The sequence below is a fragment of the Ipomoea nil genome, unplaced genomic scaffold (assembly GCF_001879475.1).
Source record: "Ipomoea nil cultivar Tokyo-kokei standard unplaced genomic scaffold, Asagao_1.1 scaffold2159, whole genome shotgun sequence".
NCBI classification, from domain to species: domain Eukaryota; kingdom Viridiplantae; phylum Streptophyta; class Magnoliopsida; order Solanales; family Convolvulaceae; genus Ipomoea; species Ipomoea nil.
The window spans coordinates 3658248-3797644 of NW_017618587.1; the positions used below are offsets into that span (position 1 = coordinate 3658248).

At 34.7% G+C, this 139397-nt stretch overlaps 19 protein-coding genes, 2 long non-coding RNA genes and 3 other non-coding genes across 34 annotated transcripts in view; 15 read left to right on the plus strand and 9 right to left on the minus strand.

Annotated features, from left to right (window-relative positions):
- Window positions 1–14877: 14877 nt before the first annotated feature.
- LOC109149777 (cytokinin riboside 5'-monophosphate phosphoribohydrolase LOG1-like) lies at window positions 14878–17620 on the plus strand. Its single transcript, XM_019297760.1, has 7 exons — window positions 14878–15110; window positions 15488–15585; window positions 15695–15725; window positions 15921–16020; window positions 16317–16387; window positions 16795–16938; window positions 17333–17620. The coding sequence occupies exons 1-7, from the start codon at window positions 14976–14978 to the stop codon at window positions 17429–17431; spliced, it is 678 nt and encodes a 225-aa protein (XP_019153305.1). The 5' UTR covers window positions 14878–14975; the 3' UTR covers window positions 17432–17620.
- A 2001-nt stretch (window positions 17621–19621) lies between these two features.
- On the minus strand, window positions 19622–23656 carry LOC109149774 (endoglucanase 2-like). Of its 5 annotated transcripts, XM_019297757.1 has the most exons (8): window positions 23277–23656; window positions 22968–23200; window positions 21938–22221; window positions 20789–21223; window positions 20566–20707; window positions 20304–20470; window positions 19885–20218; window positions 19622–19785 (listed from the first exon to the last, which is right to left on the minus strand). In XM_019297757.1, the coding sequence occupies exons 2-7, from the start codon at window positions 23176–23178 to the stop codon at window positions 19886–19888; spliced, it is 1572 nt and encodes a 523-aa protein (XP_019153302.1). In that variant the 5' UTR covers window positions 23179–23200; window positions 23277–23656; the 3' UTR covers window positions 19622–19785; window position 19885. The 5 variants fall into 5 exon arrangements, with proteins under 5 accessions (XP_019153302.1, XP_019153301.1, XP_019153300.1 ...); XM_019297756.1 differs by having other exon boundaries at window positions 19622–20218; window positions 23479–23656; XM_019297755.1 differs by having other exon boundaries at window positions 19622–20218; window positions 23339–23656.
- Window positions 23657–26289: 2633 nt separating this feature from the next.
- LOC109149776 (L10-interacting MYB domain-containing protein-like) lies at window positions 26290–28688 on the plus strand. The gene is made up of 3 exons (XM_019297758.1): window positions 26290–26410; window positions 27421–27747; window positions 27818–28688. Exons 2-3 carry the CDS (start codon window positions 27421–27423, stop codon window positions 28412–28414), a joined length of 924 nt encoding a protein of 307 aa, XP_019153303.1. The 5' UTR covers window positions 26290–26410; the 3' UTR covers window positions 28415–28688.
- A 551-nt stretch (window positions 28689–29239) lies between these two features.
- TRNAS-UGA lies at window positions 29240–29321 on the plus strand. The gene has a single exon. It is a non-coding gene; the product is annotated as a tRNA-Ser (tRNA).
- Window positions 29322–29398: 77 nt separating this feature from the next.
- On the plus strand, window positions 29399–29480 carry TRNAS-UGA. The gene has a single exon. It is a non-coding gene; the product is annotated as a tRNA-Ser (tRNA).
- Window positions 29481–29562: 82 nt separating this feature from the next.
- On the plus strand, window positions 29563–29644 carry TRNAS-UGA. Its single transcript has one exon. It is a non-coding gene; the product is annotated as a tRNA-Ser (tRNA).
- A 77-nt stretch (window positions 29645–29721) lies between these two features.
- Window positions 29722–31722, minus strand: LOC109149156 (protein SPA, chloroplastic). The gene is made up of 5 exons (XM_019296815.1): window positions 31310–31722; window positions 31142–31225; window positions 30754–30805; window positions 30128–30284; window positions 29722–29933 (listed from the first exon to the last, which is right to left on the minus strand). Exons 1-5 carry the CDS (start codon window positions 31460–31462, stop codon window positions 29912–29914), a joined length of 468 nt encoding a protein of 155 aa, XP_019152360.1. The 5' UTR covers window positions 31463–31722; the 3' UTR covers window positions 29722–29911.
- Window positions 31723–37825: 6103 nt separating this feature from the next.
- On the plus strand, window positions 37826–40815 carry LOC109149749 (putative HVA22-like protein g). The gene is made up of 7 exons (XM_019297704.1): window positions 37826–38159; window positions 38955–38995; window positions 39076–39174; window positions 39258–39314; window positions 39412–39475; window positions 39586–39792; window positions 40193–40815. Exons 2-7 carry the CDS (start codon window positions 38964–38966, stop codon window positions 40580–40582), a joined length of 849 nt encoding a protein of 282 aa, XP_019153249.1. The 5' UTR covers window positions 37826–38159; window positions 38955–38963; the 3' UTR covers window positions 40583–40815.
- LOC109149750 lies at window positions 40695–41083 on the minus strand. Its single transcript, XR_002049001.1, has 2 exons — window positions 40970–41083; window positions 40695–40897 (listed from the first exon to the last, which is right to left on the minus strand). It is a non-coding gene; the product is annotated as an uncharacterized LOC109149750 (long non-coding RNA).
- A 548-nt stretch (window positions 41084–41631) lies between these two features.
- Window positions 41632–45934, minus strand: LOC109149748 (tRNA (adenine(58)-N(1))-methyltransferase non-catalytic subunit trm6). 2 transcript variants are annotated; one of them, XM_019297703.1, is made up of 13 exons: window positions 45656–45934; window positions 45320–45447; window positions 44520–44640; window positions 44295–44376; window positions 44145–44215; window positions 43948–43989; window positions 43655–43779; window positions 43220–43313; window positions 42968–43070; window positions 42698–42891; window positions 42512–42617; window positions 42091–42177; window positions 41632–41985 (listed from the first exon to the last, which is right to left on the minus strand). In XM_019297703.1, exons 1-13 carry the CDS (start codon window positions 45793–45795, stop codon window positions 41884–41886), a joined length of 1395 nt encoding a protein of 464 aa, XP_019153248.1. In that variant the 5' UTR covers window positions 45796–45934; the 3' UTR covers window positions 41632–41883. The 2 variants fall into 2 exon arrangements, with proteins under 2 accessions (XP_019153248.1, XP_019153247.1); XM_019297702.1 differs by having other exon boundaries at window positions 42698–42900; window positions 42956–43070.
- Window positions 45935–51695: 5761 nt separating this feature from the next.
- On the plus strand, window positions 51696–55241 carry LOC109149816 (4-hydroxy-tetrahydrodipicolinate reductase 1, chloroplastic-like). The gene is made up of 8 exons (XM_019297818.1): window positions 51696–51988; window positions 52222–52459; window positions 52791–52924; window positions 53012–53086; window positions 53749–53850; window positions 54346–54455; window positions 54592–54679; window positions 54916–55241. The coding sequence occupies exons 1-8, from the start codon at window positions 51782–51784 to the stop codon at window positions 54982–54984; spliced, it is 1023 nt and encodes a 340-aa protein (XP_019153363.1). The 5' UTR covers window positions 51696–51781; the 3' UTR covers window positions 54985–55241.
- Window positions 55242–59434: 4193 nt separating this feature from the next.
- LOC109149815 lies at window positions 59435–62605 on the plus strand. Its single transcript, XM_019297817.1, has 3 exons — window positions 59435–60144; window positions 60713–60810; window positions 61748–62605. Exons 1-3 carry the CDS (start codon window positions 59618–59620, stop codon window positions 62398–62400), a joined length of 1278 nt encoding a protein of 425 aa, XP_019153362.1. The 5' UTR covers window positions 59435–59617; the 3' UTR covers window positions 62401–62605.
- Window positions 62606–68484: 5879 nt separating this feature from the next.
- On the plus strand, window positions 68485–69251 carry LOC109149352. The gene is made up of 2 exons (XM_019297075.1): window positions 68485–68765; window positions 68889–69251. Exons 1-2 carry the CDS (start codon window positions 68594–68596, stop codon window positions 69083–69085), a joined length of 369 nt encoding a protein of 122 aa, XP_019152620.1. The 5' UTR covers window positions 68485–68593; the 3' UTR covers window positions 69086–69251.
- A 2005-nt stretch (window positions 69252–71256) lies between these two features.
- On the plus strand, window positions 71257–73709 carry LOC109149099 (AP-2 complex subunit sigma). Of its 2 annotated transcripts, XM_019296739.1 has the most exons (6): window positions 71257–71472; window positions 71562–71660; window positions 71762–71812; window positions 72524–72697; window positions 73201–73260; window positions 73403–73709. In XM_019296739.1, exons 1-6 carry the CDS (start codon window positions 71470–71472, stop codon window positions 73442–73444), a joined length of 429 nt encoding a protein of 142 aa, XP_019152284.1. In that variant the 5' UTR covers window positions 71257–71469; the 3' UTR covers window positions 73445–73709. The 2 variants fall into 2 exon arrangements, with proteins under 2 accessions (XP_019152284.1, XP_019152285.1); XM_019296740.1 differs by lacking the exon at window positions 71762–71812.
- Window positions 73710–73896: 187 nt separating this feature from the next.
- On the minus strand, window positions 73897–78018 carry LOC109149159 (putative ER lumen protein-retaining receptor C28H8.4). Its single transcript, XM_019296819.1, has 6 exons — window positions 77743–78018; window positions 75715–75914; window positions 75461–75601; window positions 75292–75372; window positions 74330–74454; window positions 73897–74199 (listed from the first exon to the last, which is right to left on the minus strand). Exons 1-6 carry the CDS (start codon window positions 77966–77968, stop codon window positions 74151–74153), a joined length of 822 nt encoding a protein of 273 aa, XP_019152364.1. The 5' UTR covers window positions 77969–78018; the 3' UTR covers window positions 73897–74150.
- Window positions 78019–81318: 3300 nt separating this feature from the next.
- On the plus strand, window positions 81319–83757 carry LOC109149723. The gene is made up of 4 exons (XM_019297663.1): window positions 81319–81900; window positions 82020–82082; window positions 82175–82252; window positions 83226–83757. The coding sequence occupies exons 1-4, from the start codon at window positions 81517–81519 to the stop codon at window positions 83670–83672; spliced, it is 972 nt and encodes a 323-aa protein (XP_019153208.1). The 5' UTR covers window positions 81319–81516; the 3' UTR covers window positions 83673–83757.
- A 150-nt stretch (window positions 83758–83907) lies between these two features.
- LOC109149722 (tubulin beta chain-like) lies at window positions 83908–87221 on the minus strand. The gene is made up of 3 exons (XM_019297662.1): window positions 86687–87221; window positions 84873–85142; window positions 83908–84777 (listed from the first exon to the last, which is right to left on the minus strand). Exons 1-3 carry the CDS (start codon window positions 87093–87095, stop codon window positions 84101–84103), a joined length of 1356 nt encoding a protein of 451 aa, XP_019153207.1. The 5' UTR covers window positions 87096–87221; the 3' UTR covers window positions 83908–84100.
- A 1485-nt stretch (window positions 87222–88706) lies between these two features.
- LOC109149578 (BRCA1-A complex subunit BRE) lies at window positions 88707–93301 on the minus strand. The gene is made up of 13 exons (XM_019297413.1): window positions 93030–93301; window positions 92827–92914; window positions 92563–92740; window positions 92293–92383; window positions 91936–91971; window positions 91735–91833; window positions 90900–91018; window positions 90751–90799; window positions 90539–90628; window positions 90407–90460; window positions 89650–89715; window positions 89346–89443; window positions 88707–89229 (listed from the first exon to the last, which is right to left on the minus strand). The coding sequence occupies exons 1-13, from the start codon at window positions 93105–93107 to the stop codon at window positions 89160–89162; spliced, it is 1116 nt and encodes a 371-aa protein (XP_019152958.1). The 5' UTR covers window positions 93108–93301; the 3' UTR covers window positions 88707–89159.
- A 2248-nt stretch (window positions 93302–95549) lies between these two features.
- Window positions 95550–102800, minus strand: LOC109149575 (putative E3 ubiquitin-protein ligase LIN-1). Of its 2 annotated transcripts, none has more exons than XM_019297406.1 (16): window positions 101542–102800; window positions 101392–101449; window positions 100703–101047; window positions 100554–100621; window positions 98953–100221; window positions 98700–98844; window positions 98334–98591; window positions 97867–98176; window positions 97631–97755; window positions 97346–97465; window positions 97098–97229; window positions 96621–96743; window positions 96380–96490; window positions 96159–96302; window positions 95800–96051; window positions 95550–95703 (listed from the first exon to the last, which is right to left on the minus strand). In XM_019297406.1, the coding sequence occupies exons 1-16, from the start codon at window positions 102477–102479 to the stop codon at window positions 95686–95688; spliced, it is 4416 nt and encodes a 1471-aa protein (XP_019152951.1). In that variant the 5' UTR covers window positions 102480–102800; the 3' UTR covers window positions 95550–95685. The 2 variants fall into 2 exon arrangements, with proteins under 2 accessions (XP_019152951.1, XP_019152950.1); XM_019297405.1 differs by having other exon boundaries at window positions 97622–97755.
- A 5043-nt stretch (window positions 102801–107843) lies between these two features.
- Window positions 107844–108559, plus strand: LOC109149579. The gene is made up of 2 exons (XR_002048971.1): window positions 107844–107874; window positions 108389–108559. It is a non-coding gene; the product is annotated as an uncharacterized LOC109149579 (long non-coding RNA).
- A 2448-nt stretch (window positions 108560–111007) lies between these two features.
- LOC109149576 lies at window positions 111008–116614 on the plus strand. Of its 4 annotated transcripts, XM_019297409.1 has the most exons (14): window positions 111008–111320; window positions 111614–111938; window positions 112438–112624; window positions 112676–112760; window positions 113057–113149; window positions 113361–113451; window positions 114133–114226; window positions 114318–114415; window positions 114624–114693; window positions 115011–115114; window positions 115216–115335; window positions 115488–115564; window positions 115684–115728; window positions 115905–116614. In XM_019297409.1, the coding sequence occupies exons 2-14, from the start codon at window positions 111681–111683 to the stop codon at window positions 116356–116358; spliced, it is 1776 nt and encodes a 591-aa protein (XP_019152954.1). In that variant the 5' UTR covers window positions 111008–111320; window positions 111614–111680; the 3' UTR covers window positions 116359–116614. The 4 variants fall into 4 exon arrangements, with proteins under 4 accessions (XP_019152954.1, XP_019152952.1, XP_019152956.1 ...); XM_019297407.1 differs by having other exon boundaries at window positions 112438–112760; XM_019297411.1 differs by having other exon boundaries at window positions 112438–112760; window positions 115684–115767; window positions 115853–116304.
- Window positions 116615–117194: 580 nt separating this feature from the next.
- Window positions 117195–119478, minus strand: LOC109149577 (L-ascorbate oxidase homolog). Its single transcript, XM_019297412.1, has 7 exons — window positions 119308–119478; window positions 119090–119199; window positions 118732–119002; window positions 118541–118643; window positions 118101–118455; window positions 117624–118001; window positions 117195–117551 (listed from the first exon to the last, which is right to left on the minus strand). The coding sequence occupies exons 1-7, from the start codon at window positions 119452–119454 to the stop codon at window positions 117260–117262; spliced, it is 1656 nt and encodes a 551-aa protein (XP_019152957.1). The 5' UTR covers window positions 119455–119478; the 3' UTR covers window positions 117195–117259.
- Window positions 119479–127151: 7673 nt separating this feature from the next.
- LOC109149583 (chaperone protein dnaJ 11, chloroplastic-like) lies at window positions 127152–127874 on the plus strand. Its single transcript, XM_019297418.1, has one exon. The coding sequence runs from the start codon at window positions 127235–127237 to the stop codon at window positions 127682–127684; it is 450 nt and encodes a 149-aa protein (XP_019152963.1). The 5' UTR covers window positions 127152–127234; the 3' UTR covers window positions 127685–127874.
- A 10077-nt stretch (window positions 127875–137951) lies between these two features.
- Window positions 137952–139397, plus strand: part of LOC109149582 (thaumatin-like protein 1b) — a 1787-nt gene continuing 341 nt past the window's right edge. Inside the window, exons 1-2 of the mRNA XM_019297417.1 lie at window positions 137952–138120; window positions 138217–138916. Of these exons, the coding sequence (XP_019152962.1) occupies window positions 138066–138120; window positions 138217–138916 (755 nt within the window). The 5' untranslated portion in view covers window positions 137952–138065. The remainder of the gene's footprint in view (window positions 138121–138216; window positions 138917–139397) is intronic.

Consider the following 139397-nt stretch of genomic DNA (forward strand, 5'->3'; position numbering starts at 1 on the left):
GAATATGAACAAAATAAAAAAAGATATTAAAGCACTAGTCTTATATAGTGAAGAGACGACGAAATGAGAAGGCAATGAAATGAGGAGTAATAAGACTGAATTAATAGAATGATATCTTATTTAGATTAGATAATGAGTTTTTTAATTATAGGGGTAATCAAATTTTATATCGATGTTTTAAAAAGTTGTTAACCAAACAATGTTTACGACTTTCATTCAAATTTCTTATGTCTAACCCATGAACCAAACACACCCTAAGTATTATCACATATGGACATGAACAAAAAAGTTAGCATTATTCATTGTCGTACCTATCTTATTATCTATAGAGAAGAGGTAAATCTCACTAAGAAATCAAGTACGGCAGACTCAACTAAAATGATATTATATAAAGATAGAGTAGTATATTTTTTGTGATATTATATAAACACATTTATTATTATTATATATTATATATTTTGTATGTGTATGATTCTTATAGCAAATTAAATGATATTCTTTGAAGCTAAACTAATAATTGAGGTGTACATTTTATTCGTATATATAAGTCCAATATGGTCCGTACATTTATTTGTTTATATGATTATTTACACGTGGGTGGATGAATTGAAACCCCGCGTAAAATATCAATCATCATTAATTATAAGTTGAGGACTGGCAATAACAAAATTATAATTAAATAATGAGTCGGAACGTAATGAATCGGCCATTAGGTAGGCAGTCTATGTTTTCCCCCAGCTGTGGGCTAACTGGATCTCAAATTATATATATATATATATATATATATATATATATATATATATATATAATATATATATATATATATATATATATATATATATATATATATATATATTACTCGTTATACGTAAAATTAAGTAACGTTTCTTTACCAAGCATTTTGTACTCAAATGGTAGCTATGTCTCTCTTCTTGAGGGAAGATTACAGGATTGAACTTCGGTGGTGGTGTATTGACTATTTGTCTAAATTAGTGTCATATAGTCTAAATTAATTACTCGATGACATTTATACTTGGGGCCAATGGTGAGGTTAGTTTTGAATAATTCAAATTTGAATATAGCGGTATTAATTAAGGAAATAAGGTATATGATCGAAACAAGAAGTAATAGAATTAACTATGAAGTAACGTAAGAAAAGTTGACTGATCCAAATATTTGGAGCAAGTCGAGAGCTAGAATGTAATCATGCATTGCGTATTGAAGGTAAATGTTGAAGGTAAGTATCTAACGCTTTCTCCTTTGACGGGAGGGTTTATTTTTATAACTAATTAATAGTACTATTGCACTAAAAAGACCTTTGCGACATGCTCGACGAAAAGTGTGTTACCAATAATTAAATTTGTGATTTTATAATAGAAAAATCAAGCTTTAATCACTGAATAATCTTTCAGGGATCAGAGCTAGTTAAAAAAAGAAAAAACAACAAACAAATTAAAGAAAAGAAAACTAATGATCATGTCGCTGATGATGAGCTTAAAGTTGTGGAAACTAATACCCCATAATAATGATTGCTCAAATAAGAACATTTTAAATTCTTAGAGGCAATCATAGTTGTTTGATCATGTTAAATTGAAAATTTATTTTTTCACCTTATTTTGATTAATCTCGACTTAGTATTTCTAAATTGTGTTCATATTTATATATGTAGATGGATTGTAGTACGTTATATATATATATATATATATATATATATATATATATATATATATATATATAATGTATTGTTTCTTTTTCTTTTTTACAATAAAACATATTTTTCAAAGTGAAATCGAGTAAAAAGCATTTTCCACAATTAATATAATAACAATTTTTGGCTATTTATTTTAAACAATTGGATAATATGGTTAGTGCTTTTTTCTTAGTGTTGAATTTTAGAATCTTTAGTTTGTTATAGTCAATGGATTATCATTACTACAAAGTATTGTTTTGACTAGAAAAAATATTGAAACTTTTGGGTTAAAATTATTGCTTCTTGCATTGGCTTCCAAGGATAACTTTTAAAGCTTTAAAATTATACTCAAAATTAGTTACTTGTAAAGTTTCATTTGTCCACTCCAATTATTGGTATTTTTTTTAGTACTATTGACTCAATTACAAAGTAGTATCTGTTATATACTTTCTCAATTTGTTACAGTCCAAAAAGTTAATACCTCACTACCGAGTTCGATCTTGTGCCATTCCCTCAAAGAGAGCCACAGAGGTGTCATCTGAGCGCAGATGCTTGGCAATTATTAGTATTCCCCCCCCCCCCCCCCCCCCCCCCTCATTCGGTTGGTGCGATGCGTGCGGCGCATGGTGCGGTCTATGATGGTTATAACTTCCCGCCCTTTTCTAGCGGGGCCGTTAGAGGTGATCTAGTATAAAAGCATTCCACTTTGTCTTGTTAGAACATTCGATCTAATCTTTGTAATAGCATTACACAATTCAACAATACAAATATTGTCTTCACAATCAATATTCATTGTTCTTTCATTACGTTACCTACGTCTTTTATCGTTTATTATTTATCATTTATTATTGATTTATTTGAAACTGTAGTCCACCCGGGTCAATATAATCCATCAAGTACTTATCAATCTGAATAGTTACAATTAAATTCTTATCTACTCGGGGGGGGGGGGGGGGGGGGGGGGGAGGGGTAGACGAAACAAAACAGCAAAATAGCTACTGCACTTGTTGATGATATATGTAAGGTCTTTCCCATCGGCAGCCTAATCATCATCATATTAATGAAGAAAACTTTTTTCGCTACAACATAACTAGTGTATCCTGATTCTTAACAAGACACATACTATAAAATATAAAATTTGCAGTTAGAGGCTTAGAGCTTCTTTTTTTTTTTAAAAAAAAAAAAAAAAGGGAAAATGGTACTTTTTCCCCCTATGTTATATACTTATAGCACTTTTTCCCCCTCAATTATTTATGTAAGCACATTAGCCCCCTCAATTATTTTAAAAGTGATGGTTTTCTCCCCTAATATATTAAATTGACATTTCTACCCTTAAAGTAAACATTTTATTTATTTTACTTCTCCAACAAATTATTGCGTATATGTAGCGATTACCACGGTTCGGTTCGAACTGAACTAGACACTATAACAATCGAATTAAAAGTTTTCAGTTATGATTCAGATCTAGAACCCAATATTTGGATTTCAATTTATTAAATTTAAGAATTAAAAAAAAAAACTGGATTATGAACCGGCGGTTCCGGATCCCGTTCGCGATTTTGAACCGTCTTTATTTTAAAATTTTATTTTTTATTTTAAAGTATTTTAAATTCAGCAATAAATGTATTTTATTTTTTCAGTTTGGAACATGAACCGGCCATTCCAGTTCGTGATTTTAATAAACTCTAAATATCGCGTTTTGATTATAAATTGTAATTGGAATATTTTGGTTTGGTTACTATAGTATCTGGTTTGAACCAAATTATAGTAATAATTTATTGGAGAATAAAAATAAATGAAATATTTATTTTAAGGGTAAATATGTCTATTTAACATTTCAGGGGGAAAAAGAGCCACTTAAATAATTGAGGGGGAAAAAGTGCTATAAGTATATAACATAGGGGGAAAAAATGCCATTTTCCCAAAAAAAAAATTAATTTTAAATTCAAAAGAATGTTATACAACAAATACTACCTTGTAAAAATTCATAAGTGTTTAAAAAAAATCTAAAGAATGATTGATAAAACAATTGCAACCCCACTCTTTATGGAAACAACTGAAGCCTCAAGGCATGGGTCTAATAGATAAGAAGCTAACTTGCGGCTTCCAACGGCAAAGTAGGCGTTTGATTCCTGCCAAAAACAAAACAAAACAAAAAAAATTAAAAAAAAAAAAAACAAAACAAAAAAAAAAAAAAAAAAAAAAAAAAAAAAAACAACAAGCAAACATTGGAGGTGATGTAGTATGTACGATTTGTACGACTACGAGTATAATACTAGGGCCGAACCTGGATTGAATCCTTCACCCAGTCTGCTTGTTGGTTTAAGTTTATGAGCTCGGGATGCTTAACAGTGGGTTGGTGAATTTCGAGATAATAGTGCTAGTTCTAAAGTAGTTGAAAAAAGTCCCCCTCCTTCCCCACCCCCTCTGTAACAAATGTGGTATTTATAGTTATAGTTGAGAAGAGGAGGTAAGATTCGGGCCCTCCGCACGTGGAACCCATCATGGGTTCAGGATGGGGCCAAATGGATCGTGAGCATGTGTCGTCATATGTCTGAGTAGGCGTGACTATACCAATGTTGGACCTTCAGGTCAGCCTGATCAGGAGGTTTGGGGTTAGTTTAGTTGTTATACCATGGATCAGGGTCAATCTTGCAAGGTGGTCATGGTCCAATACACAATTTACATACTAAATGTTCACAATTTACATATTTAATGTTCACAATTTACCTTTTACAAAATGGTGAATATTCTGTATGTAAATTGTGTATTTTGAACGTTGGGTGGACCCAGGTCCACAGAATAATTTGCCGAGTTGGTTGGCCTTGGCCGGCCTCCTTATACATAGAAATGTAGAGTTTGATGTTGAGTTTCAAAACCAAATTTGTCCAATTTACCTTCTCATAGGCCTAGGGGTGCGTATATAGGATACATGGTAAAGTCTAGCGAGCACAAAAACATGAATTATCAAAACAACTACAACAACAACAATAATATATAGTTGAGATTTGAAGCTACATTTAAAACTCCCTTCCAACAATAACAACAACAACAACAACAACAACAACAATAATAATAATAATAATAATAATAATAATAATAATGGAAAGCATTTATGGACATAATGATGGAAGTAACTACTATATGTCAAACCAATTTAGTTGAGGCATTGGTCGTGGTGGGCAATAATGTTGATTGAAAAAGCTTTGTGAATGGTGACGGAGGGAGAAATTGCATGATTGCAATATATATACTCCCTCCATGTATCACTTGCCGCTTATGTAAGTGCTGCTATCACTTTTTAAGCCAAACCAAGCCGCTATTGGTCTACCAACTCAAACCAACAAAAAATTTATTTTCATTTTGCCCTACTATACACTGCCTCTCAATAATTAATCTCATCTTACAATATGCAAATTAAATATCAGTGCATTATACAAATTGAAAATATATATATATATATATATATATATATATATATATATATATATATATATATATACATATTCATTCTGCCCTCATGATGGAGCTAGATCCTCCTGGTGGAGTCTCAAGACAATTAAAACGGTGGACCTGTGCCCAAAAGTGGACAGATTTCTTGTGCGTATCGGCATTTGGTCATGTCTGCTGAGTCACTGAGTCACCATAATTTACATCTTCCCAAATGCTCGGTCGGGTCGGGGTGTTGGGGATTCAACCTTTTGGGAGAATTGAAGACAATTAAAACGGTTTTTCGTTATGTTTTAATATATATAGTTTCATTATACTCTAGATTTTTTTCTATTTGCAGTACGTAATTAATTAAATTGTAGTTGTTTTAAAAAAAATATTTCTTTTTCTTTTGACCGATAAATGTAGATATGTGACTAAAGTATTTATAAATAACCAAAAAAAAAAAAAAAACAAGAGTATTATAAATAAACATCAAATTAAATAGTCTAATCATAATTGGTCTGTATACACTTGTACTTAAATTGTTTGCTAGTAAATTAATTTTTGTGATATATAAAATTGCCACCAAACCCGTGTGGATATAGTGCATTGTTATCATCGATGCCAAAATACTCCATATTTCACTAAACATAATAAATCATAAACCACTACTCAACATGCATTTTGAGTGAATTTCCACCTTATAAACCAATTTAGATTTTCCGTAATTAAGAGTGAAACTTAAAATCTTGTAGTTACTAAGCCAACTATCTAATCAACATGATAAATCATAAACTTTGATTTATCGAGAAAGCCTACAAGCAACTACTATTCGAAGTTGCACTTTGTGTAGAGTTCGACAGCAAAGGATCACAAGAAAGTAAATCAGTCTAAATTGTTTATAATTGATCGGTTCAAATGGAAAAAAAAAATGTATGGTATTTGTGTAATTGGACAATAGAGATAAGGAACTTGGATAGAATAATGAAAATATGAAATGAAGAGTGCAATTATTGTATTATTTATATTGATATTTCATTGTCATTACATAGCTGGATTAGAAGAAGCAACAATGACTTGAGACAAAGATATTTCCACGTGCAACCTCCATTTACACAACCCCACTTTTATCAACCTCCATTTATATATACAACCCCCACTTTTCTCAATCAATTATAATGTCTACCATAATTCATATTACAATGTGTATCCCCCGCGCGCGCGCACACACACACATATATATATATATATATATAGTGTACTGTAGATTTATTTTTAATGTATTACAGATTCATTTTTAACATATTACTTAAAATAAACTTATAATATATTAAAATTAGCGTACAATATATAAAAATGAACATCTATAAATAGTCCACATTATTCTGCTCTGAGCTATGATGCACAGTATAATTCACCCACCACTGTCGCACCAACCGCTTTCTTATAGTATGTGGGCACATCAAAACTTTAGAATACATCTTTACACAGACAATGTTTTTCTTTGAAAAACAAAATTGAATTGCGTATTTCATTTTAACTAAAAGTTTAAATTTATAACTGAAATATACATCTAAAAAGTAATGAATTCGATTATTACCAACACTTTATTGGTCGAACTCATTGTATCGTAGTCACCAAGAAAAAAAGTAGATAACAAAGAATAAATTTAATAGATTAGGTGAATTAGACCCAATAATTAATCTATATATGAATTGTAATATCGTATAGATAAAACCCTAAAAGCTAAGAAAACATCACAATCGGGTGTTTATATTCTAATGTTCCTAGGGAGTGTTATCCTAGTCTTCGATGAAGACTCTTAAATGCCCTTAGATTAGGATCATATGTGGTCCTAATTCTTCATTCTTTCTGTTGTTTATGTTAGTGGTCCTAACTCCATGATTAAATAGTACGACTTTAAGTACCAAAAATCAGTTTCTTAATTAATTAATTGAGTGTTTTTAACTTCCAAAGGGATGATAGAGAATTGAATAAAGATGGTGTTGACTCTATAAGCCCTTTGCCTTTAGTTGATGAAAGCTTCTTCTCAACTACATACATGTCTACATGTAAAATATAATGAGCTTTGACCACTGAAATGTCTGTTAACGAAAAGGAACAAAATCTCAAAGGATAAGAATGGAATTAATATCACCTTTTGCCGACATCTCATCACTCAATTGAACTACTTTTAGATTTTCGGGTCATGATAAAAATTTGTAGTTATTATCTCAGTGTTCTTGTGTAATACTTTGTTATAGTTCATAAATTACCTAAGAGAGGTAAATCTCAACACTTGAAAGACCATGTGAGATGGTTCGGTTGAAAAGATGTTGCATGAATCAACCTCAATCTTAACCTTTGAGTGCGAGAATCATGTTCTACCCAATTGATTGCCCTTTTCGGGGCAAAAGATATGAGATCAGAGTAGCTGATCGAATAACCTCAGGTTTGGTTGAGTGGAAGAGGCTAGCTCATCGATTCTTAACCAACGGTCAAAGGTTCAATCCTTGACTTTGGGTATAGAGCAGTCTTAAATCTCCAAGCCAGCTGTCTCACCCAAAAAAAAAAAAAAAAAAAAAAAAAAAGTTAGCTGATCGAATTGATTCTTGAGAGAAAAAAAAAGTCATTTTATATAGCCAAAAAAATCAACAATGAAATAAATTTGGTAAGAATATAATTGAATATAAATGGGTGTCTATTATTATTATTATTATTATTATTATTATTATTATTATTATTATTATTATTATTATTATTATTATCATTATTATTATTGTTATTATTATTATTATTATTATTATTACTATTATTACTATTATTATTACTATTATTAGTATTATTACTATTATTACTATTATTATTACTAGTATTATTACTATTATTATTACTATTATTACTATATATTATTACTATATATTATTATTATTATTATTATTATTATTATTATTATTATTATTATTATTATTATTATCTTGTAAGGGATTCCTTAACATGACGCATTCATGCTAGAGTTAAATCTCCAACATTTCATTTGCAATATTAATTCACTTACTAACTCTTTCAAACTATTGATTTAGATCAACTTAACTTTAAGGTTATAATGATGGTCAAAAGGTCAATATAGGTGGATATGAGCAGCAACTTAGGTTTAGTTATATTGTAATATGAACAATTGATGCATGCCCACTGCTTCCTAACTTCCCTACTACTTAAGTTGGTTGGCAGAAAGATAGTATTGAAACACTTGTTTTTTCTTGAAAATTTGGCTCAACTTTTGACTACTTACTTTATTTTCAGTCAAATATATACCGGCATGTTAGGTAAATTGCAATGCCAACACTCCATTAACTCCTAAATTCACTTAATCTATATTAACCGGCCTGTTTGTTCTTTTTAAAGTTGACAAGCAAGAGATAATATTGGACGGATCCCATCAGACACTACCGTGGGAGAGAAATAAGAACTAATCTCAATTTTACATTTGTAAAAATTCGACAGATTTAATCAGATTAAAAATAAATTAAAAAAGACGTGGTGACATTTTGTAATTATCATCAATTTTACTGTGCAAATTTGAACACATAAGTACGTTATCTTTAACAACTAAATATGCAAGCCTGGTAAATGTTATAAAATCAATGAAAAAAACTAAAATTTAAATCTAAACCACGGTACCTTAAGCAGTAAAAAGTGAACCACTAAACCAAATTAATAAGATCAAAGTACCTATTAGGCCCATGTACTATAGTATTTTGTTCAATTTAGCCTCTATACCTAAAATTTGTTCAATTTAATTCCTGTACTTTAAGATTTAGAACAATCAAGGAAAAAATAAACGGTATTAAATATTATCCTTAATTGTTTTAAATCTTAAAGTACAAGAATTAAATTGACACTACTGGAAATTATTGAATTTTCGACCACCTGAAAGTGATCTTAAATCAAGTTGAAAGTAAAAAGTGGTCGGAAATAGCAACAAGGGTTTTTCCGAATACCAAAAGTGGTCGGAACAAGGCTTTCGACTTGATTTAAGATCACTTTCAAGTGGTCGGAAATTTCAGAATTTCCAGTAGTGTGAACAAATTTTAATTATAGAAATTAAATTGAACAAAATACTATAATACAGTCGGACACGACCTAGCAAATACTACAAATTTCAAAGTTATCAAAACACAATTTATTACTACAAATTTTAAATTTTTTATTACTTTTTGATGACCAAAATTTAAAATTTTTTAAAAAATATTTCCTTAGCTTCTAAAGGGATCCAACATTTTCTCATTACCGATCTTGTTGGAGTGCCCTCTTATCGTTGGCATCCTGTCACGTTGCCCCTTCGGATTGTCCATGAGAACATGCATGGCAAAGGAAACCTTCAATATAGCTTAGTCAAATAATTATTAATTATTAATTATTAATTAGTACGACAATAATTATGGTAATAAACAATCATTATTTTTGACAATTTGTTGTCGAGAATCTTTCAGGCCATCTACGGCAACTCTCAAACTCTTCTCGTTTTCTCATCATCACCAATTTTTAAACTAGTTTGTATAGTAATGAGTAATTACAAAATATTTTTCTTTATTTTTCAGCAAGATAATTATTTTAATTATTTAACCACGACAACAATTTTTTTTTTTAGGGTAAGGGAAGGGCGACGCCCCGGTTAACAAAACAACAAAATCAATCTCCACGAACACTAGGCATCCCGATCATATCTCTCTGGACATGCAGCGTAAGATCAGCAGTCGAACAAGAAGACAACAAGGCTATATTAGGGTCCAATTCACGGTTCTTCACAAGCTAATCCGCAACTTGATATTATTCTCGCAAAACGTATGCAGCAACAATTATTTCAATCTTGAATTTTGCACATATAGGAATCACCAATATAACAAATGAAAGTAAATATAACATGTGAACTTAAATCACATCAAACATGCATACGACTGATAACAAAATTTGTCACTTTAATGTCCTCAAACCACATCTTAAATGTATACTAATTTACTAAGGTGTGGCATCTGCTCATTTTTGTAATTAAGCGATTAATTTAACAAATTATTTAATTTATTCTAAAGATTAAATGTGTAGACTAATAGTGTGCATGGGATGTCGTAAGTCTCTTCCAACTTAATTAGAGGTTTCGAATTTGAGTCTCTAGGGTTTTAAAGTACGCTGACCGAAAAAATATGTGATCTAAAAAAATAATAATTTAAAAGTGTAGTTAATTAGGAAAATTATACCATGGACCAGGGTCAACCTTACATTGTAAATCCTGGTCCAAAAATAATCTTCAGATTCTGTATATATAGTTGACACATTTTGTACCTGCAGTTGATAGTTCATGTACCTGTAGCTATCATATAATGTATTAGCAATTATCAAGTTATTTGTTTATATGTACAGAAACTGTTAAGTGTAGGTACAAAATGTAGTAACTGGAGATACAAAATTTGTGTATCATGGTTCACAATGCAATATGAATATTGGCCCATGGTATAACAATTGAGTTAATTAAACAAAAAATATATACAAGATGCAAAAGGAGTGTACCCTTAATTGTTGGGATTGTTAATCCCTATTCCAAGGTTTTGGTCCTTGGGCGGAAATAAACAATCCAGAAATTGTGTGGGCAACGGGGATATTAGTCTCCAATATCCCCTTACACCTAAACACTCCTCCTAAACAACCGACACTAACATTGTTTTTTCTCGTCATTATATTTATCAAATGTTATACTACTAAATTATTTGGTTTTAATTTTAAAAAAAAATTGACATTAAATTACAAGCTTTCCAAAGCGTATGAGACATGTTGTGTTGATATTTTAAGTTTAAATATTTTCATCAAAAAAAAAAAGTTTAAATATAATATATAGACACATAACATGAGGAGTACAAATTTATATAATATAGTTTTGGAATTATAGTACACGACTCCCAATTTTATCTCTTCATTTAGATTAAATAGACAAATAATTTTATTTTTAAAAATTATCCTACTTTTGATTACTTTTTTTTTTTTTGAAAATCTACTTTTGATTACTTAAATATAACAATATTTCTATTTTTATGTCTAATCCTGTAAGGGCTTCCTTGGCATGGAAAATTCGCAATTCAAACTTTTTTTTTTCCCTGTATATATTATAGAGAGAAAGTGTCTATTGAGCCTCAGATATCAAAAATGGAAAAAATATTTTTCAGGAAAAATATACTCTTTATAATTCATTTTTCAAGGAATTAAGATTACACGAGTAGTATTCAAATTTGAATATATCTCTACATATGTTGCTTAATGAGAAAATTGGGGTTGCATGAATTAATTTGCAGAGTGTTATATTAATTCGTAAATACTAATTAACAGGGTTAAATACAAGTTAATTGAAAGAAGATCTAACAGACCAATTAGTACAAATCAAATTAATACTTATTAATTTTTTTTATTACATGAGAAAAGGATACCTACATATACAAATTACTATGTCTTCACTGGGGCTCAAATCCACTATCTCCCACATATAGGAGTAACTTGATAGCATTGAAGCACAAGATCTTTAGTTAATTAGTTTAATACTAATTATTTTGATAGTAATTTAATAAATGCTACTAATTCATTGTTCTATTATATTTGCAAATCTATTAGGCCAGTATTAATAAACTTTCAAATTTATAATTATTATAAAATTGACCCAGTATTTTTTAATTAAAATTCTTAATCAATGATGAACACGGATCAATGGCTGAGATTAATCCTTACTATTCACAAGACTCTGCTCTCGTTTGATCATGTATATAAATATGCTATTTTTTTCTATGCACGATGCACAAAAATAAATGCCCAAAATTAGTACTCAATGTTAAAATCATAGTTTTAATTTCTTTAAAAATAATATTTTATATTTAAAAAAATCATAAAATTTAAAGGTGTAGAGCTTATGTTATATATTAAAAAGTATAGTTGATAATATGGTTAATAGTATGGTATGATTAATAATTTTTAAAGTACAAATTTTAAATATGGTAAATAATTAAATATAATTATGATAGCATTTAATACAAACTAATCAAAGTTTAATAGTGTAAAGTAATTTCGTCTGTTAAAAATGATAATATAATATTTATAACGTAATGTAAAACTTAATAAGTATAGAAAATACGGACATAAGTCAAAGGGAAAATTTAAAAAGTGGAATAAACTCCTAGAAAAATGAAAGCACTTAAAAAAATAAAAAAAATCACTGCATTGCTGGATAGTTAGCGGGACGCTGAGAGCCTGAGACACTGAAAGGGGGAATGGCGGGAGTGGACCCCACAAGACACGTGGGTCGTTGCATTGCACGGTCACCGTTTGCTCGGCCCGGCCCACCATTCTGGCCCATTCCTCTTGTTGTGACGTTAACATCGCATTATCTCACTCTCCCTTGCCCCTCTAAAATATTGTCAAGTTTTTTTAATATTCTCTTTTTCCCCTTTTTTCTCTATTATTTTTTATTGTTCACTCTCGATTTGCTCTTTCCTTTTAAACAAAATCTACACTAGCACACGTGTGCTGATTGGTGGACACCGTCATGTGCTGTCCCTCTATCATTTCCCTCATTTTTATCATTAAACTATACATTTACTTTTCTTTTTTTTTTTTTTTAAATTGGTTATTACTCAATTAGTTCCTGAGTAATACATTGTGAACAAAGTAAAATTTTCTTAAAAATATTTAATCTACTAATCTTGGGAACAATGTTAATGATATGTTATCATGTTTTATTATTAAATGTAACATTAAAAAAAAATTGATGCTTTTAAAAATGAAAAAGAAAAATAGGAAGAGAAGTGCGTATTAAAAGCTCCGGCGCCTGCCCACTTGGCGGCACAACCTTCCTTGCACCTTCTCCAAGCTTTAGGCTGAAAGTGACATCAATTTTTTTTTTTTTTTTTTTCTGGCGTGATTCAATTTTCAGTTCCAACATAATACAAGCTCTTGGAGAAAGCAAATATATATATTATATTAAATATAAAACAAAAGATTTGTTTGTAAAATGGTAGGTTGGCATCATTGTATATGCACCACCGGTGTGAAACAATAATAGTTGCAATCATATATATATATATATATATATATATATATATATATATATATATATTAGCGCTCAAATGCGACAGTGGCTTTAGGTGCGGCGGTGCGGCTATATCAACATCGTCCATTTTGCTTAATCTAACGGCAGCGGCTAATTTCTGAAGATTTAAAGATTTAAGCGCGTCCTGATAAGTGGGGGGTGTTATGGTAATTGTAGTGGTCATTTATATCGGCCGTTTGTCAGAATACACCAACAGTGTTAACAAAAGACACCAATAGTGTTAGGAAAAAGCACCACAATGAAATGCACAAATACACCAAAAAACACACAACACACTCAAAAAATACACCATATAACTCACCACCCCAATGGTGTATTTCTGAACACTGTGTGGTGCTTTTATTCATACCTAATGGTGCGTTCTAGTGATGCATATCTAATTTGTGACATGTTTTTTTGGTGTGTATTTTCTAACATGGATGGTGTATATTTGTATAACTATTAGTGCACCCGCACTGACCGCATGGGAAGGCGCGGGCGCACCTAAACTTGGCACCAACACGAATCCTCAAATACACCACAGTAAGGTTAATAATGCACCAATAACGAACATAAAACACACAACACTATGATTTGATCTATTCAGGTGCCCAATGACGACTTTAACCTTGCAGGTCGCGTAGTGTGAGAACGTGCGCGAAAATATCGGAAAAGCCTGGATGAATGTGATTCGTTGAATTTATCTAATCTAATGGCCTACATTTAACCGCACCGCCGCACCTAAGCGCACTGCCGCACTTGAACCTTCCTCTATATATATATATATATATATATATATATATATATATTGATTCCTGTGAGATCAGGTCTTCCCGTGCGGTCAGTGCGGCATACACCGTTAGATATGCATAAATGCACCATACAGTGTTCGAAAATATACCAGAATGAAATGTCAAAAAATACACCACACATAGTGGTGTATTTACGAACACTATGTGATGCATTTATGCATACCTAATGGTGTATGCCACACTGACCGCACGGGAAGACCTAACCTCACAGGAATCTGACCATATATATATATATATATATATATATATATATATATATATATATATATATATATATAATTACGAGTGAAATTGGCACAATTATATGATAATGTATACAGAATAAATCATATTTTTGTGTAATAATTGATAAATCAGATATGAGAGATCAGTTGCACTAGAAAAATCATGTGTAACGGATTCAATCAGGTGTTAATAATATTGGATATAATTTGATATATTATATAGTTGTATATGATATTATCGACGTGATAATATTGATACTTATATGTTTGTCAATACTGGTGTTATTGTAACGCCTGATATTAATGTAATTGATTACCAGTTAACCTAATATTGTCACTCTATTCATACGGATGTTAATAATATTAGATATAATTTGATATATTATATAATTGTATATGATATTATCGACCTCGATAATATTGATACTTATATGTTTATCAATATTAACACCTGTGTTATTGTAACGCCTGGTATTAATGTAATTGATTACCGGTCAAACTAATATCAATCAGTAAGAAATTCCGTAATGCTAAAATGTTGGGACAGAATTTGGCAAGTGTACAGTGGGGACAGTTTTTTCCATATAAAAATGGCCAAAACTTAGCAACTATATACTTCCGTCTTCCTTCTTCCCATTCCAAACCAGAGCTTAACCCTTTCTCTTCTGTTCATCTCATCTCTCTCTCTCTCCATAATGGAATTCCAATCTCCGCCGTCGTCTCAGCCCACAACGCCGTCGCGATTCCGGCGCATCTGTGTGTTCTGCGGCAGCAGCGCCGGCAAGAACCCCAGTTACCAGCTCGCCGCTATTCAGCTCGCCGACCAACTGGTATATATATCATTATACTTGTATCCTTCAAAGATATAAACCCATAATTTAGCTAAGATTTTCGAAGATCAATTTCTTTTAGTCACGAGAAAACTATTCAAGAGTGTGCATGAGTAAATTTGGCGTTGTTATTATAACTGGCAATTAATTTAGATTATTCATAGTTGATAGTTTTTGTTCAGAGTTAAACTTATCATTTTATGGTTATTAATTAATCATTTGACCAACTTGATTAGGATGCGACGAAAAGATAAATGTTTTGAGAATAAAAATATGGTTACTACTTACTAATTAATCATTTGAACAATAAATATTTTTTAAATGAATAATTTTAGGAATAAATGTTTATTTATTTATTTATTTATTTAAAATGACAGGTTGAAAGGAACATAGACTTGGTCTATGGAGGTGGGAGCATTGGCTTGATGGGTCTCGTCTCCCAAGCTGTTCACAATGGAGGACGCCACGTGTTAGGGTATATTTTTTATTTTTTATTTTTTTTGTTAAATTTATTTCCCATAATTTTCTCCCTTATAAACATTATTTATTTATTTTTGGTTTTTTTTTTTTTATCTTCCACACAGAGTGATCCCTAAAACTCTAATGCCAAGAGAGGTAAATATCTATGTATCTTTCTGAGCACCCATCTCGTGGTGTGTTACGTTTCTCTTTTTTGGTACGACAGAGGGGCATTTTTGTTTCTGTCTTATAACAATTTATACACATTTTTTTTTTTTATGATGTGAGAAATTCACAATAATTATTTAATGTATTAATTTTGATTAAGAATGTCGTAAATGTTTGAAACAGATCACCGGAGAGACGGTCGGAGAAGTTAGACCGGTGTCGGGTATGCATCAACGGAAAGCCGAAATGGCTAGGCAGGCCGACGCTTTCATAGCCTTGCCTGGTAATTTTTTTTTTTTTTTTGGGTAATTTATAATTTGATTTGGTTTAATAAAAAATATGAATTTTGAAGTTATGATGTAATTAATGTAGTAAGGCTAAGGATGGGATGGGATGGGATGTTGTTGACTTGTTGTGACGGTCATTAATTAGTTGGATGGCGTAATTAGTGAGGATAACCATGAATTGACAGTGCTTAAATTAATTAAACAAACTCTAATTGTAGTCGCCGTTAATATTGGGGAACAGCTCATCCTAATCCCCACGTTGTTCCTAATTATAATTAACGACTCGTCGCAGGTGGGTACGGAACCTTGGAGGAACTCCTCGAAGTCATCACTTGGGCTCAGTTGGGCATCCATGACAAACCGGTAAGGTTTTTTTTTTTTTTTTTTTTTTTTTTTTTTAAGAGAAATTCGTAATCATTATTTGGTGATATGCATTGAAAATTTTACTTTATAATTCTAGTTGATAGATAATCATAAGGAGATAAATCAGTTTAGAGCGTTTATAGTTAATCGATTTAAATAAAAAAGGTCATTAATAAAGTTAATCAAAGAATAAAAAAACTCTAAGATTAGAGTTCGAAGCGTTAAATTTTCAACAATTTTTTTTTTTTTTTTAACTATGTGTGTCCTGGTGCATGGTATAACGATTGCTAGGAGAACTTATTTATGTTTGTACATCTCATAATCCAACGAACAATTATTGTTGTCAAAAACATATTTAAAAACGTTATTTATTTTTTTCTAAATTATTTGTGTTATTTAATTTTCAGGTGGGTTTGCTGAACGTAGATGGGTACTATAACTCACTTCTGTCTTTCATAGACAAAGCAGTGGATGAAGGATTCATCACTCCAGCTGCCCGTCACATTATTGTGTCTGCCCAGACTGCCCAGGAACTCATGTCCAAGCTCGAGGTACAACACCACCCATCACTATCTATATTTCCATATTTTTTATATCTTCTTTTTGAGTGACAAGGAAGATCTACAGTTACTCCGCTTTATTATCTTAATCAATAATATGTTGTTTTACTGATTGGGAATTAAACTTGAAATTTTGTTGTTATCAAGTCAACCGTCAAACTAACTTAGTCGGGTTATCACAAAATATATTTTATATTTTAAAAATATTATCCATTATCATCTTACCACATCTCTACACGTGGCACAGTTGTAGTTACAGATTTGACAACATTGTGTAACGTATGTATGTATGTATATAATTCCACATGGGTCAAAGACAGACAGCTCACAAAGTATCCTAAACTAGTTAATAATTAATCCTATGTACTCTTATGAATGTTTGTAGGACTATGTTCCCAAGCATAATGGGGATACCCCAAAGTTAAGCTGGGAGATGGAGCAACAGCTAGAGTACACAACCACCAAATCCGAAATTGCACGTTGAGACCTCTTCTGATCAAGAAATCTAAAACCAGGCGCGTTTACTAACGGGAGAAATTAAATTATATTTTCTATCTTTCCGGGGATAGTAAACAGATATAACGTTTACTTTACATTTCTCCGATTTAGAATATAGAAAACGGAGAGTGAAAAAAATTTGAAGAATTGAAGTAAATGTAGTCTAATCTTTGTACATAAACAAACAAATGTAGTACCTATTTAACAATCTTTTTTCCAGCATGCAATGCAAGATAGTGTAGATGAAAAACTCCAGAAACTTATGATATTACTCGTATTAGTTACTTATAAATCAATCATTGTTACTTCGAGTAAGTCATATCATTCGGAATATGATTTAGAATGATTAGCAATATCCTTCTTTTTTTTTTTTTTTAGTTTGATTTTTTTCCTTGTGTGAATTAGGGTTAGCCAAACTTGAGTAATCAAGAAGAGCATTATTGTTTAGGAATGTATTATTATTGTATTCTGTATATGATTTTGATGTTGTGTACATTTGATTGCAGTCCTATGATTGATGTCTGTCTTCTTTAGTGAATGTTAGTAGGAATATGTACACATATATAACATCTATCTACTAGTACTAGTATAATAAGAGCCGACAAAATTAGATCCGAAAATTAAAAATATTTTCGTCCAATTGTCTGATGAAATGAATTATTCAGAATATTTTATTTTAATATTTTTTAAATTAATTTTCTTACTTTACCTTCTATTATATTATTTATTTTCCGAAATATCCCGCATTCTGTTAGTGTAAACTTTAGTAACAAAGTATTCTGTTAATAACTATTTATTATTTTTAATTTACTCATTAATTTTCATAAGGAAGATTTTATGTTTGAACCCAATCATAATCGTTGACATAATTGTCGAACATATACTATGTATATATTAGAGTTATTAAAAAAATACAATATAAATTTTAACAATAACTTTTGTCAATTAATACGAGAATGTTGGTAAGAATTTACATTGCAATTCTCTATTTTTCTTTTATTTTTCCAAGATATAAAAACATCAACTGCAAAAAGAAAAATAAAAGGGTGGGATCTTTTCAACTGCAGCAATGAGTTTATCTGAAGCATACTTTTGGAGGGATAACATTTTTTTTTTTTTTTTGGAACCATTTTGGAGGGATAACATGACTTGTATTATGCAATGGTACCATACACCCTGTCATTGACTAGACCAAAACGTCAACCTGGTCATATGATGTTCGGATAATACTACATATATTCTTACTTTTTACTCTAATTTTATTTAAAAGAGAAAAAAATAAAAGGCAATTTAAGTTACGGTTTTCATTCATTTTCTTTCATTCACCAATAAAATTTAGACAACATAGCAAATTAAAAGTTTATAGTTATCAGTTTTTTTAGATAACACCGATGATGTAAAGACAACAGTGGGGAAAAAGTTGGTCTGATCTACATACATAGCACATGCTGATGAGTTGCAGATCGATGTGTATGTTTATGCAGTAGATAAAGCTTATCGCAGGTACACACACAACTCCTCTAATGTCTCGGCCACGTTTACACCGTTGATATATACAAGACGTACGGTACCTGATTATTGATTGATGAATTTATTGTACTAGGTAAAATGTTGGATTACAAATGACAACCTTGCAGATAAAAGTAGGTACACTAGTAAGTGATTTTACATGTACTTTTTTACTTACAAAGGTATAACAACTATTTACACATATAACACATTTGCATGCATCAGATGACACGTACGTGACGCGCACTGGATGGAGAAAAGTATTTTGTAGATAAGATTTCATGTCTGCATTTATCTCGTCAATATATTTAATAAACTTTGCTTCATGACTTGAGTCAGCAAAGGACTACAAGGAAGTAAACCAACTGACAGGCTCAAACCAAAAAGACTAAGATTTAAATCCATGACCTTGTGGTTACGGGTTTGAATGCTTTTTTTTTTTTTTTTTTTTTTTTGAAAACCGGGTTTGTATGCTTAGTCATTTTGGTTGGGGTTACCCCTAACATACCAGTTTTGTGTAATGCGCATGTGTGTTGTTTTTCTCCTTCTCGTATCCAAAACAATAATATTATATGAACTCTCATTTTCACTTTACAATATAATATGGACCATTGATATAAAGTACATTTTTAATATACTAAATGTTAATTGAAATTTGCACTGATGGTTGAAATTTGCAAAATTTTCAGCAGTTACTATTCTCATTAAATTTAACTCCTCCCATATAGTGGTGAGAGGACATTATATTGTACTTGCTTTGTTCTTCCATTCATTCTTTTTTTTCCCCTTCATTTGGACAGTGGCATCTTTGCATGAAGGGCATTCCCACAACTAGTTCATTGTATAAAACATACCACATTAACCAGGGATTTTGAGATATACATACACTACAAAAACATGTATATATAGTGGGATTTTCTTAAAATCTACCTCAGACAAAAGACTTAACCACAGAGGATGTGGTAACCAAACCAGAAAGAAGCCCAACAAGGAGTGCACTGTTATAAGTTGTTGGTTCTCCCTGCATTGAGTTGTTCCTTATATCAACATATGTCTCATTAAAAAATGGCCCTCCAACTAGGGCTCCAACTGCAACGTTCGGGTTCGGTTTTGATGAATCGAGCCATTTGAAGCCCGCTTTGCAGCCCGGTTTCGCGTTTGTAGGGATCGAGGCTCCTCTATGGTGAACGTACTCCGGGTACCTATCCCCGTACCCAACAAGGTAGCTCATCTCCATCGGATTATCTCCCAGCACATAATCCGCCTAGCCACAGACAGACAGGAAAAACACGTACAAATAAAAGACTCCAACAAAATAAATTTACTGAACAAGAAACAGGAAATCAGACCTGTGAAGTGGCAAAATCCCGGAGATCATGTGGTGTGAAATCTTTGTCATCACACGTGATCTTTACAGTGCGAGACGACCGCATGTAGTCGCTGTAAACGAGAGCTAAGAAGGCGGACGCGACAGAGTGTTGCAAGGCGTTCCACTCGCTCACCCATATTAAACCAGCTGGGCAAACAGAATTGTTGTTGTTAGTTAGTTTGAACTAATTAAGGTTTCATATAGTTAAGGTTTGATATAGTTAAGGATGTCTGGTTTATTACAGTCTGTTCTGCTGGATGTGGCAGTTGGAGATTTTGGCAAAAACCCACACATAACAGCCTCTGCAGTACTCTTATACTTCTCGAGAGTGACAGAGTTCGAGAGCCCTTTCGACTTAAAAAAACTCACCCGAGACATCAAAACCTGCAGTCTCGCTATCAATTTAAACTTTTAACTGAAACAAAAACAGATCATTCAAATATGGTATCAGAGCCTATGAAATACCTCAGCTCCAGGCAACTTGTCATCCCAGCTAAACCAGGTGGGACTTCCCCACTTAACAAACTCATCCGCATCGTCCCCCGTTGCAAAATCATAATACGTTTGGTCTCCCGTCGCGTGGTAGAGCCAAGTCGCTGCCCACAAGAGCTCGTCGCCATACCCAGTTGAGTTGTAAAATGCTACCACTTCGCGAATGCTTTTACTGTACAAGCCTCGATGTTTATCAGCAAAGGCAAACAACTGCTTAGCATGTTTCAGAAGCAAGGCGGAGTAGTCAGAGTCCGATTTAAACACCAGAGATGCTGCAGCCATGGCTGCTGCAGTTTCAGCTGCAACATCTGTTCCTGGGGCAGAAGTGTTCACTTGGATAAGAGGCCTTGCCTTGGTTATGTCTTCAGGCCTTTCCCAACATTTATGGTCACTTTTAGGATCCCCCACCTTCCAAAAGGGTAGAAAACCATCATGTTTGGTTGATGAAAAAGCCAGAATTATTGTTTGGTAATCAGCTGTTCGGAGCAGCGTTTTTACTCCGAACTACTGAAACCCCAAGCGCCACAAATAGCAATGCCCTTATAAGTCTTTTTACACTTCAACCACTAATAACAAACAATTAGTTTTACCAAATATCTTTCTATAAATCGCTAATATAACCCGTTGGTCAAACCCACTAATGTCAATTTGCTGTCCACTAACCGCTAACCGTTGATTGTCAAACAAGGCCTAAGTGCATTTTTTTTCCTCAAAAAAATGATCACTATAACACATGCAAGACAAATTTTCAATAGGAAAAATAAGGAAAAGAATCAAAGATGGATGAATACGGACAAAACAAAATGTTATAAACACATAACATATACAATTGAAGCTTGTACTCCATCTCAACTAAAAGCCTAAGCTGATAGTTGGAAACAGGCCCCCTCACGTGTGCAGGCCCATACTTTGGCCCCAAGCAACACATGACCTTTGGCATGGCTCTGATACCAAATTAAAGCTTGTGCTACATCTCAACTAAAAGCCTAAGCTGATAGTTGAATTGCACATTTATGTATTTATGTTTATCTGATATTATATGCTCAACATATACTACACAAGAACAATGCTCAATATGCAAAGTAAGCAGATGGAGAAGACAAATGAGGAGATGAGAGAAACCTGAACGTAGAGGACATTAGGGGAGGGGTGGGCATTCACAAGGAAGTCCATTATCCATTTGAGTGAGTCTTGGGCAGGTTCAAGTTGGTTCACCACCTCCATTTGGTCACCATACTCGAGGATCGCCCACGACAACACTGATGCAGTGTAAGCCATGGGGAATCCAAACTTAATGAGGTCTCCAGCATCATACATTCCTTTACTAAGATCCAGCTTTGCTTGGCTTCCATCTTTGAGTGCAGAATTCCCCCTCCATGGTATTTTGTCTTCACCCAACTTCCCAGCTGCAATGCCACCCAAATTTCAACCATCCATTAAGAAGTGTTCGTTCACAAGTCACAACATATTTAGACAGAAACTGATAGCTATAGGTACCCAAACCCAAGGGCGAAGTCCATTCCAAAAGACTAGTCGAATAGGTGGAAGAACCTTCGAGCTTAAATACCGCTCAACAATGGATGTGAGATCGATATTTGCATCGTATCAACAAGAAAATACAAAGTATTTCATGTTTAATCCCATACTATCATTTTTGTCTTTAGCCATGCTGACTTTTAATTTTTGGACTTTTTCCGAATAGGGCATTTTAGGCAAGGGTAAAACCGTCCAATCAGCTTGTTTTCTTCTCCAAAAGACATTTATAAAAGCCCATTAATGAAGCACAATAATTACTATAACAAATCTTTGGGTTGAAGAAATTAGGTTTTTATGTCATAAATATGGTATAAATACCTTTTGGAGAAGAAAACAAACTGTTTGGAGGATTTTACCTTTGCCTAAAATGATTCTTGGCCAGAAAAAGCCAAAAAGTGTCCAAAAACTAAAAGTCATGATTACTTAAAGGACAAAAATTATATGGAATAGTTTGAAACTAAATAACAAGAAACCTGGGCTATAATTAACTCATTCCTAACAGGCATTAACTAATAATCAAGAAACAAACCAAATACGCTAAACATCATCATGATCATGATCATGGCAAGACAAACAGGCATTAGGAATCACATTGCAAATGACGAAAATGGGTTACCCTTTTGCACGTCGAAGAACTTCAATGCCACTTTCAGAGCATCGGCGTATTTCTTAATAGGCTTTCCGGGAGGCCCCGGCTCCGGCTCCGGGAACTCTGCGGCCTTGTGATTTATAAGCACATAAACGGCGCAGCCAATAGCCAATGCCACCACCGCCACCATAAACCACCCACAACAATTCCCTTTCGACTTCGATCTCCTACTCCCCATTTTTTACTCCCTCGCGATTTATCTGCATTTCCAACAAAAACAAATCAAGATTCACACTCAAACACGAAAAAGACACAATCTTTACAGGAAAACCTCACATTTTCTCCCTTGAAAAAAATCCGTAAACGCTCAAGGGTTCAACAATTTCAGAGAAAATTACAGGGATTCGCAAAGAACTTTATTCCCTATCTTTCTTTTTTCCGATTGTTTGGTTTGATGGGGGGGAAATGACAGAAAGGGGAGATGAAAGGGCGCCGGGCGATCGGAGAGAAGGCTAAGAAAACGCGAAATGGAAATTACGTTGTGGCCCCCTGAGAAGGTGGTGTTTGGTGGTGGAACAGAGCACCGACAATTCTACGTATTCCTCCTTAAATTGGTGGCTGGCTTCATAGTTTCTGGTTTTTCAGTTTTATTGCAATTACGATTTTGCCATCGTTTCTTTTCACGGTTGGTTGCTTTCTTGTGCCACAAATTATTGCTCCTAATTGTCCCACCTACGTGACTGATGTCTCATGAAGTAATAACGGTATTGTGTGGGGGAAAAAATAACGATTTTTTTACTTCCTAGATTAATTCTCAATAACAATATAAACTTTAACGAATTTATTATAGGTCTCGTATGAGCTTTTTTCTATGGACAATTTAAATCAATTTACCAAACAACATTAATTGAATAAGCAAATAGTAAAAGCTTAATCCTCCCAATAAGTATCAAATAAGTGAACATTCAATAGCCTAAATTATACCAGAGTTAGGCTACAGGAATATAGATTACAAGATAAGAGTATTAATGTGTTGAATAACGTTTGGTCAGTCACTCTGAAATGATTCATATCCAACTAGTTATAGTATAAGTGTATATAAAAGTGAGTAGTAGAAAGTGACATAATGTCTCTAATTGAGATATCATATTTATACTAATGACTGGCCGGTGTTATCGTGTTAATCAACGACGACGTGACTACTAGTGACAAGTATATATTTATAATGTAGTGTATTTCTACTGACATAAGAGGACAATCAACCCATGCATCTCGATAAGCATAATGAGCAGTGCACTAATTCTAGTCTTCAATTATTCCCTCAATCCTCCTAGTTATCACATTATTATAGGATCCAACACATCTTGACTCGTCTTTGGCACGTTGGTAAGTCAAGCATATCGTAGCTAGCACTTGGATTCTTGGACCTATCTATCAAATATTGAGTTATTGAACCATTTGTGCCACTTTATAATTACATCCATACTAAATATAAGATGATCATGATTCACTGCCATTCAAGTAATCCAAATACTTTCCTAGGACCAGGACTATGTGGTCTAATGGTACCCGGGTTGGATTTCCATTTGGAAGATTATAAATTCGAGCCTCAGTAGAGACGTTATTGGTTCTTTGTGATTTAGTAAGTTGAGAAAGTATATGAACAGATATTACAATGTAATAGAACCAGTAGCATTCAAAAAAAAAAAAAAAAAAAACTTTTCTAGCAATTAAGTTAGATTATTTCCTTATGCCAACAAAATAACCAACAAGATATCCACATAACCCCTTATTCGATCGGAAGGTGATGCATTATTGTCAGTAGCCCTCCAACATTACTTAGCTAGTTAGCTTCCTAATGACAGTATACCCTACGTGCTTTATTTCTCCGCCATGATGAGTGTTTAATTATTTTAAGCTATGGTATGGTCCACCGTACCGACTCCCCATGTATCATAGTAACGTTTGTCGTCACTAAATAACAATATCATATGTGAAGGTTGCCACTCAAAATCTTATCCTTCAATACAAATTACTTATGTTTGATTTATTATATTAATCATAAGTTTAAAACTTAAATTTAAAAGGCCACTCGATTATCACTATGTATTGGAAATTGGTGAAAGAGGTAAACTGTAAATATAATATGACTCAATTGACATACATATCACCAAATGTTTATACTTTAGTGTCTAAAACAAAGTCAAATTTATACTCTCTTGAGATCAATTGATTTATTATCAATCATTTCAGCAAAACTTAAGTCCGCCAACGATCAGGCTTTTTTGGCCTTTCTCGTCGGGCTGAAGGGCTTTGGCAAGCTCCTGCCCGTCCTAGCCCATTTTGACAGCTATAGTGGCAGTACAGTTGTTATACCATGGACTGGGGTAAGGTGGACCATAGTTCTAAATTGTGTACTTTTAGTATTGAAATTGCGAACATTTAGAATATAAATTGTGTTTTAAAATTTTAAAAATTTGTACTTTTAAAATTGTGTGGACCATAGTACATTGTAAGGTGGACCATAGTTCTAAATTGTGTACTTTTAGTATTGAAATTGCGAACATTTAGAATGTAAATTGTGTTTTAAAATTTTAAAAATTTGTGAATACAATACACAATTATCACAAATTTTAAATTTTTAAAAAATAAATTGTGAACAATTAATATGTAAATTGTTGACCCAAGTCCACCTTGCAAGGTAATATGGACCCAGGTCCACATAATAATTTGCCCTATAGTGGTTAGTGATTCGAGGCCCAAAAACATGGCAATGTAAATCATGGACCAGAGTCCACGTAACATTATGAATCATTAATTGAAACAAATGGTATATAATTCATACTTATAAAGTACATTATTTAATAACACAAAACACAAAAAATTACAACACAAGACACATAGCATAGTATTATGGACGCAATTGAATTGAAAAGACAAGATACAGAACTCATACTCGTAAGTTATATAATTTCATAACACAATATACAAAAAATCATAACACAAGACACATACACATGTTATATATTTACTTATTTTCAAATCTGATTTAGGTATCTAATTTTTGTTCATAAACACAAAATTGCACAATACAAGATATAGAAATTCATAATATAAGACACAATTACTAGTTTATTTCATGTATAGAATTTATACTCATAAAGTATAACATTTTATAATGTAAGACTCAAAAGTCATAATACAAAATACAATTACATAAATTAAGATTCATAGTGTAGTGTGAACCCGGTTCAAGATATAACGATTGCGAAAAAACAATTTCCGTTGTTTGGGGAACAAAGATGGAAAAAAAAAAAAAAAAGAAAATCTTAATAGAACCAATTTACAAACGTAGCCTTGTCCAATTATCGTTGAAAAAGCGCAAGCAGGAGAAGGAGCCGGGCCGCTCCGTAAACATCATCCCGCCCTTATACGCCGCCTGTAGCTCCGCCGTGCTTTCCTCCGATCAGGTACGTCTTTATCCAGATTTAACCAAATTTTTTCTTAGTGTCAAACCTTTTACTGTAGCGTATCGGTTCGCCTAAGCAATTTTGGTAATTAACTTTTCTCGTGGATGCTTTTGATTTCAATCTGCAATTGCTCTGTCTCGTTAACTGCGTGATTGTAATTGCCAATAGAATTAGATTCGTACATGAGTCAGTTGTTGATTTAGGAGATTTTCCGTGCAAATTTATGTGTTAGGGTTTTAAGTTGGAGTATAATTCTTGTTGAAAATAAATGAGGTTTGAAAATGAAATGCAAGTAGCTAATGATGTCTGGATGAGTCTGATATTAGCTTCACTTTGTTTCTAAAATCCTCCATTCTCAAAACACATGCGCCAAAAATCATGATCCCTCTGCCCTTTTCCCCCTGTTTTCAGTTATTTGACGTTTTTAGGTTCATGATACTTGTATAACAGTTCACTATTTTCTTATTGATACTTAAATTTAGTTGTTTTTTTCGAGTGAAGTGTGTTTTAGGAATTTACTTTCAGCTAAATTTTAGTTTTTGTTCTGGGGAAGTCTTGCAAATTTGTGAACTTGCAATCTCATATTGATCGCAAGCTGTAGAAATTCTTGGTTAAACTGTGTGACTGATTGTATATCATCTCCATCACGTCAAGATGATGGCCTCAAAATTTCTGATTGCTACACTTTTCCTCCCCACAAATATACTTGAGATCAAGATAGGTAGATAGCTTTGGTAACCAAACATAGCTATTGCATCATACGTAAATTATGATACTTTAAAACAATGTCATACATTTAACTGCCTATGACATGAATATGTCATAATTTACTGATTCACATTCAATCCCGGGGTTCGGGGGTTGTTTGTCTATATAGTGATTGTTATTTCAGTTGACCAATAGCATCTTTTCGTCTTTGTTGGCTCTACATGGATATTTTGGTGTTGCCTAATAGTAGTCTAATAAAAGAATGAATTCAAACTGAATCCCTTTATATGCTTATATTGCAGATGGATACTGATACTAATGAACAGCAACCAAAACAAGAGCGTCTGAGGACAAGATGGACACCATCCCTTGACAAGATCTTTGCAGATCTAGTTGTTGAACAGATTCGGCTGGGAAATCGACCAAACAATGTCTTTGATAAGAAAACTTGGAATTACATACGCAGTGAATTTAATAGACAAACAAATCTCGATTTCAATAATAATCAGTTGAGGAAACACCTTGATGTACTCCGGACACGTTACTATGCTTTCAAGTCTGCTTCTGGTCAAAATGATCCTTTGGTGGATTGTTGCTTTGTTGGTTTTGATCTGTGGGAAGACATTGGGGTAAATCTCTCTCTCTCTCTCTTGTGGTCTCTTTTAAGGTTATCATTCCCTAACTGTCTTACTTATACAGGCACAACCAAAGCCTGAAACAACCAAGATCAAGGAGTGCCCTATATATGAGGAATTATGCTTGATTTTTGCCGACTCTGGTGCTGATGGAAAGTATGCCCAGTCAAGCCACTATGGAGAATTGGAAAAAGCAGCTGGGGTAGATCCATCTTTTACTGAAAGCCAAAATCCATGTCCTAAAGCACCACTCCCATCAACAATCTCACAAGGCAATGAAACTTCACCAAAAGCAACAGCTAAGAGTACAGTGGAGAAAAAAAGAAAGCGTCTGTCAGAGGCAGTACCCGATTCAGGTGAAAACAGTAGGGACACAGAGATGATCAACATAATCTCAGAAACCTTGCAAGAGATGATAGCCGCTTCAAAGTTGCGATCGGTTGATGGTCCTCAGTTTGACAAAAGATTCACAATAAGCAAGTGTATTAAAGCATTGGATGAGATGGAAGGCATGCATGACACTCTGTACTATGCAGCTCTGGATTTATTCGAGGATCCAAATCTGAGGGAGACATTTCTGTCTCTTAATGACAACATGCGTTTGACATGGCTGCAGGGGAATTTTGGTAATCCTGTCTCAGACTCGCTCATTGGGCTATGATTCTAGCATTGATATTATTTCAGTAGCAACAATCATCCTAGTGTTGATATTTTTTATACCATTAGTGTATTGGCAAGTAGAATATAAGTCAGGTTTAAATGGTTTTTGATATTTATACTAGCTTCATAGTAGTAGAACAGACTCATTTTCATTCCTTTTTTTACTCCCTGCCTTTAGGCAGTGGCTAGAGGCTCTAGCTGCCAACTTAATTAGCAAGCAAATTGTTTACCAAAGGCTAATATTTATATATCAACTGTCTATTAGGAGTATTACATTTCTCTCTCTCTCTCTTTTTTTTTTTTTTTTTTTTTGCCATTTTTGTGGTAAAGATTGCACAAGCATATTCAACTTTGTTCCAGTCTTTCTTTGATTTATGGGAAATATTACACCTGAAGGTGCACTCTGGGTTAAACTTGCATTGTGATTTTAGTTGATAAAAGACCACAATAAGGTAAATTAGTCGATGTTTTCCCAAACTAATCAGCTCAAACTAAAAGGGCTAATAAACAGTTCCATCGGGAGTCAAAATTGAAACCTTATGTTTACCAAGTCAATTTTCTGATCAACTTGTATAAACTTGATTGGCCCCATCTCCCTAATCATTTCCATTTAATGAGCAACTCGTCAAATATCATTGTGTGATACTATATGTACATATATTCATAGGAAACCTAATTGAATTATGATTTATGAAAGTTTTGTCTCTTTTTTTTTCGTCGTTCTATTTTCCATCATTAAAAAAAAAAAACTAGGATTTGAAAAGTGTCTCTTTTGTAAGAGTTAAATAATAGTCTTTTAAATACTCACACAAAAGGCATCAACGCGGTCGATATGTCCGAGTGGTTAAGGAGACAGACTTGAAATCTGTTGGGCTTCGCCCGTGCAGGTTCGAACCCTACTGTCGACGTAATATTACCTTTTGATGCCTTCCATATTTTTCTTTCTTTTGTTATAGATAAAACCGTCTACGATTTGAATCAACTCGTCGATATGTCCGAGTGGTTAAGGAGACAGACTTGAAATCTGTTGGGCTTCGCCCGCGCAGGTTCGAACCCTGCTGTCGACGCAATATGTATTATTTTGCTGCCTTCCATATTTTCCTTTGTTTTAGTTGTAAGAAAAAAAACTCTACGTTTCGCATCAATGGTGTCGATATGTCCGAGTGGTTAAGGAGACAGACTTGAAATCTGTTGGGCTTTGCCCGCGCAGGTTCGAACCCTGCTGTCGACGTAAAAGGTATGAATCCATTGCTGCCTTACATCTCTTTCCTTTTGTTGTAACAAAAACCCTCTATGTTTCGCATGGAGTAAGAAACAACCAAATGGGGAAATTGAAAAATATTGTATTCTCTTTGATCATTACACAGACAAAATGGTGCAAAACAATTGTTCAACAAGCAAGACAAAAGAAGAATGGTTGTCAACTTTATGTAATCTCTGTTCTTGAAACCAGCTAATCTCACTCCACTGCACCTCCCTATTGCTCTTGCTCCTGTTCTTAGTCGTCGTCCTTGAACTCTCTGTCCAATGCAAAACCATCCTCACAACTCATATTACCAATTGCAATAATACGCCATAAAAGTAGAAGTATCCTCATTTAGTCTAGTGACTTGAACACAAGACTCGATATAAATGGTCCCGTACTTCTTTCTTTCTTTCTTTCTTCTAATTAAAAAAAAAAACATGATTTTGGTTGAAGTACATAGTCCAATACCTGCGATCAAGATATCGAGGTTGAATACCACTGCCTTGACATGTTGTGCATGTCAAAGAACCAACGCCATCGCAGTTGATGCATTGTGAGACTTCTTTCTCGTCCCCGCCAAGCTCAACTGTTACCGTGCCAGACCCCATGCAAAGTCTGCATTTCTCTACACAAAATGAAGAAAAAGAAAACCGTTCTATAATTCTAAAGATGACAACTTTTAGATGCCAAAATAACTCTCCACATACCATCAAGTATTCAAGAATTGCACTTGTTTAGTCTAAAGACCTTTCACTTTGCTAATTTCCTAGTTTTCTTTACCATATAGTCTATAATTGAGCCAGAAGTTCATCACTTAACACATCTCGGTTTGTGCACTTCCTATATACGAAATGTACAATCGAACATTACTTGACCTATGTAACCACATTCTATTGCCCAACTCAACACTTGAAAAGAGAAGTGGGTGTTGCTCTTTCAATAAACGAATCAGTAGCCATCGGTTTAAACTTCTAATTGATACGAAACACACCCTTCAATAGCAACTACTAGTCTCACTATCAGTTTAAACTTTTAATGTAACAGATTATGTTCTTCCATTGCAACTACAATAAAGGGTTCCTTAGGGGACTTACGAGCACCGGAGCCACTGCAGGGAAAGCATGCCTGAGTGTTCTCTCTTTTGGCCTGCAACACAGCAAATGAAAAGAGAATAAAAATGAAAAAGCCCCAAGCTTTAACCCTAAAATCTATATGCAAATGGAGGCAACCACAAGGTTCCAAATTCGACTCCCATGGAAGTGATCTATTGGTCTTCTTGGTTTAAGCCGATTAGTTATGAGCAATTTAGACTGGTTTATCCTATGATGGTTTACCCAGTTTGAGTTTCTCTCGTCATTCAAAAATAATATCTATATGCAAATCAAGTACCAGGTCGTGAATTACTATGTTAAACTCTACAACTACAATCATGAATCATCATACTACTCCTATGTTTGTAACCAAGTACAGAGAGAAGCTTACAGCGTTGTCAATTTGGGTTTCATAGAACACTGGAATTCCAATCCCAACTGCAATGCTCACTACTCCAACTGAAATTGCTACTATCTGCAAAAACACCAATTTACATAACAAATCAGGAAAAAAAAACTGATAAAATGGGAAATGAAATGAAAGGATGAGGGAAAAAACCGTGTTTTGGTCAAGATCAGCTCTAATACATGGAAAAGAAGGGGGCGAGCGCTGGGTTTTGAAGGGTTTCTGGGAAAGAGATAATGAAGGAGATGAAGAGAGCTTGAGAGGGCAACAAAGAAAAGGAGACTGAAGCTTAGTAGCAGACAACATTTTCTTTTTTATTTTTTAAAAATTAAAAATTGTTTTCCTGGACTGAATTTATGTGAAGGGATTTGTTCTTGGTGGTGAGATTTCTACAGCCTATTGGGTGAAAGCCATGGATGGATGTTGTGAAGTGGGAGAAATTGAAACAAGTGTTGACAATGGAGGACTTGGATTTTGTGGGGTCTTCTTCAATTTTCACCAGAAATTTTTGCTCTTAAAATTCCAGCTCCACTGCACCTACAGCCATTCATCATTATGGACCTTCTTGCTCTTCTTTAGGGCCTCATCTTCTGGGCTTTTCAGGTTGCAATGGGGCTTGAATGACCCTCAATGAGCTTTTACATATTGATTTCATTTGGAACATGTGTGATAGGTAGAGGTTGTGAGATATACATATAGAGGCTTCAAATGGACTCTATTTCTTCAAACAACAAAATTTGGAGGTTGGTGGATTTTAAGGTTGAAAGATCGATTTTTGTATGTATTTTTCATGTTAAAGAGTTTTGGGTTAAAGTAAATCTGAATTAATTTTATAATGATAGAGATGTATTGAATGTGTAATAGGTATTTCAACTCAATAAAACACGTTAATCCATAAGACAATTTTATTAGGTGGAAGAATCCCGAATAGTTTTCTCTTTGTTTGCTGAGCTATTGAGTTATCGTGATTTACATCATCTCAAATGCTCTGTCAAGTAGGGGTGTAGGGGGCCTTTGGAATTAGGAATTCAACATTTTTGGGAAAAGGAGCTTTCTCCTGGTCTATGATAGACCGTTCTTACTAGCCTATCAGCGAGAGCATTAGTAGTATTGCTTAAACCAAATAAGAAAGTTACATCCAAAAGACTGACATATCATATGAGAAAACATCTCAAATTTAAGTATTATTTTACAGCTTCTTGTAAATTGTTGTAGAATTGTAATAATGTAGATGTTTAGTTGAGACAAAACACAGTTTTCAATTCGGATGAAGGGAAAATGCATGTGCATTCATGTAGCATAAGCAAAAAGACAAAGGGTGAGGTTAAAACTTAAAACCAAACACTTGGTTAGAAAGAGTGGGTAGCTAAAAAAGGAGTGGAGGGTAAAGAGTAAAGAGGAAAGGGTGGGGAATTTGGAGGAGATTGAAAGTGAAAATGACAGACCATCCATCAACCTACCATTATCATTAGGAGGCATGTGCTATGTGATTTATGGGCAACGCCCTTTTGAGTCTTTTGTCCCTTTCCTGGTGTCCTCCAAAGGTTTGGACTTAGGATCCGAGGCTTAATTTGCTTATGGACTCACCCCACCTATCAACAATTCCATCGAAAGTTTGAACTCATATGTATATAATAACGGTTTTAGAAAAATTATCTTTAAATAGAACCTATATTTAGAAAAGAGAGTTGAACATCTTTGAGATCTTCAATCAAATACCCGTCAAGGTTAAAGTATTCATGATTAGCTAGTTGTCTTTAAATACCCACCAAGATGAGATTATTCCTATCTAGTTGTCTACAAATACCAGTCCGAGTGAGACTATTCCTACCTAGTAGTCTTCTTCCAGCCTAGTTGTCTTCAAATGCCTGCGAGGGTGAGGTTATTTCTATTCATATATGTTGAGTAGGACCTTAAAATATGATAAAACACTCCTTAATGCTGAGTTGAGACTATTCTTGTTCATGCTGAATAGGACCTCAAGGGATGATAAAACATTTCATCATGGTGGGTATTAAGGTAGATGCACATATGATTATGTTGATAAGAGCAATTTTTTTTTTAATCTGAACTAAGACTTACCCTGAGCAAAATGCTTCATCATGAGTTTTAAAATATTTATATTTTCAACACTAATTAAACTGAAGAGACTTACACCATCTCATCCACACCTTATGTATACCAAGCAAAGTTATTTTTAGATAAATAAATTTTAATATATACATATAATGAACAACACCAAAAATCTTAAAGTAGGTACCACCTAATGGTCATAATCTAATCATATATTGTACTCTTAGACTTTTTTTCCTATTATACAGATAGATAAAATTATAACCCTTTTTTGTACGATAAAAGCTTAATTATTATGCCATAACACAACACAACCTTTTTGCATCATAACAATGACAGTGACAATAATGTAAAAGCAAATTAGATCATATCCGATTGCGTCAAGATTACGTTAATCTGATAATTCACTTGACGACCCCGACAAATTTTTAACAAAATAAACAAATTAACAAAAATAGACTTTTTGCCAACTACCATGTAGTGTGATGATATTTCCGTTAACATTTTAAATGGGTGGCCATAAGTTCAAATTTTGATGGTGGGCAACAATCAACTCATCTATTTGGACGCTTGCATTCTTACTATGAGCTTTATCTTTATCTCTTATGTATTTATAATCCCAACTCGACATTCATTTAGATGGTTCATTGATTCTAGGCCACGGGCTATTCAGCCTCATGTTCACTATAACCCAACAATGTATATGTAATCTTTTATACTTTGCATCTATCTATAATTCATGAATTAAATTGTGCAATGTATGTTACACAAAATCACTTATAACGAGTTCAAATAACATTACTCATATAATCATATATTAAATTAAGATACTAGAAGACTATAATTATTGGAAAAACTTTTTTGAAAAAGGTAGAATTATAGATGAAAAAAGTGTCAATTGATTTTTGAAAAAAAAATTATGATTGAAATAAATTGCTTATAGTGGGGTTTAATAATATACCTAGATTTGCTTTTTTGGTGGTTCAATAATATACTTTTCTCTTTATTTACTTGTCCAATTTTGAGGTGAGGATTTGATACCTAAGAAGCCCTTTCGTCTTGGAAATACGACTACCCAATGTGAAGGAACCAGCTCTCACGTCACAGTCTGTCACCCTTCTCCTTAAAATTCATAGCTATGTTTGGCAAACCTAGCTGAAAAGCTATAAGTTCGGAGCTGAAAGCTGAAAAGTTATAAGCTCGGAGCTGAAAACTGAAGAGCTGTTAAGATAGCTGTTATGATTGAAAGTGTTTGGTAAAATTAACTTTTTGATAAACTGATAAATGTAAAAATACTAAAAAGGACATATTCATAAAATTTAAATTAGTTTGTTTACCTATTAAAATTTAACATTTTGTCTTTTTAAAAAAAATTTAACATTTTGAAATAAAACTATTAGTATAATCATGATCTTGCATCTCATAATGAAGTAGCAATATTGTTGCAAATCTCATAATAATAATAATAATAATAATAATAATAATAATAATAATAATAATAATAATAATAATAATAATAATATTTGCGGTGAAAGGTGAAAGTTGCGGATAAAGGAGAAGAGAAAATGATTTTAATTGGGAAGTGTAAATTATGTCACTTCTTTAAAATAATAAGGATAAAGATGGAAAAAAAGTTAGGAAGCTAGGAGCTTATTTTGGGAACATTACCAAACAGAGCTTATAGCTTATTAGTAGCATAAAATAAGCTATAAGCTCCTAAATAAGCTCTGCCAAACAGAGCCCATGTCTCCTAAAAAAAAAAAAAAGAGTCAAAACTGAGTGACGTACCTAACGGCCAGGAATTTGGTCTTATCAATATTATCTTACTATTTGTATGGTTAACATATTATTACATAGGAATAAAATTTACTTAGTGTACAATTTAGATAGTGACTTTCAAGTTCCTCTTGTTATAAAAAATAAAATAAAATATTCACATTTTGTAATATAATTATCCTCATTACAATTTCTCAATTAAATTAAATATATAAAAATAAAATATTAAATGAATGAAAAGAAGTTGTTAATAAGGTGAAGTCTACATCAAACGTAAATGATTCTTACTCGGATATCATTTGTTTAAAGCTATTGGAAAGATTTTGAGACGAAACAATACGTAAATATATAAATAGGGAAGTTAATTTTTGCATAGATTGGAGGGCAATACACTATAATCATTCTGATTCAAATTTACAAAATTTTTTAGACATCTCCCAAGAATTTAACAATTTCATTAATGATGTTATTCGGTATATATATATATATATAATGGGATTTATCAAAATTTAAAGTTTAGTTAATTAATGAACCAAATCAAGCTTAGTTTAATTAATGAACAAGCCATAATATAATCTCACAAATAATATCCTCCTATTAACATCATTTTCATTAAAGTTTATATTAATGATATAAAATATTTACATTTGGACAACACCATCCAAGTTGGTGAAACACTTGAGGGTCGTTTGGTTCACGGAATGTCAGATTACCTTAGGGAATGTTAGATTGCTGGGAATGTTAGATTACTGGGAATGTTAGATTCCTGTGTTTGGTTAAAATTGGGGTATGTAATATAATCATGTTTGGTTTAGGGTTATCTTTTATTCACACACTATAATATCCTTAACATATTTTCATATATTTTAATAAATTTTAAAATTAAAATAAATAAATAAGATAACGGTATCATATATAATTACATGATTTTAAAATATTAACTAAAATATTGAACTTGAGAAACAAAATTATTTTATATGCTAACCTAGCATAAATAAAAATAAAAAAATATATAATTACAAAAATAATTATATGTGTGTGTGTGTGAGAGAGATAAACTAACATAACCAAAGTTATCTTACATAACCTTAGAAATTGAAGGGAATCACATTCCCTTCCAGGGGGCGTTTGGTTCACGGAATCTTGGATTACCCTGGTAATCTGAGAAAGGTAATCTTAGATTACCATGTTTGGTTGAGGTCATCTGCGAGGGAAGGTAATGCAACATTACTGCCACGTCAGAAATATGGTAATGTTGGAGGTAATCTGATTATCAAATTTTTATTAGGTAATGTGAGATAACTTTTCAATATTCCAAAATTGCCCTTATTTATTCTTCTTTTATTCACAAGATTCATCAGACTCAATCAGACGAGAGACGCTCCATCTTTTATTATTATTATTATTATTATTATTATTATTGAATTGCATCTTTCCAGTAGCATTCAATCATCATCATTATTATTATTATTATTATTATTATTATTATTGAATTGCATCTTTCCAGTAGCATTCCATCATCATCATCATTATTATTATTATTATTATTATTATTATTATTATTATTATTATTGAATTGCATATTTACAGTAGCATTCCATTTATTATTATTATTATTATTATTATTATTATTATTATTATTATTATTATAAGCATCTTGTTAAATTTTGAATTATGAAAAAAAAGACTTGCAATTTACACCTTTCAATTTATATGAGGGCATTTAAGTAATTGATGTAATATACTCTAAAATATACCCTTCAACCAAACAAGTTAATGTTACATTCCTGCAACTTTAACCAAACACATCAGGTAATCTTACATTTCCAAAATCTCACATTACTTACCCCCAGGTAATCCTGGTAATCAAAGATTCCGTGAACCAAACGACCCCTCAAAATCCTATGTGGAGGGAATGTGACATTCCTGGGGAATGTTAGATTCCCTGAGATAATGTGAACCAAACACAGGAATGTGAGCTTTGGAATGTCACATTCCCTTGGTTATGTTATATAACCTGAACCAAACGCCTCCTTAGGGTGTGTTTGGTTGGTGGGTTTTGTCCATAGGAATGAGTATGAAAGTGATTGTTGTTGTTTAGTAATCATAATGTTCAAAGTTTGATTTCTCGAGAATTATATATTGAGTGACATTTTTTATTTGAGTCGATTAATTATGGTTTATGAGCAACTTAAGCTGATTTATCTACTCGTAATAATTTGACAATTAAAATCAAAATGTGAGTTTTACCAAAAGTATATATTTGAGTAGCGGTTGCAGAGTTTGTAAAAAAAATTACATTCAATTAGGGTGTGTTTGGTTCGCATATGGGAATCGGAATCGGAATGGGTATCAAATACTTGGTAATGGTAATGAATTTTGGTGAAAGTATTTAACATGTTTGGTAGTAGGGTGGAATGAGAATGGTTACTAATAGTAGTGCTTGATAACGAATAAGGGAATGAAATCCTTATTTTATTTGGGTATGGGTTTTTCAATTGATGGGGTATTCAAAATTCATAGTAGTGTTCTAAAAACCTATAAACCAAACAACAACAATCACTTTCATACCTATTCCTATGGACAAAACCCACCAACCAAACACACCCTTAATATTTCTTGTTCAAACTTGATGGACAAAATCGTAAAATCACTAGGTTGAAACGTTGAACTATTCATTTGTCAGTCACTCTGTGACCGTGACCCTAACATCTCCAACTGCCCCAACTTAGACGTTGTGGAATTTAGAACTCTTTTCTTATGGATAAGCCTATGCTTATATCAAGTAATAGTTCTATACTTCTATTCCATGGCGCCCAATCAATCTGAACCGTTGTTGTTATCGAACGGTGGAGAAAACGAATGCCCAGGCTATCACCGTGGGTACTCTTGCACCAAATCCACTGACGGAGTTTAAAAAGCCAAAAATTTATAACTACGATAGACATTACTGGATTTCAAAACACCCGTTGGCAGTTTGGTCATTTCCGCTTTCTCTAGTCACACTCAACCTCATCGCCGCCGACATCGCAACGGTTCGCCGTCGCTGTACGGCGGTGCCGCTTTTCTGCTCACCGGGATCTTCTGCACCGGATTCGAGCATCTCGCTTCGCCGCTACTCTCAACTACCGATCACTTTCGATATTTTGCAATTGTAATTTCATTTTGTAGTCCTCTTCGTCTGCTCCTTTTAGATGTCTGGTTTTATATACTTAATTGCTTTTTCTCTAATATGATTTTGAGCTGAAGATTGATTACTGGTTTTGATTATATTTGTCTGTGTTTTTTTGTGGCTGCTTAGATGATTATCATGCCCTAGTTGTTTTCATCACTCCTGTAAACTTGTTCAGTAACTCCGTAACTGTTTTTCGAGCAGAATAGAACTTTGTATTGAAGCAATGCGTTCGCTCAGTTCATTTGTGAATTGTGATGCAATTTTTGTCCATTTACTCTAGCTGGATTTTGATAATGCTGTGTCTTACGGAGGATGAATTCAAAGAGGGGGATCTAAGTACTAATTTTATGACAATAGTCTGTTTGGGGTGCAGACACGCAGAGAAGTAGAGAGAATTTTTTAATTTCTAGTTATTATTTTGTAAATTGCTCTTCATCACTTCTTATTCAAACTAGTAGGAAGTCAATTCTTGGGTAGTTGAAAGTATGTTGGTTTGTGTTTTTTGTTGATCCGTTGTATCTCAACTTCTATGATTATGGCAATTAAATGGTCCATATAGATACTGTATTTTAGCCTATTGGTACTAACAAACGACTGGCCAACCATGGATTTTAACCTTTTTAACTTTCACTATTTTTTGCATTAATATTCAATGCACGCTTTTATGCTTCTAGAAAAAGCTATATTAGTTTTCTACTGATTTGTGAAAGTGGGAAAAAAATCCTTGCCAAAGCTGCTCTGATGTGGTTTTTTTTTCACCCTTTCCCTTTTCAGGAAATCAACATGATTGGCTCGTTTCTCACCAGAGGCCTTGTGTATGTATTGTCATAAGCTGTATCAAGTCAAGTTCTTACAGTTTCATAACTTTAAATGTTCTTCTCTTTTCCTCATGCAGGATGGTTTTTGGTTATGCATATCCAGCTTATGAGTGCTTTAAAACTGTGGAGTTGAATAAGCCAGATATCCAGCAACTTCGCTTTTGGTGCCAGTATTGGTATACTGCATTCTGTTTGTTCAAACCTCTAAAGAAACCTAGTTGTGAATCTCGAAAGTAACCACCCTTTCCAATATTTTCAGGATCATAGTTGCTATAATGACCGTTTGTGAGAGAATTGCTGATACTTTTGTCTCATGGTAATGATGATAGAGTTTTTCATAAAACATACTTTATTTGGATTTCTATTGTGTTTGTAACATTCTTTTTCATTGCTTCTGATATTGTTTGTTGTAGGGTTCCTATGTATAGTGAAGCTAAGTTGGCATTCTACATATACTTGTGGTTCCCAAAGACTAAGGTTTTTTAATGCTCACTCCATGTGATTTAACATTTCGTTTTGTTCAATTAGTTTCACTTGCCATATTTTGAAAAGGTTTCTTCTTCATTTCTTCTTGGTAACCATTTTAGGGAACAACTTATGTCTACGATGCATTCTTTAGGCCACTGGTTCTAAGACATGAGCCAGAGATTGATCGCAATTTGCTGGAATTGAAGACTTGGGCTGGAGATGCAGTATTTTTGTATTGGCAAAAGGCTGCTAGTTATGGTCAGACAAGAATTTTTGATGTCTTGCAGTATATTGCTTCACAGTCAACTCCACCTCCCCCTGCACAGGTATGTATGAGGATGCATTATAATAATAATCATGCTCTGTCTATTTAAATTATACCTGCCTAATTGCAGGTTTCATTTGCAAAACCAATGTGATAATCTAATCTTTGTAAATCTAGAGTGATGTCTTTGATGTTCCCTACCCGTCCTCTCTCCTCTAGTTCTTAATTGGGTTTGAACTTTGAAAAGTCAATAGCCCTTTGTACTAATTGTAACAAGCACATTTTTTAAGTTGGAAAAGTTAAAAAGTAGTAATCATGTTTAGGAGCAGCACAGCTGGTGACATTGGATGTCAATGTGACTTTAGTTTATTGATTGTTTTTTTCCCTTTTAAATAAGATTTGTGACTGAACCCTACATTTTAGTAGATATTCTTCTTTTAAGCCATTGCTTTGAATTGCAGCCACGGAGGCAAGGCAGCACTAGAGTCCCCGGACCTCCTGCACCAGCAAATCAGAGAGCAGAATCTGCAACAATAGAGCCACAAACTGAAGATCGGCCTCCTGCTGCTCCCGGTGAACCTGCAAGCGAACTTGAAGATGGTGCACCTCCTAAAACAGCTGTGCCCACTGCTTCCTTGAATGCTCAAAAAACCACACCGACAAAACCCCTTGCTGAAACCATCAAAGCTCCAAGTTCCAGCGAAGCACAGGCAATGCAGATTGAACCCCCCGTGCATTCTCTGGCGGACGAAAGCACCAAACCCCCCACAGATACTGTTATGGTGGAAGGGGCTGCTCGAGTTACTAGAGCAAGGTCAAGGAAAATCCAGCGTGCTGCTTCAGACCAGTGACTATCGTGCGGTCAGGCCCCTTAGTCCCTTACCATGTTACTTTGTGAAATGTGTTTAGGTGGTAGGTGAAAAAGGATGGTTTTATAGGTCCACAATGTTGTACATTTTCACATTTCTTTCTTTCTTTCATTCATTACCTCAAGTTGTCCGTGGTTTTTAAGCATGGGCTGACAAAAATGAATGGGTAGGACCAAATGGAGGCCTGTTAATGAATCTTTGCTCATGACATCAAACGTTAATTAGGAAATAGGAATTCCTCTGCTGCTGCTTTACACAAAATAGTACACCTTTATGGTCCTTTAACAGATTTTCAATCTTTCTTTTTTTTTTTTGAATGCTAGTGACTCTGTATTCAATCTTAAGATATCATGTGTTGCAAGTTGCAACTCTAACTGTAAAATATGATAAGTAATTTGTAATAATAGGTATCTTAGGAACTGAATTTGATTCACTAAACTCTACTAAGAGATTCTTGTTTAAATTTGTCCCTTTAGTTTATTGCAATGGTGCAATTATAACGTGGGCCATCGTACATAAAATTATTGATGGTTCATGTTTAAGTATATTATTTTAAAATGAAGTTTTAGTTTATTAAAAATGAATAATTATCAGTGATTCATGGTATAATTTGCCTAAATCTGTTAGGTAATATATGTTTCTGCCATTTGGTGTTATAAATTTAGTGTTAAATAAAACAGAATTTTTGCACCTACTGACGACTGACGTTGCTTAAATTGAATATTACGTCAATGTACGTAAAAGTTATGTTCGTAACAAGCGTTTTACGTAAGACTAGATGCCAAGGAAAGTTAAATTCTTGTTCTTAAAGTTTTCCTTAGTTCTGACTTTGCCTTAAATATTCGAAAGCATCAACTTCTCATTTACAATAAGTATAAAGATTAATTGTTTACTATTTTCTTTTTGAAAATTTTTAAATGTAAAATCAAACCTGAACGGCAAATTATACCATGGACTATAATCAATATTCAAGGTGGAATGTGAATTATTGATTGATGTTTATTTTTAAATAGTATACTAAAATTAACTGCTTCATCTTGAAATTTCTATAGTGCATCAGACATTAACTTTGAAAAAAAATATCCAATTGTGTGACAGAGCTTAAATACAAGTACGGATTGGCTGGAATAAACTTGTCATCACTCTCACTCAAAGAGAGATAACCCCTACAGTTTTAAGATCACTCTCAGCATACATATGACATATCATAGCCAAAGACAGTCTAAAAAGATGCTGATACTCGACAGCGAAAGATGCAAACCGAGGAGAAACAATACATCAATTCAGCTGTGCATCTGGTCATTGCTACATATCCGAGTACCGCTCAGTATATACCCACCAAACGCACTCATTTGCATATGTGGGTGGGTTCTCGACGGAAGAACCTGCATGTTTACCAATGACATTGTGATTAAGAAGCACGAAAAGTGAATAAGCATGGGGCAGAAAGAGGATTAAGCATATATATATATATATATATATATATATACCTGATATTCACGGAGCCAAGGCTCAGAAATCTGTAAACCAATTGCCAATTTCTCGACCTGCAGATTGTGCATGCAGGTGGCTAGAGGCTGCAATCAAAGCATATCGTCAGCTGAAACTTATATTTCGTATACATCCCATTAGAGAATGGTGCAAAACTATGTGACATCGGGCTGTCAAAGATCAGCTATGAAGAAATTTTGTTGATTTAGAATTGCCAAAAAAAAATTGTGCAATCATTACTACTAACGTTCAACTCTGTCAACATGTCAACATTTTCCGTTGAGTACATTGCTCAAAAGATTTTTTTATACAAATCCTTGTAACCAGGTATTTTAATCTCCGAGTTGGTGTCTCATATGTTCAGCAAAAGACAGGATTTATCTGTAAGAAAACAAGACATCTACGAGACAGCAGACCTACCTGAGCATACTGATGGTAGATTGCAAATGGAGCTGAAAATGCCAAAAGCGGGAGGATATCTTTGAGAATACTCCAAGGGTCCATTTCTGGAGCAGCAATAATTAAGCTAGGAATAGATTTGAAGTTAGATCACAAAGATAAATATATTGAATTTGCAAAAATGACAACCCCAACAACTATACCAACCTTGAAAAGCCATTTTCTTTCCATGAGTTAACTGCTTCCAGTGATGCCTTCTCACCAGCCTTTGGAGCTTTACAATGTTTTATTACTGGAGAACCCACTTTCTCAGGTGTAATTTCCATATTCCCATCATCCAAGGAGACACCAGCTCCTTCTACTCCGACAGATTGAACAGATGAAGTACAAAGGTTTTCTTCCTGAACAAAACGGTTCCTATCAATCCAAGAGATCACAAGATGAAATGTCAACAGATAATAATCACTCGTTACTTACATTTGACTGACTTCTGATGTTGCATGCCTGTTCCACCCCGTCCTCTGATGCTGAAGCTCCGGTTCGAGATGTACACAGGTCAGCCAATGACGCATGTACAATTCTAATGAGAAACAGATGATAAGATCAATTTCTTAGGATAAAATGGTGGCAAAAACTAAATATGCAAAAATAAAAGCAAATCTTTATGTTATGGTGTCAAAAATAGACCATTGCTCATGGAAGGAAAAGAGATATAATAATATAATATACCTTCTGCTAATTTCATCACCAAGATTAAATATCCTTATGATATCAGTAGTATATGGGGCAACTCCACGATAAGTATTGCAAACATAACCAGTACCTAAGACAAAGGTTACAATTAGCAATCAAAAGAATCAGCCATATATAATAATATAAATTCAAAAGTATTTCTAACGATATTCAGCACTGTTGATAGAACAGATATCAGTAATACATAGACCTCATTGATTGAATGCAACTAAATAATTTTACTTTCCAGCTGACAAATTCCAGAATTAATTACAGTCTATATAATCATCTTTCAAAAAACTAAACTTAAGGGGGAAAAGAGGGATGGACACATTGCAGGGAAAAGTCTACGAAATATATTGTGCATGGCATTTGGCGAATAATAAAAACAACTGCAATACTTATTATCAATAGATATATCAGATAATATACCTCCCAAACGCTCAGCAACAGCACCAGTAAGTAGACCACCGACCTTGTCCACTACAAGTACATTGGCATGTGCAGTCACATTTGCCATAGAAAGCAGAAGAGATAAAGTGTCCACTCGCATGAACCTGACAATCACAAGCAAAGAAATTGAGAAGTGAAATCCACTTAAAAAATTAAATGCAATTTATGCAATAACAAAATACTGCTTAGTGTTTCTCTCCATCTTTCTAAATGTGATAGGAAATAAAATTTTCTACTTATCTATCCTAAAAATGGCAATATAATGAACTTACCCAGTTCTGTCAGGATGCTTCTTGAAGTATGCCTCACATATGCTAAAAGGAAGAATGGAAAATAATACAAGTTAGCAACAGTTAAATTCCTCCACTATATAAGAACTATTTAGACTTCACGAAATTTTTATTATTTAAATTTCAGGATGAACTGAAAAGAATTTTAAAAAGCCTATAATAGTCAAGTTGGAGTCAACCTCCGTGCATAGGGACGTCTGAGAAGTACTTTGGGTGCATACTTCTTCTGTTTCTTAAGCTTATATTTTTCCTGCAAGTATGAGTAAATAATTAACTCTGATTTACTTTCATATACACTGTATCAAATAACAAACATGAGCAAAGCGCACTTGTGAAAATTGAGTCTTCTTCTCAAAAGTTGCACTGTTTGCAATGAGAGCTTTGACTATATCATCCCCAGATGCACCCTGTCTGCATCAAAGTGGTGATTAGCTTCAAGTTATTTCAAAATGTTGAAAGGAAAAAAAATTACAGTACAAGTTTAGCGCGTTGTATTGTCAAGTTGTTAGTTTGTTACTAATGTTTTAAAAAAAATCGCCAGTTGAAATTCAAACCTCCGCATGTCATCTATATCTTCACCAGTGAGACTTTGAGCTGTGTTATTATCAACTAGTGCTCGATTGTCTTTGGAGACATCGGTAGTTTGTGAATCACTTTCTGCCTTAAGATTATTACCTGATCATGAAAGCATGGAAGAATAGGTCATAGTATTCACTTCCTCAATAACTGCTCCAAAAGTTGAAGGGACAAATTAGAGAAAACTGAATGCTTTAGATTGATAGAAAGGCTAGAACCAGTCTCTCTTCCTCTTCCATCTTAAACCCTCAAGTCATTCCAGAATCTCCTAATCTCTAAACCATTACCCTTTTCCTCCTCTCAAACATGGGATGTATAGACACATGTGAGAAACAATGGCTATAACCTGATGTTGATCAAAAAGGTAAACACTCAAGCTTGACATTAATTTCATACAGTGGGGAAGTATGAGGCTGCTTAAAATATCTCCAGCTTAAGACACAGTAAACAGATAACCACAATCATATGGTTTATGAACATGTATCTATGATGATAGCAAATCAGTAGTAATTAGCTTTCTTGGACCTAAAATAAAATTATCATGATGGTGATGATCAATAAACAGTAACACTTAAAGAAACTTTCCTTCATAAAACAAATTGTCAACATGTTAAAATATTAATACAGCCATTACAGAGTCTTTCCACAGGGAAATATCCATAGAATGCATTTATGCACTCAAACTGTTTAAGCTCCTTGAAGCTTAATACTGTGTTAACAATGAAATTAGTAGCAATATACTAAAATAAAAAAGGAAGACTTGACTGAATATGCATACCTTCAATGGTCGGAGAAACACGAGCCAAAATTGGTCCTCCTTCCCCACCCTCCACTTGAAACAGAGACCCATATGGACAACCTATCAAAGGCTGAAGGGAGTAATTTTTATTCCCTATCTTCAATCTCCTGCAAAATAGAATTAAGCTTCCCTGTGAACATAACATCACAAAGCCAAATCACATAAAAATAATATAAAAAATCGCGCACCTCATTCAACACAATACTAACTCAGATTCGTTAAAAACTCAACAGAACATATATCTACACATGAACTCACATAGAAAAACACATACACAACTGTATTATAGCTGCTGTTATTGTACTGAAAACTTACGAGGCAGGAGTTAGACGAGCGAAAACCAAACGGTCGCCATCGTTGATATCAAGCAAGACACTGCAACCTTCCCAGGTAATTCTAGGGTTAAAGCTTTTATTTTGATACGAATTTTCAGGAATTGCTTCGTTTACAGACATTTTTATCTTAATTTAGAGAGGAAAAAAAAGTGATCTTGATTTAGTTCTACTCTGCTAATTCTTAGTCGGATAGAGTCAATATGTACTGATGTAGCATTCAGGGTTGCAGGGGAACATAAACCCTAGATTCCTTAGAAGACGATAAGTAACAGAATAACCGTATCAAAGGCGGTTTTCCTACTTTTTCAAAAGTTGGGAAAATATAATTGGGCTTTCAAAGCCCAATAACTGCTATTGTTTTTTAATTTTTTTTTCTTTTCTAATCTTTATTAATTTATTTTTTTGAAGAACAACGAAATTATGCATTAATATCAGAAAAGAGAGAGCTACAAATGAAAGGGGGAGGTTCAAGGAACCATTCCATACGATCTGCGTTAGAAATAGAGTCCCTAGCAAGTAAGTGAGCAACTCCATTCGCAAAACATTTAACAAACAAGATAAAAATATTGTCAAGATGACTAAGCAAATCTCTAACGTCTAGGATGATAAGATCAAAAGAAGAAGTAGTGCATTTAGAGTTCATTGCTTTATAAAAATACACAATCTAGGTAATTTATACCATGGACATTGGTCCAATGGACCAATATACATAATTTGACTTCATAATGTACAGAATTTATGTCCATAATACACATGCACATAAACACAATATAATAAAGACACATAAACACTGAACATAATACACAGAATTCATATTCATAATATAAATAATTCATGTTTGTTATATCATGTTTATGTGTATGTATATTATGAACATAAATTGTATGCATTATGAATATGAATTATGTACATTATGAAGTCAAATTATGTATATTGGACCGGAGTCTACAATGTATTGTGGACTCTGGTCCACGATATAATGATTCCACAATCTATTCTTATTTAATTAACACTATGATATCTAATTACTTTTAGAACATTTTGTGCCTTCTATTATTATCTAATACTAGTATTTTCACCCGTGCGATGCACGGAATGGAATTGTTGTAATATATTAAAAATATTTAAATCGATATATAATTATTTAAGAGTTAATTTCACCAGAGGTCGTTTATCTTTCCTGACAATTCCAAATTTAATCCTAGACTATAGTTATTAATTATTACAATTTATTCTATGTTACTAACTCTTACGTTAATATTCTTACTATTATTATTAACACTTAATTACTTTTAGATATTATTATTACCACTTATATTATTACTATATTATTATTATTAGTATTATTAGTTTCTTTTCAAGTACTGTTAGTATATAATGGTCGTGAGGCACAATAATAATATAACCATAATTAAATATTCTTGTATTGTATTCCGGAGTTAATGCCATTTTTGGTCCTAGACTTATTGAGGCATTGACACTTTTCATCCTCCATAATAAAAATTGCCACTTAGTAGACACTGTTATTGGTCGTTGGACAGTTTTGATCATCCGTCAATGAAGCCGTTTGTTGACCGTGAATTAGAAGGGTTTTTCTGTCTTTTTATGTCTTATTCTTCTAATCTTGTTTAGACCAGCGCTGTTGTGAGTCCTGTGAGGCGAGATGGCGAGACTTGGCGGCTAAGTAGTAACCGTCGGTAGTGAGTAGCAGCGAGGTTCTTCTCTGGCGAGTTGTGGGTACGGAGGCGAGCATACGAGGCAGTAAATCCTTCCGGCGACGGACCAGTAAGGCAGATCTGGCGGTGCAGCAACAGATCCGGCAAGGCTGGGGCCTTCACCAGTGGTTTTTGGTTCTGGCGAAGCAGAGAGGGCAGCAGGTCGGCGAACCCTCCTATGGTAAAAAGCAGTTGTAGTTGTAGATGGCGTGATGTAGAATTTGCACCTGTAAGTCCTCCCTTCCATATTGACCACAAATATCCTTCCCATCTCTCTCTCTCTCTCTCTGACCACAACTACTTGGTGCACAACCTCAAAAACTCTACTCTGTTATTCTACTTGAAATTCATTGAAGTTTCAAGCTGAAAATGTGAAATCCGCCGCTCCCCAAAAATCGCATTGTCTGAGGTGTTGGAATGGCCGGTGTTGACTTCCTGGCTGCTGTAGCTTCATTCCCCAACCCGGATGATAAAATTTGGAGCACCAGCTTTGAGGTTCAATGAGGTGGTAACACTGGCAATGCTTTGATAAAACCCGAATGATAAAATTTGTCTTGGTCTTAATCCAAGGATCATATCTAAGGTTGCTGATGACTCGCATGGCGAAAGAATACTTGATGAGCTTGAAAGGGATGGTGTTGATACATCTTTTATGGTGGTGTCCAAAGGAGGAAACTCACCATTCACATATTTCATTGTTGACAACCAAAAAAAAAAAAAAAAAAAAAAAACTCGCACGTGCATTTTCACTCCAGGATATCTACCCATGATATCTGAGGGTCTACATACCCAAATCAAAATTGTCTTCAGCGCTTGGAGTAAATATTGTCTACTTAGATGGAAGGCTGCATGAGACTGCTTTGATTGTAGTGCAGGAGGCAAAGAGTAAGGGCATACCTATTATAGTTGATGCATAAAGGTTAGGGGAGGGGTTGGGTGATATTCCTGACTTTGCTAGTTATGTTGTATGCTCGACAAAATTTCCACAAGCATGGACTAACGCCCTTTCTATTCCAACTGCACTTGTTTCCATTATCTTGAGATTGATGTCAAATGTAAAATTCGTGATTGTTAGTTGGGTGAAGATGGTTTCTTAATGTTAGAAAGGACTGAAGCGGATAACCTCAGTTTGAAGAAATGGATGTAGCAGTGACCAATGGATGGAGAAATACAAGGATTAGAACATAAAAAGATAGAAAACCCCTTCTAATTCACGGTCAACAAACGACATCATTGACGGAGGATCAAAACTGTCCAACGATCAATAACAGTGGCTACTAAGTGGCAATTTTTATTATGAAGGATGAAAAGTGTCAATGCCCCAATAAGTCTAGGACCAAAAATGGCATTAACTCTTGTATTCCGTGAGTCACAATAATAATATAACAATAATTAAATATTGTTCAATTCTATGTTCTTCTAGGATTTCTATTACCATCATTAATTATTCCCAAATTTACCATAATTAAATAATTTGACCAATTATAAAGAAAGATTATTAAATAATGCACAGGACAAATGTTTAATTAAAAATTTTAAAAACTCACTAATAAAACATAAGGCTCTCATAGTTTTTTCTTAGAAACTCTTTAATAAAGTATTTTTTTTTTTTTTAGAAATTGGTGGGCCAAACCGCCTACGGCAGTTTGCGGTGGATAGATCTCAAAAATTACGCGATTTCAAAAAAACATTTGTCCAAAACGGACAACGGAGTCAAAAATGATGTCTTGCGAACTTTTGACACTTTAAAACTTAAAAAAAAAAAAAAAAAAAATTAAAGGCCGGTTCAGCCCGCGAGGCGGCCGCTGAGGAGGCCGATTCCGGCCTTGCTCGCCGCGGCCAGCGACAAGATTTTTGCAACACTGATATATAAAATAGATATAGATTAGAATAGGAATAGTATTACACAATTTTATAATATTACAATAAAATTTTAACCCAGAATTATTGTAGAAATCAATATATTTTATTAGGAAGAGATATTTTTAGGAATTGGGCGGGAAGTTAAAATTTCAGGATTTTGTTTTTATATATAGTATAGATTGTATTACACTATTTTATAATATTAGAATAGAATTTTAACGCAGAATTATTGTACGAATGGGAAAGTACGTAGAAATCAATATATTTTATTAGGAAGAGAGATTTTTTAGGAATTGGGCGGGAAGTTAAAATTTCAGGATTTTGTTTTTGTATATAGTATAGATTGAAAAAATAATTTCTCTATTTAAATATTTAATTTAATTTAATGAATGAATAAGACTAAAGCAAATAGATAGTATGAAATAATATATTAAAACATTATATCTTTAATCTATTTAATAACATATTTTAAAATATACAAAAATTAAATCCAAAAATTGTTACTTTATTATAAGAAGTTAAATCATATATATATATATATATATATATATATATATATATATATATATATATATATAGTTTAAACTGCAATATATATTAATATTTAAATTTGAAATGTAAATTTATAAAAATGTTATTTTATGTCTTTTTACACTTATCATCTTATTCAACATATAATTTTATTAAGGCTCTGTTTGGCAAACCTAGCTGAAAAGCTATAAGCTAGGAGCTGATAGCTGAAAAGGAGCTGAAAGTTGAAAAGCTATAAGCTCGGAGCTGAAAATTGAAGAGCTGTTAAGCTAGCTGTTATGATTGAAAGTGTTTGGTAAAATTAACTTTTTGATAAGCTGATAAATGTAAAAAGACTAAAAGGGACATCTTTATAAAATTTAAATTAGTTTGTTTACATATTAAAATTTAACATTTCGTCTTCTAAAAAATGTAAACACTTTTTAAAATAAAACTATTAGCATGATCATGATCTTGCATCCCATAATGAAGTAGCAATATTGTTGCGAATCTCCTTCATCTCCATAGAGGTGTGACTTAAATTTTCTTTGATGGAGATATTACTACTTGAATCTTGAAGTTCATCGGGCGGTATGTAATCTGGATGCTGCTCAAGCACATTAAACATCAATGTCATCTTGTGAATTCTTCCGAATATAATTATGTAGTGCAAATGTGACCATAATAACATCAATTTGGGTCTCCTCACTAAACTGCGGCATTTTAGCAAGTATCTTCCATCTCTTATTCAATACTCCAAACGACCTCTCAATACAACTTCGAAAAGAAGAATGTGTACGATTGAATGCTTCTTGAGCATTAGTTGGCGGTTCTTGTTCAATTTGAGATTGAAGCCATATTGCTAATTTTAAAATAACATTAACATTAATAATAATAATAATAATAATAATAATAATAATAATAATAATAATAATAATAATAATAATAAGCTAAAGTTTCAACATAATTGTTTAGCATGAAACAAGACTAAGGAAGAGATTGACGTGAAAGTTGGGATAGGGGAATAGAAAGGGTTTTAATTCATAAGGTTAAAATATGTCATTACTTTAAAATAATAAGGGTAAAGATGGAAAAAAAGTTAGGAAGCTAGTAGCTTATTTTGAAACGCTACCTAAAGTAGCGTTCCAAAATAAGCTCTTATTTTAAGCTAGGAGTTTATTTTGGGAACATTACCAAACGGAGCTTATAGCTTATTAGTAGCTTAAAATAAGCTATAAGTTCCTAGCTTAGCGTTGCCAAACAGAGCCTAAATATTTTAACTTTAACCAGTTGACTTTATTAGCTACTAGCTTTTCAACTTCAGCTATTAACTTGTCGGCTAGCGTATGAGTTAGGTATGTCAAAGAGAATCATAGATCACGATTCACCTTATAAGGTAAAGTGAGTATTTGCATAAGGTTCATTTTTTATATATTGGAGGTTTATTTTTAATACATTGAATGTTTATTTTTTAATATTTATTTTTAATGTACTACAAATTCATTTTTTAGTGACGATTTGGAAACCACTAAAACATGACGTTAACTTAAACAAAGAAATAAAGTTACAATTTTACTACTAACTATAGTTTTTAGCATAATAATAAGTATTTGATCTTAATAAATATAAATTAAAAAAAAAAGAGATATAATACTTAAAAATGATCTTTTTGTATATTAAAAATAAACCTTCAAAATGTTAAAAATGAACATTTATAAATTGTCGATGCAATGTAAAATTGTAAATCATGGTTGATAGTATTTTTTTTGAAAACAATCATGGTTGATAGTATAATTTGCCATTCTTTTCAATAACAAAATTGGGCAGAAATTAAAGAATGGGGTATTTTGGGATGGACCCATTATTGGGCTAAATTCGTCAAAGAAGCCCAATCATTGGCAGACGTTGACTCCACTCTCTTCCTCCGACCTCCGTCAATGGCGGCAAGTTTCTCAGCTCTGCTCATCTTCCTATGATCTAAATGCATTTGTATTTTTCGAATTAATTACCGGCTATCCATGGCGTTTGTGATTAAACTTCCGGTGGATACCGTTGGAGGACCTTGTAACTCCATTTTTACGAGTACGAGCAATAGAGCTAGTGATAGCTTTATCAGAAGGAAAAAATCTTCGGTTAAAATGTGCTCTTCCCACTCCGGTGCGCCATTCCAGAGCCTCGAGGAATCGTCGTCAACTAAATCGCAGAAGAAAGCGATTCCAATAATGGTACCTTCTTGTTGAACCCGATCTTGCATTTTTGCATATGTTTGTAATTTCTCGGAAATTTTATTTTATTTGCAGTTACTGAATACAGAATACTGTACCTTTTGTGCAATAGTACTGTATGTTGCATTATCAAAATATTTGATACCTGAATTAGACGTAAAATTGTATTTTTGCTGCCAAATGCAAAGTTTAATCAAGCATGTTATTCCATATTGTTTTTATCATTTGTTTAGGTGAACGGTTGTACTGGAAAAATGGGAAGGGCAGTTCTTGAAGCTGCCATTTCTGCGGGACTTGAGCCTGTCCCTGTGGCATTTAGTGGTCTGGGAAATTCAGGAAAGATTGTACATGTAGGTGAAAAGGAGATTACATTGCATGGTCCCTCTGACAGAGAGAGCACTCTTTCATCAATCTTTGAGGAACATCCGGATTTAGTTGTGGTGGATTACACAGTTCCTGCTTCTGTGAACGGTATGTTCTTGTAACGTATAGGAACTTCGACGAGGGAAGGAATGTGTTGTTTTGGGATGCATGTACTTAACTGGTGTTCAATTTTACTTAACATCATGCTTATATAATGAATAGATACTGCATTGTAACAGAGTCAGTAGTACTAAAAAAAAAATCTTCTCTCTCTTTGCAATCATTTTATTTCTTTTAGTGCTTTGATTTTGTGGAAGTTATGCTATCATCTCTAGTCCTCAACCATGAGATGGTCATTATTCCTGCAATCAATATTTAAGAATGTGTTGTTTCTGGATTTCTCTTTTTTATGTTTTTGGTTGCTTCGCTGCACATACAGATAATGCAGAGTTGTATTGCAAAGTTGGAGTTCCTTTTGTGATGGGAACGACTGGTGGAGACAGGAAGGCTTTGTATAAAACAGTGTCAGACTCTAATAACTATGCTGTGATCTCCCCGCAAATGGGAAAGCAGGTATTGACTCTAGTGCTTTTTAAAGTTTAAAATCTGACATCCTTCCGTCTATTCATTGAATTTCTTATAATCTACTTGGTGCTATAGGTTGTTGCGTTTCTTGCAGCCATGGAAATAATGGCAGAGAAATTTCCAGGCGCTTTCTCTGGGTATAAACTACAGGTATCTTTATTTTCCCTCTGCTGTGAATCATTAGTAGTGTTCTCTTTTATTCCTAGCTGAGTGAATATTCTAAGATGAGGCCGTTGGAAAGAAAAGTGAGTTCATAGTGTTAACTCCAGGATGAAAACAACCTTTCAACTTCTCAGTCTTCACTACCACATAGATTATTGTTTTCTGTCCATACCATTTACTTTTTATTTATTACATTAAAATGCGGAGGCTTATAATTGAAAGTAACTTGTGTTGCTGGATAGAGATCCTTTGCAATGAAAAGGTAATTTTTACTTCATACAAGAAATCACGAATGGTCTTAACAAATACTGAATTGACTTGAAACTGGAATGCATCCTAAATAAATCTCCTTATTCCCTACAGTCAATAGATGATACGGTATTCTGTTTAACTGTGCATTGCACACATGATTGCTGTATTACCAGTTGTACCACTTCTATTTCTATAATTTGATTCTCTGTAATATTCATATTTGCTTAATTGCTAAACTATCTTACTTTTAATATCATGACTACACACTGGAAAGTTGACTGTTTTCCCTTGAGGATTTTTCTATCTCAAAATATTAATTGTTAAGTACTCGAAATAATCTTATTTGAAAAGTTATGCCATTTAGAGTTCTGATTGTTCCCTTCTGTAAACATGATTAGGTGATGGAGTCTCATCAAGTTAGCAAATTGGACATATCCGGGACTGCCAAAGCTGTCATATCATGTTTTCAGAGATTAGGGATCGCTTTTGACTTGGATCAGGTTAGTGTACTGTATTTATGGTGCACAATGAGATTGTGGAAAATCCCATTTTCTTTTGTTCTATTAGCAAATAGTAACTAGAAATCTCGAGTACTCTGTATTAACTTTGGATTAAAATAGATATAGTTTCTAACATAAAGCCTAGATCTTTCTTGAAACTATAATAGTAGGTTGGTTCATTATTAAACATTTGATTTAGATAACTTATTTTATTTAGATCCCTACTTCTAAAGTAGGGATTACTAGCTATTTGCTGTAATATACCTTTCATAGCCTATACTTTCAGTTTAGTATTATTATTATTATTATTATTATTATTATTATTATTATTATTATTATTATTATTATTATTATTACTATTGTAGTTGTTATTTCTCCATCATTATAATTATCATTTGGTTTTTCTGTCATCCTCACTTCATAAGTTAATAGCTACAAGTCAATAACACATACCACTAATCATATATCTTAACTTTCTTGTTTATCATTTAATAGGTAGAACAAATACGCGACCCAGAGCAACAAGTTAAGATGGTTGGTGTCCCAAAGGAACACTTATCTGGTCATGCTTTCCACTCGTATCATCTGACCTCACCTGATGGGACGTAATGCCTCATCTCAAAGCTTTGACCTCTAATCCTCTTCTGTTTGTTTTAGGAATACCCCTTGCTCAACCCTTCCTCCTCTCCCATTCTATATTGTTCGATTTCTAACTTGTCGGATCCCCATGCTCGTTCGCAGGGTATCTTTTGAATTTCAGCATAATGTTTGTGGAAGATCGGTATATGCTGAGGGTACTGTCGATGCTGTTCTCTTCCTTGCAAATAAGGTTGTAGTAACTCTTCCATCTCGGTTTGAATTTGTTTACGAGTAGTTGCGTGTATTAGTTCTGTCATCGCCCGTCAGTTTCTTCTACTTCAAGGCACACACATCACACATGACACAACAATTATAATCTATTAAGAGCATGATGAATTATTGTTCTGCCTGCTCTGTATTTTTTATGCATATAATTAATGATCAACATCTATCTAACTACAGATATGAAACGTGCTATGGTTGCAGGTCAAATCTAAAGCCAACCAGCGGATTTACGACATGATTGATGTTCTGCAGGAGGGTAATATGAGATGAATTTAAGCTAAGCCTTCTTTCTCATCTCTATCTTTGTAACAGTTAGCTTATAAGTTCTGGTTTCAAAATAAGCTAGTAACTTCCTACTTTTTTTTTTTTTTTTTTCTCTCTTTACCCTTATGAAGTTTTCCGTGTTTTGTTGCCTATAATCTGCCACTCCCCTCACAACCTTTTGGAGTGGGCATGGCACAATCATTTTTGGAGAATGATAACACAAAAATTCTTATGTTATGTTCCATTGTTTTGTATTACACAAATCCCGGATTTTGTTTCAAAACAATTCCCTTAAATTAAGGACAGCATTTTATAAGTTTCCTTATAATTTATAAATTTGATGGATCAAAAGGAAGAAATGTATATATTGGGTGGAAAACATCTTTGTTGATGAATGGGTTGCCTAATCAAACATGGAGACATCTGACCAGTGACCCCTAACCACTCCGATTTAGATGCTGTACTTTTTATTTAAATAATCAAAACAATCCAGGCCATTGATTCTGTGCCTTTTCTTTTTTAAAAATTAAAATACAAATAAAAATTTTAAATGCAGTTTAGTGTTCCAACAAATGGGTCAGCATTACCAACTAATCAACTGATTAGGAAATTCCTTATATGAACCTGGTTCAGACAGTCAGACCCACCTATATATGTATCAACCACATACATCGTATAGTTAAATGTTAATGTTAAGGAATAATAACAAGCAGTTTTGACTTTAAATCAATTACTAATTAATTAAACCTCAACAGTATAACCCACCAGTGGGCAGTTGAACATAAAGAGAGAGTAATGAGGCAGGGTGATATATATTGGGAATTATATATATTGACTATATGATCAATCACATCTCATCGACTTTTAAAATTAATATGAATTATTCATGTGTGTATATATATACACACACATATGATGTTTTAGGTATGAATAATATATTAAAAATATATAGCAGATTAAGGTGAGTGGTCAAATTTGAGCTAAACCATAAGAGTTAGATAACAACGAGTACCCAAAAAGTGCATGTGGAGAGTTAAGACTTTCATAACCATAAATTGTTTTCTTGATGATGGACTTTAGTTAGTTGTAGAGTGAAGCATACTATATATAGATACTTGGACTTGGCCAAGAATTCTTAATTCTCTTGTCAACTTGGCATGTTGCATGCCATCTCACATCGTCCTAAGCTAAGTGCTAAGCCTAATTAATATATATATATATATATATATATATATATATATATATATATATATATATATATATATATATATATATATATATATATATATATATATATATATATATATGCACCACATTCCTTACCACGTACTCTTACTTTGGAGACTTGGTGGAAGAAGTTAATTAAAGAAATCTCAATGTCACTCATATGTTCTTGAATATCTGTATATTGATGTACAAAACAAGATAAATGTCATAAAATGTACATAGCATTATACAAGAACTCCTAACAAACTTCAAGCAAAGTTCAATTTGATAGGGCACGTTCCAACGACCCCATTGACCACATTTCTTTCAAGAATTGCCATGGACCTCACACACCTCTTGGTCTCGTCCATCGCTGGAGCTGACCTTTGTAGCTTATCCAACCTCACCTAGAGGTCGAGGTCAGACCCAAATTTTTTTGGGCTTGTTTTTCTCAACTTGTAAGCGTTCAATATCTCCATTACATACTTCAATTCTCGCTCCTTAGAGGAATCGAACCCTGTACCATGCAACTGTTGAATTGAAGGGGGTTGTATGTATGCAATGAATGAAGAATAATTGAAGATAACATTATTGTTAATTCTTTATACATGCATTCACAATGTATATGATGATAAGACTAATTTAACTGATTCTCAAAAACCTATTGGATCGGTCCGATCCGAGCCGGGGGGTTATATCTACGGCAATAGATGAGGATGACATTTGTTGAATTTGATGTAAGAGGATATAGATAATGAAAGTGATGAAAGTGATGAGTCTTCCAACTTTTGGAGTAATACATACATATATAAATGATTATATTTTTGGCTGTTTTCGCTTCTCGTTTAGCTTGGCCTGGGAATCTGCAGGACCCTGGCCTGGCCTGGCCTCCACTATACAATATATATACACTAAGTGCGTTGATGATATGAAGCTAGCTAGCTAGCTTGTGATATGAGGCACAATTTAATTTGGTCTCATTTTCCGGCCCCTGCCTTTAAAAAACAGATGTTATATAGAAGGATAGTGCTTGGATTTCAACAATCACTATCTGCCAAATTTAGAGAGCGAGAGATCCCATGCATACAAACTTCAACTCCACACCGTCTCAAGGAAGCCACTCTGCGTGCACGCTAAATATCTCGTAGTCCCACATTATTGTTGAAATTCTCTTTATGATTTAATTTATTTGAATGCTCGAATAAATCGTAGTAATTTATTGTATTTGAGAAATTGATGCTTCAACACTTTTAACATCATTCGAGAAAACAAATCATTTTTTTATAAAAAATATGAGCTCTATAGTGTATAATCTCCTACGCCACCTTAATTTCGCATGTGAACTAGCTAGAGAAGCAAAGCCACTAATGTAAAAAATGGGGTTCATTGCCCCGCGGGGCTTTGTTCAATTGTTCAAGGTCACTTTAGAAGTCTTGTTCCAGCAGCCCAAAAAATTTATTAAAAGTTTTAAAAATTCCTTGTAATCAGAGTGTACAGGCAGAACTGTCGCAGAAGTGAAAACAGAAGACTGACGGACGATTTAAAAAAAAAAAAAAAAAAAAAAAAAAACATATGGGATATATATATAAGGTGTGAAATAAAAGTGATGGGGATCCGTTACAGCTTATATGGTCCAGAGATAGTTTTATGTAAAGAGAAAGAAGGAAAGACAAGAGGGAAGGAAACAAGGAGAAAACAACCAAATAATAAAAAAAGGAAAAAAACATGTTACTGAAGACCGCACGTTACTTGGTTCACATAATACATACTATACGCCGTGCCAGGTTCCTGGTTCCATATATATATGTCCTAACCCCCACACCACATGCTGTCTTCACTCACCAACTTAATTGCTTATTAATACCTAATCCTTAATTAAAATGCCTCAGCCCATCCACTACACAAACCTTGCAAATCTTTATTATTATTATTATTATTATTATTATTATTATTATTATTATTATTATTATTATTTGAGTGACCAGAGAACCCCACAATCACTATTCGGGAGTGTTCACTAGGCACACCTTCACTCTTATGTGCACAAAATCACAAGTTTAACTTCTTGTAAAAGCTGCACACATTCGGATAAGGACGACTAAATCAAAGTTTGGAAGAATTATATTTTTCTACCATTATATATATATATATATATATATATATATATATATATATATATATATATATATATATATATATGTGTGTGTGTGTGTGTGTGTGTGTGTGTGTGTGTGTATCATTCACCTAAGTAAGCATGCCGTCCTAAGTGCATTGCATGCCGTCCTAAGTGCATTGCAATGTTGATAGGCATATGAGATGTACAATAAAATTGGTTAGAATAAACATAAAGTTGAATATAAATGAACAACTAACTTCCATATTTAACATTTTAGGTTGTCTTCGTGTTTGTGTACTATAGTTAAATGAGTATAAAACACAGACTACTTGAATATATATAAATTTTATTTGCAGAGGAATTGAACTCCGATCCATCCATCAAATGTTAAAGGCATCGATCACGGATGTCACATGAACTTCCGTACAGTGCAAGAAGGTCCTTAATTAGTTCTTTATAGTAATAAATTAAATAATTAATCGTCAAATTGGACACTTATTAGATTAATCCTATCCGGCAAAAAATGAATATCTGTGTGAAAAAATAAAAAATAAAAAAATGGTGCAGTGGGATGACTTGGTCTTGGTGTTAAGTTCTGAACATAAAAGGCCAAACACTAAAGCAAAATTAGAATATTACAGACCATAAAAGCTTGATTTTAGGGGCATAAATGAGACAAAGTGAACATAATCATTGGTTAACAACACCCACACACATACATAAAAAGAAGATAGAAGAAAGGAAATTTGAGGCAATTTTAATTTGTCTGAATTTAGATTAATAACTACAATATTTCAAGTTTAATTTTTTATTAGAACGATTATGTATTGACCTTCTCAATTCGAGTTGGTGATTCTTTATTAACTTGAATTACGAGAAGATCGAATTTTATCACTTTTATGAAGTTTCTATAAATCTGCAGGTGGAAGAAAGAAAGAAAGAAAAAAAACAAATAATTAATTAATTAAGCAAATGCAAATAACAAACTGATCCCTCTACTCATATTAAAAATTTATATGTGACTATGTGAGGACAATTTTAATTTTTTTTTTTTTTTTTTGCTACTGACTCTATTACAATGTAGTATCTATTCATGAGGCATATTTAATATGTTATCTCCTTCCTTATTTCGTATTCTCGGATCCCTCTACTCATATTAAAGAAACCAACACTCCCTCAAATCTCTCGAAAAAGCATCTCTCTCTCTCTCTCTTTCTCATACATGAAAGAGTGAGCTTCAATTCTCCTTCTACTTCTTCTTTCGATCTCCAAGAACACTCGATCGTTATCATCTTCCATTTTCAATCTCTTCTTTTTATGGCACTCCTCACTTTCTTACCGCCAGAAAAACAGCAACAACAACAACCAAACACCCAGAAACAACAACAACGTAAGAGGAAACAACACCTGCAGAATCCGAAGAAGCAGCAGCCGAAGCCGGCAAAGCCGCCGTCTTCATGGGATTCTTTCAAGAGCCTGCTCACGTGCAAGCAGGTGGAAGGATCCGCCGTCCACGACCCCTCCAAGAGCGGTGGCGGCGGCTACGTGCTCGGCGGCCCTTGCGGCTCAATCTGCAGCTTCAGAGACGTCGTTCATGGGAACACTAGCCGGGTGGTTCACCGAGCTGATAACTCCCCAGAGAGCAGCAGCTTGGGCCAGGAGACTCGGCTTCTCAGCAAGAAAAACGGATGCGCCGCCAACAGCGGCTCGTCTTCCAGGTCGTCCTTGCCGGCGCCGGCGGCGAGATCACACGGCGGTTCGAGTTACGGCGGCTCGTCTAGAGCCATGCAGTTCAGAAAGCTTTCTGGGTGTTATGAATGTCACACCATCGTTGACCCTAGCAGGTAACCACCTACTAATTAAACTGCTATAAATGGCAAGATTATAGGTAAAAAGAATTGTACCCCAATTTTGAGATCCAACCGTCTTTAGAAGTACTTATGCTTGTTGTTACTAATTACTATGTCGTCTTTAATATTATTGAAAATTATTTAATTTAGTCAGGTTATGAACTTGATAATCACAAGGTTTTAAGTTTGAATTAGTCGGCTATGAACAACCAAAACTGGTTTAATTTGCTAGTTTCTATCGTCACCCAAAAAAGAAAGTTAGCTTAGTTGGTTTGAGTCAGTCAGCTATAAGCAATCTAGACTGGTTAGCATAGTTCTTTGTCAGCTAAAATCGTAAGGCGAGATTTGCTCAATGTACATTCTTGAATAGTAGCTGTGAATTTTCTTCGCCACCCAATAATTGGTTAGCTTAGTGAATTGATTAATTAGTTTTAGGTTGCCTCATTTATGCTTCAATATTATCTTGTGCATGTTACATATGTTAGTGTTATATTTCTCTGGTTTATATATGTGTGGATGTATGTATATATTGACAAAATTAATAATAAATTAAAAATAATAGATATCCAATGCCAAGAACAATATGCGCATGCCCAGATTGTGGAGAGGTTTTCCCAAAGATTGAGAGCCTGGAACATCATCAAGCTGTTAGACATGCTGGTAAATTTACTTTTTTTAACCTCTCTATCTTTTCGTTCTCCATATATTGATCTCAAAGTAAGTAAATACCGAGTATATAACATAACATAAAACTATTTTTTGAATTTCCGTATTGAATTTCAGTTCACCTACCTTATTTATATTTATATATATACACCTCTGGCCTCTTTAATATTTGAAAGAGAAAGGTGGAATTCTGGAAGTAGAGGCAAACCGCACTAAATTCTGGTTTTATTTTTTCTGGTAAAATCACACACAAAAAGGACGCCATTGTTGGGGTGCATTAAAGACTTTGCCGCTTCTGTTTGCCTTTCTTTTCCTGAGCAGTCATTGTACACTGTAACTCCTTATATGGTCCATTGTATTTATTTCCCAGGCCTACCCCTTCATTAAATCGAAAACTACCCTCCAATATTACCTGTCACATTTTTATTCCAACATGTTAGCTATGTGATGTGGTCCTTTAATTTACTGGTTAAGGTTACAAGGCTGAATTTACCCAGTACACATACACCATCGAATAGTGACTGCGATTTTGTTTCATCACCCACTCAAATATTTTAGTTGGACTGCATATTTAGTGTGTGGGCGGGTCATTATATTAAATTAAAAAGTGTGTCTCATCTGAATTAAAAGTAGAAGGTGGACTGTATTGTTCAAATATATTTCGTGTGTAACTTGTAAGTTGTACCAAATTGAAGAGTGTGTCACGTTTGAATTAAAAGTAGGAGTTAGAGTGTATTATTCAAATGTTTATAACTAGGATTTTCATAGTTCTTGTGCTGACATTATGAACACATGATGGCTCAACAACCACTGGGATAATATTGTTATTGATTTTTAAAATTTTTCTGAATCCAAATTGGAAATTAATTTTTTTTTTTTGGTTAAAATAATTAGTAAGGTTAATTATTGGTTTATGGAATGATGTTATCAGTTTCTGAGCTGGGACCGGAGGATTCGAGCCGGAATATAGTGGAAATAATCTTCAAGTCGAGCTGGTTAAAGAAGGACAACCCGGTTTGCAAGATCGAACGGATACTGAAGGTCCACAACACGCAGCGCACGATCCAACGGTTCGAGGACTGCAGGGACGCCGTGAAGATACGCGCCAACGCCGCCGGCAAGAAGAACCCGAGGTGCGCCGCCGACGGGAACGAGCTGCTCAGGTTTTACTGCACCACCCTCACGTGCGCGCTGGGGGCGCGTGGCTCGTCCAGCCTGTGCGGCTCGCTCCCGGGCTGCGGAGTCTGCACCATCATACGCCACGGCTTCCAGGGCAACAAGGTGGCCGGGATCCGCACCACCGCCAGCAGCGGCCGCGCCCACGACTGCCCCAACGGCGGAAGCGACGGGCGGAGGGCGATGCTGGTGTGCCGGGTGATCGCCGGGAGAGTGCGGCGCGTGGTGGAGGACACGGGCGCGGGAGATGAGGAAGCTGGTCCCGGCGGCTTGTCGGCTTCAGCCGGGTCGTACGAGTCGGTAGCCGGATACGGAGGAATATACTCGAATCTGGAGGAATTATACGTATTTAATCCGAGGGCTATACTTCCATGCTTTGTTGTGATCTATAAAGCTATGGAATCTTAGGTTTGAATAGGGCATCTTTTTGTCTTTCAGCTGTTTGTACGGTTTAGTTTTCTGTCTGTTAATCATCACTTGCATAACTACTTCTGGTGGGTTAAAAGGTCAAACCAAAAATACAAAATCCAACCCATTATGGAAGTTTTCTTGTATATTTAATTACGGAATAGTTTGTATTTTTATATCAAAACTAGCTTGTATTTTTCTTTTACATTAAGTATTTCAACTTATAATAGACTAATCTTAAGTTCTCAAAACTCCTATTTATGAGTTGCTAGAAGAGGTAGGTAAATCGCGAATCATAGGTCTCTATCGTCTCATAACAGTAGTCAAGGTCAATCAAAGTAATCACGCTATTGCTGAAACGAGACTAGCTTTGACAAGATCGGTTAAACCAGCTGAAGTAGTCTTACGGGATAAAATTAACACTTTTAGTTCATTAATTATTAAAAAAATACTCTGTAACAACTTTTACGGGTCGATTATATTCATTATCACTTATTGTTCATAAATTTTGTTAGAGTTGATTAACATAACCACTTAAAAGACAACTGAATGACGGGAAAATGTCAGAATATTAATGAATATTGAGAAGTGTTATTTGTTACTCTGTATAATGTAGTGGCCTTGGTGAATATAGTGTCATTTTTGTAATATTGTTAGAATTATTATAAATAAATAATTTTAACAAATATAAAATATAATATCAGTATATATTGTAAGTTGTAACTAAAGAAAAATAAATATAATATTAACCGATCCCTTTCGCTGCTTTATCGAGCTAGCTGGATGTGGATGGGTCATGATCAAAGGAAAGCTTTTTGCTGTGGAAATTTCTGAACGGAATGAGAAAGGAGTCAAAGGATCGGACCACAATTTAAGGACAGTGTAATTATATTAATCGCATAATGATGATGATGATGATCATAAACTAAGTTTAAAGAATTAATTGAGTTAGTAAAAATAATTTAATTTACTAAGTATTTTTTTTCATTGCTTATATTTATCTGAATCATGATGACAGATGATAATGATTATATATATATATATATATATATATATATATATATATATATATATATATATATATATATATATATATATATATATATATATATATATATATATATATATATATATATTCTAATTATTGTTTTGATGAGTTGGTGCATGTATTGAAAGTTGCATGTGGGTTATCCGTCGTGAATTGGGACCATATATGGCAATGATATGTCTTCACTCTCTAGAGGAAAAGAGAGTGTAAGCTGATTTTTGACCAAACTCCATCTTTTGAACCAACCATGCTTTAATTTACCTGCATGCATCATATAATAATAATAATAATAATAATAATAATAATATTTGCATGGGCAGCTCAACTGGTTATAAAGGTGAAAGTTTGGAAGAATGACCATGGGTTGAGTCTCACTAGCAACAGTGTGGAAGCAACCTCTCAAAGTAGACTTTTTTACATGTACAAATAGATAAAGATAGCACATAATCTAATGTGTAGGGGTCCAAGTTGCCTATAACAGGATAATACCTTGCAAGTAGGCTAACGTTGTTAGGATTGACTTTTTTTTTTTTGAAAAAATAGGGTTGACTATTGATTATACAATGCTACTTTATTCTCAAGCAACTATAACAAATTAACAATCTATATATATTTTCACACTACAACTATAACAAATTAACAATCTATATATATTTTCGGACTGCAATGCTAATTTACATACTTATTTGACCTACCATCACACATCTCTCAACTAATCAGGTTGAGATCAATCCTTCAGAAAAGTTAATCATCGATCTTGAAATTTTAGGGCTCTCTTCAAATTATTTAAAATAACTAGCATATCTCCTAATAAAAACTTGAGATTTACGGACTACAAGTACGTGTTATTATTTTAATTTGTTACTGAAACATGAAACTATATATATTTTAATCTATTATTTATTGAATGTACTTTAATTGTCCAATCACATTTATGTCATGTGCAATAAATATATAGTACATGGAGAGATTTACAAGGATTCCTTAATTCTCTCCAATAAGCTCTAGCTAGCTAGCAGTGATTAATTTAAGTTATTAGTCAAATTTTTGTGTGTATGAGTTGAGCCTCCGTCTTGGCTCTCTCCCTCGATGTAGTAAAGTATTATACAGTGAGGACAATAGCAGCTACTATAAGCTTTGTAATTAGTAAAATAATTCAGAAAATGAACTGCAGTAAGAAACTTCCAGCTTTTGTCAGCCAGCTAATATCTATGCATGTGATTTTGTTGTAATTAATTAACTAAGATTCTGTTGTGTATTCAAATAAAATGTTTATATTTGATCGAATTTTATATGCATGTGAGTGTATATATTTTAATTTTAGTTGTAAGCTAAGCAATGTTGCAGAACGCGCTAGATGTTAGTCGGGCGTTCGTGGACACTTAGCGCCTAGGCGGTTAAGTAATTCGAGTATACTGTATTCACTTTTTTCATTCAGGGCTATGAGTTATTAGATTGTTATAATTCTCAAACTAGTCAATTGTATATGTTAGATGGTTAGTTGAGTACATGGTTGAAGAAATATAGAAGAGGAATAGCCGAGCATGCAAAAAAAAAAAACCACTCGGCCGAGTTAAGTGCCAACTCGAGTGAGCTGGACACTGACTCAGTCGAGTTAGGCGCTTGACTCGGTGTCTAAGGGGCCTATTCGGTTGGTTAGTCCGTAGACTGACTAAAAATCGCCTAGGGTTGGTAAATAAATGTGGCCCTACCAAAATCACAATTTTTAAAATCAATAAATGCAAGTTTCGAACATTTGACATCCAAGTTAAAATATAATAAATACACATTCTTACCATCTCTTCGTAAAACCTTTTAAGTTTAATTGAAAACTTTTAATTTTTATTTCTAAACTAGTTAGGTAAAAATTAAAGAGTTAATACCCAAAATCGTCATCGACTATAGTGGTTTTTCTCAATTTCGTCCTAAACGACTTTGGTGACCTAATATCGTCCCAGACTTTTGTATTTCGCTCAATTTAGTCCCAGACTTTTGTGTTTTTGCTCAATTTAGTCCCTCATTTGTTATTCCGTCCATTTGGTGTTAAATAAATAGACAATTCAGTAATTTTAATATTGGCATCTCTTTACTCATAGACATGTGAACTGCAAAATCCCTTTTTTTTTACGAATTACTCCCGGAATTACTCCTAAAACTGCGAATATAAAATTTGATTTGCAGGTCCGGGAGTAATTCTGGGTGTAATTCGTACAAGAAAGAGGAATTTCGCACTTCACAAGTTGAAAGTAAAGAGAGATCAATATTGACATTACTGAATTGTCCCTTTATTTAACACCAATTTGACGGAATAACAAATGGAGGACTAAATTGAGCGAAACACAAAATTCTGGGACGATATTAGGTCACCAAAGTCGTTTAGGACGAAATTGAGAAAAACCACTATAGCCGAGGGCGATTTTGGGTATTAACTCAAAAATTAAATATTGAACTTCTAAAATTTGATGCCCTTCTAAAATTGGGGACCCTATGCGGTAGCCCAGCTTGCACAGCCTAAAATTCGGTCCTGGCTTAGGTGACCGTTTAAGCCGATTTTTACAACATTGGTGGTAAGTAATGAAACACTCGCGATTGATGTTACAACTTACAAGCGGATGTGAACTTTTGAAAAAAAAAAATGTACCAAAATGTATGATTGCTTTAGTCAAAATATGTTGACGCGACTAGCGAGATTGCAAATAGAAGAGTGCTTTAATATATATTCAATGCAAAGGTTTTTTTTTTTTTTTTTTTTTTTTGAGAACTATTCAATGCAAAGTTGACATCTCAAGTTTAGGGTCAACAATTAATTACCTCAACTTGACTTTTACAAATTAATCAAATTTGGTTCAAAGTAGCTTAAATTCCGTTATTTGAAGAATGGTGAAAATTGGCGAAAGTGTGAGCATTTGGGACGTTTTGGGGCAAATTTGGTCAATGTTATCGGACCAAATGTGGCAATTATTGGAAGTAGTAAATAACTTGAAAGGTCAGAGATTTAGACTTTGTAAAGGGTGAGCCATATTAAAGAACTTTAAGATAATTCATCAAGTAAGAGTCAAACTCTGCGAGCACGACTTAAATCACATATTAAAAAAAAAAACAACACTTCAATCAGATGAACATAATTCAGCTGAGAACAAAACATATCATATATATAATGAGTCTTGAATGCTTAAAAATTAAAATATAGTCTCAACATATAATAAGGAAATTACAATATTATACACTCTATATCTTGGTCCAATTTTATGAGTCCTTGGGTTTGGGTTTGACAGCCCAGTTAGAGATTTTTTGGGCCTATAACACCGCCCATTAGGACAAAATCATTGGTTGGGCCCGGTCAGAACATCAGCATTCAAGAAACCAAGTTTAAAATAGAAAATTGTTTTCACTATTATTGATAAGTATGTTTTGTTTATTATTTATAGGCCCCGCGCACACCGTGTACTCATTGATGAGTGATATGTTAGGGAACAAAGTAGCCCACAAACTATGTTTAGTTTAAGTTGGTTCTTGCTTTTCAAACTCAGTCTCAATCATGGGTTACAAGCTTACAATTTATATTGTTGGAACTTTGGGCATTGATTAAGCATATTGGGGTTTTCATTAATTTAAAATTAACTTTTTTTTGAAAGGTTAAAATTAACTTTTATTTTCAAAATAAAATACTCCTCTGTTCCATTTAATGTGTCGGGTTAGATTAACGAGATTTCAAAATAGTTTTTACCACCAAGTACCATCAGTACCTATCACGGTCCGTAGCTTGTGTGTATATATCTATGAAAATTTCTTGAACTAATTACTCCAAAAGCTTCAATTTGACAAAATTACACGGACAGGATGTCTTTGGAGATCCCTTGGATAGTGCATATTGTCCTTGAAATGCACCTTCAACATGGTGTCCTTAGGATTAGATCTTCGGCAAATATTACTCTTATTTAATATATAACATATATGCAACATCACAGCTTTGTTGTTATTGAATTGCTTGGCTATTAGAAATTGACCATTATATTAGTAATAAGTTGTGTTAAAACTTAAATGTGTCATGTCGTATAAAAACTCATAGAAAAGAGAAAAATAACACATTCTTTTTATAATAACACATATTCTCTCTTTGAATAAAAAGCATATTTCATTACATTTTACTTGTGATTTTGATATATCTTACAAGAAAATTGTAGTTAACACGTACACATAATTTATATTGGACGGAGTTTAATGAAACCAACAAATACTTGTAGATATGATATTGTGTAGCTAGGGTAGGAATGACAATGGGGCGGGGTGGGTGTCTCGCACCCGCATTCTCAACTCACTCTCCGCACTCGTACGGGTAATGAAATTCCTACCTCATACTCGCCTCTGCAAGGATTTTGCGGGCGCGTGTAATGCCCATCCCGCAACTCTAATTATTAATATTACACTTAAATCTAATAAAATTTTTATACTACAATTCTAATTATCACATGAATTTTTTTATAAGTTTGAACATAACTCTAAAATTTAATAAGAGTCCATGAAGTTAGAAGTTTAATTCATTATACATTTTTAATTATAAAATATATATAAACTTATATAATAGATGAATACTAATAACAATATATATAAGTGCGGGTGCGGTACGGGAATACCTTTCCCGCACCCATTACTCAAATTGTGCGCGTATTTTAAAATCCGGAGGAACTAGGATGCAGGGATCTAATTGGGTGGGACCGTGCGGGTAGAATTATTATCCCTAAGATGGAGACTTTTAAAAGTTGTTTGTCTGTTAGTTAATCAAGCACGGAGGGCGGCTAGCTATCTTTTAGAATTGTAGGTGCTTATTATAAGCAAAATATTAGCTTCCTCGTAATGATCCTTATGTATGTGGACCTTAATAACCTAGCTAGCTATGTATTTTTAATTTGTAGTGTGGCGTGGAGAGGAGAAGCCCCATGCAAATGATTTGATCACATGGTTGGGCTGAGCTGAGAGCCTGAGACATCTATCATCTTCAATTCCTTTACGAAATATTCTCATCCGATCCCCACCTGTCGTCTCTCCTCCCTGCACCCCGCAGCTCACCGCCTCTCAAACGGACCACAATAAATACCCTCAAATCTCCATCTCCACCAACAAATTAAACAAACAACGTAAGACGACATGATCGCGCTAAATCTCCCCGAGACAGTTCTGCAAGTCCTGGACAGAATGTACTACGATAATCACAAGCCTCATCGTCTGCAATCTCAGTCCCGCAGAACGCCTGCTGCGGCAGACAGATTTCCTCGGATTCAGACGAAGGAGAAGAGCAAGAAGAAGAAGAAGAAGAATGGTAATGATGTTAGTAATAATAATAAGATGAATCTTTCGAGCATGAAGCTGTTTGATCGGTTTCGGAGAATCGTGATGAGGTTCATCTTCTCCATGCCTTCTTCTTCTTCTGCGGTTTCTGCAGGTTCGGGACAGACGCGGAGGAGGTCGTGTGAAATGGCGGAGCCGCCGAAGACTTCGTGCAGCTCGTCGTCCTGTAACTATTATTATTACTCCTCCAACTCGCACTACAGCGAAGCCGTGGCGGATTGCATCGATTTCTTCAACAAGTCCTCCTCCTCCTCCTCGCACCATGTTAACTCCGGCGCCGCTGCAAAGTAACTCAACTGACCAGGTGTACGTGTATATACTGTGCTGGAATAATGACTGGCGTCATCATCGATCCCATGATTATTTCATCAATCATCCAATCTGCTTTCTCGTTCTTCATATATATATATATGTATGTTTGTGTGTTAATGGTTTGATTTGTGTATGCATTTTTATCTGTAAATTGTGTATTATATTTATATATTACTCAAAATTACATTCACCTATTATACATTGTTGTAATCCTGCATGTGGAGTTGAATTTTAATCTACTTCAATGTTCCGTTTGACTCTTAAGAGTACATCGCATAGATTAAGTCAAAATCAAGTCGACAACAAAACATCGCATACATTTAACAGCTAATTGCACTGCACGGGCAGGATCATTTGCCATATTTCTTAAAATGATTAACCAAATGTTTATTAACCAATTTATACTCATCCCAAACTTGTCAAAGACTTTCTTAATATAATTATGTTGAGTTAGTAACAATTTCCTTGGACCTCCATCCCTGCGAATGCAACTATTAAGTTTTTCATATCAAATTTCTAACTTAACAAAACTTTCAATGCAATAATATCATTTTTACTCTTAGCAACAATTTAACATATCATCCACATACAGTAACAGACAAATAAAAGAACCATTACTAAGACTCTTAACATAGACACACCAATCATATTCACAACGTGCGGAGTCAATTTGAATCATGTAAGCTAGAATCAAACCGCTTGTACCATTGTACTAGAGCATGTTTCAGCCCATATATAGAAAAACCTCTTAGCCTACAAATAATTTAACAAACTCTTCAGGTTGCTTTATAAAAATTTGTTCATCTATATATATTACCATGCATGCAAAAAGCATTCTTCACATCAATTTGCTCCAAATCCAAATTCCAAATAGCTATCACAGCAAGTATTAACATGATAGAAGTATATGTCTAACAACAAGAGAGAAAAACTAATCATAAACTATATCTCCTTTTGTTGAGAAAACTCTTCGCAACTAATCGAACTTTGAATCTTTCCCATCCCTTTTATGATACTATTGGCTTCTTCCTATAGACCCACTCGTACCCTATAGCATTCTTTCCTTGAGGAAGTTGGACTAGCTTTTAAGTATGATTTTGATGTAAATTAAAGACTCCATGTAGCATATAGTGATCGACTCTCCCATATGGGAGGTCATGAGATCAAGTCTCAATGGAGGCGATGTCGATTCTTTGTGCTTTAACAGGTTGAGAAAGTATGTATGAACAGATACTATGGACTCCATCCCCTCAAATCCGTACTAGCTAGGTTGTTTGACACTGGTGTCTCGGTCCATCTCTGGCTAACCAATGCTATCCCAACTAAGTTGGTTAGATAGTTGGCTTAGTAGCCACAAAATTCCAAATTCAATTCAATTTCCGCAAGAGCTTTGATTTACAGAAAAAGCCAACAATCACTACCCGAATGTGCAGTGAAACCGCGCGCCTTGTAATTCTAGCTTAACAAAGGAACACAAGAAGGTAACTCAACCTAATCTATTGATCTTCTTAGTTTGAATAGGGGTGTGCAAACTTTGGTAAAAGTTTGGTTAACCGACCTAACCAAAGAATTTTGGTTAATATATTTTTTGGTTAACTATTATTTATACTTACACTTTTTATATTTGTAGTGTTCTTATTGTATTATTTTTGTATTTTTTTTTTATAGATATTGATAATGTTAATTTTTATTTATAATTTTAAGGATTTAAAAATTTAGCTAAAATAAAATTCGATTAATTGGTTAATCGATCAATTAACTAAAAAAATTTCAGTTCTGTTAATTTGGTAATAAAAAGTTTGATTCAGTTAACGGTAAAAGTTTTAAAATTTTTGGTTAACCGAATGCAAAGGGCTAAGTTTGAGTCGACTATCTTAGTTGTTTTATTCTTTGTTATCCTTTGCCAATTTATCATAAGTCAAAAAATAAACTTGCAATCTTTAGTACAATTCCTGTTTCATCATTCGATCACCCATCTGGACATTTAAAAAAAAATAAAATAAAATAATGTAAGGCTGTAGGATAAGATAATTAGAAAATGTAACAAAATCAATTTTAGTCAAAATTGGGGAAGGATTAAATTACAATTACAAAATAAAAATTGGTATAAATTACAAAAATAATATTTTTTTTTTAGTTAAAATGGAAATAAAAAGAAGATGAAAACCTGAAATTCAGCATTGAGTTTTTACGCCAGTCTCGATCGTCGACTCTGAACTCTGACTTCTCGTCGCAGTCGGACCCGAATCTCCAGCCACCGCTCTCCCGGCGGCGGAGGAGGGAAGGAAAAAGCTTCTGATTTCCTTTTAGCGCGAGCTTGAATCAACTCAAGCACTTGTTTTGTGCTAGTTTATACTCTGAAAATGGTAATTTCAAGCATTTCATTTGAAAATTCTACGACTTTCTCTTCAGGCAAAGTGGTTATAGTTCTAATTTTGTGTATTTAAATGGTTAGATCCGATTCATACTGCTCCAGAACCGGCAAGGTAAGACTCGATTGGCCAAGTATTACATTCCTCTGGAGGAATCCGAGAAGCACAAAGTCGAATACGAGGTACTGTGTTTACCTTGATCCCTTAGTTGAACTCAATTTCGTCATATTTCTAGTGTTAAGCCTGACGGTTTAGGTTTTGCTTACACGATCGATTTGTATAGGTTCACAGATTGGTTGTGAACAGAGATCCCAAATTCACCAACTTCGTCGAGGTGTGTGTGTAAAATTCTTTGTTTCATGTTCCTATTACTTGACATATATTCTACTCCTTTGTTTAATCACTATAGTTGCACCTTTTCTCCTTTGAAATTTAATGGTATACACAAGTCTTAGCTCATCTTAGGGTAAAGTGCGATTGTATTATCTGTACTGAGAAGATACATAAGCTGAACATGTTGCCCTTGAGGTGCATTTCAAACAGCATTGCTTTGGTCGGCTTTGTTGGTGAAAAGTAAATGAGAGTGAAGAATTTGGCAGAAAGTGAATTTTGCATAGGAGATAGATAGAGAGAGAGACGTGTAAGTGAAATCAATTTGCATTTTTTGGTTGGTTTGGACTGCAACAGATGGAAGAATTGAGTGTAAATTGGAGGATATTACTTCTCATATTCTGCTCATCTTCTAAAGTATGGTAGCATAAACTTGAGGAAGTATATAAGCAGGAGTTGTTTCTGGTTTCATTTGAATATGTTCCGTTTATTAATTGGGTTTACCTATTTAAGCCAGTTCATCTTGGAGAGGTAAAGCAAATCTATCTTAATAAATCTGGTTAAACATGTCCAAATTAACTGTTGTTAAGTCATCCTTGTTTCTGTATTTGTAGTCTCAAAAATTTGTTGGTTTAGTTTCTAACTAGTGTAAATATCTTATCAAACTACACTACACAGATAGTAATGCATTGTCCATGGTTTTTTCTCCCTTCAGTTCCGGACCTACAAGATAATCTACAGGCGATATGCGGGATTGTTTTTCTCGCTCTGTGTTGATATAACAGACAATGAGTTGGCTTATTTGGAGTGCATCCACTTATTTGTGGAGATTTTGGATCACTTCTTCAGCAATGTTTGCGAGTTAGATTTGGTTTTTAACTTTCACAAGGTTAGGCATTTTTTACTGAATCTCGATTGCTATTTTATAGAAATGCATTTCTTTTCACAAGCAACGATTGGTCATACTTCATATGGAGTTTATTCTTCTTTTCATAGAAAAGATTTGTTTTTTTAATTTATCTGTATTAGTTTTGCTGCCTATCAAACAGATGATAAGTACATTTTGGAAATGGAATTGGTATACTTAATTTTGCCTTTGCACGTGATGTTTTTCTGTTTAGTGAATATAGAAGACGGTTTCATGGTCTTAAATTTTATGATAAATAAACTATATGGTGGATAATATTTGGTAAAACATATTCATAGTACCATACTGTACTAGACAATAGTCCCATACACCACATGAATATGAAAATTAGGGGTGGTGAATGGGTCTTTTCTGTCGCATGTCTTGGTGACTGCAAATGTAGATTATGCTTTTAGTTACCAAGCAATGTAATACATGCACACACGTATCCTCGCTGTTTTCTGATTAATTACTGTTCTACAAAGGTATATCTGATTCTGGATGAGTTCATTCTTGCTGGGGAGCTCCAAGAAACAAGTAAGAAGGTAAGAACTCAACCATAATGTTTTGCCCTTTGTATCTGTGATTTGATAACTCACCAAACTATTTGAATGCAATGCACGACAACACGATTGAGTTTGGGTTGACAAGTATGGCACTTGACGAATCACTTCTCACCAACTGCAGGCCATCATAGAGAGAATGGGTGAACTGGAAAAGCAGGAATGAAGGCTCATGGCACCCTGTTTTCACTTTTATCTGGCATCAACAATATATGGCACCTCTGTTGTCACCAGACTGAATTTTATTGAATACCATTTACCCATCTGATTTTGTCTTTGTGCTTATTGTAATTCTGTTTGATTGCCCAGCATTTGTTTGCACTTTACATGTAAAGGAGGTTGAATACTGAAATTACAAGTCTTCTGAGTTTTGTAATCTCATCTGAAAGAACCAGTTTGCCAATGCTCACACAATATTTGTATTTTTTAAATTAAATTTAAGGGATTTATAGTGCCACAATTTATTATTATTTTTTTTTAAAAAGTCAATTATATTTAGACAATTGTATTTCTTTTCTTACCTTTCACCACTAAAATGCAGAAATGTTTACCTTGAATAGTTGAGCCACAACTAATAGTAAGACTTTGAACTATGCAGACCTTATTTAATCACAAAAATTTTAACTAAACCAAATTTGTGCCAAAGAGAATGGGATTCAACAAAGTAAAAGATTACTATGCAACTACTAATACGTTGATGAGTTGCAGTATACAGAGGTTTTTACGTGTTAATAGCATATTCCTAACTTCAGGGAACCAGTAAACCGAAGCTCAAACTTTACACTAAAACATCCCAGAATTGACCCATTTTGATGCCAACAGGATGTTATTGAAGAACCAAAAGAATTCCTACTTGACAAAATCTTAGTATGTTACACTACACCTGAGGGAAGCCGCATCACGAGATTTCCACCAAGAAGGCTGTAACCAGTAAATTACAAATAAATAAATAAAACTAAAAAATAAATAAATATTCCATAAATACTACTCTTGGGAAATGCATAATATCATCATGTGTATTACTTCAGGATATTTAAAGGTCGGAACATACCATTTAGCATAATAGTAGCAGAAATCTGCGAGAATAAACGTTTGGATGATTTCAGAAAGGATGACCATTGATGGCCACAATCCATAACCCAGAGCGGTTAACAAGGTTCCCTGAGTATCTAATATCTGCACAGATGTTTGATAACATTAGCTAAAGTACATCAGATAACTTTGAGTATGCATAATGGTTGAACTTGAAGGGGATCATAAAAGCAAAGCACATAAATAAAGAAATAACCACTCTGTTTGCGTGTGCATGTGTATGTATAACCACCCTATAATAGAAGTAACAAGGCAATTTATGATCTCCTATAGTAAAGAGGAATCCCATAGTTATCTTGTCATAAGTTTATCTTCTGAATTAATACAATGTCAGGACCTTTAAAAGCATGCCCTATTGCCCTTCCTTCCATTTTCAAGAAGAAAATTTATTAGTGAGTGACTAAGTGTTGTAAACCAGCAGCATCCTGGTATACAAGGAGTTAAACTTCCAATATGTATTGTCTTCATGAAATGACCCATTATAGCCCGAATCCCTCATTTAGAAAGTTTTTCCTTCAAGAATCAAGGCATAGCTACTCCTAAGGTGTGGAAGAAATTCTCTAAAGATTGTTAGACCATAAAGACGAGCTCACGAGCTAAAATCATAGTTAAGTGTATAGGTGCATTTATTGGCGGCACTAAAGAAGATTTTTCTCAATGCTTATAGGTCCACTCATTCAAGATCATGTTGAATATGACACTTAATTATCCATTGGTCAGTCTAGAAGAATCAATGGAGCTATCATCTAGAGGGACTGAAGGAAAAAATAAAATAAAAGAAAACAACAATAGGGGAGCAGAGATAAGGGACTGCCAATTGTTTGTCCATTGAGTCTTGACTCTTGATGCATTAAAAAAGCAATATTATCCAATGGACTGAGACAAGCAGCAGGACTAGGACTAAGTTTTGCATAATCAGACCTGGAGAATCCAATGTGCACAACTTAGGAACCTTGAAATTCCTAGCGCAAAAACATAATTTGCCGTGAATGGTTCGATAACCTAACAAGAAATCGACATGGACCATATTAGAATAAAATTCAAAAAGTAACAAATTTGATAGGAGAACCATGTTTGGTCTTTGTATTACCTTTGTGTTCTGCATGACGTGTAGCTGAGGGTATACTGAAACAGCTTCCAAATACACACAAAATGCCCAGCAAACACGGTTGACGATGTGATGATTTGTAGAGGGATGGACAAACATAGCAAGCACAACACAAGGTGCAACCTATTTCCAAATTTAGTGAGAAAAAAAAGGAGAGATTATATATTCTGTAAATCATACACTCTTACCCCCACCCCACCTCAAAGAAGAAGAATGGCAGACATTGGAATACTCACCAAATAATATAGTGAAAAATTATCTTTGTCATTCATGAAACTGGAATTTAATTTAATGCGGATCATATAAATGACCCATATTGTTGCTGTCAATGTAGCCATGTCAAGAACCGTGTGGATGTCATATTCCATGACAATACTGCAGTAAAGTCTTACAGCTAAAAACATAGCTGTGAGTTCTTGTGATATCAGTGAAAGTCCTGAACATTTTCAACCCCAAAAAAAAAAAAAAAAAAAAAAGTTAAATATAAGTATACCCTCCTAGAAAGGGGAAGTTCCCCTTTTTTTTAGCTCAATAAGTATAAACAATCATTGCAGTCTCTGAATAAATGAAAAGTATTAAATCTTCATTTACAAGATACAATAACTAATTATAATACCATAGAAATAGAAACTAAATACCCTCTTTTAAGGAGAGAGTAGAACTACCTCAGCAAGACTAGTCCTAGAGAGGTGTGAACCCCTAACCTTTTGGGTCAAGGCCCTGGCATTTGCCAACTAAGCAAGTTACTGAGGTAATAAAATAATATAAATTAAAAAAAGAAAATAAAAGAAAAATGCAGCAACTCTAAAATTCTATAACAATTTGTTTCATGGTTTAAAAAAAAAAAAAAAAAACAAAAACAAATCAATTGATATGGCACAAGTTTCACTGTAATGATAAACATAGCACAAGCGTGTCACTTCACTTATTACTGTACTGCGTATACGCATAGATACTGCATTTATGTGTATAATATTTACATGTAAATACCATTTATATAAGTGGCATATAAAGAAAGGTGTCTGCAACTGCATAATGAGTTAAAATATCTAAACTTTTACATACTGCTATGATCTATGAGTATCCATTCTCTGAAGCAGTAGGAGATATACAAGTATTTCATTTTGACAGCACCCCAAAACCAAAAGAAAAAGTCATCCCAAGAAAAGATATTTAACACTAGCAACAATGGAAAGAAGATATTAAAAATGTTTTATTCTCATGTTTGTTTGAGCTTGCTGAGCTCTTTGAAGAGATATTAGAGCTTGAAGCATTTAAAATCTTTAGCACTCAAACTCAATTTGAGCACAACTCTTTAAAATCATTAGTACTCACACCCAATTTGAGATTGACTAAAAGCTAAATAAACTATATACCTCAAACCTGCAACCAAACTTGTTGCATTGCACAATGTCGATGTCCACAAATGCAACTCTTGGACCTTTATTTAACTCAAGAGTCCCAAATGGGACATCTTTGTTGCATATGGGTGTCTGCCAGTCTTATATAGGGAATTAGGGGTCACAACTCACAAGTCACAATACTTATCTCCCATCAATGTCAAACAAAACAAAAGTTTAGTTCATTCACAAACAAGTAAACAATACAACAAACAAACAAAAAAAAACCAATAGTTTAAAGAGATTGTTCATGAACACAAATGAGCAGAATTTGACTTTGTTCAAAATCTGCATGTTATTAAAGGAACTCTAAAAACCTAATCAGGATCATTTTATTATTTAAATAACAACACTTTATTGGATGAAGATTTGTTTAACTTATAGCCCTATTCTGGAAGAGCTGGTTTTCTACAGAACTCTGAGATGCTAGTCCATTGAACATCATTATTCAAATTAATATCCCAGATTTAAGAAAAATAAAGTTAACATTGCATGAACTGCAAACCTTTTTTATTTTCTAAATATTGCAGACCATTTACAAGCCATCTATACTCGGAACAAAATTTACCAAAAATGAGAAAAAACAACGTAGTAAATTCGTACTGCATTGGCTAATCTATATGCTCTCATTCTTGATTACAGCCACTTCAAATGGCTAATTACGGCAGGTTCCATTTTTCCCTCATAAAGAAGTAAAAGGAATCTCGATCATTACAGAGACAATTCAAAGGAAGAAGTCAATTTTTTCCCCCAATAGAAATCAAAATTCAAAGCAGAAATAGCAAAATCATTAAAATTCGTATAATAATAAGGAAATAGAGGCTCAAAGCCCTAGGAATAATGTAAATATAATTGTAAACGTACCAGCGCAACTTTTGCCCCTGGTGAGCTTATAAACGAGGACAGAAATGCCGAAGGCGTGAACGGCCTCGGCGGCGACGAAGAGGTTGTCTTGTTCTTCGACGAGGAGGTGGAGGAGATAGATGAGAAAGGCGGCAGCTATCACCGCGAGAAGAATCTTAATCTTGGGCGGTTGCGCCTTCAGCGACGCCTTCACGGCGTTGATCGGTGCCTTCATAGTTATGGCCATAATGCTTTCACTTCCTCATTCCCATGTAAATAACGCGCTACGATAGATATGTCGATGAAATACATTATACATATGCGCCCATTTCCTTCATTCTTTTTCATCCAAATAACTATAACTAATAATTATTATTATAAAATAAATAAATAAATAACACTTTAAGTCTCTAATTATGAAAAAAGTAGTTCAGTCTCTTAATTATTAGGCTCTCCATATTTTTTTATTTTTATTTTTTGAGAAAAATCAACTCAATTGCTTAAAAGGAAAATATAGTGCGGAGGGGAATCCTCCCACACACAAAGAACAGTATTTGAATGGGTGGCCCGGGCTAGCGTACGAGCATGCTCATTCACTGATCTATTAACGTGTTTTATAGCATATGCTTGAAAACTAGACAAAATTCTAAGACATTCCTTAACTACAAAATTTGTATATGAACGATTCGGGGAGAAGTCGTTAATCAGTTGGCACACTTGATGGCAGTCTGATCGTATACAGAGATTCTCCATATTTAATCTATCAATTATCATCTTTGTGGCATATATTATACATATGCGCCCATTTCCTTCATTCTTTTTCATCCAAATAACTGTAACTATAACTAATAACTAATAACTAATAATAATAATAATAATTATTATTATTATTATTATTATTATTATAAAATAAATAAATAACACTTTTACTCTTTTAGTCTCTAATTATTAAAAAAAATAGTTCAGTCTCTTAATTATTAGGCTCTCCATATTTTATTTTACTTTTTTGAGAAAATACAGTGTGGAGGGGAATCCTCCCACACATAAAAAACAGTATTCGAATGGGTGGCCCGGGCTAGCGTATAAGTCTGCCTATTCACTGATTAATTAACGTGTCTTATAGCAGATACTTGAAAGCTAGACACAATTCTATGACATTTCCTAACTGCAAAATTTGTATATAAACAATCCGGGGAGAAGTCGTTAATTAGCCGCTGACACACTTGTTGGCAGATGAGGTTCTCCATATTTAATCTATCAATTATCATCTTTGCGGCATATATTTTATTAATTACAAAGTTTATTAAATATCTCGATAGCAGATATATTTTTTTCTTGTAATTAGAGATATAAAAATACCATTTTTTATAATAATCAATTTTTTCAAGTTTGACATATACACTACACAATTATTACATACACATCCAAGTTTAGCTTGGACATGTGATAATAGATATACTTTTTTAGATAAATTCATTTACATATAATGTGGCATTATTTGATTGATTATAAAATCAATTTAAAGTGGTGATTAAACATTTATATATTAAAAAAATAGTTAATTTTTAAAATGGTCATCTAACTATGACATTTTTTTCAAATTAGTTCCTTGACTTTTAATTTTCTTAAAGTGGTCATTCAATTTTTGAATTTTAAGCCAAAATGGTCCTCTATTAGCTTTGATGGTAAGTTGGTGTTAAAATGAAGGGTAAAATTATAACTTTAGGTTTTGCACTCCAATTTAAAGTAAGGGAAAATTGTAATTTATGCCACTCACAAATACGTCAACTATCAATGTCACCCTTAAATTATCAGTGGTGTAAATGTTGCCCTTTAATTTTTAAAACGTGACATATATTGCCCCTCCCCTAATAGGAAGAAGGAGAAAAATTGTTGTCGACGGAAGGAGAACAAGCGAAGAGAGGAAAATTGAGGAAAAAAACGTGATAAATTGAATAAGAAAGTCGACGGGTAACCACATTACATCACTAATAATTCAGGGGAGGGGCAATATATGTCACGTTTTTAAAATTGAGGGGCAACATTTACACCACTAATAATTCAGGGGTAACATTGATAATTGACATTTGTGAGGGGCATAAATTACAATTTTCCCTTAAAGTAATCTATGATTCCTTTTAGCAGTCTGCGCACATATTCCTTCAAATTATATTTTTGCTATCTTAAATCTGCAATCAAAATGTGGGATAATCAACTAGAAGGCCAAAAAAATAATCTTCAACTTCATCCATAAACTTCCCAAGGCAAAGATTTCTGGCCTTCTAGTTGATTATCCCACATTTTTATTGCAGATTTAAGAGAGCAAAAACATAATTTGAAGAAATATGTGCGCATACTGCTGAAAGGAATCACATATTGCTTTAAATTTTCAGTTTTACCCTTCATTTTAACACTAACTTAATGCCAAGGCTAACGACGGGCCATTTTGGCTTAAAACTCAAAAGTCAGAGAACCATTTTGAGAAAATTAAAAGTCAAAGGACCAATTTGAGAAAATGTCATGGTCGGAGGACCATTTTGGGAATTAATTCAAAAAAAAATTACATTTTAAAATTCTTAATTTAATGAAATTCAACCTAAAATTTATAAACTTCTCCCATAAGGTTGAATCCTCAACCTCAATAGTCTCCACACACCGACTCGATGGAGCATTTGGGAAGATGTAAATTACGGCAACTCAATGGCTCAACAAACATGGTCAAATGTCGGTGTGCACAGATCCATGACGAAACGTCAGTGTGCACAAGAAATCTATTCACTTTGAACATAATCTCCACACTACAACCGTCGATGTTCGAACCTTGATCTTTTATCCTAAATACTGTCTATTGAACCCGTGCAGGCCTAAAATCTCTAAACTTCACTTTACTTTTTGTATTTCTTTTATCAACTCTTATTTAATTCAAATTTTGAGCAATTTTATTTCTATGAGGATCCATAATATTTTTTTTTTTTTTTAAATGTATCTTATTGTAAGAATCACATGTAAGACTCGAGTACAAATGTTGATTAGGTCACAAAATAAGTAATTAGGTGGAGATATATTAAGTTATGTGTAATTATTAGACTATAGATCATACATTTTTTTATGAATAAGATCATGTAATTAATGCTATAGTATTTGTTTTTTTTTTTGTCCAATAGTATCCCTCCCGCCGATAGCCAGAAGATTTCTTAGTACACTAAGTGATAAAAGACTGATCAAATGCTATAGTATTTGCTATATAACTAATAACTAAGATTTAGTGTCAAAATAACAATAACATAAACTATTTATTATTTAGTAGTGTCCAATATACTCCGTACTTTATTAGTGATATAGTTTGTTACGAAATAAACATTTCACTAAAACTATAACATATCTATTGTTACTTTTCATTATATATTTATATATCATATCATGTCTTTTTATTGTGGATTTCTTATACAATCTATAGTAGAGACCAGATTGGGCGTGGCCGGTGACGGGTGGAGTCCATATTTCCGGTCGTAGTAGCGCACATAATTTGGGGTTCTTTTTCGCCGCCTCAAAGTGTACATATATCCGCTGCATTTAGAAAGATTTGGAAACTAAAGTTAGTATAAACCCTAGACACCCCCAATTTGTAGTTAAAAGGGCCACGTGTCAACACCTATACGCTTTCCATGGATTTTCCCATAAAAAGCCAACCCTCCTTCAACCCCTCTACGCCCGCTGTCTCTCTGCCTCTGCATACCCAATCTTCTCTCTTTCCACAATTTTATCCTTCTTCTCTGCAAGTCTGAAGAGGAGCAGATGACGTTACAGAGTACAAGCAGGGAAACAGCTTTGTCTCCTGTTTTCGAGGGAGATGAGATCGAAGTCTGCATTATCTTAGAGAATCTCAAGGACATAATTCAGCAATCTGAGTTTCAATCTATCTCCAAGTTGCTGGTTGGTTGGAGCGGTAAAAGGAAGAGATCTAAGCGCGTCTTCGCGGTTTCCAGCTGCGCCGTCGTCGACGACTCTCCATCGCAGTCGCCGCCGAGAGTTTCTCACGGCGACGATGAAAACCAGACGGCGGAACGAAAAGTCAAAAAGCCGCAGGCGGCCTCCAGTCCCGCCACGCCTCTCTCGTTATCTCTAACCGAATCTGATGAGAAACAAAAACGCTCTTCTCGCAAGCGCACAAAGAAGAAGGTACGTATAGTACTCGATATTTCTGTTTCTCGCTTTCTCGTTTTCAAGCCTTGTCAGGATGCTCTGCTTTCGTGAAGATCTGACCTGTTTCCTGAATCGTTTCTTTTGATGAATTGCAGAGTAGAGAAGAGTGGCTGAGTAACATAGAAGAGTTAAAGCAGAGCAAAGAAACACTGACGCAGGTACTTCCATGGATTCTTCACGTACTACTTTTAAAAATTTCTATCTAACTTAAAATTGTTTTAATTATTAACAATTTTTTGTTGTTGGATAGGAATTGGAGAATGTGATGATTTACTACAACAGCCTAAAAACTTACAATCTGAAGCTGAAAGCAATGAAAGAAGGAGAGGTATGGCCGCTCCACTCTGATGATAATGATGTGTTAGAGATAAATGTTTGTCTCCTTTTTTTGTTGTCTTTTGAGCTTGACAGAGGTAGAGGTGGACCAGTTGTAAGTCATCCATACGTAGCTACTGCCAGAACTCATTTATTTCTTTCCAATTTAATTACTCCGTATTATACTTACTATAGTAAAGCCTTGTTAGTCCATAAATTAGAAAAATACAGTACTTAGAATATCTTGAAATTAATACTGTAACTAACTCATTAGGAGTAGAGGGTAAGATACTAAGGGGTCGTTTGGTTCACGGAATGTCAGATTACCTTAGGGAATGTTAGATTGCTGGGAATGTTGGATTACAGGAATGTTAGATTCCTGTGTTTGGTTAAAATTGGGGTATGTAATATAATCATGTTTGGTTTAGGGTTATCTTTTATTCACACATTATAATATCCTTAACCTATTTTTATATATTTTAATAAATTTAAAAATTAAAATAAATAAATAAGATAACGGTATCATATATAATTACATGTTTTTAAAATATTAACTAAAATATTGAACTTGAGAAACAAAATTATTTTATATGCTAACCTAACACAATAAAAATAAAATATATATATAATTATAAAAATAATTATATATATATATATATATATATATATGTGTGTGTGTGTGTGTGTGTGTGAGAGAGAGAGATAAACTAACATAACCAAGGTTATCTTACATAACCTTAGAAATTGAAGGGAATCACATTCCCTTCAAAATCCTATGTGGCGGGAATGTGACATTCCTGGGGAATGTTAGATTCCCTGAGATAATGTGAACCAAACATAGGAATGTGAGCTTTGGAATGTCACATTCCCTTGGTTATGTTATATAACTTGAACCAAACGCCTCCTAAGATGTGAGAATTAGTTGTTATTAATGTTTTTATCTGACTTTTCTAATTGGTTACTATTCTTACTATAATGAATTACAGCTATTAAGGACATCCCACGAAAGAGAGGAACCTAAAATGGAAATGACTAGGAGAAGCGTGACTAGTTTTGGGCAGTCAAACTTGGCCCAATATAATCGACAAGAGCAACAGCCTATTGCGTTGGAGATGAGGAGTGGATTGCGGGCATGCCAAACGGCCCAAACATTTATGTGCGAATTGGGCCAACTGGACCAAAGACATTCATCTTATGGGTTAGGCATGGCGAATCATGGTGTAGGCCCACTTGGAATTCCGGATCTCAACCTCCCAGCTGAGCAGATTTCTGGCGGTACGGTGGACTCTCCCCAGCCGTACGATCTTCAGAGATTGTGGGTTGATCCTAAGGCCAGATATGCGGAAGCACGTAGGAATAGAAAAATTTTAAATAGTACAAAGATGAGGAAAGCCTCCGGTTTAACTACTCTTGCTCTTGCTAATCGGAGATAACCTTTGAGTTTCTTTTTGTTTTTTTTTTCCTTGAAAGATTTTATGTCCTGTTCAGGTTCAGCAAATGGAAGATCCTGTTAACCCATTTTCGGCTACATTGTGAAAATAGTACAAAAATAAAATAAAAAATGGAAAATGATAGTACTACGAAAGTATAATCTACAAATACAGGACTCCCAATGTTTTTAATCATATATATTGCATTGAAGGTTGCATTTGAGATAAAATTAACTCATTAAAAATAAACTAGTGCAATATAATACGGAGTACACTCTTATTCCAACGCTCAAATATTTAACAAACAAATATGCATGCGAGTTCAGAATAATGAAAATGAATTTTAACAAGGAAGAAACAGCAGAGCATTCACTTTGCATAAGATGATAAAAACAACATAACAACAGGTCTGAGTTTGCATTACTTAGCCATCACTCGAACTCCTGATCACCAACCTCTCCTTCATATTCTTCTTCGTCGTCTGCAGTGGCATCTTGGTATTGTTGGTACTCTGCCACTAAATCATTCATATTGCTCTCAGCTTCGGTGAACTCCATCTCATCCATCCCTTCCCCTGTGTACCAATGCAAGAAGGCCTTGCGCCTAAACATGGCTGTAAACTGCTCGCTTACTCGCCTAAACATCTCTTGAATTGATGTTGAATTCCCAACGAATGTTGATGCCATCTTGAGGCCGGTTGGTGGTATATCACACACGCTTGACTTCACGTTGTTAGGGATCCACTCCACGAAATAGGACGAGTTCTTGTTCTGCACATTGATCATCTGTTCATCTACTTCTTTTGTGCTCATTTTACCTCTGAACATGGCGGAGGCTGTTAGGTAGCGTCCATGGCGAGGATCAGCTGCACACATCATGTTCTTGGCATCCCACATTTGCTGAGTAAGTTCCGGGACTGTGAGAGAGATGTATTGCTGTGACCCACGGGAGGTGAGTGGTGCAAATCCCACCATGAAGAAATGAAGACGTGGGAATGGAATCAAATTCACAGCCAGTTTCCGCAGATCTGAATTCAGCTGCCCGGGGAACCTCAAGCAGCAGGTAACTCCACTCATGGTTGCAGATATCAAATGGTTGAGGTCACCAACTACAAACAAAAAAAACAATCAGAAGATAAAATCTTACAATTCACTATTATATATATAGCTCTAAACTATCCTCTGCTAAAGACAGGTTACTCACAACTTGGAGTGCTAAGCTTAAGAGTCCTGAAACAAATATCATAGAGAGCTTCATTATCAAGGACCATGCATTCATCAGCATTCTCCACCAATTGATGAACTGAAAGTGTCGCATTATATGGCTCGACAACAGTGTCAGAGACCTTGGGTGAGGGGAAAACAGAGAATGTGAGCATCATTCTATCTGGATACTCCTCCCGTATCTTTGAGATCAAGAGAGTTCCCATGCCAGACCCAGTACCACCTCCAAGTGAGTGACAAACCTGGAATCCTGAAAATAAAGCAAAAAATAGTTTACAACAATGTCATATAGCTGATTTTTATAAGTTTCATTTCATAACGCTAGAAAACTACTCCATTATAAATGTAAATAAAGAATTCCAATTACTCACTGGCAAGATTTCAAAAAGCTACTGGTTCTTTCCTATTTTTAAAATTAAGAGTAACATAATCCCTTTGCTGGAATCTCTTATGGATGAAAGACTGGCAGATAATGTTATAGAAGAATCATGCATCATCTAAAATTCAAGGAACCCAAAAGAGAAACTAAGATATACCCAAAGCATCAACCAATGACTCACATATGAAAATAGCTTAAATTCCTTGACATAAAGGTGTTAATTATTACATAACCCAGTACTTTGGAACAAGAAAGATAAGGGGGGAAAAGAACAGGAAGGAAAGTTTATATGATTTCATGTTTCTAAAGAAAGAAAATAGTTATGAACAGATACTACATTGTAACAGAGTCAGTAGTACTAAAAAAATGAAAGACAGACAATAAAAAATGTAAAATAAGGTCTCAGTCAACAGAATCCTTAACAAAGTAGATAAAGTTGCAACTGCTCCACAGTCAAAAGACATAATATCTTTCTGCATGACAAACAAGTGGAAATTAAGTTCTGATTGATAAAAAGTAACTTTTTTCCCCTCTCCACCAAAATTATTCATCTGTCCACACTTTTAGAAAGAGGAATTGTCATATAAGTCAGTATCAAAAAAGTCAACTTGAACCTTTAGATAGGCAGCACTCATTCACAGGCTTACACAAATAAAAGCACCTAATGTGAATAATATACCAAGCAGATCTCTGCCTGTAACAACCCATTCAAATTGGCACAAAATTTAATTTTCATTTGGATGCACATAGAAACGTCAACCAAGTGTGATTGTCTTCTTTGTAAAAAGACAGGAAACGTATCAGAATAGTAACAGTATTGCAATAGCCAATATTGTGGCATCCTGATCAGGATTAAAACAATAAACAAATCTCTAAACTGATAATCATTTAGTTGTGGGCCCATTAGCCAAATAACTCCAAACCACAATTAGGACTTAGAATCCACCGTGTATGACAAATTTATGAGCAAAAACAGGCCATACATCCAATATACTTTTCGCATCAGGATTTTACAGATCCAGGGGAGAAATGCTTAAAATAGATCAGATTCTCCGGCGTCAAACTAGTTTAAAAATTGAAAAACTCCGTAGAAAATCGAAGTTATTGAATTGTAAAAAGTGTAAAGCCAATACAAATTTGGATCAGAACAACAAATGACATAAATATGAAAATTCGAATATGTGCTTACATACACCTGCATATGCCTCTGGTTTACGTTCATAGCTCCATTCGAACATGCAAGTACGCGCGTGTGTGTTTGATGTTGATAATCATGATAGACAACAACTCATGTGTGTAAGGCAATAAGTCAATAAGTCCCAACGGCATGAACATATGCATGTCTATGCAACGCGAAATGTAAATTATACAGTATCGAAAATACGAATAAAATCGAGGCAGGAATAGAAGCTAACCTTGCAAGCAATCACAATTCTCAGCCTCCTTGCGAACAACATCGAGAACGGCATCGATCAACTCAGCGCCTTCGGTGTAATGACCCTTGGCCCAGTTATTCCCGGCACCGGACTGTCCGAAGACGAAGTTATCAGGCCTGAAGATCTGGCCATAAGGCCCTGATCTGATGCTGTCCATGGTACCAGGCTCGAGATCCATAAGCACAGCACGGGGGACATACCGGCCGCCGGAAGCCTCATTGAAATAGACGTTGATGCGCTCGAGTTGGAGCTCATCAACAGGGTTGCCTTCGCCGGCGTTGTAGCGGCCGGTAGGATCAACGCCGTGCTCGTCGCAGATAACTTCCCAGAACTTGGAGCCAATCTGGTTGCCGCATTGGCCTCCCTGAATGTGCAAGATCTCTCTCATGATTCTCTCTCTCTCTCGCTCTAGATTCCTTCGCTTCGATGTTTGTTGGGAGATGCAATGGATAACTGGAAAAATGGCGAAGAGATATTTCAGGATTTGATGAAAGAGGTGGGAGAGTGAGACATGTGAATTGTTGCGACGTGACAGCGGAATACGGACAATGTAACCGCTGGAGCCCAGGAGGCAGGAGTGGGTGCGGGTCCCACGTGGACCCCCCACCCCGCCTCTTCATATCAATAATTTGGTGGCTGTATTTATCCTGGGGCCTGCCATATTTAATTTGGACACGTCCCGATGTTTCATCGCAACCAATATTATACTCCCTAATAATTTTTTTTCTTAAATTTATGCCTTTTGATTTCCAATTAACCTAAAAATTATGATCACAAAAACACCTAACGAGCATGACAGCCAGTCCAAGTCCAGTCGGATTCAATTATTCTTATAATTTTGACAGCTGGAGATGGGTCTAAGAGATGCATAAGAGTGGAACTAGCGGTGGTTGTAAACTACATCCAAGGATGGGTTAGGGATTGTGTGGAGCAACTCTAATCAAGCATTCAACTTGATCCAGGTGATTCTTCACAAACTTCATCTTTATGACCAACTGAACTGTTTATGTGGGTTGGTTCAAATGATTCTTGTGACATATAGTGTAGTTGCTCACCCTAGGCGCCCCTACAATATGTGGATGGATAAATCATGTTGACTCAATTGACCAATAATGCTAGGCTTTTGCTGGTGAGACTAGATCATTGATCTTTTGTGACAAATTTTACATCTATGACCAGTTGAGCTACCAATGCAAGCAAAATAATAATAATAATTATCCATGGGAATTGTTAATTGTTTTTCTTGGTTTGAACCCGTCAATGATGAGCAACCTAGACTGATTCTCATCTTTTGTTAATTAGGGTCACAATGTGAGTTTCAACCAAAACGCATATTCGAATAGTGACTGTAGATTTTTTTGTAAATTAAAGGATTAGGAATCTTGTTACAGATTAAAAAAAAAAAAAAAAAAACTCTCACCGACAGAATAACTAAAGTCTAAAGCCGTTTGATTTGGTTTAAAAGAGAATCAAGCGTCTGATCTTTGATTCCAGAGTTGTATCATTTTTGCCAGCTAAGCATTTAAAGATCTAAACCACTTATTCTTATTGCCATCAAACCCATACTGACATTATAACAACTACCGCTTTCATTGAGTTTGGAGTGAAAAGCTTGACAATACAAAAGTTTCGCAACGTAGAATTTCAGAAGCGGCATGATTCAGTTTCTGAATGAGGCAAGCCATAGTCAAGGACGCATTAAGTTTCATCACATTCACATGACATTGTGACAATGACGAAGGAATGGCAGGGCATGCCTGCCCGCCCAGGTAACTATTGGCACGTCAAAATCAGCCCTAAGAGCAATCACAGGCAAGTTTATGAATCGTAACTACAAAGTTTCAAATTTATAACATTCGGAGAGAAAGTCTTACAACTTTATTAGATTTCTTGATTTGAACTAATCAAGAATAGACAACCAATGAACCTAAGCTAATTTACCGACTATAGTCACAATGCAAGAGTTACTCGTGTGCATACTCAAATAGTGACCACAAGATTTAATGAAAAATTTGCACCGCAAATCCGAGAACACCCACTTGCCCATAAATCACAAGATATGTCTTAACTACCTCAAATACTCTTGTACTAATGCTCATAACAACCGAACTGTGTCCCGGAGCACTGCAAAATTTACTGCTAGAGCAATCAAATGCTAAGGATTTCATAGTTCTAGATTTTAATCATTTTATCTCAGCTGTGTAGGCTTTAAGCAAACCATAAAAGCATCGAACTAAAGCCCCTTCAACCACACAGCCAATCATACATTTTGGACTAGGGAAAGAGAGACTGATTAAGGAGAGAGAGAGGAGAGAGACTTGTTTGTTTTGCAGAAATTTTCTCCTCAATCCGAAAACACTACCAATACAACCTTGTACAGTCCTAGAGCTAAAATGTCTGCAGCGAGTAGTTCACGAATCTTATGAACAGCCGTAGTTTCCACTCAAAAACATCACCGTAATTGGAGCATTGTCTCATTGCAGTACTTTTTGAAGTTCAAGCATTCCTCCACTAGAAATTCGCTGCAAAGTGATTCATAATGGGTGTATTTGAAGGTGAAAGTCAATCTTAACTGCAGTTACAAACTTACAACCAGTCCTCAAGAGTAAAAAAAATGAATCAGGAGAAAGATACTTACAAGATCCTCTCCGCCATTCCTGATGCTTCCCATCTAGGGCTCCAAGGATATTCGGTTATGACAGCAGACTTTATGGGCACGTTAAGGGAATTGAAGTGCTATTCAGATAGAGCAGAAATGAAAATAATTAATACAACCATTGCTTGCTACATTGTCTGAATGTTTTACTGTTACACTACATAAATTTCAGGTCAACTGTGCTTACCGGGCAAAAATGAAGATAGAAGTACTGGTACAAGAAATAACGGGTCTTGGTAAACAAAAGAAAGGAAAACAACGAAAAAGTCAACGACATTGATTATACCTGTGTACTCTGTAGCATCAAACTTGGTTGTTGCTTAGGGAACTGGATTGGGATGGAAAAGTGTACCTAATACACCAATAACTTCATAAGATGAGATCAGACACTACGACATGAAAATAAAGCATTGGTACATACGTCGTTGCCCCGAGATTAGATGCAAAATAATTGTATTATACAACAAGGAATCATCCAAAACCAACATGTTTGGCAATCAGGCAACTCATAACCTTATGTGTATTCATGGGATACAAAATGAAAACAGAGATTAACACGGAAAGCAGCATGAATGTGTTGGCTATATCACAGAGCAGCATATACTGGACACTCTTATATTGCCCTGTCTGTCTCTTCCACTCTGATGAAACATAGATCTATTCTCACTCTGATCTTTTTGTTATTCTGTCATATGACAAACAAATTTACATCCATGCCTTAAAGTAAATATCCAAATGCAAATGTTCTTTTTTTCCAATTCCTAATCCATCTTGCTTTTGTGGAACACCTGCACAACTCCCTTTGTCTATATTATATATATAGACACACCACCTATGCACCCAAGTAAAAAAAAAAAAAAAAAAAAAAAAAAAAAAGAAGAAGAAGAAGAAGAAGAAAAGTTCGCATACTGGATTTCTAATCTTCAAGGAAAAAGTACATGGACTAGTATTTACTACAAGAATTAGCTTAGGTTGTGTTAGAGCAAGGCACAAATAAACTCATGTAGGATTGTATCTGTGAGTAAACGGAAACAGGCACATACCAGGAAATTGAAAACCCCAGATTGTGATAAAAAGCTAGCCTTCCTGCAGAAAACCTGCAGGCAAAACAAGAGGAGCTCAACATTTAAACTTGATTAGCAAATGTCATCATTGCATAAACACAGATTACACACCGGATCAGCTTCTAGTGGCCTTCCTAAAAGAGGAGCTAAGGCCATAATGAATTTCCTTCTGATTTCAATGGATGAAACTGCCTCTTTAATCTGTCACCAGGGAATGGAGAGAGTGAAAAGTAGAAACTTGTGAAATATGAAGGTATCTTTCTCCAGGCCATGAAAACAATTGATCAAACATTCATACTACCAAAAAAAATGATGAAGCTAACCTGTGTTGCAAGATTGACTTCTAAAGCTGGAAGGTATTCAGCAGTACACCTATGGAAGAAACAGAAATGTGAAAAATACAAGGAAAAAAAAAAAAGATCTTGAATAAAGAAAACTAGCAAAGTGATGAAGCAGTAATGACATATTTTACATTCCATCCACCCACGAAGGAAGCCTGAAATCTTCAACAGAAAATAGTGCTTTCACTTCAGGAGAAGAAACCAGTTTCAGGCGTGGAGCTGTGTATTTTCTGCCAACTGGAAATATAACCTGCTACATCATTAAAATGTTAAAACTAATAATGGAAAGGGAAAAATAGAAAAAGCTTATGAACACAAAAGTAAATGTGCCAGTAACTAGAAGGGTATGCACTTGTGCTTGAGATGTGGAAAATATGTTTTCAAATTGTGTATTTGACTCATAGGTTATTGGAGGATGGCATGTAACAAAAATCTAAGGTGTTATCATAGGCCATACATGTATCTATAGTAAATATCTAAAGCAAGTCACGAACGGGATTGATATATTATTACAGTCTAACCCATGAACTAAGTGAGAAAAATTGTGAACACAAAAAACAAATGAAAACTGATTCATTCCTATAGTTTGCTTCAAAGATTAAACAAAATATTGGTAAATTTACATACAGCAACTCTATTGTGATTAGTAAAAAGGGCATATCTTATTGTTTTCATCTTACTTTTTTTTTTATAAGCAATTTTCATCTAACATTATTATTTGTTAATGTAAATTGCCATCGCCACTTAGTTCAACATAAATTGCTGTCTCCTTCAAACAGGAAAAAGTTTAGCTTTCCATACAATTTTTTTTTCTCTGGAGCAATCAAGACAGCAAATTGTTTTTTTTTTTCTTTTCCAAAATGGTCAGAATTAAAATGCTTGCTGTGGTTTTATGCTATCATGCGATACTTATAGACACAAAATAAGCAAGGATGATACTAGAGCAGCAAGATCTCAGAGACGGACCTGTAAATATATCTTCCGCTGATGTCTCCAGGTGGATCCAACAACCATCTTGTTCAAGTCCAAATCCAGTAAAGGTATGGAAAATTTAACCTCTTCTGGCTACTCTAAATGAATGGCACAAAACAGCACTAGTAGTCAAGTTTTGGGTATAATACATCCAACTTGATTTGTAATGCAAAGATGTTTCTTTTCATAGTATACCTTGTCAATGCCAGAATTCACAAAGTATTCAATTCCCTGCAAAGCAAAGGTGAAAACTTAGTCTGTTCTGCCAATATGCTAAACACAAATTGAAACAGAAAACACATGATCAGCACAACAATACTATTTACATCAAACATATTAGGCAGACACGCAGAGAGTATGCAAGTAAAGGCAAAGAATATTGGCATTTGCAAATCAAAATCTCATTATTAAGGAGACTACACTAATATTTAAAGCTAAACCATACTTAAGGTACAATAAGAAAACATTGAAGACAAAGGGTATGGAATGTTGAGCCTTTCAACAACAGACTACCTTAAGAGTTAAGACCAATCCAAATATCCAATCCCTTACCTCTCTTGGAAGCATAGTGCTGAATTCAAACTTTAATCTATCATCATCCACTTCTCCAACTCGTTTCCTTTGGTAAGCCATATACAACTCCCTACCAAGCAAACAAACTAAAACTCAACCAAACTACCTCCAAATAGACTTAAGACAATCTTGAGCTATGAGAGAAACCCGCAACCACTATCCAGAGTCAAACTTGTAACCTTGTAATTACCAAATTAACTGCCAATCAATTTGACTTAAGACAATCTTAGAGTAATTAAAGACAGTAACCTAAGCTCAAGAATGAGCGACAAAAGCCGAGAAGGATCTTTGTTGTTCCAATCAGTCAATGCATTCTTGGTGTCCGCTGCATCACCAATACTATGATATGGCCGAAAATTCTCATCTTCCGGCCCAAATATTATATCCGGAGCCATGAGTGGGTACACTGCATTGTATATAACATCCCCTGCCCAAATCAAAACTTCATTTCTCATTATTTATTCCACACACGCACATTTACAAACACCTAACACGCAAGCCAGAAATACCGACACTTGATGTTGTCGAGGCAAAATGGGATAACTAAAGTGAAGCGATCAAGCAGGCCAGGGTTTTTGCCTCCTCCCCACATTTGCTCTACCTGTAATATACCTAAAAATTCATCACTACGCACTCATATATTGTGATCCTATAGGTGTATATACACATGAGAGAGAGAGAGTGTGTGTTCTCGGTGTATAGGGTATAAGTAATACCTTGATAGGGAAGGGGCAGTGAGAGACTAGGTAATTGAGCTGAGCGGCGATGAGGGGAGGGACGCTATCGATTGCCATCGCCTTAAGAAATCACGTTGTGTGATGTTTCAGACTAAACCTCCGGCAGTCTCGTAGTGTCCGGCGACGGGCGATCTGCTGAGATTGAAATGAGTCGGGACTCGGTATCGCCGTATCGGGCTCTTATCTCAGGGCCACCGCACCCAACAAATAATGGACTTCTAACCCATTGGTCAGTCCGAGACTCGGAGCTCATCACCAACCGATAGTTGTACTGTGGACTATAGTCCATATTGTAAAATGAACATTGATTTACATGTTATTTTTAGTATGTTACTTATTTAGTTTTATCATATTGTGATTTTATTTTAGAAAAGTTATTATACTTTTTTTTTTTAATTTTTAGTGTGCTATATATTATTTTTAGTATAGACAAAAGTGTTAGTTAAGTTATTAACTTAGAGAAAAAAATTTAATTGAACCACTGAATAAAAAAAAAAAAAAAAGTTTAAATATATCATTAAATTATAGAATAACGTCTAATTCTTTCATTTGGAAGGTTGTAAGTTCGAGCCTTAGTGGAGGTGTTATTGGTTCTTTGTGTTTCGATAGATTTAGAAAGTATATGAACAGATACTACATTGTAATAGAGTCAGTAGCATTCAAAAAATAGACTAACGTCTAACTAAGTTACTGAACAAAAAAATAAAAATAAATAAGTTACTGAATAGTGACCTGTAATAACAGATCGCTAGATTTTCAATAAGTTGCGCCAAACCATGAGGTAAAAACCAACGGATAGTCGTCGGTTGCCTTCTCTAAATAAAGGTGACTGAGAAAATTTTAATTTTGGTCACATGACTATAGGGGCATTGTTAATTTCAACACCTGACTTTTAAAAATGTCAATTTAGTACCTTGATTATGTAATTTTTGTCAATTTTGGTCACTTCGGCCAAATTGACAATCAAATTTGGCCGGAAAAATTTAATCCAACATTTAGTCTATAAAAGATCCAAAGACGATTTTGCCCCTAAGATTAAAGACTAAATGATTGACTAAATTTTTCGGCCAAATTTGACTGTCAATTCAGCCTGAGTGACCAAAATTGACAAAAATTACATAATCAAGGCACTAAATTGACATTTTTGAAAGTTAGGTGCTGAAATTAACAATGTCCCTATAGTCATGTGACCAAAGTTGAATTTTTCTCAAAGGTGACTTGTTGATCATCTTCTTCAAAGAAGGCACCAATGATTGTTCGTTGGTCGCCAGTCGTTGATCTTTTTTTCAAAGGTTGTTGGGACAGTGTCAAAACCTTATCGATTTGTTATTACATGTCACTATTCGGGTCTTGAACTTCAATACACTAAATTAATATGTTGATGTTTTAATTACAACTTTAAAAAGTTCAAGAGTCGAATTAAAGTTTGAAACATATTTGATATTTTTCCTTTTTTTTCCCCCTTACTCTCTCTTTTATCTCTTTCTTTGTTAAATCTTAAAAAAACTTTCTCATATTATTGACTTGCTATTAGAGCATCACCACCAACGCCATAAGAGTTATTTGAGAGATAATGTTAGCAAAAGTAGGAGATAGAATGTAGAAAAGAGAATGGTAGAGTTCTCAAAGACCTGAATCTTGAAACAATAATATTGTGCAAAGTTAAAAAAAAAAAAAAAAAAAAAAAAAAAAAAAAAAAAAAAAAAAAGAGAAAATGTTGTGTGCGTTGAGTGCACAGCTTGGCCAAAGCATGACACATGCACTGCACGTGGCAGGTGGTGCGTGTCAGCCCACCTGACAGTATAATTTAAATATATAATTTTTTTTCTTTATTCTCTTCCATCTCACATTCTCTTTCATAATCACACTTACAAAAACCATAGATCAACTATTGTGAATGCTATTAGATTGAAATGAAATGCCTAAACAATCGCTTCCTGCAGTCAAAGCTATAGAGGTTAAAATCGTAATTCAACATGCAAAAGAGATAAACCCTAATTAGGCTCTTCGCCTCTTCCCATCCCTATAAATCAATCAAGTATGACGCGTATCTTTTTCGTTCTGGTTCTGCTGCTTCCGGATGCGTCTCTGGCTGCCTGTTGGTTCTTTTCTTTCATTTCAATCTTTACAAGTTTATCCCGATGAATCTGTGTGATGATTCCGGTTAGATTAGTGTCGTCTGAGCTGCCAATCGGCGTTCTGATGCAATAATCCAAAATTTGTGACGTTTTCATTGCATCACAGTTATTAGTGTTTTTGCTGCTTGCTGTTGTTCTACTACTCCATGAAAGGATTGATTTTTCTTCACCTTTTTTTCTCTATTGGGTCTGAAGTTTGACTCTTTGGCACCATTAATGGCCATGCCTCAGGGATGAATACAGCACCCTATATCAGAATTCTTCCTTCTGTTGAAATCGGGTCGGTTTTCTTGTTAAACCAACCAGACCATCTATGAAGGGTACATGCTCAAAATTGGAAAGGAAACAAAAATGGTTGTAAAAACTGGAAACAATTTCCACTGCCATAGAATAACTTAACAATGATGTTTCATGACAAAAGAGAATATAAAGGACAATTAAGAATTGTAAGATATACAGAGATGCAAAGAAGGATAAGATACAATATCGGTTGTCTTTCATTCCAGGCTCCAGGTCTGCATCAAGAACCAGATAACAGTAGTTAATTGCTGCTATTTTCTTGGATTAATGTTTAAAGTGAATATGAAGTGTGAATGTATAAACCAACAAACCTGAATCCTGCCATCAGAGCAGCCAACAAAGATCATCTCTCCATCTTTATCTGGTGTTAATGATGTGATTCTTGTGTTCCCACTGCTTCTCAATTTGAGGGAGGCAATCTTTGTTGCTCTTTCCTTTTGCCAAACCTCAATGGTTCCACATTTCATGGCCAAGAATATGAAATCAGTGTTGACCATTACCTGCTGTATGTCAGAACTGGATGGGAATAATCCTATGACTGCCTTGCTGGGGAGGGAGAAGATCTTCATATGCACATTGGTAGAGACGATAACAGGAGCCTTAGTATCCATGAACTGGTTACGAGCTTTAAGCTGAAAAAAAAAGTTATAAACTTGAAATTTGCTCATACCTTTCCTGCAATTCCATCAACTGAGGAACCTCCAGCGAACAAAACATCCTTGTGAATCTCGAGGGATAGTATAGTTTGTTTGCCTAACAACTTTTTGGTCCCAGTGTAAAATGTTGTTGTTGTGTAAGTGCTTAAATCAACTTCCTGTCATTATTGCTGAATTTTTAGACATTCATTGAAACTTCACTGGTACTTAGACCAAACAATGCAGTCTACAATACCTGGATGCTGTACCCGGTGCATCCACAATAAAGCTTATCGCCTGCCAAGGCAAGACACTTTACATATTTGTTGAAATTTACATGCTTTGGAGATCCAGACCAATTATAAACCTGCAAAAGTTATAGTTCCAGTGAGATTTCTCAATGCTATTAGGCAAGTTTGAAATATGGATTTTCTGATGATTTTAAGTCAGCATCTCAACAAAATGTGATGTCTTGTCAAAAAATATAGATTACTGGCCTTGACTCCAGTTCCTTGAGTTGAAAAGCATGCCACATTCGAGTTAGCTGTCAACTCCAGCACCGCCTCTTTCATATCATGAACCTGAATACAGTGAATTTCACCTTGTTTGATAGCCCAAACCTGTATATGGAAGTTGTTAACATCTTTTCAAGTATCTGAAAAACAAATGTATAGGAAGGAAACACATAATTCTAAGAAAACAGATGGTAAGCACAAACACTATAGCAGATAACAGGCTGCAATTCTGCAGTTCTAAACATTTGTTTTGACATCAGTACATCAGGGCTATCAGTATCTATCATCCATTTTCTAACCTCTAAAGCAGAATCAGGGGTGGATGGCTAATACAAATTGCTTCAGGAGAAAACATGAAACGATTGGGATTGTGCATTTTGGCAATCTTGCTTCCTTCCCAATTTATATGAACATCTCATATTTATGTACTAGTACTACACTGCATAATATAAATCATACCCGAATTGTTCTATCCAAGGAACCACTGTAAAGTTTATCACATGAAGATGAAACGTGAAGGCAAGTAACAGCCTTTGAGTGTTCACGAGCTTCATAAATTAGGCGAGGAGTCCTCTTTCCAGTTTCCCAAACCTGAATTCAGGAAAACAAATGTTTTCTCTAAGTACGTTAGCCAGTTGTAGAATTTCCTCCTATATGAACAGGTATGCAAGTATTAGATACGGAGTATTATTTAGTAGCACACATACTTTTATGGTTCCATCAGAATGGCTGCTTATGAGCCGGCCTCTTATGTGAAGTACAGAAAGAACCTCGCCATTCATGGACGTGTCTAGCTCAGGACCTTCAGTATAGCTCCATAGCTCTGCCTGCAGTTCCAATCACAAGGGCATTTAAGACAGCTATACCCATAACTACTGAAAATTTAGCATTTGTACAAACAATTTAAGGATATATTATGTATAATCTAAATGGTCTGATAGTCAGGCTACATATTTATATTTGATATATTATATGCTCAACACCATACTCACTGCATCAATACAAGGCAATGTCATCAATGCTTTCATCATATCACCAACAACTGTGGAGTGCTTCTTGAGCTTCATCAATGTTTTACACAGGCATTTGGCATACACCCCCAGTTCATTGAGGGCACCTTCATCATCAGTAATAATAAAGATGAATCAGTAGCATTACTGTAAAGCTATAAAGCTGAAAAAGAGATTTCATATAAACTGCTGCAACTGCACTTCTAAACCAGCCTTACCAAAATCACTAATAAAGCCTCTCAAAGCAAGAGTTGCCAAGATCTTCTCCTCGAGGTTCTTTGTGGATTGTAGTGTGTGTATGAATTGATCTAGCAACGACTTACGGGCAACATCTCTAACTCCTGTATCTGGCAACCTGTAAAGCATGTGGATGAGCCAAGTGGCTGTAACAAGGCAAGATCTTGCAACCTCCATGGAATTGCTCTTTAGACATTCCTCTAAAGCTTTGAAGATCACACCCTTCTCATGGTTGCAGAGTACAAACACTGCTCTTTTCTCCCAAGAAATCATAACTTTCTCTTCTTCACCCTAACCATAAACACACACACACACACACACAAAAAAAAAAAAAAAAGTTACAATTTGTATGATGGAATGTAATTCCCAAAAGCCCTCAAATAACTCAGCAAATGAAGGATGCTCCTTTTATTTAGACTACAGTTGAAATGGCTGAATAACTTCATACCATCTTATCAGTGAAGTCAGTTTCACTGTTTCTCCTCTTCTCTTCTTTTACCATAGCATTGTAAGGCTGGTGAAATCCGGCACTCTTAAGTAACCAGGCTTCAAGAAAAGACTTGCCTGAGGTTGTCAGGTACCCTGAAATACATGACAAGGCATCCAGAGCCCTGATTTGAGAAGCAGGAAAATCTTTTCGGCGAAGGGCTTCAATTAAAGCATCTATTGATTCTTCCCTGTAGATGCTCATTTTCTTCGGGTCAACCTTGGGAAAGAAATTTGGAAGTCAGCATTCTGGAACTGGAAAGGATAAAAAATTATCTGAGAGAAGAATATTTTCTGTGACAGCATTTCAGTTTAAAATTGTTCAAACCAGGAGGTCAAGCTGTAGAAGTAGGGCAGCAATAATAGGTTTCCGCTCTGCTGCTGCCATCTGTAGACAGACAAGAAGAGTGTGCATAGTACTAAATGCTCCCTCATCCTTAATAATCTGCAAAATCTGATTACACAAAGTTCTCCTGAAACAACAGCAAAACTGTAATTTAGTACACCATTTTTTCAGTTACATAGGAATTCTGATAGGTATTCTACTGAAATTCTGATTCAAAGTGAAATAGCTTAGTTACCTGCTCTGTAGGACTAACTCATAAAGAAATTCTATGCATGTGTCTCTTGTGCGGTCATTTTCTGAATGAATTAACTCAAGAACTGGTGACAGCTCAATTCTATTAGCTATAAGATTCCGGCAACTCTTATCAGTACGTATACAGCATAAAAGTACAGAAACAACAAACTCTCTTCCACTTTCCCTCTCCAGGCACTTAAGTAAGGCCGGGATACCACTTGCTGATATAATGTTCTTAGTATTGGATGACCTATCACTCTCATCACCTCCCATTATAATCTTCTCAATCAAGGCCATGGCAGCATCTTTAGGTGCAATTGCCAATTGAAGGTCATTGCAGTCTTCATTTTTGTTTGAGATCATCTGGATGAGGGAGGGTATAAAGTTGTGAGCAGAAAGTTGAGAGAATGATGGTCTCAAGAGGTGTATGAGAACTGCAGCTTCAGCAAGACCATTTTTCAGTAAAGCAGCCAGGCATTCAAAATCAGTGTCAACACTAGTAAATACTTCACTGACACTGTCATCTGCATATATTAGCTCGGATAGTATGTAAACTGCTGTCCTGAGAACTTCCCTATCTGAAGAAGCCGATATAACCTCCATAAACCCATTGACTATTGTTGGGGATGATAAATAAGAATAAAGTCCTGATTCAACATGTGAATCTCTCCATGCCCTGGCTATTTTCAATACAGCTGCTTCACACTCTTGCAAGTTGTCTGAAGTGCACAGACATGAAACATAGGGTTTTAATGAGTTGATAATTGCTCCTACAGCAGCACTAGGTGGCTGTGTTAATACTGTAGCTCGCGCAAATCTCTGGGGTCTATGCTCAATATTGCCATCCCCAACCCTATGGTTGGGGGTATTCAATGCATGAGATGGGGTGAATTCAGATGACATTTCTTTTGAAGAAGGGGTACTTAGATAACTTCTTGGTGTTTCAGAGTATGAAAACTCCTGAGCAAGGTCAGGATGCTGTTCTTTCCAAGAAGCAATCAGTCTCTTTAGGACATAATTTGTTTTGGGGAGACAAGTTGCAGAGAGGGGCTGCCTTGTAATGGGGCAAGTTGTATTGCCTCTGTCCATCCATTCTTGAATGGCTTTTCTTTCATATGTTTGACCGGTTTCAAGAGTGACGGGATCATTGAATATCTGGCTGGTAATTGGACAGACAAAATCTTTTGGAGGCCTTGATTGAGGAGTCGACTTTTCAGAGTGTGTGAAAGAAATGCAGCTTTGACTTCCTTCATCACTTTCGTTCAAGTAGCTGCAATATTTTACAAGACACAAAGGAGTAAAATGACTAATGAAGAGTGCTTAAAATGTAACATGAGTATTCCAGAAAAGTGCCTCTCTTTAAGCCTAAGGCTCAGTGAAATGGCTGCAAAAGAAAGTTTGTATTCTTGAACATGAGACCCCTCCTGCATATGTGGTCATGTGGTCACATGTTGGGATTTTCCAGCACCACCTGGAATTAGTCACCTCTGGAAAACTCAGGACGCACTTACAGCTTTTGATGTAATGGTAAGCGCTTAGATCCAACATCACACAATTACAAAAAGGTGATTAGTAATGAAAATGTAGAGAAAGGAATCGTACCACTTTTCTGATAATTGACTGGCACGCCGTCTATGACTTGGATTTTTCCTCAGAGTTTCATGTTGATCCTGCATGTCTAAGCCAAAATCAGTAGGAGACCACAACTGAGGTTCAGGGAAGTTTAAAGCTAGTTCTGGTCTGAAACATACTGCCCCTTCGCCATCAGACTCCACTGAACTGATGCTTGGTTCCTTTAATGAATGTGGAGAACCAGTCAGAGATGAGATATTTGCGGTGTCTCTAATCCGAGTGGAGAAGAGCCTTATTACAGATGGTCCTTCTTTCTTAGAATTGTTCCCTTTTGGAGATGAAAGCTTCGCCGGGGGAGTTCTGGGAGAGTCTACAGGAGATTGCTTCTGACTACTCGTTTTAGTCAGCTGTCTCTTCAATCTAGGTTCTTTTTCCTTGCATATTCCAACACTGTCATAAGATGTCTTCTTCATGTAAGCCTCAGGTTCAGATTCAAAGTCTTCTTCATTCTCCCCTAGAATTCCCTTTAAGAATGTGAACCAAGAAACAACATTAACCTTGCCACAAAAGGCGAAATTTCCTTACCCAGGGCCCTACATCCAGCCCCAACAGAATAGTGGAGGGTAAATCACAATGACGCAATGACACATTATGTGGGAGGAGTTGGAGGACCCATGCCTGATACTCACAAGGAGCCCACCACATTGGGTGTAACTCCTACATTGAAGCTCTTAGGCTCAATCCAGTGTCATTGCCAGCAATCTACCCACCAGGAATCAACTGAGCCTGTTGTGCAGGCAAAACAACATTAACCTGATTGAGACTAAATGCAATCATAAATTCATGGTGATATGATAAAGAACCTTACTTGGGGCTCCCAAATTGTCATTTCCTGATTCTCTGAAGAGGAAGAAGTCGCACTCAACCTGTTAGACAAAAGGTCAAATAGTTATAGCTTTCTACATGCACAATTATGGGAAATCCCCACGAAATTTCTGATCTTATGGATGAAACTTACCTTGAAGCTTCTTTTGCTCTCTCTTTGGCTTTCAAGACCGGAGAAAACCCAGCACTTTTGGTTAAGATAGGCCCGAATTTGACATAATCCGGAATCGACCGGCTCACCTCACGCAAAGGGGTCATAGGCGCTTCTGCAATCGGCAACATAGGAATCCCCTTCTTCGCAGTAGCGAAATCATAGTTCATGCAGTCCTTGAAGTATCTTGCGTACAGTTTTGTATTCTCATCCAGCGACTGCGCGTAGAGCTGCTCCAAGTTCTGCATCTTTTCAGCTTGATCAGGCCGCACGGAATAGACAAACGATTCGTTGAAATAGTGATCGAAATCTGCCGTGAGCGACAAGTCACCGGAATCAGGAACGACGTCCATCACTATCCGATGCCTCTCCTCCGAGTACCAGCCAACGACGGAGCTCATGTGCGGGAGAAATAAGGATTTCCAGAGCTCAGGAGCGAAATCAACCCGGGAGAAAAACGGGTCGACGATGAACATCTCGAGCATATGAAGAACGGCATTGCGAACATCATTTCTCAACTGCCGCAAATACGAGAGGTTGAGGTGCGCCCAGGCGGAGAGGTAGAAATTCGGCACCCCGGCGGTTCTCTGGCCGGAGTTGAGCATGGCGCAAACCTGCAACATTTTCTCCGCGTAATCCAGCCGCGCCATTTTAGTCTCCATGTTTGACGTGTTGATTGCCTCTTCTAGGGCTTCGATTCCCCAGTCCAAATTCGCTAGCACTGCTTGATCCGAGTAACGAACTTCAGCGTCCTTATCAGAGCTCCCATCTTCCGCTGCTAATCTCTCCGCGCATTGCTCCTTGTGTTGAGCTCTCTGTTCTTTGTCAATTAACCTGTCCTGAATGAAACTTCCAACTGTTGACACCAACGACCTCACTATGTCTTCCTGCTCCATCTCAAACCTATAATTTCCACTCATTTTCCTCAAACTGACTCTCAATAACTTCACTCTCACAGAAGAATCACCCTCCTCCTATAATCTGGAACACGAAATTCAAAGATCACAAGAACATACACGGAAGAAGTATCGATGTAGGCCTGTTCAGACCATATTTCTGTCTTCCTCAATTGTTTAATCTTCAGGTGAAGAGGAAACAGTCAAACAATCATCAGCGGTTTGTCCATTCCCCGGAGAAACCAATTTTCTTAAAGAAAATGCACAGGAAAAGACAGAAAGCCAGCTTTGAATAGGATCTTCACTTCAGGCCGGCAATGGAGGTAACTGTATAATCATCATTATGAAATTTCATGTTATTTTAAAAATGACAAAATTAAATTGCGGACGAATAATAACACTAACCTACGACACAAAATTATCCTGTTAAAGATTAAATTTAACATCATATTATACCTTCAAATTCAACAGATATAATTGAACGAGTTTGAGAAAACAATTTAAACAGTATAATAGAACTGTTATTTAAACCATTCTAATTTTACCATCACGATATTACAGTAATCATCGGTAAAGTCAAAGCTATCATAGACAGAAAGGAATCCTTTGTTTTGTTGCATAATAAGTTGAATGGTATCTGCTTTCCCTTGCATATTGCATTATTTTATCAGTAAACTATATAGATTATAAGCTTACCTTTTCAAATTGTATGTATTTATATTAATCCTTTCACTTTCAAAAGAGCCACTGGCTTCGGTGACGTCATCAGGGCTGTTTTGTTATGAGATGTTTTTTGGAGTAAACGAATTTAATATTTATTATTGGTGCTATCGGAAGATCGGCATGGCGGAAAAATGATACCTGAACAGAGTTACTCGATATCAAGAAAAAATTTAAAATTTAAAATTATCTATGATAAAATTGGTTGTTCATCCAATATCGTCAATAATAGATAAAATAATCTAAAAAAGTTATCATGATTGTCAATAATATAGAGGATTACCTAAAAAAAAAAGTTATCAAGCAGTGATATGATTTTACCTCGCGTTTCACAAAAAGTTTTGGGGTGATAGAGGCTATTGATTGTGCCTAATATTGATGAATTTGTTTGGTCAAATTATTTTGTGGATCAGGATCAACCTTGCAAAGTGGACCTAAATTCAAAATAAGTAATTTACATATTGAATATTCACATTTTACATACTAAATGTTCATAATTTCAGTGTAAATATTTAATATGTAAATTATATATTTTAAACTCGACTCCACCTTGTAAGGTGGACCCAAGTCCATAATAGAACTGTCCATCTGTTTGTTATCAAGGCTTGGCATGTGATGTTTAGTGGCTTGAATTCAAAACGGGCTCAAATCGGCCCAACGTTAATACACACGCAAATTATGTCCTGGAAACGTGTTCATCATGAATGGTGAACACAAGTCCAAACGACGTCGTTTTTATGCAAAAAAAAAAAAAAAAAAAACAAAACAAAAAACTCAGATGTGGAGTTAACGGCGCGCGTTTGATCAAATTATGAATTTTCTGTTATGAGATTATGAATGTAATGTAAATTCATAATCTCATAACAGAAAATTCATAATCGCATAAAAGTAAAATATTTATTAAATTATGAATTTTCTGTTATGAGATTATGAATGTAATGTAGATTCATAATCTCATAATAGAAAATTCATAATCTCATAACTGAAAGTTCATAATCTTATAACAGAAAATTCATAATCTCATGGTTCCAAAGTGAATGTGTAGGCATGGTTCCAAAGTGAATGTGCAAGCATGGATTCATAATTTATGAATGTCCGTGATTTCGGACGGGAATGTGTAGGCATGGTTCCAAAGTGAATGTGCAGGCATGAATTCATAATTTATGAATATCTGAAATCATTGCTCACCTCAAATTAAAGTGAAACCGCGAAATGTGAAAATGAAGAAGAAAAGTCACGCAATTAATTAAGAAAAAATAAAAAAGAAGAAGAAGATAACGGTGTACTAACACCGTTGGAACCGTGTTCACCATGAATGGTGAACACGGTTCCATGACATAACGATTGTAATACACAAGACTCGCTGTAAATATAATAAATTATGGTCTACATTATAAAATAAATTACTAATATGGATATTTATTTTAATATTTTATGCTAAATTAATCTTAAACTTTTAGAACTCATGTCCAACAGTGTTGGAGGAGGTACTGAATTTCATTTTTACTATATTGATTATATATTGATACAAATTCATTTGTAGTGTTATGTGATACATAAAAATAAGCATGTAGCAATCAATATATTATAAATGAGCATGTATCATTGGTTCACTTTACAATATGGACTATGATATAATTTGTCACTTACACACTAATATATAATTGATATAATATGAATTAACGTAACTTACTACTAAATTATATTTTGAATCACGTTAATACGTTATTACTTATTATGTGATAGTTTTAATTTCAATATCAAATTAAAGCAAGGCAATGAGTTAATACCATCGATTCATTGAAAAGCGGCAAAGCTTCAAGTTAATTATAATCTCTCTTCTTATTTTTTTATTTAAGTGATTGGCGATTCTTTTATTTATCACTGGATATTGGAAAATGATTTTTTTTAACCAAAAAAAAAAAAAAAGAAGAGAGGAAGAGTTATTATTGATTATTATCTCCTTAATTAACCACCTAAACCAAAACCATGAGGTAGTGAGAGTAATAGGCAAAGATGGTTATTGCCTCGTCTTTGAAAAGTCAATTGGTTCACTGTGCATATGTTAAGCTTGATGTCTAAGTTCATTGATCCACTCAATTGCCTGTGCCACGTGCAATTCATCTGCTGAGATAGGCAATTATCCACCTACGTTTTCCTTTTAAAAGTTTTTTTTTTTTGAAAGATTTTCCTTTTTAAAGTTATTCAGTTATATATCAAGAGTTCAAGACTTTCAATTATATTCTTTGAGCAATTGATTATTCAGAGTCAACTTAGATCTGCAAAGGATAATCACACCTGATTTTACTGTTCCCATAATCGATTTTTTTTTTTCATCCCTGATTTTACTGTTCCCATAATCGATTTTTTTTTTTTTTTTTGTGACAAGGAGAGAGAAAATGAGGGATAGGAAATTAGGAAGAAAAAAAAATAGTCTGTTACAGTATTAGAGCAAGTTCATTAGTGTATTTTGTGTGTTTCTTTCTCTAAAATTTCTAATCAGTGTGGCCTATAACAAAAAAAAAAAACTTAATTTACATGGATAAAAATCCTCCCGGCAGTTTATTCTCTAGTTCAATACACATAATTTGACTTCATAATATACAGAATTCATGTTCATCATGTTTATGTGTATATGTATTATACTATTATGAACATAAATTTTATACATTATGAAAAATTGAATTAAAAATAACTTCAGTTAAGTCATGTTAACCAAACCAGATATATAAAATGATATGAGAAAACTAATATTAAACTTAATATTATGAAAATTTAATTATAAATAAGAGTTAATTCTATTTTTGGTTCTAGACTTATAAATGGCAATTCACTTTAATCTTTTTTCTTTCAAAATATTTTATTTCGGTTCTAGTATTATTATGGCATGACAATTTTTTATCTTTCACTAACAAAATAATTAAAATATCGTTAAATACAAGGACTACAAATGAATTGTCACTTATAATTTCTTCTTTTTATTTTTTTGTTGAAAAGAATATGAAATTAACTCTTATGAATAATTTCAATCAAGCATTATTAATAAAACTAATTAACTAAATCATTTTGTTGGGGCTATTTTGGGAAATTTTGACTTTTAATGAAGCAGTGGCAAACTAGCAATAATGTGTTATGTCAGAGCCTAAAATTTTGCAAAAAGTCAAACATATATTACGGAGGGACCGCAGGATATAATGATTTTTTATTTTTTATTTTACAAAAGTTATGAAACAGACGAAGCAGTAAACCAAAAAGAAAACAGGACAATCTAATGAGTGAGCCATTGAGGTATAGAAAAAAAGGGGAAAATACCAGCTAGATGGTCTCTTATTTTATACTTTCAACTTTTATTCTCTTCTATATGTTTTTTTATGTAGACACTTTTATGTAAATTCATGATGGAAATAATCATTAGGTGAAATTTTGGAAGAATGACTAGGGATCGAGTCTCACCAGCGGCAGTGTGGGAGCAACCTCTCAAAGTGAGGGGGGCTCCTTGTGCGCAGTGAGCACCGGTCTAGCCTCTGTGATTAATGTTCAGTTGAGTCACCATGATTTACAACCTCCCACCGCTCTGTCGAGCCGGGGTGTGGGGGGCCCTTAGGGTTGGGGTTCAGCCTTTTGGAAGAATGATGGAAATAATCAATCATTGTTTGTAATATCAGGGAGTAGAAGTAAGGAAGTATGCATAGTAAAGTTCTAGAAAAAAAGTATTGTAAAAAAAAAAAGAAGAAGACAATAGATATACATGTAAGAGCATCCACATTAGTTGGGAAGAATATGGGGATAATGTAAAGGTGATTAGGAGAGAGAATGTGGGGAAAGGAGGAAACAAAATAAAAAAACCAAAATAAAATAAAAAAAAACGAACTGTCAGGCGCGCATGACGCGCCCGTGTGGGCGGGTTTCGCGCACAGCAGCCACTTTTTCTTTTCTTTCTTTTTCTTCTTTTTCTGCCATTCTCCCCATATTTGCAGGATGATTATTTCTACAAATAACTCCACTCCACATTGGTTATTATCCCCATTGAGAAGAATTAATTCTGAAATCTCCCCATAATATGCACAAGTGTGGATGCTCTAAGAGAAAATGATATATAAATTTTTTGAGTAAAAATTTCGTCATATGTCATAATTAATGTTATGTGTTTAAGAAAGAGAGTAATAAAAATTATAATTCATTTCTTAAAAATAAATTAGAATATGTCACGTAAGTTGTGAGTAAAAAATGAAATAGAAACTAAAAGTATATGTAGTATTACTTACGGGTAAATGAGGATAGGTGTATAATATGATAAAATCAAACATGAGACTAAATTTGATTCTTTAAAACTAAGGTTTGAATTCAATTCAATTGTAATTTTTGAGTTTAAAATCCACCTATTCAAACTTGAATTATTATAACTTAGTTGACTTAAATAGGTTGCAACATAATATTAGCTCAAATTGGAAAACGAGCTGATATACTATCTCAGTGGATACACTAAGCTCAATGCTAGATTAGCAGCTAGTAATCATTTGACTCAGCTTAATGAACATATAGATTATGACTTCTACTTAGTGCTATTTGCACAAGACTCACGCACCTTAATTACTGTATAATCACATGGAAAATATTCATCGCAGTGGAACTTAATTATATATATATATATATATATATATATATATATATATATATATATATATATATATATATATATGTGTGTGTGTGTGTGTGTGTGTGTGTGTGTGTGTGTGTATTTCCAATCAATAACAGGTATAACTTAATAGTGGAATAATTTAAATATTTAAATTTAAAGTATGATTGTTATCCTTCGGAAATTGACGTTCTTAACTGCCGTAACTTCTATATAACTTATCCTAACATTCAGTATTTTATCCATAAATACTTGGAGAAGCATCTCAAATAAAAGACGAAATACTTTCACAACTACACAGTTCATAAGGAAAACTCTTAAAAAATCAACTACAAAAATTTATTCGTCTACTTGTATCTCATAAGTTTAATCTTTAACCTTATTGTTTGTATGAGATATAGGAAAATGTTCACACACTTGAAGATCTCATTCCTCATCTATTTTCTCAAACATCATTCCTAACACAATTTACCACACTCATATAATTTGTAATTACTCACAAAAATAAAATTTACTTAATGCATATTTTTAAATTATAATTATAAGTTTCTCTCATCAAAAAGGAAAAAAAAAAAAGACATATATATATATATATATATATATATATATATATATATCTACAACTTTAATAAAAGCGAATATTGTTAGACCCTTAACCGGAACAAAAAAAATGTCGGTACACCACATGCTCAACAAAATTGTACTTTGCACTTTCCTAATTGTACAATGCCAACTTAAATTCCTAATATAACCTCATTCTTCTAAATTATACCAAACTTTCACGGTTAAACTTAACAATTCTGTCAAAAGAAATTTAGCGAATTAGAATACAAATCTTAATAGATTCCTAATTTCGAATTAGAATATTGATCTCTTAATTAATATGATTTCCTTGTTTAATCATAATTTTCTTACCTAATATTCTTTATTTTACATAATTATTTCGTAATAAAATTAATCAATACACAAATAGAAATTTATTTCTATATTACGATACTTTCTTATTTACTAATTATGTCATCTTCACTATATCAAATATATTTACTTGTCATGTCATTATTACCATCTTTATACAATTGTAATTTATAATTAGAATATAGAATACAAATCTTAATAGATTCCTAATTTCAAATTAGAATATTGATGACTTAATTAATAGGATTCTATAATACAAATCTTTATAGATTCCTAACTACACCCTTAATCTACCTAGAACAACACTATATTAACTCTTGGTATTCAACAAACACAAAACCTAACTTCTTTTGCAACACACAGTATTCAAGAGACTTTCTACAGGTATGAATATAAATCTCCTATCATTACTAGATTCCTAACTACACCCTTAATCTACCTAGAACAACACTATATTAACTCTTGGTATTCAAAAAACACAAAACCTAACTTCTTTTGCAACACACAGTATTCAAGAGACATTCTACAGGTATGAATATAAATCTCCTATCATTACTACATAATTAATTAATATAGTACTTCTTGTTACTCATATTATTTCAATCCCATGATTTTTCAATTTATGTTATGGTTCTCGATCATTATATTATTTCTTTACATTCTTTATGCACATATTTTCAATGACGGAAGAATATTAGTCATGTCAAATGCACTAAACTTAATTGATATTGACAATACAAATCTTTATAGATTCCTAACTACACCCTTAATCTACCTAAAACAACACTATATTAACTCTTGGTATTCAACAAACACAAAACCTAACTTCTTTTGCAACGCACAGTATTCAAGAGACATTCTACAGGTATGAAAATAAATCTCCTATCATTACTACATAATTAATTAATATAATAATTCTTGTTACTCCTTATATTATTTCAATCCCATGATTTTTCAATTTATGTTATGGTTCCTATTATATTATTTCTTTACATTCTTTATGCGCATATTTTCAATGGCGGAAGAATATTAGTCATGGCAAATGCACTAAACTTAATTGATATTGACATACAAACTGAGATAAAATTGTAAAGTTTGTGTCATTAAGAAAAACGAACCAAAGAATGCTATTAAATCGCCTGAGAAAAAATATATGCTCATCATCCTCGAGGATGAAACTGTAAGTACATAATACAAAATTTCTCCATTTCATCATCATTATTATTATTATTATTATTATTATTATTATTATTATTATTATTATTATTATTAGTCATTTATTAATTTATATTTATTAGACATGTATAGTTCTTTATTTACACTCAAATCAAGGTGCTTTCATTCACCACCAACATCATTGTAAATGTTATATCTATATACAGGGAACTCGGGTTCAATCAATAGTGTTTGATAATGACATTGAAATTTATGATAGCACTTTAAAGACCAACAAGAGGTACATAATTTCAAATGTCATTGTCAAACCTGCCCAGACGAACTATAGAGTACTTGACAATAAATACAAGTATACATGAATTTTAAATGCTCGGAGTATTTCAATTTTTTTTTATCTTTTATTACAATATATAATCACAAAGACTATTTCTATATCTTTTATTAATTTCGCATTTCTCTCTCTCTCATCATTATATTATGTGAATACTTTAACCAATTAAGAAACACTAATTTATAAATACACATTGGGCATTGGTCTAATCGCGCAAAGCGCGTGTCATAACTAGTATATATATATATATATATATAGTGTAGCAAGACCAAAAAAAAGTGTGATCATTTTGGTCAAACACATTTAACATTATTGCTTCGTCACTTGAATCCTAATTATGCCAAGTATTGAATAATGAATATCATAAACAACCCTCTCTTCTACAGTCTACATCCATGTCGGTCTTCATCCCTCCGCACGTATAAAAAATATATCAGTTTTTTTTTTTTTAATTTATTTTTTTCTATGCTTCTCGTGACATTTTGTTGAACCAAAAAATGCTTATTAAAATATAGCACACACTTACGTGTATGTACATAATAAAGATTATTACATATACGGATTTTATACTCAAATAATAAATTGTATGTACATATAAGATAAAAATTTGAGTGTTAATATGGAGATTTACACATAATATGATATGTTTCTTTTACCAAATATTGGTCCTTTGACCTAAAAAATTGTTAAATTATTATAATTTATCTGATTAAAATGTAAATTTTATATTTTTAACAAAACGGCATTACGGCTAATGACTAACCTAAGCCCATATTAAAATAGGAAATTGTTCCAGCGGGCATGACTGACTTTTACACACCTCTTCAGCTTTGGCTCCGCGCTCGCTTACATTTCTGACAAAGACTTGTGTTTCCAGTTTTTGATCAGTCAAATACTCCATCCCTGGAAAGAGCTAAACAAAACAAAAAGAAGAAGAAGAAGAAAAGGGGAAATCCAAAGCGAACAGCATCATAATAAAGAAAGAAAAGAAGCGAAAACTGGGTCAAGTCTGTAGATGGTGTCTGGGCACTTGGCAATCTGAGCTCAATTCAAACAGATTTCGCCGTTTTCGTCATCGGGTACCGAGGTATCACCTTCCTACTAAGACCCATTCTTCGTAATCTTCAGATTCTCGCACCCTTTCCCGCGAATCAATCACTTCACATTCTTCGTCAAGCGTGTTCTAGGCATGTTTTCGTTCTTCTTTCTCGAGTTGTGGTTAAATTTTCAGTTTATAATCCCAAAATATCTCTCGAAGCTTGCTTCTTTATGCGTGGAAATTCAGAAGATCAAGCTTTTTTTTTTTTCACTTGGATGTAGCTGGGTAGTGCTAAATCGAGCCTTGATTTTTGTGTTCTTTTGATTTGTTTCCGTTGATAGGTGAAAAGTTGGAGTCGATTTTACTCTTTTTGTATCTCTTTTTCTCCCGATTTGATTGGGGAGAAACATGGGAGCAGTATGCGCCGGAGGGACAGTGAGGGATAGGTCGGAGGTCCTTAAAGAGAGGAGCTCAGGGAGCTCCAAAAAGCTCAAATCAATGAAGAGTTTCCTGAACGAGGATATTAATGCCGATTCTAATGAATATCCAGATATGGGTACAATGGGGAGGACCCATAACCATAATCTATATGATTCTGGTGAATTGCACTTATCCATCTCAAGAGAGTTGAAGCCGGCCACGCCAGCTAGGACAGGAACTAATAAGGTGTGGATTTAGATATATGATCTTTATATCTTGAGTGTGGGTGGTTCTTGTTAGTAGTAGATCATTCAATGCAATGGTCATCTATGAATTGTTGAATGTTATTGTTGACATGTGTAAACTAAAAACATGATTGTTTTGACTACTATTTGTTGGGATTGATCACTTGAAATTGAATGAGCTCAATCTTAAATAGTTAGATAAGTCTTGGTCTTGGGCTCTTCGCGATTTGCTTTGCAATATTTATCATTTGTAAAGTGAAAGGTTCCTTAGATAATTTTGGATTTGGGTATAAATAGAGGAAGGAATTAAAAGCAAATAACACCTAATATTTGAAAATGTGGTATTTTTAAGACTACCCAAGATTGCATGACAACAATATGTGGTGAATGTGCTTGTGTTCTTTCGTGTTTTGAAGCCTTCACAGGCTTAGTGAACTTCTTTCTTGTTCCCTTTTTCTGTCTGAATATTGTATATGAGTAACCTAATTTCCTCGTGACAGGGACCTCAAGTTAGCTCTTTTCTCGGAAAGGCTAGCATAGTGGGCCTCGAGAAGGCAGTGGAGGTTCTAGATACATTAGGCAGCAGCATGACAAATTTGAACAACAGCGGGTTTATTTCTGGCGCGGGATCAAGAGGGAACAGAATATCTATTCTGGCATTTGAGGTTGCAAATACAATCACTAAAGGTGCAAATCTATTGCAATCTCTATCTGAAGAAAGTGTCCAGTATTTGAAAGAGGAAATTCTACCTTCAAAAGGTGTACAAGAGTTGGTCTCTACAGATATGAATGAGCTTCTCGCTATAGCTGCTGCTGACAAAAGGTGAGCATCTTTGTTTAATACTGCAAGGTCCCCTTTTTCTTCCAAAAAGATATAAGCTTGAAAAGAGATTTTCAATGCATGAAAACCATATTGAGGTAAAATAAAGCCTTCAGGCTTTGAACTTACAAAGTCTGCTTGAGCATTACCAGCATTATCTAATTGTAATATCTGTAAGCAAAGATTGAAAAGAGGTTTTCAATAAATGAAGACCATATAGAGGTTAAAAACCTTCAGGCTTTGGACTTACAAAGTCCACTTGAGCATTACCAAATTGTAATATTTCTATATTTTTATAGGGAGGAATTTGAAGTTTTCTCTCGTGAAGTTGTGAGGTTTGGAAATCTGTGTAAAGATCCACAGTGGCACAACCTTGATCGTTTTTTTGCAAAGTAAGTGACACTTTATATCATGAATACCCTAGGCTTATTAGTCATTTAATGGGGATATTCTATTTTGAAACGTTTGATGGTGGATGGGGGTTTTGGGGTTCAAACCTAAGTCGACTGTCTTGAAGAAGGCATAACTTACCACCAAGCTACACCCCAAACCCCATTTAGTGTGGATATACAGTAAATGTTACTTCCTGAAAACATGTGCCAGGTTGGGCTCTGAACCTCTAAGTCATAAACAGCTCAAGGAGGAGGCTGATAGGACTATGCAAGAACTTTCCACTCTTGCTCAGCATACTTCTGTAAGATTCTTTTTCCGGGGTGCTTTGCATAGTTTTATAAAATTTTCCCATTTTTTAAGTTGTAACCAATTTCTTCATTTGCTCTGTAATGTTACTCTTTGACTCTCTCTCTCTCTCTCTCTCTCTATATATATATATATATATATATATATATATATATATATATATATATACACACACACACACACATATACATACATTTATGTCTGAGTGCTTGTTTCATATGCTGCTATGAACATTAGGTACGGTATTATGTGGATCAGTATATTACACTTGTACAGTGATATGATGATTTTTGTAGGAAATATAGCCAATTTGCTTATTTCTAGCAATATAGTAGAGAAACATGTGCTTGATGGATAGCCCCCTTCTTTTGCACGGGAGACACTTACCCGTACTGGAACTTAATTCTATATATATATATATATATATATATATATATATATATATATATATATATATATATATATATATATATATATTGGGTCTTTGTTAGAGCTTTTGCATTCATACTTGTGTGATGGTGATGCTATGTGTGCTATTAAGTTCTACTAAGTATGCACAAGCTTGCACGGGTGCTCCATTGATAATCTCTCTAGTCAAGGACTAAAATCTTAAAATCATGTGAAATGAGATCAATTTAAATATACTTAGCTATAATGAGATATGATGTATGTGCAGGAATTGTATCATGAGTTGCATGCTGTGGACCGGTTTGAACAAGATTACCAGAGGAAAATTGAGGAACTAGAATCTTTAAATCTACCTCGAAAAGGTTCATTATATTCATCACTAAATAATTGAGTTCATAACTACTGTATGGTAGATTATCTTTACTCAATTGGCCATACTTTTCCTTCTTGTAGGAGAGAGTCTAATGATGTTGCACAGTGAGCTAAAACATCAAAGAAAGCTTGTGAGGGGATTGAAAAAGAAATCTCTTTGGTCTAAAAGTTTGGAGGAGGTAATCCGACAAAGATTCTTTTTAATCTTAAAATATTTTCGAGGATGAATGCTTCAATTATATTTACTTGTTTCTCAATCTTATATCTGAAATCCAAATTAGACTTCTTCCTTGACATAGGTGATTGTAGAAAAAACTCAACCGGGTGTAAATTTACTATCATGATTCTTAATTGTGCGTTTGTTGATGTTATATTTTCTAATTGAAGGTTGTGGAGAAGCTTGTTGATATTGTAACTTTCATTCATCAAGAGATCTTGGAAGCATTTGGAGATGATGGTATACTATTGCCCTGTTTCTTGTTCCATTCACCGAGGCTGTAGGATGTTATTATAGATTTCATGCCTTAACAACTTCCACTATACTTTGCATTTTAATACAGAGTTCTACTACATGTACTCTCAAATCTTACTCCCTGATGTGGCGGGCTCTGATAAGCTATTTTTTTTCATGTGGGTCCCAATACAAGTGTCTACATCAGGATTTTGTGTCTGGGAGTAAAAGTTGGGAGTACACATAGTATTTTCCTTTAATATATTGAAGCCTTTTTACTAAAAACCATGCTGATCTTATGTTGAAACTGTTTATTTTACAAGTATTAAAGTACGTAGATAGGGAGCCTACAACAAAACCAGAAAGATTAGGCGTTGCTGGCCTTGCTTTACACTATGCTAACCTAATCACTCAAATAGATAACATTGTAAGTTTGAAAATTTTAATTTGTTGATTTGGTCCTACAGAGTTCCGTTTAGTATTTTTTTAGTTAATAATGTTTGTTAATGGGATTCAATGTAATGTTAGACCTCGCGCCCCACTTCTCTTCCCCCGAACACAAGGGATGCACTGTATAATGGGTTGCCACCTGCTGTAAAGATGGCGCTTCGTTCTCGGTTACAGGCACTTGATACAAAAGAGGAAGAGGTTTGTTCTTTAGACTTGTTTTCTTGGTATCTACCATTTTTATCGATTTTTCTCTTTTTATCTTCTGCCTTCTCCTACCGACTGGTAAAGGGAGGCTGTTTCTTAAATGTTATAAATGTTTAACGTAAATGCCCTATGATGGAGTTTTGCAGCTAACGATTCCTCAAATCAAGGCTGAAATGGAGAAGAATCTCCACTGGCTTGTTCCACTAGCAGCCGATACGTCAAAGTAAGTCGTTAACTATCTTTCTCAGACAAGCAATAAAACTTAAATTTCTCTTTTTTACCGGATATATAAATGCATTTGTTATTGATTCTTTCAATTCATTTGGCTGGCTGCTGGTGCAGAGCGCATCAAGGTTTCGGATGGGTTGGAGAATGGGCCAACACCGGGTATTCTTCCAGTTTCCGTGTTATATCAAGTTTTGCTGTTTGTGCTTGTTGTGAGCATATAACCATTAATGTGCAATCCAATTATCAGCTTAGGTTTTTAGTTGAGATGAAGCACATGCTTCAATTGTGCTCTATTCTTCTTAGCGAAACCCAACAATGCTCATTCTTGTATGCAGAAGCGATTTCGGAAAGAAGGCAACGATGCAGAATAACCTCATCCGCCTGCAGACGCTTTACCACGCAGACAAAAAGAAAATGGACTCCTTCATCCTCGAGCTCGTGGAATGGCTTCACCGCCTCATCAGCCTCGTAAGATACAAAGGCCCGAGGATTCTCCCGGGAAGATCGCCCACCGGCAAAGGGCTCACTCTGAATACAGAGATTCTGAACAAAAACCCGAAAAAGAACGAGGTCCAGCTTTCGTTAGAAGACAAGACTTTGTTGGATGAAGTGATGAAAAGGAGGAAGCTTGTCCCTGGAATAAGCAAAAGCCAAGAATTTGTGATATCCAAGAAGGGGAGACAGGTTTGGGCACTAAGTAGGAGCACTGGCAGCTCTCCTTGTACAGAGGTGGAACGACCAAAGCCTAATGTCTTGGACATCCTAGACGGCTTAGGTACAAAGTTTTGAGCCCCTAGATACATTTCACCAAAACTAAGTATTCATTTTGCATAAATTCCCATTCCCAATCCCATTTTCTCTTCAAATTAAAGTCCCCTCCCTGTATATATAGCCCTTATGCTGAAGGTATATGGCTATTCCTATTTCCTAGTGTGCTTTAAATTTTGAAGTATGTTTTAGGAAAAATCTTGTAGCTTTACTCCTACATATCATCTATTGCTCCATCTAGTGTGAGATGAAATCATATTTTTGTACCCCGAGTTACCATTCCTATCTTATAACAGGAGAACACCGAAACTTAACTAGATTAGCCAAACAATATCTTAGTATTTAGAGAAAAGGGTCAAATAGGACAATTAGGTCACTAAATATTTTAAAATTGAAATTAAACCCATATTTTGGTGCAATGAAGCTGAAAAACTGGTCTGACCTCTGCTATCACATTCACTAGGGTTCTAGCAATCCTCACAAAAAAAAAAAAAAAAAGAACCAATCACCGGTCACGGAGAAGGAAGGTGACCTTGGTTGCTTTCTCACCTCGAAAGGTGACCTGTGAAAAACAAATTGTTACAAAGTCTATTTTGGTGCAATTAAACTCGTTCCGGCAATCCTCCAGTGACACAGAGGCAAATTCCAAATAAATAAATAAATAAAATCACCAGGAGGAGGAAACAAGACACTTCTCACCCTGGAAAGTGACCGGTGAAAAATAAATTGTTACAAAGTCAATTTTGGCGAAATATCATTGTCTAGAGATAAAATATAGAAAAACGAATTCTTCTATGAAACAAATCTAACTACTTAGTATCAATATAACTAGTAAAGTAATTGATACTATTGAGTATGACTATCTAAATCTAAAAATGTAATGAAGCTAGCTAGCTAGCTAACACGAACTAACTAACTAAATCTATAACTGAGCAGCTTTGCCGCATTTGATGACATTTGCAGGAATGGGAGCTTCATCCCTTGGAGAAATCTTGGAAGGATCATCCTCCGGTCCCTTCACCTTAATATACAGCTCTTGTCCAAGGTACCTTTGATCTGCATTCCCGGACCTCAGGTTCCACATTCCTTCATTATCCATCGCCACATATACTGCCGTCCACGAATATGGATATACCTGTACTGTTGATCGATAAACCGCATCCTTCAGATTGTATGATCGCATATCCAGCGCGCTCCAGATCCCAGGCCCCATTCTGCAAATCCAATCAATCAATCAATGTTTCAATCAATCAATCAAAATGTTTCAATGGAGGGAGTGATTTTACCCAACAACGAAGAAGTTGTAGCCATCCAAATGCCATGTCTGTACAGAACGGAGAGGGTTGTGGAAAACTATCTGCGTGAAATCATGGAGATTGGTTTGGATAACCGAGACGCCAGGACGAGCTAGGAGGAGTCTGTAAGTAAAATGGGGCATCTCAGGGATAGTGCCCAGCTCATAAACGCCGCTTATGTTGAAGTGATCCGCAAGCTTCAATGGCGTGTCCGGGTACACAAACGAAACGCCATTAATGGCGTATCGAGGCTTGCCGTACACCCTGGCCATTTTACCCTCCAGTACAATCGTCCTGGTCACGTTAATCCGTCCGTAATGGAATGAGCCTTGGGGATTCGGCCGGGCTGCTCCCACCGCCACATCGACCCTGTCAAGGTTAAAGCAGCGTCAAGTCATGCAGATAAGGTGTTCGATAAAATGATTAACTTAATTTGCAGGTTGATGACTCCACTCCAGTGTACTGTACCTTATATTCTTAATCTGTACCCAGGAAGCCAGGAGATCAAACTTCAATGGTGATTTAGAGAGCGGAGTCCCCGGATTTCCCCGGAACTGATTGTAGCGTACAAAGCCAATTCCAGAAGCTTGCATGAGGGAGAAACGAGGAGATGCCGACATGTAATAGGATGCGCCATTTTTGTGCTCTAATGCTTTAACCATCACTGAGTAAGACTGGCCGACATGGATGTCCAGATTATCGAAGTCGTGTTTTACAGTATAGGATCCTTCTGTCTCCACCAGCGTCATATTGTGGCCCTGAATCCTGAAATTCAGACTTGTTTTTATCCCCACATTCGAGATCCTCAGCATATATGTTTTCCCTGCAGATTTCAACAAAACCAAACACAATAAAGTGATCAGAAAGCTAGGATTTTCGTTCATGTGGACAATAATTTCAACTTTTACCTGGCTGGAAATCCAGGCTTGCTTGTTCAGGTCCATGGCCATTGATGAGGATTCCATGGGGAAATTTCAGCATGCCGGTGCGATCCAGGCTTTCTCTCAACACCTTCAATCACAAAACCATATAATCAAAACCTCGTAAAGATTAATTAATATGATTATGTATCTAGTGATAATAAAGATGTTTAAATTACCTGAATATCTTCGGTGTACCAATCACTGATCAAAATGTCTAAATCGTAATCAGGGCAAGGAAACGGCGGATGAACAACTGGAGTGTTGTAGATTCGGATGGGACCATACCCACCGGCCGCCTTGTGAAGGTGGAGAGACGGGAAATAGAAGTAACTTCCGATCTGATCTTTCAGTTGAAAGCTGTAAGTCCAGTTCTTCCCCGGCGGTATAGGACAATTGGTTCCTTGTACTCCATCTTGCCACGAACTTCCCCTTAATTGCACCCCATTCCTACAATAATCCAAGAAAATCAATCCCAAAAAAAAAAAAAAAAACAGTTTTAATTTCTTCGTATGTTAATCTGCAAACTGGTCGTACCATGACATTAAAAATGGTTCGTCCAGGTTGTTGTGAATGTTGACGTTAAGTACATCATTGGTTGAACCATTCAGGAGGGGTCCTGGAAACTGATCATTAATCACAATCACCTGTTTTTCATCAAAAGATAAAACGAGTTAATAGATATGATATTTTAAGGTACTGATCAACATTATAGACAACATTATTATAATATAACATTAGCAATGATCACAAACCTTCTTCTCAACTCCGAGGATTGAACGAGTGGAGAAGGAAACAGTCCAATCATAGAAACGTTCCTCAGAGCTTACACAAACAAACAACGATAGGACTATGAGACTGCAAACAAGTGGTAATGCCACTGTTCCATTCACCGTCTTCATTGTTGTTTGTCTTTCAGACTTACAGTATATTAGTTCTTCCAATCGTAATGATACTTTTAGCTTAATATTGATAACTATATATATAAAACAAAACATCCTTTGAGAATGAAGGATAATGTATTTTACTGAAATTCTAACTCTTACGTAGACGTCTCCTAATTAATCACGAACATTTTTACCCTAATCCAAACATAATCCACGGTTATTTTAAACTCTGACGTTAGGAAATCCTATCATCAGGATTTAGGCATTTTTAAAAAGTATTAGTTATTTAGTTTTAAATTTTTATATTGTATTATTTTTAATATATTATTACTCTGTATTTACAATAGTAATTAAATAATAATATTTTTTTTGTAAGTCCACGTTCATATTCATCTGGATGCTTATTTGATTGTTTTATGACGGTATCTCGTTTGGCTCATGTAGTCATGTAAAGAAGAGATTCAAAGAAATTTGTTATAAAGAATTTTTTTTTCTTGACATAAAAGTTTTTTTTATTATTTTTTAAATAAAAGTAAAAAGTTTGTCATACAATCTATTTATTACAGTTACAATATCAGCTGATCGATGAATGTTTTTAATATAATTAATGAATATGTCACAATATATATAATAGAGTTAATTCCAGCAATGGTCCTCCGACTATGTTGATTTTTCACAATTGGTCCCCGACTTTTAATTTGGACAATTTAGACACTTGACTTTTAAAATCTTTCCGATGTTGGTCCTTCCGTCACTTTGAGGTTAAGTGGGTGTTAGTTTGAGGGGTAAGGTAGTCATTCCACAATTGTTATTTTTAAAAAAAGTAATTTTATTCTTTGTTTTTTCTTCTTCTTCGGCATCATCATCACCGGGATCAGTTCGCTGCCATTCTTTCCCTGCCATTTTTTTCTTTAGTTCTTGAATCTTATTCTGGCTGCTCGATATGGGTTTGAAGGGATTTGTTGAGGGAGGGATTGCTTCCATTGTTGGCGGGTGAGAATGCCTTTGTAAAGAGCCATGTGGCCCTCTGCTTTGATCGTCCTCATGGCACAGTCTAGGGCATCGGCGCCATTCCCAGCTCCACCTTCATGTTCATGGAACAGATTAGTGAAGATGATGAAAGTGACGATGATGAATTCTTCAAGCCAAAAGGGGAAGGAAAGAAGGCATGTGTTGAAATGAAACTAGTATTGCTCATTCAATTTATTATTTACCAATAAGCCAATTACATTTTTTCTTTTCTGGGGCAGGTAGTCACTTTTTCTCCCTTGTTTTATTGCCTTGCTAATTACTGCCTGTTTTCTAATTTATTCAGAAAGGAAAAGATGTCTCATATGATAATAATCTGGATGTTGGGCCTGCTCTAAATTCCTCAGCCATGTAAGTGAAAAAAAAAAAAACTGGAAAGATTAAAATTTGATTGAGGGCATTGCGGTGGGTGTGAGGATTGTGCAACAGGAAGGCTATTTCCGACATGTCTACAACCGTCCTCCACCAGACGCTCTATTCGATCGGGCTGTACACACGCTCTATTTAGGGCTGGGCTTATCGTCGGTGGGATCGGAGCTGCCGTGGGGAACCCCGCAGACGTGCCGGTGGCATCGAATCCGGTAGACGTGCTGAAGACGAGGATGATGAACATGAAGGTGGAGCTGGGAATGGCGTCGCCATACGCCGGCGCCCTGGACTGTGCCATGAGGACGATCAAAGCAGAGGGCCACATGACTCTTTACAAGGGCATTCTCACCCGCCAACAATGGAAGCAATCCCTCCCTCAACAAATCCCTTCAAACCCATATCGAGCAGCCAGAATAAGATTCAAGAACTGAAGAAAAAAATGGCAGGGAAAGAATGGCATTGAACTGATCCCGGTGATGATGATGCCGAAGAAGAAGAAAAAAAAAAAGCAAAGAATAAAGTTATTTTTTAAAAAATAATAAATGTGGAATGACTACCTTACCCCTCAAACTAACACCCACTTAACCTTCAACTGACGGAAGGACTAATATTGGAAAGATTTTAAAAGTCAAGTGTCTAAATTGTCCAAATTAAAAGTCAGGGGCCAATTGTGGAAAATCAATATAGTCGGAGGACCATTGCTGGAATTAACTCTATATAATACTTAACTAAAGTTGAGTCTCGGATATTGGGATGATTATGATCAAGTACTTGGAGTGGGTGAGACATAAATGGAGACAAGTAAGAGCATCCACATCAGTGGTTATTATGGAGTTATTGTCAGATGAATTATCTTGGGTGGGGTTAATAACAAATGTGAGGTGGGGCGGTTATTTTAGAAGATATTTATCCTGCAAATATGAAGATAATGTCAGAAAGAAAGAAAAAGTAAAAACAAAAAGTTAACAAAAACCCGCACAGCCCATGGCTACAGTGCACGCACCTGTGTGGACAGCGCGCCTGACGCAACAGTTTTTTTATTAATTTTTTTTTAATTTCAATTTTTGTTATTTTATTTCTTTTTTGTCTCTCTCTCCTCCCACATTCTCTCTCCTAATCACTCTTACATTATCCCTTAATTCTCCCCAACCATTGTGGATGCTCTAATAAATGGATGTGGAGGCCTATAAACAATAGAAAGCTCTAAGCACAACTTTTGTTTTTTTTTTTAACCGTGATTGACATTACTTACAAGGAATTGACTATAAATTTATCATTATTGGCTATTAGAGCAATCCCAATAAAGAGGTTGTGCACGGGTTGTAAGAGAACAAGTAGGGATGGCAACGGGGCGGGGTGGGGGCGGGGAATGGGGTCCCCGTCCCCGACCCCGAAATAGATCCCCATTCCCCGTGCCCGCCCTGTTCCCCCGGCGGGGATGGAGAATTATTTGTTGGTGATAATGAACCAAAATCGATTTAATATCTCAAAAATAATATTTATATATACACACACAAGTATATAAAATATTATTGGATATTTATCCGAAATATATATATACACACAAATATATATATATAACGGAACCAGCGATTATATATACATGTATATCTACGAAAAGATATACCAATATATATCAACCAAAAATTGGAACAATTAATCCTCAGATTATGAGTCCAATCCAACGGCAAAACACATATGGAGAACGGATTTTGCTTAGAAGCATAATCCAAAACCGAAAGAAGGAAAGATGGCTCGTGTATGGGTAAGGGTTTTTAGCGTGAGTCAAGAGACCACTCTTTCCTTAAAACCTTATTTGCCACCTCCCACAAGTGTTAGGAGCGTCGTGGCCTAGGTTTCCTAGGATAAAACGCGCTACGGTTCGACGTTTGAGCACCCAAACGAACGAACCCGGCGAACTAGAGCAAAGCCTTGAACACAGTTAGGCTTAAGAAAGGAGTAGAAGCAGAAGAATTTTGAAGCTTGAAAGCAAATTTTCGTGTAGAGCTCTTGTGGTTTTTCCTTGGTGTGTAAAGCTTCTACCTTCTACCCCTTCTTATATAAGAGTGGTGTACTAAATAGCATTTATCATGGCGTTAATTACACGTTGTGTAACATCTGAAACAGCAACCCCCATTAACAGAATTAAATTCAAAATTCAAAACTGGAGTTAATGGATTGTTGGCCTTCAGCCTCACCAAGTTTCGGCCTAGGGCCGAAACTTTTAGCTTTGCCAAGTTTCGGCCCAAGGCCGAAACATTGCTGCATTCAATTTCGGTCTGGCCGAAACTATCAAGTTTCGGCCTCCCAAGGCCGAAACCATGGTTCAGTTCGGCCTGGGTCTTGGCCGAACCCAAGTGGCTATTGCGTTGAAAAATACGATAGGTTTCGGCCTCCCAAGGCCGAAACCATGGTTCAGTTCGGCCTGGACCGAGCTCGTCTCGGTCTTGGCCGAACCCAAGTGGCTATTGCGTTGGAAAATATCGAAAGCGGTCTTGGTCGAACCCAAGTGGCTATTGCGTTGGAAAATATGCTCGGTCATGGCCGAACCCAAGTGGCTATTGCGTTGGAAAATATCGAAAGTTGGCATAACTTAGCCCGCAAGGCCAGCCAGTTTCCAGCGCACACGAGCTCGGGCTTGAATCAAGCATTTCCGAAGTCATCTCTAGTTGGAATTTGATTTGCACCCCCATCCCCGCGGGGATTTTTGGGGACGGGGAATCCCCGCCCCGTTTTTTGAATTATGCCAATAGAAAAAAAAAATTATATTATGTATTATCAAATTTTAAATTGGTAAGCATTCAATCTTTAAACAAATCACATAAACAAAACACATAAACAAATCAGGTTAATTAATAAACTCATTCTCTCACACTCTCACGGTACTAAATACAAAATACAATTAATCATTAACTTGCCTGTATATATGTTGTGTAAATAATTAAATCTGAAGTGAAATAAATAAGAGAACTGATTCTCAATGCTTCCTATTTTGGTCACTTACCAAATGCTAAATAATAATCCATACGTACTGTGATTACTGTCCGCCTATATATATGTTGTACAAATACTTACTAATTACTAAATACACTAATGCATATTGTGATTACTTACTTGGGAAATGAGGATTTTTATTTTTGATTTATATATATATATATATATATATATATATATATATATATATATATATATATATATATATATATATTATACGGGGAACGGGGATCGGGGTCGGGTTCGGGGTGGGAAATGCCCTCCCCGCCCCCGTTACCTGAAAAAATTTCCTGAACCCGCCCCTGTCGGGGCGGGGATCGGTGTTTCCCATCGGGGACGGGTTAAATTGCCATCCCTAAGAACAAGGTGTAAGGTGGAAAAGAAATGAGAGAAGAGATAAAGGTGAGAGTGTGTTGCAGGAGTTAAGGTTTTTTGTCCCACAAAGAAAAGAAACAATCATTTTTTAGAGCACACATAATACAATTATACACATAGCTTATTTGTATTTACCACATTAAAAAATAGAAGTGAAAATGCAAAAATTAAGACTACATATTGGAAAACGGCAAATTATTGTGTCACACAAATTATATTGCACAATGGGGTCGCAATTGCGGCGATGACTATATGTTGTACTAATTGTCAATAAAAATAAAATTATTAAATAACAAACCTTTTTTTTTTTCATTTTTACCCTGGAGTAAAACTTGCACAAATACACCTAGGAAATCGAATCTTTGGGCACTACCGCACTACTGTAACTTTTTCTTTGGAACTGGGACCGCGACTATCGAAATGTGATGTTGAGAACCGCAGTAGCTTAGCGTACGTTACGCACCGAGTCTCGACAATTGACAGGCTGGTTTAAAAAACCTGACCATACTGTCCCAAAAGGATGAATTAACGCGTGACACATTATTTTCATATTAAAATATCACGAGTTTATGTTATATATAAAGATATATTATATATATTATATTTATTTTGTCAACCTATTGAAACATAAATAGTCAATACTGCTTTCACTAAGCCTTGAACTCATTACTTTCTATTTAGAAAAGTAGACCTCGCATTTAAAAGAGTCACTTCATGGTACTATACAATAAAATTATTGACAAAATGTCACGAGTTTAATTCGCATTGAAAATAGAGTTAATTCCAGTAATGGTCCTCTGACTATTGTGATTTTCCAAAATTGGTCCTCGTCTTTTAATTTGGACGATAAAGACCCTTGACTATCAAATTTGTTCCAGCATTAGTCCTTCCGTTAACTATCAGTTTGTTTGGTGTTAGTATAGGGGCTAAAATGGTCATTTCCTTAGCTATTTATGTAGACACTCTCTCCCTCATCTCTAAAGTGGTACAGCATTGACTTTGTTTATAGACTTGCATCCAGGGGGTCCATGACGACGACGATCTGGGTTGAAAATGTAAGCACATGCCAAGCAATAGCATTAACAACTGAACAAGGCATCTTGCAATAATTAACAAATCTGCTTGATATGATTTGAGATGAAAAACATAAAACATAAATCATAATCCATTGATGAACATTTAACAGTGTACAAATTCATCCACTACAGTATACTGATCAGCTCCTGTACTGTTCTATGATTCTACATGATAACTCAACACTGCTTAGATAAACACAGCAGAGAAGCCAAATTATAAACATTGAACAGATAAATCAAAACTGATGGCGTTGGCCGCTGATCGACCCTGAGTACTGCTGAGGCGAACTACTCTGCCTGGGACCGGGATTCTCGCAATGTCGTTACGGATTGAGCTCTCCAGATCGGAGAATACGCTCACAAGTGCTTCTCCGATTCTGTCTCCCGCGGCGGCGATCTCGTGTTTGATCTGGTTCCGACAGAGCTGAATCGCTATATGTCCATGAATTTGAAGAGCTTCTCGGCGGAGCGTTTCATCATCAAAACCGCCTCCCGAAGTCGATGAGGCTGAATCGCCACCGAGCGAACGAAATTGCTGAAAACACTGAGGGAGAAGGACGGATGTTTCGAGAAAACAGACTCGGCGAGTCTCCGTTCTCATAGAAACAAGGTTTCCGAGCAGTATTTCACCCCTCCGATCCATCTTGTGATCTCTCCTTCTAGAGTATCCCAATGCATTCTCTGTACATCCTCCACGTTAATCCTCTCAAAATCGAATTTCTTCATTTGTTCAGAAAATGCATTTCTACGCGAAATCGTATACGCCTCACAGAACTCATTCTCATACCTTGCGGAGATCATGAAGGTGGCGATGCGACCGATTTCCGTCACAACCTCCGGTGAAAATCACGGATACTTCTCTTCTCTGTCGGATTTCGATATACCGGAACCGGCATTCTCATCCTTGGCATTGAACAAAAACTTTGCACACTTTAGCTAAGGAAATGACCATTTTAGCCCCTACACTAACGCCTAATAAACGGATAGTTAACGTGTGCAAAATTTTTGTTGGAACCAATGCTGGAACAAATCTGATAGTCAAGGGTCTTTTTTATCCAAATTAGAAGACGAGGACTAATTTTGGAAAATCACAATAGTCGGGGGACCATTATTGGAATTAACTCTTGAAAATATTATATGTACTCTCATTCCCTACCCTTAACTTTTACATAGACCCACCGAAAGAAAATAGTCTATCAATACCTATTATATAAAAAATAAATTTAATGGAGTCAGATTTGAGAGTACATGTAATTAGGAATGTAAACGAATCGAATCAAGTCAAATATCTCACTATTCGATTCAAATTCGACTATATATTCAAATATTCATATTCGTATTTGTTTAGTATTCGAATTTCAAATTTGATTCGAATTCAATTCGACCCGTTTTTTCGAATATATTCGATTCGACTCGAATATTCGAATTCAAAATGCCTAACTTAAATTTTTACAAAATTCTTCAATAAATTAAAATAAAATGTAATAAAAACTTATATTTAAATAGTATAAAATATTTCAATTGAATACACTCTAATTCGTAATCGTATTTGAATCAAAAAAAAAAAAATATTCGAATCGAATTCGGATTCGAAATATTCGAATTCAAATCAATATATTGAATTCGTATCACCGAATTTTTTTTTATTTAATTGGTTTACACCCCTACATGTAATATAACTCATTACCATCAAATAATAACTGTATTTTCTCTTCTGTCACGAAAAAATCTGACCATGCTGACTCAGCTTGGACCCTTTTCTGGGCCCACACGTCACCGAAACGGATAAGCCCGAATAAATTATGGTGCCCTTTCTGCATTTCATTGTCACCAACACGTAATCAACCGCACCTTCAATCCGATTTGCCCAACTACATATACTCCACCCCTAAATTTTGATTTTCCATATCCATAATCTCATTTTTCCACAAAGAATCAACCTGAAATCATTCATGGCTTCTGCGTCAATTCCTTTCTGTTCCCAATTTTCCGGCACCGGAGTTTCCTCGGCGCGATCGCGGCGGAGCGGTGTGGCGTTCCGTCAGCCGATTTCCACCGTCTCCGCCTCCTGTGCTACGGCGGAGCGGACCAGCAGCGGCGCCGCCACGCACGCCTCGCTCTACGAAGTTCTCGGGATTCAGACGGGCGCCACGTGTCAGGAAATCAAGGCTGCATACAGGAGGCTGGCTAGGGTTTTGCATCCGGACGTCGCGTCTAGCTTTCGCCGGGAATCGTCGGACGAAGACTTCATCAGAGTGCACGCGGCGTACGTCACTCTCTCCGATCCACAAAAGCGTGCGAATTACGACCGGACTCTGTTCCGGCCGGGGCAGAGCAGGCCGCCGGTTGTGTTTTCTGGTGTTAACAGTCGCCGGAATTGGGAAACTGATCAATGCTGGTAGCTGAAGGGAGTGATAATCACATATTAGGCTTAATTCTTTGATTTTATGAGCAGGTTACCTTTAATCTCGCTATAACTTCATTGACGACAAGTTTGAAACTCAAAATTTTGCTGTAAATCCTAAGTTTTCATGAGTTTAAGTCTGAATATTCATTAATGTGCAAAAGATGCTTCAACAAATTGCTTATCGATCTATTTTTTCTATTATTACTTTACTCTTTACAGCTAAAAATCTAAAATCAATATTATTAAGAAAAATATTACCTGTACACCATTTCCTACTCTCAATTTTCTCCCACACTTAAAATATTAATAACAAAATAATCCATTGCTCGTCAAAAAAAAAAAAATAATAATCAATTGAAACCCGTCACATCATGGAATAAATTTGAGAAAGTAAGATTTGATTTGAGAAAGTAAGATTTGATTCAACATGTAGTAGAACTCTTGTTAAACCAGCAATCATAATTATTACAGTATTCATTCCTAGTACTCAATTCAATGTCTGTGGGACCACAAAAATAAATACAACATACATACACTATAAATTATAAAATAGTTTTTTTTTTTAATGTTAAAATCTTAGGTCAAACTGAATTTAATACTCAATCATTAGAATTTTGACTTCGAAAGTAATCAAATTTGACAATTAACAATTTATTTTACAATCAATAATTACCTTACTCATTTGTTCAGAGACATTTGGAATTAACTTTTTGGAGAAAAAAATAAAATCATTTTAAGGTCACCTGACATTTTTAGTGTGTATGTATTAGGGCATCCTCAATAGTGAGAATTTTGGCGTGGTTTTTGAGGAGTTTTTGTAGGTATGATTAGGAAAGAGAAAATGAGAAAAAATAAAAAATGAAGAAAAAGAAAAATGAAAAATGAAAAAAGAAAAAGAAAATGTACCAAAATCTGTCAAAATTTGACAAAATCTGCCAAAATCTGACAGGAGAGAGAAATCGTTTGCCTTTTTCCTTTTCTCACCCATTGAGGGCCCACAAAAATACTACAATAGCAGGAGAAAAATGTAAGCTAAAATCTACCCACCACATTTGTTAAAAACTCAAGATTTAAATTTTACTATTCCAAAATCCAAGTAAAAGTTCCTATTGGGGATGCCCTTAGGTTTAAAGTGGACGGAGAAAAATATACATTCTAAAGTCAATTGTTTATGACTTGACATTTTTAGTTGTGTGTATTGGGTCTAAGACGGATGAAGAAAAAAAATCATTCTAAGGTCGATTGTTTACGACATGAAATTTTTAGTATGTACATTGGGTCTAAGGAGGATGGAGAAAAGATAGGTTATTTATGACCTCACACTTTTAGTGTTTATGATCTGACATTTTCAGTGTGTATATTTAGTCTAAGAGCACCATTATCAGGGGAGATTGTCAATGAAAATAACTCAGATGGAGATCATGCATTGATGTGGAGATTAATTTATGGAGATCATGCATTGATGTGGAGATTAATTTTTGAAGAAAGAATTCTCTGGCAAGATCTTGCAGGAATTAATTTAAAAAAACAAAACAATAAACGCTAAAGCAGCGCGTTAGGCGCAATTTGCGCCCACAACGGGCGCGTGTGGCAAGAATTGATTTAAAAAAAAAAAACAAACAAAAAAAAAACAAACAAAAAACGCTGAAGCAACGCGTTAGGTGCAATTTGCGCCCACAACGGGTGCGTTAGAGACTTAGAGTGGCCCCCAGCTTTTCAGTAACTTGCAGCGCGTTAGGCGCAATTTGCACCCACAACGGGCGCGTTAAAGACATAGAGTGGCCTCCCAGCTTTTCAGTAACTTTTTACTGTTTTTCTTTTTAATGTCAGATTTCTTTTTGTTTTTTCTTTTTCTTTTTTATCCACATTTTTTTCTCTTTCCTAATCATACTTACAAAATCTCTCAAAAACGGGATTAAACTAATGCGGATGCTCTAAGGTGGATGGAGAATTAAATATTCATTCTAATTAAGGTCGATTCTTTATGAGTTATGACTTGACATTTTTAGTGTGTGTATTGAGTCTAATGTAGATGGAGAGAAAATATGCATTCTAAGGGTGATTATTTATGACTTTGACATTTTTAGTGTGTATTAACTATTAATATTAAGTATAAGGTGGACGGAAGTGTGTTCATTGTTGGCTGGCGGCAAATCGCAACGACTAAACACACATCAAACATTGCTCTGCGGTTCTTTGTCATTTTGTGAATAACATAATAATTTGTTTGCCGACTTTGAACTTTGAAGTCGACGAAAAGGGAAAAAATTTAACCAATTGTCTTATGATAAGTGAGATCGGAGACAAGCCGTCAACATAATGGAACTGTATTAGTAGAAGTTTAACGTTAAGAAGCCCAAATTGGAATTTGATTTTATTATTACTATTTTAAGTACATCGGCCAGATGGAGTTTGATTGTTGCTGTAGAATGATTGACAAGCTTGGGAAACAGATTTAATTTAATGAAAAGGACAAATATATTCAATTTATTATTATTTTTTCTTTCCACCGACAATACAGATGGGCTAAGAAAGAAGATATTTTGTTCTGCAAGTTCTCAAGACATTTGTTTAATGAATAAGAAATCAAACTTAAAATTTACTTCTAATGGTAAGACATGAGTTTGATTCGAATATTGGGGTTTGGATTTAAATTGTATTTTTTTGTGCTTATAAATATACAATTTAGTATTATATTTTAAAATTAAATTGATTCGATTTATTTTGGTAAATTATTGTGTAGACCATGACCTACATTTTTAATATGTTAAAAAATATAATTTTTTTTGAATACAATATACACTTTTAATATACTAAAGGTGCATTATTTGTGTACTTAATATACATTATTTGATAGTATAGTTCACATAGTTGTGTGGACCATTGTCCACATAATAATGATTGATTTATCTTATTATGGGCTTGGGCAGGTTTAAGGGATCCAAAATATAATTAATAACGATATTTAAAGGATTTACAAATATGACAATATGATGTGACAACAATTAAATTTCAACTTATTTAAAGTTACGGATCGTTATGCTATGCATCTGTATGCACCATGCATGGTGCATACGGGTGCAAAAACGACGTCGTTTTATTAAAAACGCGCATCCCACTTAAAAAAAAATTAGTTTTGATTTCCTTTAATAGCATTATGTTGTTCATTCATTCTGGAATTTTAGTTTATAGATTCTGGAATTTTAGTTCATTGATTATGGATATTTAGACGTGAATTGAAACTGATTTTTTTTCATTCATGCTGGATATTTAGTTCATTCATTATGGATATTTAGTTCATTCATTATGAATTTTTAGTTCATTCATTATAGAATTTTAGTTCATAGATTCTGAAATTTAATTCATCGATTCTGGAGTTTTAATTCATTGATTCTGGATATATAATTCAAATTATGCACAATATAATATTGTTGCTGGGAATCGAAACTGATTTTTTTTTTTTTAAGTGAGAGGCGCATTTTTAATAAAACGACGTCGTTTTTGTATACGTATGCACCATGCATGGTGCATACGGATGCATAGCATAATTTGCCTAAAGTTACTATCACTAGATATAAAACATTGGGAAAAGGGTCAAATAGGCCCTCGAACTTTAGCTTAAAAGTCAATTAGGCCCCTAAACTTTTTAAAGGTGCAATTACACCCCTCAACAATTCATTTAAGTGCAATGAAACCCAAAAACAAATTAATGACCTGCTATCATAGGTCATTAGGATTCAGGCCACCTTCCGGCGAATTTTCCGGCAAAAAAAAAAAAAAAAAAAAAAAAAAAAAGTGGCCGGCGAAATTTCCGACAAAAAAGTGACCGGCGAAATTTTCGACAAATCTGGGTCGGTTGCTAGTCACTTTTTTTGCCGGAAAATTCGCCTGAAGGTAGCCTGAACCCTAATGACCTGTGATAGTAGGTCATTAACTTATTTTTGGGCTTCATTGCACCTAAATGAATTGTTGATGAGTGTAATTGCACCTTTAAAAAGTTTAGGAACCTAATTGAGTTTTAAGCTAAAGTTCGAGGGCCTATTTGACCCTTTTTCCTAAAACATTACTCCGTATATATATATAACTAAAGACAAAAAATCAGTGTAGGGCCCAAAGATATAGCTCATGTTGCTAACTATGGTTGACAATTTGCATTTACCCTGGCAAATTATGCTGTGCATCCGTATGCACCATGCATGGTGCATACGGATGCAAAAACGACATCGTTTTAATAAAACGCGCGTCTCCCCTTAAAAAAAAAAAATCAGGTTCGATTCCCAGTAACAACATATGAATTAAAATTCCATAATCGATAAATTATAATTCCATAATCGATGAACTATAATTCCATAATCTAATCTATGAGCTAAAAATTCCAGAATGAATGAACTAAAATTCCATAATCTATAAACTAAAATTTCAAAATCGATGAACTACAATTCCATAATCGATGAACTATAATTCCATAATCAATGAACTATAATTCCATAATCTATGAACTAAAATTCCAGAATGAATAAACAATATAATGTTGTTGCTGGGAATCGAACATGAATTTTTTTTTAAAGGGAGACGCGCGTTTTTTAATAAAACGACGTCGTTTTGGCATCCGTATGCACCATGCATAGTGCATACGGATGCACATCACGATTGATTTACCCTTGCATGAGTTAGGTTTATATTTTAACCTTCTATTCATAATGGGTAGTAAGCCAAGTTCAAGTTTTAAAATATATATCTTATTCTACTTCACATGTCTATTCTTAATAGATTACTTATAATATAATTAATATTGGTGCGTGTACATATATACCGTGATTATATGAACTCTAATACTAAGATAACAATATGTGATATAATAAGAATATTTGAACATACAAATTACACACATATAGTATGTAAAAATGTCACAAATAGAGTGTCTAATGAGTTGAATGATATGTAACCATACGTGGCTATCAAATATAATTAACTTTAAAGTTTTAGAGAACATCAAATTACAAATATTTAGAACAAAAATAATAGAGTAATTTAACGGCATAAGAGATAAAATTAAAGTTGGATCCAAACAGTACAGTGAACCTGAAAGTTGTATTTATACTAGGATTCTCTTGAAATTTTAAGAATCATTTAACATAACCGTGAAATTAACAACTTCAAGTGACACCTCATATGTTACGTAGCGACGATTATTCTACATGTAGGCATCAAAAGCTATCGCAAATTATGAATGATGTGCAATCGTGGTGCACACGGTTGCAAAAACGACGTCGTTTTGATTAAAAACGCGCGTCCCACTTAAAAAAAAAAAAAAAAAAAATCAGATTCGATTCCCGACAATAGCATTTTTTGTGTATAATTTGAATTATCCACAAATTCATAACTATATATCCACAAATTTATAACTATATATCCACAGTGAATGAATAACACAAAATTCAGAATGAATGAACTAAATATCCACAATCAATGAACTAAAAATTCACACTGAATGGAACTAAATATCCACAATGAATGAACTAAAAATCGACAATAAATGAACAACATAATGCTATTGAGGTGAATCGAAACTGAATTTTCTTTTTTAAATGAAACGCACATTTTTAGTCAAAATGACGTCATTTTGAAACTGTGTGCACCATTTCGGTTGCACAGCATAACTATTGAAAAGCTATTCAAGATGTCTAACATCATGCCTACAAACCTGGATTTGTGGGTTTGGGCCATTTATTGAGAAATTGCATTTGCAAATGAATCTCCAAGTAATGAATTTGATAAGCCCAAAATGCTTATATTTGGGTTTTTTAAGCCTAATTCCAAAATCATTAATAATGACCATTTCTACTTATTAGGTGTAGTTTACATTGTTGGGTTACATGGTCCATATCTGTAGTGGTTTTGGTTCACATAAATTTCTTCAAAATATTTTGACGAAACACATTTTGGATCAAACTGTTCCAGTGGATCCATAGAATGTATATATAACAGTATAACACAAATCCACTTCAATAATTAGTAGGCAGAATCTCGTTAAAGATCTTGTGGTCAAGCGGTATAGTTGTGGCTCTCCCAAATGAAAGGTCACAGATTTGAATTCCAGTGAGGGCATTAACTCTTTGTACTTCAATAGATTGAGAAAGTATATATTGATATATACTACATTGTAACAGAGTCAATAATACTAAAAAAAAAAAAAAAAGTAGGCAAAATGTCATGAGTTGAACTCCATAGAACAATCTTCTCTATACGACAAGTTTGACTAAAAAGATGTTGGTAAAAATTAAACTAAAAACTTTGAAGTACAAAAATCATGTTCCATCCATTTCAAGACTTATTTCAATTTTCAAGACCTTTGTGGATCAATTGATGAGTAAAATGTCGAGGTTTGTGGAATCAACATTAATTGCTAATCAAAGTTGATTTTTTGGTTGGACCAAAGGTTTCCTGAGCATGTTCTAACTGTATGAGGTGTATTTAAGCTCGTACCATACTCATAAATCTTCGTTCGTACTGGGACGTCACAATTAAGGGACAAAATGCTGGCCAAATTGATTTTTCATACGAGGGGAGTTTTGAACTCCTAACATTTCTTTAGAGACAAGAGTGCACGACTACTCACATCAACCAAGCTGATTTGGGTAGTACGTTGGATCATGTTTTGCTGGCAAATTTCATCCCAAAAGCACATATACAAACAAAAAGAAATTATTGCATTGGTAGTTAAAAAGTTGATTCGAATAATTAAGTATTAATTGTTTAGGCGACCATTTCTCTCAAGATTACGTCTTAATAAATCAACCTTTTAATTCCTCTAATCATAATTACTTTTCTACTTCTTCCAAAAGATTGAATCCTCAATCCTAAAAGCCTCCCACATTCTGATTTGAGAGCGTTTGAGAATATATAAATCACGGTGACTCAATGGCTCAGGAGATATGGCCAAATGCCGATATGCACAAGATATTTGTCCACTTTAAACATAATCCCTACAGTATCGCCGCCAAAGTTCGAACTTAGTCTCTTCTACCAAATACTGCTTATTGAATCATTAAGCGAAGCTTCTGTCGACTCATAATTACTTTTCTATTCTTCCCATATAGGATGTTTTATTAATATAACTAGAGATTCAAGTATTCATGAATATAATTATGAAGCATCATATTTAGAGCTGTCAATACGGGCTGCCGGGCGAGACGGATAGCGGGCCTAAGCGGGCCGAGCTTAGGTTTGACTGGCCCGCGGGCTAGGGTTATGGTTATTACTTATTAGTTATTAGGTTATAGTTATTACTTTTATATATATATATATATATATATATATATATATATATATATATATATATATATATATAAGAAACTGGAACTGATAGAAAATTCAAAAAATTTTGACCTATATTGTGAAATTTTCTGGGCGTGTTTGGTAACGAATTTTGATACTATTTTTTTCAAATATGAAGTTCAGCAAGTCTCGAACATACACAAATTTTTTTATATCAATCCAAGACCTATAAGTAATTTTCTCAAATTTTTTCTTTAAACTGCGTCAGCCAGAAATTTTTTGGACAGCACACTGTTAAGAACTTAACGAAATTTTATGTGATCATTGGAACATGTTTTCAACCAAAAATTTTTATGGATATCAAGATATATAAGTGTAGGTTCTCCCAACAAAAATTCAAGCAAAAAAGAGTCCAGTAAGTATTTTTTGCAAATTTATTTTTTGAACTGCGCCATTCAAAATTTCTCAAACAGTAAAATATTATATATATATATATATATATATATATATATATATATATATATATATATATATATATATGTGTGGCGAGCAGCCCGTGGGCCAAAAAAACCCGCTCTTTGGTGGGCTGCGATTTTCGAAATCCATCCCCTACTTAAGGCAGGACGGGCCGACCCGACAGGCAAAGCCCGTTTTGACGGCTTCAAATCATACTAATGGTTGTTGTCCTTTTTTTTTTTTTTTTTTTTCTCATATATAATAATAGATATGCTTTAATGTACCAACAATTTGTTATTATTCAAGTGAAAATTTTGATTTCTTTTTATGTTTTACATTCAAAATTTTATGATTAAAATAGTAGAAAAGTAATAAGTGTCGAGAATATGTTAGAAATTTAAGTTAAAAGACTTTTATTGTACCTAAAAAGTATAGCATAAAAAGATATATTGATGATTTTGGCATGCATTCAAACCAATCAATGCCCTAATTCTAATACAAAAGCGCTAACTTAAAATAGAAGATTTTACCATTGGCCCACTTTAGACAATTCATCATAAGCTCACAAAAATTAGTTGAAGAGTATATTTTAATTTCAACTTAAATATTATTCCTTTAATTTGAAGGAGTCGATATAAGATGGTACCGGATTTTGATGGCAAAGTTAATTGAGTAACTGGAATGGTACGTAATGAAGTATTATTTTTATTATTATATTATTATTATTATTATTATTATTATCATTATCATTATTATTTTATTTTAGAAAATGATCATTCGAACTTTACCTAAAAAGTCAATTAGACCCTTAAACATTGTAAAATTATAATTAAACCTATCAACATTGAAGTAGTCCAAAAACTAGTTAGTGACCTACTATCACAAGCAGGGTTGTAAAAATTGGTCTAGCGCCCGCCTAGGTTACCGGCCGCCTAGGTGTCCGCCTAGCGCCTAACTCGGCCGATTTGGCCGCCTAGCGTCTAAGTTAGTCGAGTTAACACGTCCATTTCGGTCGAGTTAACCCGATCGACTCGGCCTATTTTTTTTTTATTATATATATGTGTGTGCACGCACATACATATATATAATATGACATATATACACTCGTAGACTAGTTTGATACTTTGAATCTTTGGATGATTGAATTATTTGAGTATTTCATATTTGAGTATTTTTAATTTTTAATATTGTTTTAATGTTTTTTTTTTTTTTTTTGAAAACCATTGTTTTGGTGTTATGACTTATGAATTATCATTAATTCATTTATTTGGATGTGTTATTTGATTAAATGTTGAAAACAACCTCATTAAAATTGTCAAACTGCAAGTCTACCACTGTTTTTTTTGCGCCCGCCTAGCGCCGCCTAGGTTCCGCCTAGACCGCCTAGGCGCTAGGCGCTGTCCGGGCGCCCGACTAGCGCCTAGCGCCTACTGCAACCATGATCACAAGTCACTAGCGTTCCGGCCCCCATCTAACGCAAATTCCGATCCGACAAGAAAACGACCGGTGAACGGTCGTCGATCGCGAAGAAAGGGCCGTCTTCTCACTTTGATAAATCGAGTTATTCACCACCATCAGAACTCTCATAATATTTGTTAATTCATTTGAAATATTCAAATATAATTTTTTTTTTTTATAATGATCAATTCATATTCAATTATTCATCAAGATATCTTAATTAAAAGATGAAGGGAATAATTGTTCAATCATATATTATCAGTCAAACATAGTCAAATAATTAAAGCAACAAAGATTCTTAGAGACACGCAGCCAAAATTTGATAGCTGTTCGAATGAACTAACATTTTTATCAATAATTGAAGAAGCTACTGTGTAAAAAAAAAAAAAAAAAAAAAAAAAAACTACTGTGAATGAGCAATTGTACTAAGAACACGTACTACATAAAAATTAATGCAATGAAAATTACGGAAGCCCTTAGTTGGATGAGACAAATACATTTTGATTTTCCTCAATCTTGAGATGGATTGATGTTTTACTTCTGATTTATCGAAAAATTCATCGTTCCTATTTAAAATTATACATTAAATAAAACGTGTTTTGTGATTCTAACAGATAAAATATTACAATGTGATAAACCAATTTTATATGTTTAAATATAACTGATCATCTAATCTAAAATTAATAAGACCAATAAATTGCTCCTTTAAGTGATTATATATGCTCTACAATTGATACATGATCTTTCCATGGCTCTTAATTTTTTCCGTTACTAGTTTAATTTATAAGGATATCAAAGAAATAGCAAGGTATATTTTCTTTTATATCTATTTCACGGTTGCAAAACAGTAAACCATACTCCAACAACACAATCATTATTCCATGAATCATGTCATCATGGTTCATATATCGTTGTATAGATTATAAAAAAATATATTTTTTTAATATACTAAAAGTACATTAATATATAATTTTAATATATTAAAAATTTACATTGTCTTCATAGTCTACATAACGCTATGTAGACCATGGTCCACATAAAACTTTGCCATAAAAACGGCAATGCAGTACATTTCCCCTTCTTGCTGCGTATATACACGCATAGCGGGCAGACACTCTCAGTACCAGAAAAGCCTTTCTCTCTCTCTCTCTGTCTAAATTCTCACTTTATAACTTATAACATTAATGGCAGAATTTGTTTTTGTTTTATTTGTAGCGTTCACGATTCTGTTCATATCAGGTATTGCGAATAAAAAGATTATTAATATGAATGTTTCTTTCTTTAAAAAAGATTTATTTTTCTGAAAAGTATAAATTCTTTTTAAATGTAAATTAGGAGCATATTCATCGGCGATCTTCACCTTAATAAACAATTGCGAGCAAACAGTCTGGCCAGGCATTTTGTCGAACGCCGGAGTTGCGCCGCTCTCCACCACCGGCTTCACTCTGGAGAAGGGCGAATCAAGGGCCATAAACGCGCCGCCTTCATGGGGCGGCCGATTCTGGGGTAGGACCCACTGTTCCCACGACACCACCGGGAAATTCACTTGCGTCACCGGCGATTGCGGCTCCGGGAGCGCGGAATGCGCCGGAGGCAGCGCCGCCCCGCCGGCCACGCTGGCGGAATTCACGCTCGACGGCCACGACGGCATGGACTTCTACGACGTGAGCTTGGTGGACGGGTACAACCTCCCGATGCTGGTGGCCCCGCGCGGCGGCTCCGGCTCCGGCGGGAACTGCACAAACACGGGGTGCATGGCGGACTTGATTGGCGCCTGCCCGGCGGCGCTGAAGCTGACGAGCTCGGCGGGGCAGAGCGTGGGGTGTAAGAGCGCCTGCGAGGCTTTCGGCGAGCCGCACTACTGCTGCAGCGGCGCGTATCAAACACCCGACACTTGTAAGCCGTCGGCCTACTCTGAGGTGTTCAAGAACGCTTGCCCGCGCGCGTACAGCTACGCCTACGACGATAAAAGCAGCACGTTTACCTGCACCGGCGCCGACTATGACATCACTTTCTGCCCTCCACTAGATACCAGGTACCTTTAATTTCCCAGTTCATATCAAATTAATATTTTTGTTATTTTAGTATTAATGAAAAGTTGACACTATACTATAAATAGAAATATTAATTAGCAATCTAAAAATAGCCGATCGAGAAGAGCAGTAAAAGTTGCGTTGGCATTACGGACTTCTAATTTTAGACTCCCAAACAACGATGAATGAAATTACGTGCCACGACGATCATGCAAAATCAGACGGTTCACCTTTTCAACTCAAACACGTAATTTGGACTCAGAGATCAGTGGTTTTTTTTTAAAAAAAAAACAAGTTTTTTTTTTTTGGGTACATTCGAGTTATAAACGCCAGCAAATCGGCAATCAATTGTTATACCATACCATGTGGATTCTCATCTAAAAATAATATATATATAATAATTAACATAAGACCAAACACATTGTACTCAGATAACATATAGTGATCTTTTCTATGTGGGAGGTTATGAGATCGAAACTCAAC

Bases quoted from the DNA above. Each gene is read 5' to 3' on its own strand.
- LOC109149777 (XM_019297760.1), top strand. From the start codon at position 14,976: ATGGAATTCCAATCTCCGCCGTCGTCTCAGCCCACAACGCCGTCGCGA. The intron at 15,111-15,487 runs GTATATATATCA...TTAAAATGACAG, and splicing joins TTCAGCTCGCCGACCAACTG to GTTGAAAGGAACATAGACTT. The intron at 15,586-15,694 runs GTATATTTTTTA...TCTTCCACACAG, and splicing joins GGAGGACGCCACGTGTTAGG to AGTGATCCCTAAAACTCTAA.
- LOC109149774 (XM_019297756.1), bottom strand. From the start codon at position 23,178: ATGGGGAGTAGGAGATCGAAGTCGAAAGGGAATTGTTGTGGGTGGTTT. The intron at 22,222-22,967 runs GTAACCCATTTT...GTGGCATTGCAG, and splicing joins GTTCTTCGACGTGCAAAAGG to CTGGGAAGTTGGGTGAAGAC. The intron at 20,471-20,565 runs GTAATAAACCAG...CTGTTTGCCCAG, and splicing joins CACATCCAGCAGAACAGACT to CTGGTTTAATATGGGTGAGC.
- LOC109149776 (XM_019297758.1), top strand. From the start codon at position 27,421: ATGGATACTGATACTAATGAACAGCAACCAAAACAAGAGCGTCTGAGG. The intron at 27,748-27,817 runs GTAAATCTCTCT...TTACTTATACAG, and splicing joins ATCTGTGGGAAGACATTGGG to GCACAACCAAAGCCTGAAAC.
- LOC109149156 (XM_019296815.1), bottom strand. From the start codon at position 31,462: ATGTTGTCTGCTACTAAGCTTCAGTCTCCTTTTCTTTGTTGCCCTCTC. The intron at 31,226-31,309 runs GTTTTTTCCCTC...GTGTTTTTGCAG, and splicing joins CTGATCTTGACCAAAACACG to ATAGTAGCAATTTCAGTTGG. The intron at 29,934-30,127 runs GTATTGGACTAT...TGCATTGGACAG, and splicing joins CCTCGATATCTTGATCGCAG to AGAGTTCAAGGACGACGACT.
- LOC109149749 (XM_019297704.1), top strand. From the start codon at position 38,964: ATGATTGGCTCGTTTCTCACCAGAGGCCTTGT. The intron at 38,996-39,075 runs GTATGTATTGTC...TTCCTCATGCAG, and splicing joins TTTCTCACCAGAGGCCTTGT to GATGGTTTTTGGTTATGCAT. The intron at 39,315-39,411 runs GTAATGATGATA...TGTTTGTTGTAG, and splicing joins GCTGATACTTTTGTCTCATG to GGTTCCTATGTATAGTGAAG.
- LOC109149748 (XM_019297702.1), bottom strand. From the start codon at position 45,795: ATGTCTGTAAACGAAGCAATTCCTGAAAATTCGTATCAAAATAAAAGC. The intron at 44,641-45,319 runs GTATGCATATTC...TTTCATGATCAG, and splicing joins TGTTTCTCCGACCATTGAAG to GTAATAATCTTAAGGCAGAA. The intron at 41,986-42,090 runs GTATATATATAT...GTAAACATGCAG, and splicing joins CTTGGCTCCGTGAATATCAG to GTTCTTCCGTCGAGAACCCA.
- LOC109149816 (XM_019297818.1), top strand. From the start codon at position 51,782: ATGGCGTTTGTGATTAAACTTCCGGTGGATACCGTTGGAGGACCTTGT. The intron at 52,460-52,790 runs GTATGTTCTTGT...CTGCACATACAG, and splicing joins AGTTCCTGCTTCTGTGAACG to ATAATGCAGAGTTGTATTGC. The intron at 54,456-54,591 runs GTAATGCCTCAT...GCTCGTTCGCAG, and splicing joins CTGACCTCACCTGATGGGAC to GGTATCTTTTGAATTTCAGC.
- LOC109149815 (XM_019297817.1), top strand. From the start codon at position 59,618: ATGGCACTCCTCACTTTCTTACCGCCAGAAAAACAGCAACAACAACAA. The intron at 60,145-60,712 runs GTAACCACCTAC...TAAAAATAATAG, and splicing joins ACCATCGTTGACCCTAGCAG to ATATCCAATGCCAAGAACAA. The intron at 60,811-61,747 runs GTAAATTTACTT...TGATGTTATCAG, and splicing joins TCAAGCTGTTAGACATGCTG to TTTCTGAGCTGGGACCGGAG.
- LOC109149352 (XM_019297075.1), top strand. From the start codon at position 68,594: ATGATCGCGCTAAATCTCCCCGAGACAGTTCTGCAAGTCCTGGACAGA. The intron at 68,766-68,888 runs GTAATGATGTTA...CGGTTTCTGCAG, and splicing joins GAAGAAGAAGAAGAAGAATG to GTTCGGGACAGACGCGGAGG.
- LOC109149099 (XM_019296739.1), top strand. The intron at 71,661-71,761 runs GTACTGTGTTTA...CGATTTGTATAG, and splicing joins AGCACAAAGTCGAATACGAG to GTTCACAGATTGGTTGTGAA. The intron at 72,698-73,200 runs GTTAGGCATTTT...TGTTCTACAAAG, and splicing joins TGGTTTTTAACTTTCACAAG to GTATATCTGATTCTGGATGA.
- LOC109149159 (XM_019296819.1), bottom strand. From the start codon at position 77,968: ATGGCCATAACTATGAAGGCACCGATCAACGCCGTGAAGGCGTCGCTG. The intron at 75,373-75,460 runs GTAATACAAAGA...ATTTCTTGTTAG, and splicing joins ACGTCATGCAGAACACAAAG to GTTATCGAACCATTCACGGC. The intron at 74,455-75,291 runs GTCTGATTATGC...ACATCTGTGCAG, and splicing joins GTGCACATTGGATTCTCCAG to ATATTAGATACTCAGGGAAC.
- LOC109149723 (XM_019297663.1), top strand. From the start codon at position 81,517: ATGACGTTACAGAGTACAAGCAGGGAAACAGCTTTGTCTCCTGTTTTC. The intron at 81,901-82,019 runs GTACGTATAGTA...GATGAATTGCAG, and splicing joins GCAAGCGCACAAAGAAGAAG to AGTAGAGAAGAGTGGCTGAG. The intron at 82,253-83,225 runs GTATGGCCGCTC...AATGAATTACAG, and splicing joins AAGCAATGAAAGAAGGAGAG to CTATTAAGGACATCCCACGA.
- LOC109149722 (XM_019297662.1), bottom strand. From the start codon at position 87,095: ATGAGAGAGATCTTGCACATTCAGGGAGGCCAATGCGGCAACCAGATT. The intron at 85,143-86,686 runs GTTAGCTTCTAT...CTTTATTTTCAG, and splicing joins GAATTGTGATTGCTTGCAAG to GATTCCAGGTTTGTCACTCA. The intron at 84,778-84,872 runs GTGAGTAACCTG...TTTTGTTTGTAG, and splicing joins TAAGCTTAGCACTCCAAGTT to TTGGTGACCTCAACCATTTG.
- LOC109149578 (XM_019297413.1), bottom strand. From the start codon at position 93,107: ATGGCAATCGATAGCGTCCCTCCCCTCATCGCCGCTCAGCTCAATTAC. The intron at 92,741-92,826 runs GTCGGTATTTCT...TGATTTGGGCAG, and splicing joins TTGCCTCGACAACATCAAGT to GGGATGTTATATACAATGCA. The intron at 91,019-91,734 runs GTCCGTCTCTGA...ATGATGTAGCAG, and splicing joins AGCGGAAGATATATTTACAG to GTTATATTTCCAGTTGGCAG.
- LOC109149575 (XM_019297405.1), bottom strand. From the start codon at position 102,479: ATGAGTGGAAATTATAGGTTTGAGATGGAGCAGGAAGACATAGTGAGG. The intron at 97,466-97,621 runs GTGTTGAGCATA...TTGGAACTGCAG, and splicing joins GTATTGATGCAGTGAGTATG to GCAGAGCTATGGAGCTATAC. The intron at 96,744-97,097 runs GTATGATTTATA...TTCCATATACAG, and splicing joins CCTTGGATAGAACAATTCGG to GTTTGGGCTATCAAACAAGG.
- LOC109149576 (XM_019297407.1), top strand. From the start codon at position 111,681: ATGGGAGCAGTATGCGCCGGAGGGACAGTGAGGGATAGGTCGGAGGTC. The intron at 114,416-114,623 runs GTAATCCGACAA...TTCTAATTGAAG, and splicing joins GGTCTAAAAGTTTGGAGGAG to GTTGTGGAGAAGCTTGTTGA. The intron at 114,694-115,010 runs GTATACTATTGC...TTATTTTACAAG, and splicing joins GGAAGCATTTGGAGATGATG to TATTAAAGTACGTAGATAGG.
- LOC109149577 (XM_019297412.1), bottom strand. From the start codon at position 119,454: ATGAAGACGGTGAATGGAACAGTGGCATTACCACTTGTTTGCAGTCTC. The intron at 119,003-119,089 runs GTACGACCAGTT...GGATTATTGTAG, and splicing joins GAACCATTTTTAATGTCATG to GAATGGGGTGCAATTAAGGG. The intron at 118,002-118,100 runs GTACAGTACACT...TAACCTTGACAG, and splicing joins GTACAGATTAAGAATATAAG to GGTCGATGTGGCGGTGGGAG.
- LOC109149583 (XM_019297418.1), top strand. From the start codon at position 127,235: ATGGCTTCTGCGTCAATTCCTTTCTGTTCCCAATTTTCCGGCACCGGA.